Source organism: Salmo trutta, chromosome 6 (assembly GCF_901001165.1).
Source record: "Salmo trutta chromosome 6, fSalTru1.1, whole genome shotgun sequence".
Lineage (NCBI taxonomy): Eukaryota > Metazoa > Chordata > Actinopteri > Salmoniformes > Salmonidae > Salmo > Salmo trutta.
Genome location: NC_042962.1, coordinates 24,693,242 through 24,837,420, shown reverse-complemented (window position 1 = coordinate 24,837,420; position 144,179 = coordinate 24,693,242). Strand labels below are relative to the sequence as shown.

The following is a 144,179-nucleotide window of genomic DNA, read 5'->3' as shown; positions in this document are numbered from 1 at the left end:
TGGTTAATCTGTGTTTTGAGTGGTTAACAAAGGAACAGGTACTCATATATGCTTAATTTAGAGGTATTTATGTAACTTTAGCTGTGATACAAACTTTGGGCTATATGTTTACATTTTAATACATTCTAAGGCTGCATGATCAAATGAAATTGTATTTGTCACATGCGCCGAATACAGTGAAATGCTTACTTACAAGCCCTTAACCAACAATGCAGTTTTAAGAAGAAAAAATAAAAATAAAAGTAACAAATAATTAAAGAGCAGCAGTAAAATAACAATAGCGAGGCTATATACAAGGGGTACCGGTACAGAGTCAATGTGCGGGGGCACCGGTTAGTCGAGGTAATTGAGGTAATATATACATGTGGCTAGAGTTATTAAAGTGACTTATGCATTGATAATAACAGAGAGTAGCAGCAGTGTAAGGGGGGGGGCAATGCAAATAGTCTGGGTAGCCATTTGTTTAGATGTTCAGTTGTCTTATGGCTTGGGGGTAGAAGCTGTTTAGAAGCCTCTTGGATCTAGACTTGGCGCTCCGGTACCGCTTGCCGTGCAGGTAGCAGAGAGAACAGTCTATGACTAAGGTGGCTGGAGTCTTTGACAATTTTTAGGGCCTTCCTCTGACACCGCCTGGTATAGAGGTCCTGGATGGCAGGAAGCTTGGCCCCAGTGATGTACTGGGCTAAACACTCTATAGTGCCTTGCGGTCGGAGGCCGAGCAGTTGCCATACCAGGCAGTGATGCAACCAGTCAGGATGCTCTCAATGGTGCAGCTAAAGAACCTTTTGAAGATCTGAGGACCCATGCCAAATCTTTTCAGTCTCCTGAGGGGGAATAGGTTTTGCCATGCCCGCTTCATGACTGTCTTGGTGTGCTTGAACTATGTAAGTTTGTTGGTGATATGGACACCAAAAAACTTGAAGCTCTCAACCTGCTCCGCTTTTTTTTAACCTTTGTTTAACCAGGTAGGCTAGTTGAGAACAAGTTCTCATTTGCAACTGCGACCTGGCCAAGATAAAGCGTAGCAATTCCACACATACAACAACACAGAGTTACACATGGAATTAACAAAACATACAGCCACTACAGCCCCGTTGATGAGAATGGGGGCGTGCTCGGTCCTCCTTTTCCTGTAGTCCACAATCATCTCCTTATACTTGATCACATTGAGGGAGAGGTTGTTGTCCTGGCACCACACTGCCAGTTCTCTGACCTCCTCCCTATATGCTGTCTCATCATTGTCGGTGATCAGACCTACCACTGTTGTGTCATCGGCAAACTTAATGATGGTGTTGTAGTCGTTCCTGGCCCTGCAGTCATGAGTGAACAGGGAGTACAGGAGGGTACTGAGCACGCACCCCTGAGGGGCCCCCCGTGTTGAGGATCAGCGTGGTGGATGTGTTGTTACCTACCCTTACCACCTGGGGGCAGCCTGTAAGGAAGTCCAGGATCCAGTTGCAGAGGGAGGTGTTTAGTTCCAGAGTCCTTAGGTTAGTGATGAGCTTTGAGGGCACTATGGTGTTGAATGCTGAGCTGTAGTCCATGAATAGCATTCTCACCTAGGTGTTCCTTTTGTCCAGGTTTGAAAGGACAGTGTGGAGTGCAATAGAGATTGCATCATCGGTGGATCTGTTGGGGCGGTATGCAAATTGGAGTGGGTCTAGGGTTTCTGGGATAATGGTGTTGATGTGAGGCATGACCAGCCTTTCAAACCACACAGTGTTCTTGGGCACAGGGACTATGGTGGTCTGCTTGGAACATGTTGGTATTACAGACTCAGACAGGGAGAGGTTGAAAATGTCAGTGAAGACCTTTGCCAGTTGATCAGCGCATGCTCACAGTATACGTCCTGGTAATCCGCCTGGGCTTGTGGCCTTGTGAATGTTGACCTACTCACATCGGCTGCGGAGAGCGTGATCACACAGTCGTCTGGAACAGCTGATGCTCTCATGCATGCTTCAGTGTTACTTGCCTCGAAGCGAGCATAGAAGTAATTTAGCTTGTCTGGTAGGCTCGTGTCACTGGGCAGCTCTCGGCTGTGCTTCCCTTTGTAGTCTGTAATAGTTTGCAAGCCCTGCCACATCCGACAAACATCGGAGCCGGTGTAGTGTGATTCGATCTTAGTCCTGTAATGATGCTTTGCCTGTTTGATGGTTTGTCGGAGGGCATAGCGGGATTTCTTATAAGCTTCCGGGTTAGAGTCCCGCTCCTTGAAAGCGGCAGCTCTAGCCGTTAGCTCAGTGCGGATGTTGCTGTAATCCATGGCTTCTGGTTGGGGTATGTACGTACAGTCACTGTGGCGACGATGTCATCGATGCACTTATTGATGAAGCCAGTGACTGATGTGGTGTACTCCTCAAGGCCATCAGAGGAATCCCGGAACATATTCCAGTCTGTGCTAGCAAAATAGTCCTGTAGCTTAGGATCTGCTTCATCTGACTACTTCTTTATTGACTGAGTCACTGGTGCTTCCTGCTTTAATTTTAGCTTGTAAGCAGGAATCAGGAGGATAGAATTATGGTCAGATTTGCCAAATGGAGGGCGAGGGAGAGCTTTGTACGCATCTCTGTGTGTGTAGGAAAGGTGGTCTAGAGTTCGCACATTTAATATGCTGGTAGAAATTAGGTAAAACAGATTTAAGTTTCCCTGCATTAATGTCCCCGGCATTAGGAGCGCCGCATCTGGATGCGCGTTTTCCTGTTTGCTCATGGTGGTATACAGCTCATTGAGGGTGGTTTTAGTGCCAGCCTTGGTCTGTGGTGGTATGTAGACAGCTACGAAAAATACAGATGAAACCTCTCTAGGTAGATAGTGTGGTCTACAGCTTATCATGAGATACTCTACCTCAGGCGAGCAAAACCTCAAGACTTCCTTAGATATACCTTGAAGCTATTTTATCGCCCCCAGAAACCTGCTCCTTTTTCTCTCTATTCTGGACGTCACAGACGACCAATTCTTATAGGTTTTAGCCGTACCCTCATACTTATTCTTCTCTGCTCCTCTGGGGATGTAGAGGTGAATCCAGGCCCTGCAGTGCCTGGCTCCACTCCTACTCCCCAGGCGCTCTCTTTTGATGACTTCTGTAACCGTAATAGCCTTGGTTTCATGCATGTTAACATTAGAAGCCTCCTCCCTAAGTTTGTTTTATTCACTGCTTTAGCACACTCTGCCAACCCGGATGTCCTAGCTGTGTCTGAATCTTGGCTTAGGAAGTCCACCAAAAACTGTGAAATCTTCATCCCTAACTACAATGTTTTCAGACAAGATAGAACGACCAAAGGGGGCGGTGTTGCAATCTACTGCAGAGATAGCCTGCAGAGTTCTGTCCTGCTATCCAGGTCTGTACCCAAACAATTTGAACTTCTACTTTTAAAAATCCACCTCTCCAAAAACAAGTCTCTCACCGTTGCCGCCTGCTATAGACCCCCCTCGGCCCCTAGCTGTGCTCTGGACACCATATGTGAACTGATTGCCCCCATCTATTTTCAGAGCTCGTGCTACTAGGCGACCTAAACTGGGACATGCTTAACACCCCAGCCATTCTACAATCCAAGCTTGATGCCCTCAATCTCACACAAATTATTAATGAACCCACCAGGTACAACCCCAAAGCCGCAAACACTGGCACCCTCATAGATATCATCCTAACCAATGTGCCCTCTAATTACACCTCTGCTGTTTTCAACCAAGATCTCAGCGATCACTGCCTCATTGCCTGCACCCGTAATGGGTCAGCGGTCAAACGACCTCCACTCATCACTGTCAAACGCTCCCTGAAACATTTCAACGAGCAAGCCTTTCTAATCGACCTGGCCCTGGTATCCTGGAAGGATATTGACCTCATCCCATCAGTAGAGGATGCCTGGTTATTTTTTTTAAATGCCTTCCTCTCCATCTTATATAAGCATGCCCCTTTCAAGAAATTTAGAACCAGGAACAGATATAGCCCTTGGTTCTCCCCAGACCTGACTGCCCTTAACCAACACAAAAATATCCTGTGGCGTTCTGCATTAGCATCGAACTGCCCCCGCGATATGCAACTTTTTAGGGAAGTTAGAAACCAATACACACAGGCAGTTAGAAACGCCAAGGCTAGCTTTTTCAAACAGAAATTTGCTTCGTGCAACTCCAACTCTAAAAAGTTCTGGGACATTGTAAAGTCCATGGAGAATAAGAACACCTCCTCCCAACTGCCCACTGCACTGAGGATAGGAAACTCTGTCACCACCGATAAGCCCACTATAATTGAGAATTTCAATAAGCATTTTTCTACGGCTGGCCATGCTTTCCACCTAACTACCCCTACTGCATTCAACAGCACTGCACCCCCCACAGCTACTCGCCCAAGCCTCCCCCATTTCTCCTTCTCCCAAATCCATTCAGCTGATGTTCTGAAAGAGCTGCAAAATCTGGACCCCTACAAATCAGCTGGGCTTGACAATCTGGACCCTTTCTTTCTAAAATGATCTGCCGAAATTATTGCAACCCCTATTACTAGCCTGTTCAACCTCTCTTTCGTGTCGTCTGAGATTCCCATAGATTGGAAAGCAGCTGCTGTCATCCCCCTCTTCAAAGGAGGTGACACTCTTGACCCAAATTGCTACAGACCTATATCCATCCTACCCTGCCTTTCTAAGGTCTTCGAAAGCCAAGTCAACAAACAGATTACCAACTATTTCGAATCCCACCGCACCCTCTCCGCTATGCAATCTGGTTTCAGAGCTGGTCATGGGTGCACCTCAGCCACGCTCAAGGTCCTAAACGACATCGTAACCGCCATCGATAAGAAACAATACTGTGCTGCCGTATTCATTGACCTGGCCAAAGCTTTTGACTCTGTTAATCACCACATCCTCATCGGCAGACTTAGTAGCCTTGGTTTCTCAAACGATTGCGTCGCCTGGTTCACCAACTACTTCTCTGACAGAGTTCAGTGTGTCAAATCGGAGGGCCTACTGTCTGGACCTCTGGCAGTCTCTATGGGGGTACCACAGGATTCAATTCTTGGGCCAACTCTTTTCTCTGTATACATAAATGATGTCGCTCTTGCTGCTGGTGAATCTCTGATCCACCTCTACGCAGACGACACCATTCTGTATACTTCTGGCCCTTCTTTGGACACTGTGTTAACAACCCTCCAGACGAGCTTCAATGCCATTCAACTCTCCTTCCGTGGTCTCCAACTGCTCCTAAACACAAGTAAAACTAAATGCATGCTCTTCAACCGATCGCTGCCTGCACCTGCCCGCCCATCCAGCATAACTTCTCTGGACGGTTCTAACTTAGAATTTGTGGACAACTACAAATACCTAGGTGTCTGGTTAGACTGTAAACTCTCCTTCCAGACTCACATCAATCATCTCCAATCCAAAGTGAAATCTAGAATTGGCTTCCTATTTCGCAACAAAGCATCCTTCACTCATGCTGCCAAACATACCCTCGTAAAACTGACCATCCTACCAATCCTCGACTTCGGCGATGTCATTTACAAAATAGCCTCCAATACCCTACTCAACAAGCTGGATGCAGTCTATCACAGTGCCATTCGTTTTGTCACCAAAGCCCCATATACAACCCACCACTGCGACCTGTATGCTCTCGTTGGCTGGCCTTCACTTCATAATCGTCGCCAAACACATTGGCTCCAGGTCATCTACAAGACCCTGCTAGGTAAAGTCCCCCCTTATCTCCGCTCACTGGTCACCATAGCAGCACCCACCTGTAGCACGCGCTCCAGCAGGTATATCTCTCTGGTCACCCCTAAAGCCAACTCCTCCTTTGGTCGTCTCTCCTTCCAGTTCTCTGCTGCCAATGACTGGAACGAACTACAAAAATCTCTGAAACTGGAAACACTTATCTCCCTCACTAGCTTTAAGCACCAGCTGTCAGAGCAGCTCACAGATCACTGCACCTGTACATAGCCCATCTATAATTTAGCCCAAACTACTACCTCTTCCCCTACTGTATTTATTTATTTTATTTATTTTGCTCCTTTGCACCATATTATTTATATTTGAACTTTGAACTTTCTTCAAACTACAAATCTACCATTCCAGTGTTTTTCTTGCTATACTTTATTTACTTTGCCACCATGGCATTTTTTTGCCTTTACCTCCCTTATCTCACATCATTTGCTCACATTGTATATAGTCTTATTTTTTTCTACTGTATTATTGACTGTACGTTGTTTACTCCATGTGTAACTCTGTGTTGTTGTATGTTGTCGAACTGCTTTGCTTTATCTTGGCCAGGTCGCAATTGTAAATGAGAACTTGTTCTCAACTTGCCTACCTGGTTAAATAAAGGTGAAATAAAAATAAAAATAAATAAATAAAAATATCGTGCACCAACTGTTGTTTACAAATATACATAGGCCCGCCACCCCTTGTCTTACCAGAGGCTGCTGTTCTATCCTGCCGATACAGTGTATAACCCGCCAGCTGTATGTTATTCATGTCTTCGTTCAGCAATGATTCGGTGGCTGTCCCGTTGGTAGGATATACATGCTTTTAGTTTGTCCAATTTATTATCCAATGATTGTACGTTGGCAAAGGCAGATCGTCTGCGGATCCTCACAAGGCACCCCGATCTCTTTCCGTGATACCTCTTCCATCTTTTTCTCCTGCGAATGACGGGTATGAGGGCCTGTTCAGGTGTCTGGAGTAAATCCCTCTCGTCAAACTCATTAAAGAGAAATTCTTCGTCCAGTTCAAGGTGAGTAATCGTTGTTCTGATTTCCAGAAGCTCTTTTCGGTCATAAGAGACGGTAGCAGGAACATTATGTACAAAATAAGTTACAAAAAGTTTGAAAAAACAAACAAAATAGCACGGTTGGTTAAGAGCCCATGAAATGGCAGCCATCCCCTCTGGCGCCATCTACAGAAACTACATCTACAGATGAGACTAATGATGATTTAAAAAATGTTGCATGAAAGGCATGAGCTTTGCTTTGTTTTTTTTATGTACTTCATCAGTCTCTCATTCACAATTTGACAAGCACTTGATAATGTCTCGATTTTCCCTGCGGAATCCCCTTTGTGTGGCCGTAAAATCATGCCTTTTGCGGCCAGTGGCCGTTGTGCCGTTGGACTGAATATAATAATTATAATTCCCTTCTCCCGGCTGGGCGCACCAAAGTACCTCTCATTCACATGGCTCTCCGTCACTTGATCAGGTCATTCTCAAAGGCGACAAGTGAAGACAGACACATCGAGGACGCAATTGCACGAGTCCTTATCCAATTCCGAGGCACGTATTGAAGATATTGGAAGAACTGTCTACATTTACTTTTCGTCAGCCAACAAGATGAGTAGGCCTAATGAACAGCAAAAGCACTAGCCTATGTCAGTCTACTATCCCCCATAGTACAAAAGTTAACCTATTATATTCTGTGTGAGAAATAAATATTCCAAACATAGTCTGGGACAGTTGTGGGAATCGATAGATTCCAAATGAATACAACCACTGGCATCAAAGTAATGAGGCTGAAAAAAGTAATGAGGCTGTCGCAACAGATCATAACGTTTAGCTAAACATTTTGATAAACTATTAGGCTATTTATAGCACATTATAAGCACAGCAATGCACACACGGCAGTAGGCTATAAGCGCGAATGTTCCATTAGCAGGAAAACACCATTCTCAAAAGTGACAGCAAATTATGCATGTAATGCTTTTGTTATAAAGGTGCATTTTATGTTGAAAACGATCTTGCCCATACTTGAAACTCACACGCTGCATATGCATGCCAGTTAAGCTGTAACCATGTTTGGTAGGCTACTAATGACCATCAGCAGCTTCAGAGCTTGGAGAAGCTTAACTACCATGACTAAACGGTCACGTGGAATTTGACTGCCTTCATGACTCGTGAACGCCGGTGTGGCAGTAATACGGTCACCCTAACAGCCGTACTCACAGACAACCAAGCCAAAACATAATTTTACCACAGCTGCCATTTCCACCAAAATGTAGAACCCCTCTATTGCCACAACACTATGCATATTATTAGTAGACTGTTATGTTTTTGTTTGCTTAAGCAATAGTGCACCTACAAAGTTGATTGATTTAATGTAAATTCTGATCTTTACACATTTCTATGTTTGTCTTTTATGTGAAGTATTTTTGCCACCATCGAGGTGAAAAGGTTCAAAGCTGCCAAAATTAAGAGCCTGAGTGTTGTCCTGGTGACCAAGGAGAATAAGGGGTAAGCTTTTTGTCCAGACAAACTGACATGTGCGTGTGTGTGTGCGTGTGCGTCATAGTTGATTTGTATGTCTTTCATAATCACTGCACCTGCATTGTGCCTAGTATGGGATTATGTAAAAAAGTACAACAAATGTCTGTTTATATACAGGATACAGTGGGGGGAAAAAGTATTTGATCCCCTGCTGATTTTGTACGTTTGCCCACTGACAAAGAAAGGATCAGTCTATAATTTTAATGGTAGGTTTATTTGAACAGTGAGAGACAGAATAACAACAAAAATATCCAGAAAAACGCATGTCAGAAATGTTATAAATTGATTTGCATTTTAATGAGGGAAATAAGTATTTGACTTCTCAATCAGAAAGATTTCTGGCTCCCAGGTGTCTTTTATACAGGTAACGAGCTGAGATTAGGAGCACACTCTTAAAGGGAGTGCTCCTAATCTCAGCTTGTTACCTGTATAAAAGACACCTGTCCACAGAAGCAATCAATCAATCAGATTCCAAACTCTCCACCATGGCCAAGACCAAAGAGCTCTCCAAGGATGTCAGGGACAAGATTGTAGACCTACACAAGGCTGGAATGGGCTACAAGACCATCGCCAAGCAGCTTGGTGAGAAGGTGACAACATTTGGTGCGATTATTCGCAAATGGAAGAAACACAAAAGAACTGTCAATATCCCTCAGCCTGGGGCTCCATGCAAGATCTCACCTCGTGGAGTTGCAATGATCATGACAACGGTGAGGAATCAGCCCAGAACTACACGGGAGGATCTTGTCAATGATCTCAAGGCAGCTGGGACCATAGTCACCAAGAAAACAATTGGTAACACACTACGCCGTGAAGGACTGAAATCCTGCAGCGCCCGCAAGGTCCCCCTGCTCAAGAATACATATACATGCCCGTCTGAAGTTTGCCAATGAACATCTGAATGACTCAGAGGACAACTGGTGAAAGTGTTGTGGTCAGATGAGACCAAAATGGAGCTCTTTGACATCAACTAAACTCGCCGTGTTTGGAGGAGGAGGAAAGCTGCCTATGACCCCATCTCCACCGTCAAACATGGAGGTGGAAACATTATGCTTTGGGGGTGTTTTTCTGCTAAGGGGACAGGACAACTTCACCACATCAAAGGGACGATGGACGGGGCCATGTACCGTCAAATCTTGGGTGAGAACCTCCTTCCCTCAGCCAGGGCATTGAAAATGGGTCGCGGATTGGTATTCCAGCATGACAATGATCCAAAACACACGGCCAAGGCAACAAAGGAGTGGCTCAAGAAGAAGCACATTAAGGTCCTGGAGTGGCCTAGCCAGTATCCAGACCTTAATCCCATAGAAAATCTGTGGAGGGAGCTGAAGGTTTGAGTTGCCAAACGTCAGCCCCGAAACCTTAATGACTTGGAGAAGATCTGCAGAGAGGAGTGGGACAAAATCCCTCCTGAGATGTGTGCAAACCTGGTGGCCAACTACAAGAAACGTCTGACCTCTGATTGCCAACAAGGGTTTTGCCACCAAGTACTAAGTCATGTTTTGACGAAGGGTTAAAACTTATTTCCCCCATTCAAATGCAAATCATTTTATAACATTTTTGACATGCGTTTTTCTGGATTTTTTTGTTGTTATTCTGTCTCTCACTGTTCAATTAAACCTACCATTAAAATTATAGACTGATCCTTTCTTTGTCAGTGGGCAAACGTACAAAATCAGCAGGGGATCAAATACTTTTTCCCCCACTCTATATGTTGGCTTTATGTTTCATGGGATATTATGACATATTATAATTGTTTCATGTCTTTCTCTGCTAAAGGACAACCTGTGATGATCCCTCCTTACAGGACCTACAGAAAGAGATAGATCCAAAACTCAAGTATAATTGCAAGGCGGTTCCTGAGTAAGTGAGGAGGTTACAATATAACTGTATTGATTACAATAACTCCGTCTGATATTGTGTGTGTGTGTACACAGCAATTTCTCCAGTGTTAAATTTTTTTGAAATGAACACTGAGAGTGTTAAATCAACACTGAAAGTGTTGTCTGAGGACCCATATATACACTGTAACAGTGTTAAATGAACACACTGATGAGTGTAAAGCCTTATTCAGATATTTCACAGAGTGCCTTTTGAATACATTGTAGTTAACACCCATGACTGTATTTGTTAGTGACAGAGACATGGTTATTGCATTCATCCATTTTCGATCCTATGTATTTCACCAAATGAGATTCCAAGCAAATATTTAGTCATTTTTTATTTTTTATTTAACAAAATACCATACACTACTAGTCATAAGTTTTAGAACACCTACTCATTCAAGGGTTTATCTTTATTTTTACTATTTTCTACATTATAGAATAATAGTAAAGACATCACAACTATGAAATAACACATGGAATCATGTAGTAACCAAAAAAGTGTTAAACAAATCAAAATATATTTTAGATTTTAGATTCTTCAAATAGCCACCCTTTGGCTTGATGGCAGCTTTGAACACTCTTGGCATTCTCTCAACCAGCTTCACCTGGAATGCTTTTCCAACAGTCTTGAAGGAGTTCCCACATTTGCTGAGCACTTGTTGGCTGCTTTTCCTTCACTCTGCGGTCCAACTCATCCCAAACCATCTCAATTTGGTTGAGGTCGGGGGATTGTGGAGGCCAGGTCATCTAATCCATCCCTCTCCTTCTTGGTCAAAAATCCCTTACAGAGCCTGGAGGTGTGTTGGATGATTGTCCTGTTGAAAAACAAATGATAGTCCCACCAAGCCCAAGCCAGAATGCTGTGGTAGCCATGCTGGTTAAGTGTGCCTTGAATTCTAAATAAATCACTGACAGTGTCACCAGCAAAGCATCCCCACACCATAACACCTCCTCCTCCATGCTTTACAGTGGAAAATACACACGCGGAGATCATCCGTTCACCCACACTACATCTCACAAAGACACAGTGGTTGGAACCAAAAATCTTCAATTTGGACTCCAGACCAAAGGACAAATTTCCACCGGTCTAATGTCCATTTCTCATGTTTCTTGGCCCATGCAAGTATCTTGGTGTCCTTTAGTAGTGGTTTCTTTGCAGCAATTCGACCATGAAGGCCTGATTCACACAGTCTCCTCTGAACAGTTGATGTTGAGATGTGTCTGTTACTTTAACTGTAAAGCATTTATTTTGGGCTGCTTTTTCTGAGGCTGGTAACTCTAATGAACGTATCCTCTGCAGCAGAGGTAACTCTGGATCTTCCATTCCTGTGACGGTCCTCATGAGAGCCAGTTCATCATAGCGCTTGATGTTTTTGGCGACTGCACTTGAGGAATCTTTCAAAGTTCTTTACATTTTCCATATTGACTGACCTTCATGTCTTAAAGTAAAGATGGACTGTCGTTTCTCTTTGCTTATTTGAGCTGTTCTTGCCATAATATGGACTTGGTCTTTTACCAAATAGGGCTATCTTGATGTTATTCTAATGGACAAACAATTTGCTTTTCTTTCAAAAACAAGGACATTTCTAAGTGACCCCAAACTTTTGAACAGTAGTGTATAGTAGCTATCTTGATAGCTTGCTAGCTACAGGTAGCTGCCTACCGTGTACTCACTCGGCTCGGTCAAAGCAGTAATTATTAACATGAGGATGATGAGCTACGGCTAGCTAAGGCTAGCTAATTAGCTATTATTTAGCTATTATTATAACTGTATTCCCCAATATTTGCGTGATATTTGTTAGCTAGCTAGACTAAAATTAAAACCTAACATGTAGCCTACCTATCGATATGGTAGATGCTACTACTACTACCGCTGTAGTCAAAGATCCCAACGTGTGTCTACTACATGAATTTGTAAGTCGCTCTGGATAAGAGCGTCTGCTAAATGACTCAAATGTAAATGTAAATGTAAGTTGAACAGCGGACCTTGGAGGAGAGGCAGTTTTGTAGCAGCAGCAGCAGCATAACTAGACCATTTTTAAATTGTAAAGTTAGGCACATGATGACTTAGACACACTTAAATACGTATTCTGATATGTATACTATTAAAATGTTTTTTCTTTCAGTAGTGGATTTTTAGTATGCTAACCTTTGTAGGAGTGAACATTAAACCTAAAATTCCCTTTGTTTACTCACTTCCTAGTGCCTAGAGAACACCAGGTAGACAGAATCTCAGCAGAAAGCTGTAGACAGACTCTGATGCAGAGGAGAGCAGGGAGGAGGAAGAGGAGTTAAAGAGTAGCAGCAGTGCCAGTGAAGGAGTGACAGAAGAGATTGAACAAGCAAGCAATAAGGGAAATATATGTATGGACAGATTCAAAGGGAGGAAGATGAGGTTTTAGATGATCCAGCACTGTGGCCAGAGAAAGTACAATACCAGGAAAGAGAAGCTATTGTTCGCAGACTAGCCAACAGGTGTGGTGATGAGACAAAACTGTATAAAATCATGCCCCCAGACTATGAAGGCAAGCCATTCCCAAATTATTTACAGTACAGTAAGTCAGCAAACGGAAGAGAAAGGGTGCAGAGAGACTGGTTTATTTATAGTAAGAGTGTAAAGGCATTATATTGCATTCCATGTGTTCTCTTTTCTCATGAGCAAAGTAAACAATCACCCAGTTGTCTGAATAATAAGGATGGCTATAAGATATCATCAGTGAAATGGTGGAGAACGTATGACAAACTACCAGAGCATGAGGATGGTGTGTCTCACAAGAGCTGTTACTGGAAATGGAAAAATCTGCAGCATACCGTTACAACAGCTACATGTATAGACAGTCAGCTGCAGAAACAAATTCAGTCAGAAATGTATAAAAACAGAGCAAAGGAATTTGGATGTGACACTGTACTTAGCATCTAGGAACAAGCAATCTTGATGATGTGCAATATGGACATTGCCTAGGCTTACTTGAACTGTTATCAAATTATGACCCGCTATTATGTGAGCACTTACAGGAAGTCAGGGACAGAAAGAAAGGAGAACGACTGACTCTTTACCTCAGCCCTGAGAGCCAAAACGACTTCATAGGATTATGTGGTCAAAGGGTTTTGAAAACAATACTTTATGAAAGAGAAGATGCAATCTATTACTCGGTTATATGTGAAGCAACTCCAAACATTTCCCATACTGAGCAAAATGTATTATTGGTGAGATATGTACACAAAGATGAAGTCCAGGGATCAGTTGAATGGGAAATAATTGAACATTTTATTAAATTTAAAGACTGCTAGAAAGACAGGCAGTGAAATTTCTGAAATGATTGTGAGTGCATTGGAAGGGCATGGTATTGACATAGCAGATTGCCATGGTCAAGGCTATGATAATGGTGCAAATATGTCAGGGAAAGTGAAGGGAGTTTAAGCACACATACTGCAAAAGAATCCACCTGCCACATACTCACCTTGTGCCTCCCATACTCTTAATCTTGTGGTTGTACATGCAGCTCAGTCGTGCCCAGAAGTATCAATCTTTTTGGGCTGTGTGAATCGTCTTTACAATCTGTTCAGTGCCAGCCCAGAGCGATGGGCCATTCTCAAGGAAAAGACTGGCTGCTGTCTTAACCTCCTTTCAGACACGCGATGGTGTGCGCATATTGCTGTGGTCCAACCAGTGGCAACTCATTTACCGTCTATCATCAAGGCCCTAGACATGCTTCTTGCTACCTGCAGCCTGACAAACGAAGCCAAATCTGAGGCAAAGGTCTTAAAAGCTACTTCATGTCTTTCAAGGCAATCTTCTTGCTCACTTTCTGGGTAAACGTTTTGCAGTTTATTGAGAATAGAAGCCTAATTCTTCAGTCAGGAAAAAAAATTCTGGACACTGAAGCAGCTGACATTGAGGCACTACAGGAAGAAATACAGGCTCTGCATAATCAATGGGACACTCTTCTGGCAGAAGCCTCCATGGTGGCAAATGAAATGGGTGTAACTACTCAGTTTCACAGTGAATAGAGGAGCCGCCAGAAAAAAAGAAAACGTTTCCCTGATGAGACTGAAAATGACATAGCAAATGAAAAGAAAGTCAGACACTGGATTTCGCAACACAATGTTTTATGTGGCTCTGGATAGTATAATCAGTCATTTGGACATGCGGTTCCACACGATTGCAGCTATATGCGAGGAGTTTTCACCAATACTTACATTTAGGAAATTGACTGAAAACCAAATTCGTGTATCTTGCCACAAATTGAGAAACAAGTACTCCAAAGATCTCACAAATGGATTTGAAAATGAAGTGCGACATCTAAAGAGGATATGGTGCTACTTTTTTAGATGATTTTTCTTCTGTAAAGCTCCTAAATGCCATCCACAAGATTCTGCTACAGAGCATTTTTGGAGAGGTGTGCATTGTACTGTGAATCTTCTGTACAATGACCTGTAACAGTTGCTGGAGGTGAACGTGCCTTCAGTAAACTGAAACTTATAAAGATCTACAATGTTCCAAGACAGGCTGAACAGCCTTGTCATCCTTTCAGTTGAAAACCAGTTAGCTAGAAAATGAAACTTTAAAGACATTATAAATCAGTTTGCTCACAAGAAGGCTTGACGCTGGGGCTCTTGGTGCAGTGTAACCTCTGAGTTTTGTTTACAGGGAACAAACACAAGGACAAATGTCTTAACCTGTTCTACCCAAGCCTGCCCGGGGATGTTCAAAATACTGTTTCAGAGTATTTTCTGCTATGGTTAATCTCCTGTTGAATTTACTCAGGAATGCCCACATAATGTCTTGACACTATAGTTGTAGTTTCACAGATGCTTGTTCTCTGTAGGTACCACATTTATGACTGCAGTCCACATAGTTCAGGAACTTTTTTTAATTTGGGGTATGTTATTTAGGCATATATTTAGAAATTATGCATAGGGCAAAAGAGGGTTAGCCTTGTTTATAATAATTGGTAATAAATAATTTAATCTGAAACATGGATCATTGGTAATTTCTAAATTAAAACTGACTACAATACCATATATTAAAAAATAAGTCACCAAATGTGAAGTTATGTATAATAAAGCATAAAAAAAATCCCATGACACAGACAGCTTTCGTTAACATTAGGAACCAAAATTGTTTGCAATACTGTTAATATAGGCAAAGGATGAAGGTGGAAACTAAAATCTGCACAATTGTAGTACAGAGCAGCAGAAGCTTATAGTTAGTACATTTAATAACACATATTGTTCAGTACGTTATTTTAATCTGAAACATTCTGATTTCTATGTTGGGGCCCGGTAGTTTATTTTTCATGGGTGTACGTACATGAGTGTACGTATTTCATAAGGCCTTATTTTGAAGTCCTAGTTTTACCCTAATACAAGGGCCTGAAACTCATACACATCACCTTGAACCAAATTACTAACATTTTCTAAACTAATCCAATATGTTTCTTGTATTTATTGCACCGGTTACTGAAATGGTCGTTCTATACTGAACAAAAATATAAATACAACATGTAACAATTTCCAAGATTTTATTGAGCTACAGTTCATATAAGAAAATCAGTCAATTGAAATACATTCTTTAGGACCTAATCTATGGATTTCACATGACTGGGAATACAGATATGCACCTGTTGTTCACAGATACCTTAAAAACAAAGGTAGGGGTGTCATGACTTCTGCCAAAGTCGAAGCCTCTCCTTGTTCGGGCGGTGTTCGGCGGTCGACGTTGCCGGTCTTCTAGCCATCGCCAATCCATTTTTCATTTTCCATTTGTTTTGTCTTGTTTTCCCACACACCTGGGGCATGCTCCACACACAAGGGGCATGAATCAGAAAACCAGTAAGTATTTGGTTTGACCACAATTTACTCCATGCAGCGAGACACATCTCCTTCCCATAGAGTTGATCAGGCTGTTGATTGTGGCTTATTCCTCTTCAACGGCTGTGCGAATGGGTGACATGTATGGTGCGTATGCAGGCCATTGAAGATCTGGGACATTTTCTGCTTCCAGGAATTGTGTACTGATCCTTGCGACATGGGGACGTGCATTATCGTGCTGAAACATGAGGTGATGGCGGATGAATGGCCAGACAATGGGCTTCAGGATCTCGTCACGGTATCTCTGTGCATTCAAATTGTCATCAATAAAATGCAATTGTATTCATTGTCTGTAGCTTATGCCTGCCCATACCATAACCCTACAGCCACCATAGGACACTCTGTTCACAACATTGACATCAGCAAACTGCTCGCCCACACGAAGCCATACATGTGGTCTGCGGTTGTGAGGCTGGTTGGATGTACTGCCAAATTCTCTAAAACGACGTTGAAGGTGGCTTATGGTAGAGAAATTAACATTTATTTCTTTAGCAACATTCCTGCAGTCAGCATGTCAATTGCATGCTCCCTCAATACTTCTGACATCTGTAGCCTTGTGTTGTGTTACAAAACTGCACATTTTGAGTGGCCTTTTATTGTCCCCAGCAGAAGGTGCACCTGTGTAATGATATGCTGTTTGATCAGCTTCTTGATATGCCACACTTGTCAGGTCAATGGATTACCTTGGTAAAGGAGAAATGCTCACTAACAGTGATGTAAACAAATTTGTGCAAAACAATTGAGAGAAATACGCTTTTTGTGCATCTGGAAAATTTGTTTTCAGCTCATGAAACATGGCACCAACACTTTACATGTTGCATTTATATTTTTGTTCTGTGTAGTTTAGGTGTTTTAGGTACTCATAGCTTAGTTTTCCCAATCCTGGCATTCATTCTGAATACAGGTTGCAGGTGATAAAATATTTCCAAAGTTGGATATCCTCACACTGGTTGGATTCCAACAGGAGTTACACATCACCTTGCAAGACAGTATAGTAAACTTCCAGGCCAGAAAACCATTATATTACTCAAGAAAAAAAGGTTTGGATTTGTTCCTAAAGGGGTACAAACACTTGTCACTGTAGTTGTACCCTTTAAGGTCATCCTTTGTACCACAAAGTGATGTGTATGAGTTTTTAAGGTCATCCTTTGTACCACAAAGTGATGTGTATGAGTTTCAGGCCCCTGTATTAGAGGAAAACTAGGCTCTCAAAATCATTTTATTTAAAAAAAAAGATGAAAACATATTCCTTTAGGTCTCACTTGGTGAACTCTGTAGGACCGAAAATGGATGAATGAAGCAGCCATGGGTGGTAACTATACAATTTACTTGAAAATGCAAGGCACGCTTGGAATTATTTGAATAAGACTTTACACTAAGCAGTGTGTTCATTTAACACTGTTCCGTTGTCTATATGGGTCCACAGACTGTGTTAATTTAGTTTTTGTTAACACTGGAGAATTTGCTGTGTGTGTGCATACGTGTGTGTTTATGTATGTTTATTTGAAGCAACATTAAAGACACCTCTCACTCTCCTCAGGTCTAAGATCCAGGACTGCATTTCCCACCCAGACACAGCTTGTGGCGCCTGCTGGTAATACTGTCCAATCAGCAGTGACCAAGGCGTGGTCGTCAAGAGTATAAATGGATATTATTCCATCATGGAACCATGAACTAATATTTGAAGTGTCATCAAGCAGCCCCAGGCCTACCCTGATCAACATAGCTTCCATTCTTTACATAAGTTCTTACAATTTAATCATTTCCATAGTATCTACTTTTATCTTAAATGACAATTGCACCCTTTAGCAACCTAATTTTCATTATCTCCAGCCCAATAGAACATCAAAAATTTATTTTCAAACACTACGAGATTTGCGGTGACGTGGAGAGAAAGAAAATACCCTCATTGCAGGTTTTGAAAATCACAGTTTTTCTTACACATTAAAAAATAAAGGTGCAAGTTGGAACCAAATAAGGTTCTTGAGAGCGATGCCATAGGGGAACCATTTTAATGGGATGGTTCTTTGAAGAACCATTTCAGTCTTGTGGCCTTCAACAACTGAGATCCTAAGTCAGTGGTCACTAATCGGTCAGTCATCAAATGGTTCATCTCCAAGGCATTTCTAGTCGATCCTGATTTTTGCGATGTGCTGTTGGTGGTAGGTGCATCCGATTCAGCTGCCCTGTGTGCCGGGTAGGCGGAGTGTTCCAATTTAGCACCATTTAATGTGTCCAAAGGTACAAATCCGCATTCCCGGCAGGCCCAGAGAGCAAAATAAGTGCACTATAGGCCTAACGCTGGCCAATCGGATTTCTCAGATTTGTCTGCAGTAACATAGCAGGTGTAAAAGAAAATGCTACAGTGAAGTTGATACTGTGAGATTTCAAAACTTTTAAAACCAAAACTAGAGAGAGACTGTCATCGAATACAGCAAATACAGTTGAAGTCGGAAGTTTACATCCACTTAGGTTGGAGTCATTAAAACTCGTTTTTCAACCATTTCTTGTTAACAAACTATAGTTTTGGCACTCGGTTAGGACATCTACTTTGTGCATGACACAAGTGATTTTTCCAAAAATTGTTTACAGACATATTATTTCACTTATAATTCACTGTATAACAATTCCAGTGGGTCAGAAGTTTACATACACTAAGTTGACTGTGCCTTTAAACAGCTTGGAAAATTCCAGAAAATTATGTCATGGCTTTAGAAGCTTCTGATAGGCTAATTGACATCATTTGAGTCAATTGGAGGTGTACCTGTGGATGTATTTCAAGGCCTACCTTCAAACTCAGTGCCTCTTTGCTTGACATCATGGGAAAATCAAAAGAAATCAGCCAAGACCTAAACATTTTTATTGTAGACCTCCACAAGTCTGGTTCATATTTGGGGGCAATTTCCAAATGCCTGAAGGTACTATGCTCATCTGTACAAACAATAGTACGCAAGTATATACACCATGGAACCATGCATCCGTCTTACCGCTCAGGAAGGAGACGCGTTCTGTCTCCTAGAGATGAACGTAATTTGGTGCGAAAAGTGCAAATCAATCCCAGAACAATGGCAAAGGACCTTGTGAAGATTCCCCCAACAGGTACAAAAGTATCTATATCCACAGTAAAACAAGTCCTATATCGACATAACCTGAAAGGCCACTCAGCAAGGAAGTAGCCACTGCTACAAAACAGCAATAAAAAGTCAGACTACGGTGTACAACTGCACATGGGGACAAATATCGTACTTTTTGGAGAAATGTCCTCTGGTCTGATGAAACAAAAGTAGAAATGTTGGCCATAATGACCATTGTTATGTTTGGAGGAAAAAGGAGGAGGCTTGCAAGCCGAATAATACCATCCCAACCGGGTAGCACAGGGGTGGCAGCATCATGTTGTGGGGGTGCTTTGCTGCAGGAGGGACTGGTGCACTTCACAAAATTGATGGCATCATGAGGAAAGAAAATGATGTGGATATATTGAAGCAACATCTCAAGACATCTATCAGGAAGTTAATGCTTGGTCGCAAATGGGTCTTCCAAATGGATAATGACCCCAAGCATACTTTCAAAGTTGTGGCAAATGGCTTAAGGACAACAAAGTCAAGGTATTGGAGTGGCCATCACAAAGCCCTGACCTCAATCCTATAGAAAATGTGTGGGCAGAACTGAAAAAGCATGTGTGAGCAAGGAGGCCTACAAACCTGACTCAGTTACACCAGCTCTGTCAGGAGGAATGGGGCAAAATTCACCCAACTTATTGTGGGAAGCTTGTGGAAGGCTCCCTGAAACGTTTGACCCAAGTTAAACAATTTAATGGCAATGCTACCAAATACTAATTGAGTGTATATAAACTTCTGACCCACTGGGAATGTGATGAAAGAAATAAAAGCTGAAATAAATCATTCTCTTTAATCTTATTCTGACATTTCACGTTCTTAAAATAAAGTGGTGATCCTAACTGACCTAAGACAGGGAATGTTTACTGGATTAAATGTCAGGAATTGTGAAAAACTGGGTTTCAATGTATTTGGTGTATGTAAACTTCCGACTTCACCTATAGTTCATGTTTAAGTTCTTACTCCTCACTGTCAACACTTTTTATTCAGCACTTTGGCTATTTAAGCTATAAAATGCTCATTCTTCTTACTTCAACTCGCGCTACAACCAGCACTGCAGCTGTAATAAATGAGTAGGAAAGTGTATCGATAGGCTTGCGTTGTTATTATTAGCAGCTTGGGTCTTTTTTAATATTGAGGAATATTTCACTTTCTGTGTTCGTAGGAGTAACAGCATGAATTTGTGCATGAGGCTGAAATAATGCGGTCCAACTAGAGTTTCGCCATCAGCTGGAAGACGTGTCCCTTTTTGATCAGTGTCAGTCAAGGAAAGGGTGTTAAGGAGCCCAGTTTGGCGGGTCATGTTTTGGAGGATGCATGACTCGACCATCGCCTCTCCCGAGCCTTTTTGGGAGTTGCAGCTATGAGACAAGATCGTAATTGGATATGACGAAATTGGGGAGAAAAAGGGGGGTAAAATACAAATTCAAAAAATTACAACTGATCTATTACCGGTGTGATCATATATCCTACCTACAATGTTGAAATATAATTTTAAAAAATGGTTTGAACAACAATGAATTGGCAGGGAATTTCAAGCAAAGCCAATATGCACTGATAATGTATTGGGCCTTTAGCCTATTGCACAAACCTCATTGCTCCAGTAGTGTTTTTAATAGGTTAATGTTGCATAGGCTTATGTTTTTTAAGTCATGTTCAAAAAAATCTGAGCGGTAGATCTCAGCTTGCATTTTGACTCAAAGTGATCTTGAAGAAAAAGGTTGGTGACCACTGTCCTAAGTCAATATGTTAAATACATTTTTTATTCTTTAAGACAATACATATTTCATAGTGCCTTCTTTTGAGAGCCTAGTTTAACCCTAATTCAGTGGCCTGAAACTCATAGTTTACAGGCCACATCATGCTGGCTTGCAAAGTGATATTTAATTCCTATTGGAATCCAGTGGGGATATCCAACCTTTTTTTATCATTCACCTTCAACCTGCATTCAGATTGACTGCCAGGTTTGGAAAGACTAAGATATGAGACTACCTTTTACATCTACTGTAAAGTGGAACAACCAAGTCCAAGTAACAGACTGGAATAGTTTTGAAAACATGTTTTATTTATTTTTGAATAGCTAAAGATTAATTAATCGATCAATGTACATGAAAAAACATAGATGTTGAAACAAGAACGTTAAAAAAATCTACCTGCAATAGAGAATGCTGGGAAATATGATAATGATGGGTGTGATTTTGGTTCAACTCTGGTTATTAACACTGTGGTTCTTTTTTATGTTAATTTAACACTTTACAGGTCAATTTTCTGTGTGCTATGTAAGGGTCACATCTGCAGGCTTAAATACCTTTTTGAATTCTGAAGAACCGTAGAGGCCATGTCAAGAATCCCATACTTAACCCAAATGTTCTTTATTGGGGAAGAGTTCTCCAAGGAACCTTAAGAGCTGAGTAAGAACCATTTAAGAACATTTATCTATTTCAGTGTACTTTTAATCCTACCCTGGTGTAACAGACAAGCATTTTTTAGGACCTTTCTTCTTAGGTAGCCTAGTGGTTAGAGCGTTGGGCTAGTAACCGAAAGGGTGTTAGATCGAATCCCCGAGTTGACATGGTAAAAATCTGTCGTTCTGCCCCTGAACAAGGCAGTTAACCCACTGTTCCTAGACCGTCATTTAAAATAAGAATTTGTTCTTAACTGACTTGCCTAGTTAAATAAAGGTTAAATAAAACATTTTAAATGTCATAGAAATGTGCCATTTTCACATATGTAGACTCTGGTATGGTACTGGAGATAAGGAATATGAGGTTGAAAAGTTAACTAGGGTTTGTATTACCCTACAAATGGACAGCCTATTTAAATGACATAAATAATCGTGTGAATTAAATTTGTCAGTCATATCAAACTTTGTCAATGCTACACCTTTTGTAAATGGAATTGGGGGGTTATATTTCACCATGTTATAGCTAATACAGCTAAAATATACTAAAGTGGACCTGCAGTGTTGATTATTTCTTTCTATTGGGTTTCCTCTTCACTGATCGGTCCATCAGGAGACACACACAGTATGGATATAATCTCTGGATGGAGAGTTAACACAGTGATGACACAGGGATGTTGTAAGTTACATGGTGAGACTGAGGCTGCACTGAATGCATCCCGTATGTCCTCTGGGTTTTTCGCATGCTGGAGGTATTCCTCTACAATAAGCTCATTCCCACCAGATGTCATGATTGCAAACTGTTAAGATTGCATCCTTTAAAGCTATAATCCTTAATTTAAATAATAACAAAGTGTAACACCGCCTCTGTTTTGGTAAAAAGCTGAGGCATGGGCCTGGATATCGGTAACCACTCTCAAATTCATAGACAGCTATGGATGCAAGGACTGACCCTCTATGATATAACAGTTATAGTTTTAACCATGTTTTGAGGCTATACATTTACATTGTTTACAAATATTGTAGTAAAACAAGCTTATATTTTGGGTTCTGATGGGGGTACAACAGTTAAACTAAACTCAATAGGAATTTATAAGCTACATTCTTCCAGAATCAATGGGTATGCAGTATATCATTCATTTATAATTCCAAAAATGTATGTAGCAGTGAAGGATTGTAGCTATAAAATGTTGACTTTTTGTCCACCTATTGCAATCTAACAACCAGTGGAATGAACTATTGGTGTATCCCTTTACACTTGTACCTGTATACGGGTTGAAAATGTCAGATTTGGGCACTGATAAGCACCTAAATTGGAACGCAGTGGCTGTACGGTAGCATGCTATAAACGACATCAGAGCTCAGGCTCTGCGCTTCACAGCAATGTATGGGTTTTGATTGACAGCTGTTCTGAACTGAGCACCGCATGCAACAAGAGGTTGCCCTTGTCCCTCCCTCTAATTGGGAAACTTTTGCTACTTTTTCGTTGTCTGAGTGAAGGAAATGAGGGAAATGCTGTAAATTAATTAAGAGGACTCAATGTATTTTGAAAGATGACGTTGAGGATTATAATAAATACCGCTTTAATGTCATACAAGCAAACCAAACCCCACTTGAGTCTAAATGTGCACTTCCCATTTCCATATCATAAAACCCATGTCATATACAGTGTCAACGTTTATGATCACTCTTGTTTGATGTTCAGTTACAAGATGACATGGAGTCATACCGTGGGTTGTTCTGAACAGAATGAGACGTTTGCCTATTGTAACAGAATTTGCCGCGGAATCACTTTCTATGTGCACCAAAATTTCTTTGCATTGTCTTGTGAAAGCCTAACACTATAAGATCTTATTTTAAAACTTAGCTAGTCATGTCGGCAATAGAACAAGCTTTCAAATGATGCCCACCTGACCCAGGATGTGATTTATAATGGTCAGTTTTTGGATTGCGGAAACAACAACAATTGTGTGATTGCAGGGTTGTGTTCCAAACAAAACAACGTCAAGTGTGCTTGCTCTAGTTCCTCAACTGCACAGCTAGGAGAGCTCAAAAAAGCACTTTATAGTTGAAAACCCTTCTTTGAGTCCTAAAAGTGCATTGAAATGACTTGTGTGGCCACTTGGAGACACCAGTTAGTCCTCTCACTCAAACCCTTGTCTTACATTGCACCTACCCCACTTTTCCAGGAATATTCTTATCATGTTACTGAATTTATCAGAGTATTTTCTGATTTCGTTATCAACAAATGCGGCGAAAAGTACAGTAAATGTAAAATGCACGTAAAATCAACAGTGTAATGTTTGGATTCAGTCTTGTGCCAGGTGAACTGTTGTATCCTCAACTTTTGTCTAATACTCCAAACTATTCCCTTTGCTACCATGCTATGCATTTAATATTTATTCTGTAAGAAACATTTCAATTTAGTCCTATCAATATACAGTGCATTCGGAAAGTATTCAGATCCCTTGACTTTTTCCACATTTTGTTATGTTACAGCCTTAGTCTAAAATTGATTAAATTAAATGTTTTTCCTCATCAATCTACACACAGTACACACAAGGTACAGATCTGGGGAAGGGTACGAAAACATTTCTGCAGCATTGAAGGTCCTCAAGACCACAGTAGCCTCCATCATTCTTAAATGGAAGAGGTTTGGAATCATCAAGACTCTGCCTAGTGCTGAACGCCCGGCCAAACTTAGCAATCGGGAGAGAAGGGCCTTGTTCAGGGAGGTGACCAAGAACCCGATGGTCACTCTGTTAGAGCTCCAGAGTTCCTCTGTGGAGATGGGAGAAACTTCCAGGACAACCATCTCTGCAGCACTCCCCCAATCAGGCCAGACGGAAGCCACTCCTCAGTAAAAGGCACATGACAGCCCGCTAGGAGTTTGCCAAAAGGCACCTAAAGACTCTCAGACCATGAGAGACAAAATTCTCTGGTCTGATGAAACCAAGATTGAACTCTTTGGCCTGAATGCCAAGCGTCACATCTGGAGGAAACCTGGCACCATCCCTACGGTGAAGCATGGTGGTGGCAGCATCATGCTGTGGGCATTTTTTTGAGCGGCAAGGACTGGGAGACTAGTCAGGATTGAAGGAAAGATGAACGGAACAAAGTACAGAGAGATCCTTGATGAAATCCTGCTCCAGAGCGCTCAGGACCTCAGACTGGGGGCGAAGGTTCACCTTCCAACAGGACAACCACCCTAAGCACACAGCCAAGACAACGCAGGAGTGGCTACAGGACAAGTCTCTGAATGTCCTTGAGTAGCCCAGCCAGAGCCCGGACTTAAACCTGATCAAACATCTCTGGAAAGACCTGAAAATAGCTGTACAGCGATGCTCCCCATCCAACCTGACAGAGCTTGAGAGGATCTTCAGTGAAGAATGGGAGAAACTCCCCAAGTACAAGTGTGTCAAGCATGTAGCGTCATACACAAGAAGACTCAAGGCTGTATCGCTGCCAAGGGTGCTTCAACAAAGTACTGTGTAAAGGGTCTGAATACTTATGTAAATATAATATTTCCGTTTTTTTTATATAACTTTAGAAACATTTCTAAAAACCTGTTTTTATGGGATATTGTGTGTGGATTGATGAGGGAAGAAACTATTCATTCATTTTAAAATACGCCTGTAACGTAACAAAATGTGGAAAAATTCAAGGAGTCTGAATAATTTCCAAATGCACTGTAGGCCAATTCTCGTGAGTTCAAAGGGTTAAGCAAGAGAAGTGTATAAGTGGATGAATAAGGAGAACTTACATAAGCTGGGAAGAAAATGTCCATCACGGATACCACAGACTGCCTCTCCATGCCATCAACCCAACCCAGAGGTGCAAAGAACTATGGCACCAGAAAAAACATTTAGACTGCAACAGAGGTGAAGATATTGGAGATACAGGTACAGTAAATAGTTGATCTGATGACCACAAGAACGTTGTCTTAAAGAAAATCTCACAACAAGATATAATAGCCAATGAGCTTGCCTGAGCCATAATCCATCCAAATTCATAGTTGACCACCCCTACAACCATAGGAACCTTCAGGAACTCCTTGTTCTTCAAAACCTCTTCAGGAGGCCCTTTCAGGAACACACCATCAATGGCAGGGCTCAAGAATGCCTAAACCTAAAATACAGATATTTTTGTTAGCTTCAGTGCGTATGATAATAGACCAACATGCCAAACATAAGCCACATCAAACAGAACTGAATGACCGTATACCTTTTTGATGGTGTGAGTATGTCCCTCTGATGCACTGTACAATCTTCTCAGTAGTGCTGTCATCACACTCTGACAGATTGGCTATCATCTGGATTAATTAGGAGAGGAATTCACCTGCCATGAATAAACCCTCTCAGAGAAGACTGGTTACTATTTTAGATCATAGTCCGGGCCATCATGTTATTCATATTGTAACCAATGGTTTGTTTTGTACCCGCATTAATGGGGGCAGGGTGGGTGTGGACCTGGATGCTGTGTTACATAGGTATTCATGAGTACCTTGGCGTTGGCCAGTGGGTTGTTGGTGTAATGGGCCTCCAGTGGTGCCACTCCACTCATAGGGATGGCTCTGGGAAACAGGCCCTCAGCTAACAGATACAACACCTGTCAGGCGATAGACAGAGCCATTGGGTCAAACAGTGCTACTCTCTTTGGTTTTGATGGTTTACACTGTGAGGTATAAATTCAACCACACCTCTTCTTCTGTACCTGACCATCTCACTGCTGTGTCACATTGTCTTTCTCATACCTACCAGCATGGAGGCACTAATGCCCCCGGTAAATTGTCCAAAGATGGTGACTGAGTCTGGGTCTCCCCCAAAATCCTTGATATTATTACGAACCCACTGAAGGCTGGCAATCTGGTCCAAGAAGCCCCAGTTACCACCTGCATGTTCGTCTCCTGTACTTGAAGCAAATAAAAAATACATCTGGTGTTGTAATGTCTAAGGTTGCAATTGTTTTGGCACACCTGGCACATCAAATGAACATTCAAGGCACCATTGTAAAACATACTATAGTTCAGTTAGAGTTTAAGGCACTGAATACGAATTGGAATAAATGTAGAGTAACACTGGTGAAATGTTGTCACGGTCATACCGTAAGAAACCCAGGATGCTAAGGCGATACTGAATGACAACCACAACCCCATTCTGATAGGCCGCCAGGGCCGATCCATCATATTGGAAGGTTCCACCCACAGCTAAGCCTCCCCATAGATCCAAACCATAACCTGAGTAAGGGGTAGTTTGGTGCCATCTCTCACTCCCTCCCAGGGCTCAGCAGGCAAAGTGGCAGTCAGACTCAGCGAGCCCAAGGGGGGTGTGCAAAGGGACTCCCCAGGTACTCCTCCACTACCTTTTCTGTGCCCTTCACTGTCCTGTACTGCCCACGAACACTGCCACTCTTTAGGGTTACCAAAGGGCTAGAAGCCTCTAGAAGTATAGACGTGTCTGTCAGTAAGACTTGAAGTCATGTTGACCAATAGGTAAAAAGGAGGGGAGTAGGATCAGGTTGTAGGTTAAATAAGGACAAAATTTGTAATGCATTATGTACCTGTTTGAGCTAACAAAGTGCCGAAAAGGCCTACGGCCAGGCAAGAACTCAACAGAAACTGTTTCATCATGGCTGTTACTTTCAGACAGAAAGAGAAATTCAGACTGATGAAAACACATACATTACATAGGCATTCAAATCAATCATAAACACGCACACACTCACATACACACAAACCATTGACTATCAGTGTTAATTGTCATTGGTTGTCAGTCAGTGGTTGAAATTTCAATTTCTACTTAAACATAACAGAAGAACAGAGAAGAAGACATGTAGCTACAATACAAGACAGTGAAAATAACAACTGTTTAACACTCAGGTACTCAAATGTTATTCTACTCTTCTTTGTCAGTGTGTTATACAGTGAGGGAAAAAAGTATTTGATCCCCTGCTGATTTTGTAGGTTCGCCCACTGACAAAGAAATGATCAGTCTATAATTTTAATGGTAGGTTTATTTGAACAGTGCGAGACAGAATAACAACAAAAGAATCCAGAAAAACGCATGTCAAAAATGTTATAAATTGATTTGCATTTTAATGAGGGAAATAAGTATTTCACCCCTCTGCAAAACATGACTTAGGACTTGGTGGCAAAACGCTTGTTGGCAATCACAGAGGTCAGACGTTTCTTGTAGTTGGCCACCAGGTTTGCACACATCTCAGGAGGGATTTTGTCCCACTCTTCTTTGCAGATCTTCTCCAAGTCATTAAGGTTTCGAGGCTGACGTTTGGCAACTCGAACCGTAAGCTCCCTCCACAGATTTTCTATGGGATTAAGGTCTGGAGACTGGCTAGGCCATTCCAGGACCTTAATGTGCTTCTTCTTGAGCCACTCCTTTGTTGCCTTGGCCGTGTGTTTTGGGTCATTCTCATGCTGGAATACCCATCCACGACCCATTTTCAATGCCCTGGCTGAGGGAAGGAGGTTCTCACCCAAGATTTGACGGTACATGGCCCCGTCCATCGTCCCTTTGATGCGGTGAAGTTGTCCTGTCCCCTTAGCAGAAAAACACCCCCAAAGCATAATGTTTCCACCTCCATGTTTGACGGTGGGGATGGTATTCTTGGGGTCATAGGCAGCATTCCTCCTCCTGAGATCATTGACAAGATCCTCCCGTGTAGTTCTGGGCTGATTCCTCGCCGTTCTCATGATCATTGCAACTCCACGAGGTGAGATCTTGCATGGAGCCCCAGGCTGAGGGAGATTGACAGTTCTTTTGTGTTTCTTCCATTTGCGAATAATCGCACCAACTGTTGGCACCTTCTCACCAAGCTGCTTGGCGATGGTCTTGTAGCCCATTGCAGCCTTGTGTAGGTCTACAATATTGTCCCTGACATCATTGGAGAGCTCTTTGGTCTTGGCCATGGTGGAGAGTTTGGAATCTGATTGATTGATTGCTTCTGTGGACAGGTGTCTTTTATACAGGTAACAAACTGAGATTAGGAGCCCTCCCTTTAAGAGTGTGCTCCTAATCTCAGCTCGTTACCTGTATAAAAGACACCTGGGAGCCAGAAATCTTTCTGATTGAGAATTCAAATACTTATTTCTCTCATTAAAATGCAAATCAATTTATAACATTTTTGACATGCGTTTTTCTGGATTTTTTTGTTATTCTGTCTCTCACTCTTCAAATAATCCTACCATTAAAATGATAGACTGATCATCTCTTTGTCAGTGGGCAAACTGACAAAATCAGCAGGGGATCAAATACTTTTTTCCCTCACTGTAACAGGAACACAACCCTAGAGGATGGTGGCCAAAGTTGCGGTGACACACAGTCCTTACCATATGAGGTAACATGGTACAGCAATGGAATGAATAAACAGGAAGCGTGTTGTGAAGTGCTGTGTCACACATGCGCAGACACACACAGAACAATGACCTTTGGTTAACAACTCAGCGGATTATCTCTCGCACTCTCTCTGCGGCTCCCTCTGTCAGTTAAGTTACCGTATATAGTGTATGATGCCGTATATGGTAGCAAGCCACTTATGGTAGCACCCATATTAATTAGATACTATGCTTTTTCAAGCACCTGAATGGCACAAAATAGCGAGTGCTACTACAAATGAACTTCATGCATACTCATGTCCACATGAGTGTCACGTCTTCTGGCTATTTTCACTTCATTCTGTGTGAAAAATATGTCCTGATGGTTGAAGAGTTGTTTATTACAAAGCTGTTTATTAGAATAATTGTAGCAGCAACATGTTCCTGGTCAAAAGAACACCAATCCTTTTGTTTTCTATTTGGTAGTAAAACGTAGTTGTACACTGAGTCTATACACAGAGTCTATACATTGAGTCTATACACTAATTCTATACACTGTACTTTGCAAGATAAAATAGTCAAGACGCATGACACCATTGAGCTCAATTGAAGTGATTGTCTGTTAGATTTGATAAAGTACATATGCACACAACATACAAAAAAAGAAACATTATAAGCACTTAAGACTGACAAAGATACACCTTTCTTCCTATTGGATTTGAACACAGGGTTAAGAAGTCACCAGATATGCTGGTTATTGGGTTAGCTGACTAGTGATACATTCATAGTGGTTTGGTGTGGAACAACTTCCTGCGCAAAAAGGAATGTGTACAATGTAATGGTGAATATCTGTCTCCTTAAAGTTGATGAAATGAAGCACAAAAGAGAGACAAAGGTAAAGAGAAGGCATTCGAAATGAATCTGTACCCAGTGCTCAATGTTATTGCATAGCAAACGTTACATCCGAAATGTGACATGTGAGAGGAACACCAAACAAGGTCTAATACATTGAAACATTTGCCTCATCTTAATACAGATAAATATGTTAAATACATTCCATGTGAGTGTACGCAAAGAACAGCATTATTAACCATGCAAATAACCTTAAAAAAATACACAAGTGGATATTGCACACCATTTCCAACTAGTCCTGACAACTCAGCCCTCTTCTTGGTCAACCCCAGAGCAGGAATTTAAACATATCCATTTGTCAGAAGGTGAATCCAGTGATCCCTCTCTCAGAAGAACCCGGGGTTCGTGTGCTCTATGACGCAGCGTCTGCAGTGGCGCCTGACGAATCGCAGTGCCTCCGACGACACCTCGCAGTCCTGTACGTTGAGCAGCTGCAAGTCGCAGCAGTTCGCGGCTATGGCCCGTAGACCTCGACCCGTCACGCTCTCGCACGCCCTCAGGCTCAGCCTCCTCAGGCCCTGGCAATACAGTGCCAGCTGCTCCAACCCGCTGTCTGACACTAACGGGCACTTGCCTACATCCAGGGACTTGAGCTTGGGGCAGCTCCTGGCCAAGTGTCCCAGGCCATGGTCCGTGAGGCCCTCGCAGCCCCGCGCGTTCAGGTAGCGGAGCCGCGGGCAGTAGCGAGCCACGTAGCGCACCCCCACGTCTGTGATGCGGCTGCAGTGGGCCACACTCAGGTAGCGCAGGCAGCCCTCCAGGCGGGCCACCTCGCGCAGGCCGAAGTCCCCCACCAGGCGGCAGTCGCTGAGGCTGAGCTCCCTGACGGAGGGGCAGTGCAGAGCCAGGTGGCGCAGGGCTTCGTCAGTGAGACGCGTACAGCGCCGCAGGTAGAGGTGTGTGAGGCGGGGGCAGTGGGAGGCAATGGTGCGGAGGCCCTGGTCCTCCAGGGAAAAACAGTCAGACATGTCCAGGTAGTGGATGGAGATCTGCTGGCCATGCAGCGGAGAGAGCTGGACTGAAGCCTCCTGGGTGAGGCTGATGCAGGTCACCTTGGAACAACCTGGAGGAAAATAAGGGGTATGGCTTATTACATAGACAGCAATGATTATCTCATGAATGACTACAAAAGCCATGTAATCATAACTGGTCTTGGTCTATAACTTCAAGCAATTTACATATTTTGTTGTCTGACCATTCTGTCTTAGTATACTAATACGCAATTTCCTTATAATTTGTACTAATGTTGCAGCTATGTGAGAAAAGACCACTTGAGGGTGCCAAAGAAGAAAACCTGCTATATTGCCTAACCATACTTCTTGAAAGACATGACCAAATTCAGAATACAAATAACACGTCAGGGAATCTTCATTTCATTATTCCTACAACCACGACCATTCAAGTCTATTTTCACAACAAAGGACTTTACTTCCTCATGGCACTGACTTTGCTTTGTCACCAAAGCCTAGTCAAAGTAAATGTTTTATTTTTTGTGCCACTTCCTTAATGAAAACACCAGACTAGCCCTCTTACTCCTGTTAGGTAAATGAGTCCTGCTTTCAAAGCTAAGTAGGTCTTTCCTCTCCCACTAGGGACCCAATGGCTGGAAGAGCTTCCATGCTCCTTTAATGTTTTTCCCAGCTTTGGGAGAAAACCAGGACTGAAATGAATTTCTCTTTAAGGAAAGTTCACAGATGTGTGTGATGCAGGGCCGGCCCGCACATTAGGCAAGATTAGGCAGCCGCCTAGGGCTGCAGATTGACAAGGGAGGCATTTTCCAAGCTAAACTGACCAAGATGCACCTCCAACAACACATAATACATCACACAATTCTGCTAAAAAAACTGTGATAATTTATCTCACCCAGTGGCATATGGGCAATTTAGGTGAGTGCTGATGCAGCCCCATGATAAGCAGTGCCCACTTTGTAAAAAAAAAAAAAAAAGGTCTAACATAAAGCTTGTAGCCTATAACCTACGGTACAAAGAGTATGTGGCATTTTCTGTAGCCTACAGTCTGGAAATTACATTTATGAAAATCTCATGAGACAGACACTTTTTACATCATGCACATTTCTCAGATCAAATAGCCAAGTGGTCACCAACCTTTTCTGAGACAAGATCCCTTTCGCAGTCAAAAAGCAAGCCGAGATCTACCGCTCCATACAAAAAAAACATGACTTAAAAAAACGCAACATTAACCTAATAAAAACAGTTATGTAGGAATAAGGTTTGTGCAGTAGGCCTAATACATTATCACAGCATATTTGCTATATGCCTGGCCTGCCAATATTGTTCTTCTCAGACCATATTATATTTCAAAACTCAAGCTTTGATAACAAAATAGATCAGTTGGTGTAGCACTTGTGAGGCACAGCTGTGCATTAATTGAAATAATAAATAAAAAATGTTTTACTGGACTAATGCTACCTGCATCTGATGGTCATGGTGCTTTAAAGACAACTGGAAACAAAAAAAAAAATCTGAGGTCAAATCATGACATCAGTGATCTTCAGGTCGAAACGTTAGAGCTGTAGAAAGATGCCAGAGTTTCCAACTTGGAATTCTGAGTTGGATGACCGTTAACAATATTTTTCAGTGTCAGATCTAGTTTTTTTCAGAGTTCCCAGTTGTCTTGAATGCACTGAATTAGTCTCAGAGGAGGGAAGGAGAGAGCAGCAAAGGGTCCGACCTCTCATGGTCTCTGCTCTCTCCTTCCTTTCCTTTGGTAAGACTGACCAGAGAGAGGGTACACCGTCTTCCACCTGATGGCAAAACTTGGGTTGCACCGCATCAGCCTCGTGGAAAAATGTATGTTGTTCCTATGACCAGAGACAGTGAAATATTCCTCGATATTAAAATAGAGACAACGAAATGCTAATAATAATAAAAACACAGGGCTATCGATAGCCTACACTATCGATAGCTAGTCATTCATTGCAGCTGCAGTGCTGGCATGAACTCACTCAATACAGCAGCTCTTTACTGTATTCTTTGACAGTCTCTCTCTGGTCATTGTTTAAAAAGTTATTAAATCTTACATAGGCTAGTATCAAACTTTGCTGTGGCCGGGGTCATGGAAGCTCTAGGCACGGTGATGTGAGCTATTCGAATTACCAGAGCAGTAAGCACATTCAATTTAGCCACAGATCTCCTGGTCCGTCCAGTAGGTGGAGTTTGTATTTTCAGACAAATTAAATGGTTCAAAATGGGAACACTGCCTACCCAGTGTGATCGCAATCGACCGGTTGGTGACCACTAAAACAGCTTAACCTGGTGCCCAATCAAATGAAAAATGTGCTTTGATTTGAATATGACATGTTAACAAACAATATATCCTAAAACAGGACAGTTCAAAGTAAAATGGACAATATGCAATGGAAAATCAAGCTACTCAGAACTGCTGCCCGGGAGTTTCACCCCGTGGGCTAAATTGTCAAGATAACCAGTGGTATTTGTACATTTTTGACGAGCTGCGTCTTAGCGAAAAACAAAATACTTCTGCATTTCTGCTGTGTAAACACATGGATTCTCATTGCAAATAGGCTTAGGATGACTCCTGATGAAGTTTGGTACCTGATGTAGAGCTTAATCAGCCAAATTGAACAGTAACAGGAATCAGGACTAATAAAGCAAATCGCAACTGCCTGTTTTATGGATGGGCATTCCTAAAATTCCATTGAGGGCCGACAATGACTTTCCATTTTTTTAAATTGCATTATGATAACATTGTGACACCAGTAGGAGTAGTACATTTGGGGCAGCAGGTAGCCTAGTGGTTAGAGTGTAGGCCAGATAACCTAAAGGTTGCTGGATCGAATCCCTGAGCTGACAAGGTAAAAATCTGTTGTTCTACCCCTGAACAAGGCAGTTAACCCACTATTCCCTGATAGGCTATCACTGTAAATAAGAATTTGTTCTTAACTGACTTGCCTAGTTAAATAAAGACAAAAGAAGAAACACTAATGAGACATTTTAGATAAAATAGGATTTTCTGAAACGCAGGCCACGTGTTCAAAACTAAGATCATTCATTGAAAATGAATTACAAAAGTGATATGGTTAATAATTTTGCTCACAATGTTATTTCCCTTCATTTAAATTGAGTAACACCAAGTGACATTGTGGAGAAATTTGCTTACCCTTAGTACTTTAAACAATGCATAAACAAAGTTTTTCAGTATAAAGGACTTGCATTATGTTTTATCATTCATAAACAGTTCAATAAAACAAAAACATGTATGATGTGTAACTATTTGTCATGTTAAAGTGTTTTCATGGTTGCAACGGCAAGGGACACAAATGCCAATGCAAATCAATAACGACCCCTATAATAACCGCAGGAAACTGGGCATTCCTCTGATATACGATGTGAAAAACAATAGGAATATGTGTGAAGCATTTGCATAAAAGTTGATTCTTCACTCATTCAGAGTCTCCAACCACTTCTGAACTGAACTGGTCCCCAACCTCCCATGGTTACCTGAGACGTTGAGGTGCTCCAGGTTGGGGCAACAGGAAACCACCTCGAACACGGCCTCGTTGGAGATGTTGTAGCAGCCGGTCACCTCTAGGCGGCGCAGCTCCGGGCAACACTGAGCCACTGCATGCAGCCCCCGGTCAGTGAGCCTCCGGCAGCCGCTGGCCACTACTGTCTCCAGGGTCAGACACACGTTGGGGGTGTCCTGACACAGCCGGTGGGTCAGCACCCTCAGGGCACGGTCGGCATGGAGCAGCTCGCCTGTCAGACGCACGGTGCTCCACAGGCGCGGGTCCCACGCCAGGTTGTACCAGTGTCGGCACACCCGTGCACAGCAGCACAGCTGATTGGTGGGAAGGTGAGAGAAGATCTGCAGGAGGGCATGATCAGGGAGGAGGTCGATGGGGGCGTAGTGTTGGCCTTTAGATTGGCGGGAGCGGGTCTGGGTGCCTGGCTGGGGGTGCACCATGGCGACGGTCTCTGCAGAGCCAGAGGGGGAGGTGGACTCATGGCCATTGATGGATAGGGCTGGGGAGGAGAGGGAAGTGGACTTTGTGGGCAGGATGAGGCCAGGGCTGGGGGTGCTCAATGTCCGTGTGCTGCGGTCTGAGTCTGAGAGAAAGAGAGAGAGAGAGAGAAAGAGAGAGGGAGAGAGAAAGAGAGAGAGAGAGAGAGAGAGAGAGAGAAAACAATCAGAAGCATAGTTCATGCTACCATAGAGATGTCACATCAGAGACATTTTGCAGCCTGAGAAATATAAAAAATATCCCACACGCAAGTCATTAGCCATTTTTCCTCTCTTCCCCATAATCTCATTGTCAAGATACATATGTTCATTGTTGTAGAACACTTTGTATTACCATATTTACACTTTGAAAATGGTGCAGTCCATTTGATATTGTTCAAAGCTCCAGCCATGAGAGAAAGGCATCAAATGTGGTACCTATCAACTGGCTTTTATTAAAGCTTTCGGCACAGATGGTGCCATGCAGTCTTCAATCATCAATGAATAACACAAACTATAGGGTTACCATGGATCTCATTATCTTGTTTTGGGATGTTTGTGTGAAAATGAAGTGTCAAGTTTATCTTGCATGCACTTGTACAATGGTCACAGGGCCTTTTCATCAGATAAACTTGCTCTGTTCAAAGGCAGCGGTTAGGGAGTTTGGTGCTGTGGTCGGCGTTGTATGGTTGGCCATATGTAAACACTGAGGCCCCTCCAGACTGCAGATGTGAGCTGAGTGCCGCCGTGTCGAGGGAAGGAGGGAATCGTAAGAAGCTGCAAGCTGGATCCCATCATCGTGGCGTGAGAGAGGAGGATTCCCCCATCTCTTTTTTTGGCCCTGGAGCTGGATCTGATTCCTGAGAGCGACCCATCACACTGGGACACGGAGTGCTCTCCTCCGATGCTATCACCATCTCCTCATAACCCCTCAAAGCGGCCCGTCCCTACTCAAAGGGTTTGTACAGAGTGATTGTAATCATTGAAAGAAGTCGCTAAGCATGATGTCACCTCGCTGTCCCGGTGTGGGAGAGTGGAATCATTATCAGCTAAAAACAGAAAGAATCTAAATTGCATACTTCTTGCATCCTCTCTCCTCACCTCCTCAACAATCCAATGGAGGAGAAGGTCAGAGGGGAGGGACCTCTGGCTTTCTCATCCAGTGGGTTTTGAGAGGGAGACAAGTAGAGAGGAAAGATGAAGCGAGGAGTATGCAATTGAAATATTCCCTTAATATGAATCCTCTGACTGGGACACAGACACAATTGCGTGATACGAGTGAGGAGGGGGAAATATGACAGTGTATAAATCTCATCTCCTACACAAATATAAAAACACCAGAGAGTGTGGAAAACATTTTCACCATTTGATACCCCATGATTATAAATGGTTTCCCGAAAGTCCAACAAATGATGAGTTTTGGATGATCCACCTATATGGGGCATATTGGGGTTATGGCTAGACTTTGGTTCTTTATGAGGGGGAACAACCCTGATAAAAAGCTGCAGCTCGTTGCACGATGTAATGGGATGTCTAAAATCAAGCTTACAGCCTACTGCATTCAAGAAAAGTCTCTACAGTGTAATATATCATGCAGGTATACAAATAGATTATAGCATTGGGTATGTCCAAATGTGGAGGGGATTTAGAGAGAAAATGGGAACAGACAGATAGACAGATAATGTCTGTCAGTTATGCAGATTTATTTATGTAGATTTATAGATTTTCAGAGACAGAGCACACTGTTTCTACATAATGTATGTCTGTTGCTGCATGACAAACGAACATTGACCCCGCTAATGCCTGTTAGTTAGATTTATTTATGTAGATTTATAGATTTTCAGAGACAGAGCACACTGTTTCTACATACTGTATGTCTGTTGCTGCATGACAAACGAACATTGACCCCGCAAATGCCTGTTAGTTAGATTTGTGTGCGAGCAGAGCACAGACGGGCGGACAGACTGACAGACAGCGACCCTCCTAAAGTTTGTCACGTAGATTTGTATTCCAGACCTGACCTGAGATCAGACTCCTCCTGACCAGGTTGTGATGACATACCCAGACTCAGGCCCTCTGGGGAACATGATACAAGACTACAACACAAAGTGAAAAAATATGTTGACTCAACACTCACAGAGGCTTCAGAAAATAACTAAAAAAACATCATCTCTGCCATATAGAATGGCTTAGAGAAAATGTAAAAATGTGTATAGAAAATAACACTGCTTGGAGGACTAGGGAGAACCCTAGTTGTGGAAATGATTATGAAAATCCTTAGTCTTATTCCTTTATTTCTTTTAGATTAGTATGAACACATCATGCATGCGGTCAAATTATGCAAAACACATCTCATTCAGTGTTGGAACTTTCGGGTTGCGGGTCGGGGGTTCTCAAGAACTAGTGCTGGCCTTGGTCTGCATTTAAATGCTTTGCCCATTCTCATACTGGGTGGTCCATTCATAGTGGGTTCCACTTGATGCACTACATGACCAAAAGTATGTGGGCATTAATATCATGGGTGTTAATATGGAGTTGGTCCCCCATTTGCTGCTATAACAGCCTCCCCTCTGCTGGGAAGGCTTTCCGCAAGATATTGGAACATTGCAGCAGGGACTTGCTTCCATTCAACAAGAAGAACATTAGTGAGGTCGGGCACTGATGTTGGGCGATTAGGCCTGGCTCGCAGTCGGCGTTCCAATTCATCCCAAAGGTGTTCGATGGGGTTGAGGTCAGAGCTCTGTGCAGGCCAGTCAAGTTATTCCACACCGATCTCAACAAACCATTTTTGTATAGACCTCGCTTTCGGCACAGGGGCATTGTCATGCTGAAACAGCAAACCAAATCAAATCAAACTTTATTGGTCACATACACATGGTTAGCAGATTTTAATGTGAGTGTAGTGAAATGCTTGTGATTCTAGATCCAACAGTGCAGTAATATCTAACAAGTAATCTAACAATTCCCAAACAACTACCGAATACACACAAATCTAACAAGTAATCTAACAATTGCCCAACAACTACCTAATACACACAAATATAAAGGGGTGAATGAGAATATGTACATATAAGTACAGTTGAAGTCAGAAGTTTATATACACCTTAGCCAAATACATTGAAACTCAGTTTTTCACAATTCCTGACATTTAATCCTAGTAAAATGTCCCTGTCTTAGGTCAGTTAAGATCACCACTTTATTTTAAGAATGTGAAATGTCAGAATAATAGTAGAGAGAATGATTAATTTCAGCTTTTATTTCTTTCATCACATTCCCAGTGGGTCAGAAGTTTACATACACTCAATTAGTACTACGTAGCATTGCCTTTAAATTGTTTAACTTGGGTCAAACGTTTCAGGTAGCCTTCCACAAGCTTCCCACAATAAGTTGGGTGAATTTTGGCCCATTCCTCCTGACAGGGCTGTTTCATCCGACCAGTGGACATTTCTCCAAAAAGTACGATCTTTGTCCCGATGTGCCTCTTTGCTTGACTACAAATTGTAGACCTCCACAAGTCTGGTTCATCCTTGGGAGCAATTTCCAAATGCCTGAAGTTACCACATTCATCTGTACAAACAATAGTACGCAAGTATAAACACCATGGGACCACCCAGCCGTCATACCACTCAGGAAGGAGACACCTTCTGTCTCCTAGAGATGAACGTACTTTGGTGCGAAAAGTACAAATCAATCCCAGAACAACAGCAAAGGACCTTGTGAAGATGCTGGAGGAAACAGGTACAAAAGTGTCTATATCCATAGTATCCAAACCGTAGTCTGGCTTTTTATGGCGGTTTTGGAGCAGTGGCTTCTTCCTTGCTGAGCGGCCTTTCAGGTTATGTCGATATAGGACTTGTTTTACTATGGATATAGACACTTTTGTACCTGTTTCCTCCAGCATCTTCACAAGGTCCTTTGCTGTTGATCTGGGATTGATTTGTACTTTCGCACCAAAGTACGTTCATCTCTAGGAGACAGAAGGTGTCTCCTTCCTGAGTGGTATGACGGCTGGGTGGTCCCATGGTGTTTATACTTGCGTACTATTGTTTGTACAGATGAATGTGGTACCTTCAGGCATTTGGAAATTGCTCCCAAGGATGAACCAGACTTGTGGAGGTCTACAATTTGTAGTCAAGCAAAGAGGCACTGAGTTTGAAGGTAGGCCTTGAAATACATCCACAGGTACACCTCCAATTGACTCAAATGATGTCAATTAGCCTATCAGAAGCTTCTAAAGCCATGACATAATTTTCTGGAATTTTCCAAGCTGTTTAAAGGCACAGTCAACTTAGTGTATGTAAACTTCTGACCCACTGGAATTGTGATACAGGGAATTATAAGTGAAATAATCTGTCTGTAAACAATTGTTAGAAAAATGACTTGTGTCATGCATCCTAACCGACTTGCCAAAACTATAGTTTGTGATCAAGAAATTTGTGGAGTGGTTGAAAAACGAATTTTAATGACTCCAACCTAAGTGTCTGTAAACATTCGACTTCAACTGTACATATGCCATTCATTTTGATGGATGAACAAGCCTTAGTTTCATCATCCAAATCCTAACTGATACTATGGATTTTGCATGCAGGAGACATGGCCAGCTGCCACTGGACAAGGAGCAACATCCAAATTCCGTAATTACATGTCACTCACTGATCATAAGAGCATTCCAAACCCAGAGAATCACAGTGCTCCTAATTAGGCTACATTTCCCCCATAGCTCCTATCCACACTTTCACGCAGCTGGTGGGAAAAGTTAAATGAAGACAGCTTTTCTTTTCTTTTGATTCACTCTATTTTGAGTCTGAGCACCTGGGTTTCTTTTGGAGGATACACAGCTAAGTCTCTTTGCTCTCTGTAAGAGACAAAAGGTATCAACTTAGGCTCATGTCAACTAGTTGATTGAGCCAACTGCAAGTACAGCGGTAGTTCAAATCTTTGCTATCTGTTCTTTTCAAAACCGAACGGTTTTGAAACCCTCTCTACTTTTACTGTTTGCTGAAGAAACAAAAACTTCAGCCGTCTTGATCATTTTGTAACTTTAATTGAAAACAAGAGTTTTACGAGAAACTGTTGAGTCCAACCTCAGCATCAGTCAAGCCTCGGTAGCCAGAGCATGACTCATAAAAGTTGAACTTTCATCGGCGGTTCTATGCATCGGAAGGAATAGATCCTTGAAGTGTCTTCAAAGCCCTTCACTTCCATCCCAATGGTGAGACAAACACGTACTGCCATTAAAAAACATGCAGACACTGCTTTTGCCAGTCCAAGTTCAGTATTATTCTAATAGAAACCAGCATGCTGGGCTAATAAACCAAGTTAGATTTCAGACATACACAAATATGCAGACAAACAACCGACAGACATAACACATAAATCCAGCCAAAACAAATGACCTGAAATATAAAACACCCAAGTTCATCGGGTAAATTTTTAAAAAAGAAATAAACACAAACTGGAAAAGTATTGATTACTCTTTTGTGTGATGTGTGTGAAATGCTATTGGCTAAAGAACTATCCTTTGTCCCCTTTTGAATGAACTCCTTCCTACCATATGTTTTATCAATCATGGTAGTTCAACACGATAGTGTAATCACATTTGATGTTTCTGTATTACTTGCAAACCTGTAATTAAAAGGACATATCTCACCCAGCTGATTACTCTAGACATGAATTTACAAGGGGTACAGATGGTGTAAGATTCCTTTAGTTTGAGACATCAGAGAGAAAGTAGTCAAACATCTGGTATTTAACATGCACAAACTATTTTAGGGGGAAAAATGAAAGAGAAACTGATGTATTTTAAGTGTGCAACCACAGCAAGGCATGTTGGGCTAAAATAATTCCTCACTGATACCCAAACCAATGATGATCCATATAAAATGACCCATATAGTCCTCAGCCATAATAATAAAGATGATCAGATAGTCGTTTTGTGCATCATAAACTCAACAGAAGTTGAAAAAAGGTAGAGTGAAGAATGAGAGGGAGAGGAGAGAAGACAACTATGAGGACAACAACAAGGAGAAGCAGGTGGCCATTTATTGGGATGACTCATGTACTGGAGGCAGCTCTGCAGGGTAGTCACTAGCTGGGACAGCCACAAAGTAATACAATCTGATTTTAAATCTAACCATAACCTTAACCCCACTGCTGTTCTTATGCCTAACCCTAATCTTAAATTAAGACCAAAAAGTACATTTTTGTTTTCTTGCATTTATATGATATATAGACAATTTTGACTTTGCAGCTGGCCCATCTAGTGGAAATCCCTCAGCTCTGTCTCCAGGTCAAGATTCATCCTAATAAACTAGATACAGGAAGAAAAAGAGAGAGGGCGAAAGATAAATTGGCAAAAGATGCCACAGACTTAACCGAAGCCTGAGAGAAGTGTTCAGGCTGGGTCAATCCAGACCTCAACGCAGTCCAGCAGTACACCAAAGAGCTCTTTTCAAGAACACTGCAAGAGCTTCCATGACTCTAGCTCTTGCCAGTGGGCTAATGCTACAGTGTCTGGCAAGACAGTCCAATTCATTACCTCAGTGCCATTACTCCTGTGACAAGTTCTTTCCCATCGGTCTTTTCCACTGTGGTTGTTTTGCCAAGAAAAGGGGGTGGGGTATGTGAGAAAGTCAGTGACACTCATTTCTAAATCCTAACTGACAGTGAATAGGACATCGTCTAGTCCCTTTTCCAAATCAACCTAGGAAAAACTGTATCACAAAGAAACCAGCACATACAGTGCCTTCAGAAAGTATTCACACCCTTTGACCTTTTCCACATTTTGTTGTGTTACAGCCTGAATAAAAAATGTATTGAATTGAGATGTTGTGTCACTGGCCTACATACAATACACCATAATGACAAAGTGGAATTATGTTTTTAGACATTTTTATGAAAAACTGAAATGTCTAGAGCCAATAAGTATTCAACCCCTTTGTTATGGCTAGCCTAAATAAGTTCAGGAGTCAAATTGTGCTTAACAAGTCACATAATAAGTTGCATGGACTCACTCTGTGTGCAATATTAGTGTTTAACATGATTTTTGAATGACTACCTCATCTCTGTACCCCACACATACAACTATCTGTAAAGTCCCTCGGTCGTGCAGTGAATTTCAAACACAGATTCAAACAGAAAGACCAGGGAATTTTTCCCTATTGATACATGGGTAAAAACTAAAAAGCAGACATGGAATATCCCTTTGAGCATGGTAAGGTTATTAATTATACTTTGGATGGTGTATTGATACACCTACTGTAGTCACTACAAAGATACAGGTGTCCTTTCTAACTCAGTTGCCGGAGAGGAAGGAAACCGCTCAGGGATTTCACCATGAGGCCAATGGTGATTTTAAAACCGTTACAGAGTTTAATGGCTTTGATAAGCGAAAACTGAGGATGGATCAACAACCTTGTAGTGACTTCATAATACCAAACATAGCTTCAGCGTGTAAATCAGCTAGAAAGATGTGTCGGCATCGAGTAATTGTCTCTGGCCCCCTCCCAGTTAGGGGGAGTGATGAGCTCTACAGCAGAGTCTCACAACTCAATCGCTGGTTGAAAACTGTTTTCTGCCCCTCCCAAAAGATAGAATTTGTAAATAATTGGCCCTCTTTCTGGGACTCACCCACAAACAGGACCAAGCCTGGCCTGTTGAGGAGTGATGGACTCCATCCTAGCTGGAGGGGTGCTCTCATCTTATCTACGAACATAGACAGGGCTCTAACTCCCCTAACTCCACAATGAAATAGGGTGCAGGCCAGGCAGCAGGCTGTTAGCCAGCCTGCCAGCTTAGTGGAGTCTGCCACTAGCACAGTCAGTGTAGTCAGCTCAGCTATCCCCATTGAGACCGTGTCTGTGCCTTGACCTTGGTTGGGCAAAACTAAACATGGCGGTGTTCGCCCTAGCAATCTCACTAGAATAAAGACCTCCTCCATTCCTGACATTATTGAAAGAGATCATGATACCTCACATCTCAAAATAGGGCTACTTAATGTTAGATCCCTCACTTCAAAGGCAGTTATAGTCAATGAACTAATCACTGATCATAATCTTGATGTGATTGGCCTAACTGAAATATGGCTTAGGCCTGATGAATTTACTATGTTAAATGAGGCCTCACCTCCTGGTTACACTAGTGACCATATCCCCCCTGCATCCCGCAAAGGCGGAGGTGTTGCTAACATTTACGATAGCAAATTTCAATTTACAAAAAAACCCCGAAGTTTTCGTCTTTTGAGCTTCTAGTCATGAAATCTATGCAGCCTACTCAATCACTTTTTATAGCTACTGTTTACAGGCCTCCTGGGCAAAATACAGCGTTCCTCACTGAGTTCCCTGAACTCCTATCAGACATTGTAGTCATAGCAGATAATATTCAAAGTTTTGGTGACTTTAATATTCACATGGAAAAGTCCACAGACCCACTCCAAAAGGCTTTCGAAGCCATCATCGACTCAGTGGGTTTTGTCCAACATGTCTCTGGACCTACTCACTGCCACAGTCATGCTCTGGACCTAGTTTTGTCCCACGGAATAAATGTTTTTCCTCATAATCCTGGACTATCGGACCACCATTTTATTACATTTGCAATCGCAACAAATAATCTGCTCAGACCCCAACCAAGGAGCATCAAAAGTCATACTATAAATTCTGAGACAACCCAAAGATTCCTTGATGCCCTTCCGGACTCCCTCTGCCTACCCAAGGACGTCAGAGGACAAAAATCAGTTAACCTCCCTGGGCAAGGTGGGACGTTTGCGTCCCACCTAGTCAACAGCCAGTGGAATCGCGTGGCGCGAAATACAAATACCTCAAAAATGCTATAACTTCAATTTCTCAAACATATGACTATTTTACACCATTTTAAAGACAAGACTCTCGTTAATATAACCACATTGTCTGATTTCAAAAAGGCTTTACAGCGAAAGCAAAACATTAGATTATGTCAGGAGAGTACCCTGCCAAAAATAATCACACAGCCATTTTCAAAGCAAGCATATATGTCACAAAAACCAAAACCACAGCTAAATGCAGCACTAACCTTTGATGATCTTCATCAGATGACACTCCTAGGACATTATGTTATACAATACATGCAATCAAGTTCATATTTATATCAAAAACCAGCTTTTTACATTTGCATGTGATGTTCAGAACTAGCATCCCCACCGAAAACTTCTGGTGAATTTACTAAATTACTCACGATTAACGTTCACAAAATATATAACAATTATTTTAAGAAATATAGATACAGAACTCCTTTATGCAATCGCTGTGTCAGATTTTAAAATAGGTTTTCGGCGAAAGCACATTTTGCAATATTCTGAGTACATAGCCCGGCCATCACGGCTAGCTAATTTGACACCCACCAAGTTTGGCCCTCACCAAACTCAGATTTACTATAAGAAAAATTGGATTACCTTTGCTGTTCTTCGGCAGAATGCACTCCCAGGACTTCTACTTCAACAACAAATGTTGTTTTGGTTCCAAATAATCCATAGTTATATTCAAATACCTCCGTTTTGTTCGTGCGTTCAGGTCAGTATCCGAAGGGTGACGCGCGAGCGCATTTCGTGACAAAAAAATTCTAAATATTCCATTACCGTACTTCGAAACATGTCAAACGCTGCTTAAAATCAATTTTTATGCTATTGTTCTCGTAAAATAGCGATAATATTCCAACCGGGCGACATTGTATTCATTCAAAGGCTGAAAGAAAAAAATGGAGAATTCACATGAACGCACATCTCCAGTGTCACTGTTCTCAGCCTGACCACTCACAAAATCTCCTGCTGTTTTTCGCCCAGAGACAGGAGAGACGTCATTCCACTTTCTGGCGCCTTCTGAGAGCCAATGGAAGCCTTAGAAAATGTCACATTACAGCAGAGATGCTGTATTTTCGATAGAGATGCCACAGAAGGAGAACAAATTGTCAGAGAGGGCACTTCCTGTATGGAATCTTCTCAGGTTTTTGCCTGCCATATGAGTTCTGTTATACTCACAGACACCATTCAAAAAGTTTTAGAAACTTTAGAGTGTTTTCTATCCAAATCTACCAATTATATGCATATTCTCATTTCCGGGCAAGAGTAGTAACCAGTTTAAATCGGGTACGTTTTTTATCCGGCCGTGCAAATACTGCCCCCTAGCCCCAACAGGTTATTAACCACCTAACTGAGGAACTCAATTTAACCTTGCGCAAAACCCTAGATGCAGTTGCAGCCCTAAAAACTACAAACATTTGTCATAAGAAACTAGCTCCCTGGTATACAGAAAATACCCGAGCTCTGAAGCAAGCTTCCAGAAAATTGGAACGGAAATGGCGCCACACCAAACTGAAAGTCTTCCAACTTGCTTGGAAAGACAGTACCGTGCAGTATCGAAGAGCCCTCACTGCTGCTCGATCATCCTATTTTTCCAACTTAATTGAGGAAAATAAGAACAATCCGAAATTTATTTTTGATACTGTCGCAAAGCTAACTAAAAAGCAGCATTCCCCAAGAGAGGATGGCTTTCACTTCAGCAGTAATAAATTCATGAACTTCTTTGAGGAAAAGATCATGATCATTAGAAAGCAAATGAATGTATCTTTCATCTCTCTTTGTGTTTTCAAAATTTCCCATAAATTTGCAAGTGGCTGAATCTCACCAGAGAAATCATCAGAATGAGGAAAACAGTGTCCCCTCTGTCTCAGTATGTGTAGCCCATGTATATGATGCTGTCTGGACCAAAAGAGAGTTTATTAGCCCATCCACCACTTCCTGTCATGCCCTCACCTGAGAGAGCCGTTTTCCTCTGTTTAGTTAGGTCAGGGTGTGATATGGGGTGGGCATTCTATGTATTGTATTTCTTTGGCCGAGTATGGTTCCTAATCAGAGGCAGCTGTCTATCGTTGTCTCTGATTGGGAATCATACTTAGGCAGCCTTTTCCTACCTGTGTTTGTGGGTAGTTGTTTTCCGTTTAGTTGTCTGTTGCCTGACGAAACTGTTTTGCTTTCGTTTTGTTTCTTTGTTTAAGTGTTTCGTTATATGAATAAATATGAGCACTTACCACGCTGCGTTTTGGTCCCCTTTTCATTACGACAAAAGCCATTACACTTCCCCCTCTTCCGAGGACACATCCTTTTAGTTTTTTACAGTTTTTCTGCTACATATACTTTTTACACATACATTTTACATAAACATTTAGCATACACATTTTACATACATGGTACTTTTATATAAAGCAGTCACATAACAATAATACATTACCAAACATAAGCTCTTTAATCCCAACCCCCAGCCACTCTCAGCCCATCCCACCTATCACCATAGACCACCCTCGTTTGGTTTCCATGTGCAATATATTTTTCCATTGTGTTGTGATGTTTTACATACATTTTGAACCTTTCTAATCGTATAGTATCCACAGGTTGTGAGCTAAAGATGAAAACCTTTCCTACTAGTATTATTATATTTTTTATTGTATAACCTGTTGCCGCTGTAGCATTTGACTGATTGATGCCAGCAAGCACTTTGCCTCCCTTCATAAAACAATTAAAAAATAATTAGCCAATCAGTGTTGAGCTGAGCTCAACTGTGAGTTGTCCTGGTGCAGCAAAACAAACCCCTCAAGGGAAGCCAGTTTGGATTTGGCTTCAGACCAATCAAATCACCTCCTAAGCAAAATGTAACTTTCAGGAAAAACGTGTGTTTCTGGTCTGCTTGTTTTGATGTCTTTCAGTAGCTAGCTTGCTAAATCGGCCATTTCCAATGAATGGAGATGGGGATTTGGACTCTGTACAGGCCAATGATTATGGTCAAACCATAAATAAATATGTTGTGCCACTGGCCTGAGACCAATATATAGCCTAGTAGGCTCACGTTAACTAGCTAGCTAACTTAGTTGGTTCTGTTGTTCATTGTAGCCCATGCGAGGAAGTTTGGCTAGCAAGCATTTTAGCTAGGTAGCTTATGACAACAACTAAAAGTGTACTGTATGACAGAGCCATAGAACGTCTTGCCAACATGAAAGAGAGGAGGATGGTATTGGCATTCAACTAGTCTACAAGTAGGGTGAGTAAAAAAAAAAAACGTTTTTTCACGCATGCACGTACACACACACAAACACAGACAGACAGAAATCAGTACCATGGTAAGCCACATGATATTTACAAACATTGATTGGGCTAAATTATTTTGGGAATCTTTAAGTTTGTTTTCAGTGTGTTAAAATAAGCATAATTAGCCTTGTTGATTTGATTATGTTTAAATGTTTAAGTTGAAATGGTGCTGGAATAGCGGAGGAAGTACTCCTGTTGTCTTTGTGCTGACTTGCTGTAACTCCGTGGGACTAAATCGGTTGCTGTTTTCTAAACTGTTGAAAACATGAACTTACTTGACCACGTTGCAGGTGATATAACGGTATGTTACATGCAATATTTTCTTTGTGGACTTCACCAGACAGATGTTGCTCTACAGTTTTGTGATGAAATAAACGTATGTGTAGTTTAATTTATTCCGCCACTATGTGACTGTTGTCTTTTTGGTGTTACGGCCTTATTGTATATCACAGTGGTGTATGAACGAATGGGTTATAGAACAAACAAAGCAATTATCACAACATATGTTGTAATATCGCTTTTTTTTACTGGCTTGGCTTGGCTTCCTCAGTGATTTTACCCATGCACCTCTACTGGTGCTAAACGATTAGTGCTCTTTGAGGTCGGTTCGGTTTCTGTCCGATGGTTAAAAAAAATATTGATTTCGATTTTGATTATTTTCTTAGACATTAAATGCACTATGCATTATGTGGGTTGAATGCTGTAACAACACAGAATAAAACAATTAATACAAGTAAAATATATATATATATTATCACTTATTAACCATCATTTATTCACATTACTATACTTTAAGAAAATATTGGTTTTATTTGATTACTTTATTATTTCATTCCAAGTCATCATCTCATCTCTATAGAGCTGCTGCCTATGCTGTCATTATTTTAGTAGTTCTTCAAAGTAAATAAGGCAAACTTTTATGATTGCTGAATACCAACTATCAATCACTTAGATCATGTATTTTCAGGTAGAGATACCTCGCAAAGCATCTGTTTTCGATCCCTCTCGATCGCTCGTTCTCTCTTCTCTGTCTCCATTCCAAACCATTCTTATTATAGCTCAGTGCTCCACACATACTGGACAAGCAGGCCGGCACAATGGATTATGGGAATTAAAGTTAATTACTGTACTACGTTTTCTGTGCTAAACTATGTAGAATATTGGCCTGTTGGAAACTACAACATTGCACAGTTCAGGCTGGATCTGATTTACCTCTACAGAAACTGCGCATTGAGCTCACAGAAAATAAATGGAATAAAATGGAATTAAAATAATTTAATCGAGATCGGTCAATTAGTTGTTTAAAAAACAAAATAATAACCAGACTTTCGCTTAACCGCTCAGCACTATTACCAAGACGACATTGAATGTTCCTGAGTGGACTAGTTGTAGTTTTGAATGAAATCGTCTTGAAAATCTATGGAATCAAGCACCAACTTGACAGAGCTTGAAGAATTCAAAAAATAATAATGTGCAAATATTGTACAATCCAAGTGTGCAAAGCGCTTAGAGACTCACAGCTGTAATTGCTGTCAAAGGTGATTATAACGTGTATTGACTCAGGGGTGTGAATACTAACATAAATTTGATATTTCTATATTTCATTTTCAATAAATTTGCAAACATTTCTAAAAACATGTTTTCACTTTGTCATTACTGGGTATTGCGTATAAATGGGTGAATTCAAGCTGTTACAAAACAAAATGTGGAATAAGACAAGGGTATATGAATACTTTCTGAAGGCACTGTAATAAGAAATGCTCTATGGTTTCAGATGTCGAAACCAGCGGCCAGGCTTTTGTGTACTGTCTGTAGGGGCTCTAACGTAATTGATAAGGACAGCAAAACGATCCAAAATAGAGAGACAGAACCTGCTGTCAGCATCTAGGCCAGTATTGGGTTACAATGGCTCTATAAAACCATATGGCCTTTATATCTCATTTTTGGAAGACTGAGTCCTAATAAGGGCAGAGAAAGTTTAATGGGATTTGTGGGAGAATACTAAGTCTCTCCCATCTTGAGTTGAATAAGTGGATGCTGAGATTGCAGTGCAGTGCATCAGCTTGCCTGTCACCAAGGCCTTCACTACAGGAAGCAGCTACGTCACCAGACAAGCCCGAGTACAATGGAACCTGGCGCTTCGCTTACAATGTGCATACTAGGGCAGGAAACTGTGGGAGTTTTAGAACGACTAGCATGACTTTTCTCTCCCAAACAGCCTGCTCCTCACTGAGCATGAGCAGCACCACGTGTCCTCTGGCCCTTCTGACACATACCCTCAAAACAACACTAATATCCTCAGGGCCTCGAAAAAAAAAGGCCTCCGTGTCTGCTCCAAGGACACACAATCCCTCCCCCTCGCCTCTCCTCACTTCGTAAATCTTCGCTGAGGAGGACTGCAGACCCTCAGACATCCAACAGCCAAACCCAGGCCTGATCTGCTCCAACTCTCTCAGCTCAGAGAGAGGCCATTGTGTGTCTATGTATCACAGCACTAATTTCTCTGAACGAAGATGACATTCTGAGGCTCCAAAAGCAATTTGGCGTCAGGGCAGAACTGATCCAGCCTCTTGCAAAGCGCTGACTGTAGAAACATTAGAAGCTGATGCAACATTTACAGGTTGCTAAAGCAGGATATCAAGAGGGAAAAGCAGGAAGTGCTTAATGTCTTCTAACCAACTGCTGCTCCTGGACATAGAGCGTGCTTGAGGTAGTGTACTATACATGTAGATTTAGCAATCTTTAGTTTAGTGACAGTGTGGACAGCAGGTGTGGAATGCTGGCCATGATACATAGATAGAGAGGACACGTTAGGGACAGATCTACATGTACTGGGGGGCAGTGGGCTGGTCCAACTCAAAGTGTCATAAAAAAAATGACAGCCCTACCCAACATTAAAAATATTTTCACATGACCCTTCCCTTGTACTGTTAAATAAACGGAACACCCTCCCCGCTCATAGAATTAACTCAAAATAATGTCAAATTGTGGAAATAGTCTTTGTCACTTCAGCATGCTTTGTGGCACAGTCGATGCCACGCAGGGCTCCTGGCCAGATGATTGAGAGTGCACTGACCACTCTCCCTGCCTATACAATGTTTTGCACCAGACAACATGACAGGAAAGATTTGAATTTAACAGACATTTTTTTTTAAATTACAGACACCCACATGCATTCAGATGCAACCTGGTGCGATAAACGAGGGATGTTGGCCAAATGAGCCACATTTACAGTTGAAGTCGGAAGTTTACATACACTTAGGTTGGAGTCATTAAAACTCGTTTTTCAACCACTCCACAAATTTCTTGTTCACAAACTATAGTTTTGGCAAGTCGATTAGGACATCTACTTTCTGCATGACACAAGTCATTTTTCCAACCATTGTTCACAGACAGATTATTTCACTTAGAATTCACTGTATCACAATTCCTGTGGGTCAGAAGTTTACATACCCTAAGTTGACTGTGCCTTTAAACAGCTTGGAAAATTCCAGAAAATGATGTCATGGCTTTAGAAGCCTCTGATAGGCTAATTGACATAATTTGAGTCAATTGGAGGTGTACCTGTGGATGTATTTCAAGGCCTACCTTCAAACTCAGTGCCTCTTTGCTTGAAATCATGGGAAAATCAAAAGAAATCAGCCAAGACCTCAGAAAGAAAAATTGTAGACCTCCACAAGTCTGGTTCATCCTTGGGAGCAATTTCCAAACGCCTGAAGGTACCACGTTCATCTGTACAAACAATAGTACACAAGTATGAACACCATGGGACCACGCAGCCGTCATACCGCTCAGGAAGGAGACGCGTTCTGTCTCCTAGAGATGAATGTACTTTGGTGAGAAAAGTGCAAATCAATCCCAGAACAACAGCAAAGGACCGTGTGAAGATGCTAGAGGAAACAGGTACAAAAGTATCTATATCCACATTAAACGAGTCCTATATCGACATAACCTGAAAGGCCACTCAGCAAGGAAGAAGCCACTGCTCCAAAACCGTCATAAAAAGCCAGACTACGGTTTGCAACTGCACATGGGGACAAAGATCATACTTTTTGAAGAAATGTCCTCTGGTTTGATGAAACAAAAATATAACTGTTTGGCCATAATGACCATCGTTACGTTTGGAAGAAAATGGGGGAGGCTTGCAAGCCGAAGAACACCATCCCAACCATGAAGCACAGGGGTGGCAGCATCATGTTGTTGGGTGCTTTGCTGCAGGAAGGACTGGTGCACTTCACCAAATGAATGGCATCATGAGGGAGGAAAATTATGTGGATATATTGAAGAAACATCTCAAGACATCAGTCAGGAAGTTAAAGCTTGGTCGCAAATGGGTCTTCGAAATGGACACAAGCATACTTCCAAAGTTGTGGCAAAATGGCTTAAGGACAACAAAGTTGTCATGCCCTGACCATAGAGAGCCTTTTATTCTCTATATTGGTTAGGTCGGGGTGTGACTAGGGTGGGTAATCTAGGTTATTCTATTCTATGTTGGCCTGGTATGGTTCCCAATCAGAGGCAGCTGTTTATCGTTGATGATTGGGGATTGATGATTGGGGATCATATTTAGGCAGCCATTTCCCCACTCTATTTTGTTTATGTGTAGTTGCCTGTGAGCACTCCATAGCTTCACGTGTTCGTTTATTCTTTATTGTTTTTTGAGAGTTTCATTTAATATACATGTGGAACCCAGATCACGCTGCGCTTTGGTCCAAGTATGCTTCCAACGACGTTCGTGACAAAAGTCAAGGTATTGGAGTGGCGATCACAAAGCCCTGACCTCAATCCCATAGAAAATTTGTGGGCAGACCTGAGAAAGCGTGTGCGAGCAAAGAGGCCTACAAACCTGACTCAGTTACTCCAGCTCTGTCAGGAGGAATGGGCCAACATTCACCCAATTTATTGTGGGAAGCTTGTGGAAGGCTACCCGAAACGTTTGGCCCAAGTTAAACAATTTAAAGGCAATGCTACCAAATACTAATTGAGTGTATGTAAACTTCTGACCCACTTGGAAGGTGATGAAAGAAATAAAAGCTGAAATAAATCATTCTCTCTACTATTATTCTGACATTTCACATTCTTAAAATAAAGTGGTGATCCTAATTGACCTAAGACAGGAAATGTTTACTATGATTAAATGTCAGGAATTGTGAAAAACTAAGTTTAAATGTATTTGGCTAAGGTGTATGTAAACTTCCGACTTCAACTGTATATATTAGTCTGCATAATGGAAGAGAAGCTTAGGCCAAACCCCATAGATATATGCATTTCTTTATGTCAGATGGCTACTGCGTCTGCTGTACAGATATAGACATACAGGAGGAGGGTAATTCATACATATATACAAATATTTTGTATAAAGATAAGCATGATATTGTTAGATTATAGGAGTAACTGAAACAGTCTTCCTCAAGTTAAACTGTCGGAGTCAGTTGGAGCGCCGGGGCGCACTGCCTTCATATCATAGACCTCCAGTAGCTAAAGCTTAATAATAGCCACACCAAACCTTCACAAACATTTGTAAACTGTATTAAGGTAATATCAAAAGTAAGTCAAGCTATTGTTTATAGGGAAAATACGATTAGAATAGAGAATGTAAACCAGGGAAAAAACACACAACCTTCCCCTGTGCTGGATTAAAAAAACAGAACCCTCCCCAAAGCAAAAAAAAATCAGTTTGACAACCCTCCCCTATTTTGGGCCATCCCTCCCCCCAGTAAATGTTGATCTGTTCCTTAGCCATTTGCAACAGATGCACAGTAGATCGCAGCCAATGAGGAAAGTATTCCCAAACCTATGTATTTCACTGTGTTATGATTGGAGGAAATGTAGAGAACATCCCAGATGCTTTGCTACATGTCTTCTGCTCTGGCTTTAAAACCCCTGGATATAGGGCTGTAATTTTCATCCATATGGCATGGTTGCTTCCACCACAGCTGTCACTTGCTCTACTGAGTAGTGACACAACCCACAGAGCGAAAGGAAGAGATAAACCAGAGCAAGGTAAAGCCCTATATCCACATCTGATGTCATATTGGCACACAGACTCACACAGATCCAGGTGTTGTACAGCCAAAACCTGACTAGCGGGACCACATGGCGTCTTTCCCAACTCCTGTCGAACATGCTCCAGTTATAATACTGAAAAGTGGGATTCAGAGTGAAAGAAACCAACACTGCAACTGCATTCAAACAAGTGGGACTATGTCCTGCCTGGAGGGAGTAAAGTATCTAAACCAAACTAAAACAGGGCAACTATAGTTTATTAATCCATCTACCCTCCATATTACGATGATTTAAGATTGGAACACTGTTTGGCCTACATTGACAGATCCTTGCTATTTCTTTACTGCAAGGTGGGGTATTACGTATGTTATCCCTTGTAGAGGAGCTGTCATAACGTAGACCTACATGTAACTTCTTTCAAGCAGACCTCAAACACAGCTCTGCTTGGTCTGCCACTAGAAGTCAAACATGGGGTCAGGGTCTACAACGCTGGCAGTCTAGCACCTGCAAGACATTTCCATATAGAAACAGCTTCCTCCTCTAAACAAACCGCCATGCCTGTTTGAGCACCTTTCAACACAGCTGTCAGGCTGGAGGACAAATGATGGGTAGACCGCCTCTCTCGGTGTGGCAAAAACATTCTGCTAATGCTCGGAAAACACAGCGCTGCCGCAAAAGTGTGAAGTTTGTCAGGGGTCTGTGTTATTGTTTGGTTAGGGAACAACCCGCTCAATCACTAATAAATTAACTGTGTTATTTATGATCAGTGCACTGAAAACACAGAAGGTTTTGATGATAGCTGTTTATAAAAATACTGTCTTGAGGAATCTTACTAGTACCCACTGGTAAGGTTTTGTAGCTTATAGTAACACTATGGAATATCCTGTGTAGTGCTGTTCATCATAACAGACCAACATCTCCTCAGACCATTTCATATCTGACAATGAAAAATCTACATTAACATACATCATATATACACTATACTGTAAATACAAAAGTATGTGGGCACCCCTTCAAATTAGTGGATTCAGCTATTTCAGCCACACCCGTTGCTGACAGGTGTATAAAATTGAGCACACAGCCATGTAATCTCCATACACAAACATTGGCAGTAGAACAGCCTTACTGAAGAGCTCAGGGACTTTCAACGTGGCACCGTTACAGGATGCCACCTTTCCAACAAGTCAGTTCATCAAATTTCTGTCCCGCTAGAGCTGCCCCAGTCAACTGTAAGTGCTGTTATTGTGACGTGGAAACATCTAGGAGCAACAACGGCTCAGCCCCGAAGTGATAGGCCACACAAGCTCACAGAATGGGACCGCCGAGTATCAACATCTGCACAGTCCCGTGTAGCTCAGTTGGTAGAGCATGGTGCTTGCAACGCCACCAGGGTTGTGGGTTTGAGTCCCATGGGGGACCAGTATGAAAAGTATGAAAATGTAAGCACTCACCACTGTAAGTTGCTCTGGATAAGAGTGTCTGCTAAATGACTCAAATGTAAATGTAGGCACCAGAACTGTTTTTCAAGAGCTTAATGAAATGGGTTTCCATGGCTGAGCGGCCGCATGATGCCAAGTGTTGGCTGGAGTGGTGTAAAGTTCCCTGCCATTGGACTCTGGAGCAGTGAAAACGTGTTCTCTGGAGTGATGCAACTGTGCACAAAGCGAGGTCCATACAGAAATGGTTTGTCCAGATCGGTGTGGAAGAACTTAACTGGCCTGCCCTGACCTCAACCCCATCGAACACCTTCGGCATGAATTGGAACACCGACTGCGAGCCAGGCCTAATCGCCTGACCTCGCTAATGCTCTTGTGGTTCAAGTCCCCGCAGCAATGTTCCAACAGCTAGTGGAAAGGCTTCCCAGAAGAGTGCAAACTCCATATTAATGCCCATGATTTTGGAATGAGATGTTCGATGAGCAGGTGTCCACATACTTTTGATCATGTAGTGTATATACTTGAGCATACAAAATAAATGGATCATGAGTCTATGGGGCGAGTAGTTTACAAACAGCTGGAATTCAAGGGATTTATCGTCCTTTGGAGGATCAAAATGTTAACATTTTGGAGACAGCAGAGTTTTCTACTTTGCACTGTTTAGACTGCATTGCTGACCCTCGCTGACTTCAGAGTAGCCAAGTGGAAACACACTTCAGACTGGCCAGAGGCTGATTATTGTATGGAGGACAATAAATGTGGATTATTGGATTTGAATATTTGGCTCCATATCCTGTGTGGGTTGCTGAATGACTATGCCATTGCTAATTGAGAGGCTACTATGGATCTTGCAATAATCCAATAAGAAATGTATTAGGCTGGGGAAATTGGATTTGATATTGGTATGAAATTAACTGAAAGAATAATTAGTTTGATTCCAATGGCCAACAGAGCCTGATTCCTTATCACACTTTTACATTAACAATTACACCTCATATTATTTTATCATGTTCACGAGTAGAAGAGTAATGGCTACTTTTCCCTACAAACTGTTTCACTTTTCTTTTGTTCCTGGTCAGACAGGAAGGAAGCAGGCATGTGTATTTTTCCCACCATTCACTGTTTCTAAGTTGCCTTCCTGGTGCCAGAACAAATTGCTGGTAGGTTTGGGGGGGATGACAACACAGAAGGTGCATGGCTTTGACATGGTCAACTTTCGAATGAATCACTCTCTTATCTGTGACTGAAGAAGCCTGATACTACTATACCAAGTGGGATTTTTCATATTATAATTTCTCACTCTCAACTACATATGCGGTATCTAAAACAGCCACAGTTGCTAAATACTATAGGTTCTGGGTGCTGAGATGACTAAATACTATAGGAGTTCTACACATCCTATTTCTATGGCTGAACCACATTCCACCCCAGAGTAGAACCGTGCCAAAGAAAACCCTCCAAGCAGGCCCAGACTGCAGGGCCATGGTTTAACCCATGCTGGGAGTCTTCAACCTCATCCATCCCAGAGGAGGAATGTACAGTCTGAAGCTAATAAGCAGGTCAGCTGTTTAAGCCCACAAGCTCTCCTCAATAGCCATAAAAAACACATATCACAGAATGATATTGGATGACTTCATCAAAAGGTATTTTCCACTTGCTTAGATCCGCTGTGATGGAGAAGAGGGGTATAACTCTTCATCTTCTTCATGTGGAAAAATGGCATGAAGAAGTATTGCTGAACCACAAGAAGGTTCTGGGAAAACACAAGGGAGCTAAATCCCAAAGAGTGACTTGATGCAGGTGCACGGCAAGCCAATGGAATGAACAAATTCCAAAACCCTCAAATAAACTCTGCAACAGTCTACTGCATGTTGGTAATATATGTCCTACAATGAAGCAAAAACAAGGTCCTATCTTTAAAACTTGTTTGGGATAGGGGTTCCGCTAGCAGAACATTTCGACAATATCCGGAGAAACTGCAGAGCGCGAAATAAAAATAATAATATTAAAAATATTTAACTTTCATACATTCACAAGTGCAATACACCAAATTAAAGCCGAACTTCTTGTTAATCTAGCCACCGTGTCAGATTTCAAAAAGGCTTTACAGCGAAAGCAAACCATGCTATTATCTGAGGACAGCACCCCATCAAACAAACACATGACAATCATAATTCAACCCGCCAGGCGCGACACAAAACTCAGAAATAACGATAGAATTTATGCCTTATCTTTGAAGATCTTCTTCTGTTGACACTCCAATATGTCCCATAAACATCATAAATGTTCCTTTTGTTCGATAAATTCCGTCGTTATATCTCCAAAATGTCAATTTATTTGGCGCGTTTTATTCAGAAAAACACTGGTTCCAACTCGCGCAACATGACTACAAAATATCTAATAGGTTACCTGTAGTCTTGATCCAAACATTTCAAACAACTTTCCTAATACAACTTTAGGTATTTTTTAACGTAAATAATTGCTCAAATTTAAGATGGGATAAACTGTGTTCAATACAGGACGAAAACAATGTGGAGCGAGCTTTCAGGTCGCGCGCCCCAACCACAACAGTACACTAGACTCGACCCTCGTTCTGAACAGCAATACTTCTTCATTACTCAAAAGAAAAACATCAACCAATTTCTAAAGACTGTTGACATCCAGTGGAAGCGATAGGAACTGCATGCAGGTGCCTTAGAAATCTAGATCCACATATAAATCCCATTGAAAACACTGTCACCTCAACAGACATAATTTTAACAGTTTTAGAAACTTTAGAGTGTTTTCGATCCAAATCTACCAATTATATGCATATCCTAGCTTCTGGGCCTGAGTAGCAGGCAGTTTACTTTGGGTACACTTTTCATCCGGACGTGAAAATACCACCCCCTATCCCAAACAGGTTTTAACTTCTGTGCCCCAATGTGGACCAGTTGTATTGTGTAAAGTCTGGTTTCATCAAACACTTTAATCATGATATCACATCCAAATGTGCAGTGAGGGTTGACAACTTTCCAAGCCAAGACTGATGCAATATTATTGTTCTTCTTATGAAGGTACACAATTAAATGAGGCCACCCAGATGACTTCACATAATCCAAGTGATGCGTCATCATGAAATTAGCCGTGCTGCTACTGAATGCAAACCGTAGCTAGTTCCAATAGCCTAGAGAGGATCCTCTCCCAATCAGCAAGTTTGGCAAAGCCAGTTTGCTTTCGTGACTCCCAAGCTCCCAAGGCCAGGAAATGTGATGGACCATGCCTCCAGATCTGAGTTCTGAGCCAATGTGTGATTTTGTGCAGGAGCAGCCTGCATCCTGATTAGTTTAGAGGGCCGTGGGGCTGGGTGGAGTGTGTGTGTGTGTGGGGGGGGGGGCTTGGGAGTCACGAAAGCAAACTGGCTGTGGTTGTGGTGGTTCCAGACCATGTAATTACTCCCACTTAGCAGGAAGAAAAAAATAACAATTTCTGTCATAACACAGGAGCGGAATTATGGTTGGGCAGCCACCGACCGCGGCCCACTCTCCCGTACAGGTTGTTCTCCTAGCTAGCAGACACACAAGGCACAATTAGTAATTTCCCATAATACCCCAGTGAAGGTTCCAGCAGCTCCTCGATGGAGAGATAATGGTGAGTCAACGTTTCCCTCTGAGCCTAATGTAGTCTGGAGAGGAACAATACTCTGCCTTGTTTGAACCCAAGCTGAGAGTAGTAGACCAAAACTCCATCTGAATTGACTTGTTACAGTTCACAAATGGTTAATTGGATTATTCATTAACATTAATGAACATTAATGTTTATTATTGTTAATTTTATTAGCCAATGAGTGGTCCATTACGGAACCAGTCATTGAAAGAACTTAAGACCAATACATGTGCACTAGTGATGAGTGGGTTGACTCATAACCCACAGTCCCCGCAATTATATCTACGGGTTGGCAGGTTTAGGGTCATGAAAAAAGAGAAAACTATCCATTAAAAGTCCATAAATGTATCATTTTTGTGCAATTCATATCTATAGGCTACATTGAGGTTTGCTTTCATTATTTGTATCTGGCGTTAGTGCGTAGCCTAGGCCTAAGCTTTAGGGCCTAACTGTAGTGCGCCAAATACACGCCAAATGCTTTTGGGAACTTGGGAAGAAAAAGTTAACGTCAATCCACTGAGGGAAAAAGAATAACTCAATAACAGAAAATCTGCAAAATGGAGAGTTGAAAATAAAGAAGGGAGGGCCAGAATAGTAGACTAATGTTTGGGAAAGATTTGGTGAAGTGTTAAAAGAGGATGATAGCAGTGATGGCTATACGGCTATGATATGTGTGATGATTGTGAGGCGGTATACAAATTCGACAGTCACAAGATTGGGTCTTCAAGGGAATTGTACTGTTCCGATGGGTTAAATGGAATAGTATCCTAAATGAAATATGGACACTGACTGTAGGTCCATAACCTCTCACATAGCCTAATATAATATTTACTCCTGCAGAAATAAAGCAGTTATTGCAGTAAAATGATACACCAAATGTAAATTTTGACTCAGGAACAGAAATATTATTTATTTATTTTAGCATCTTGAGAGAATGAATGTGCGGTTAGGGAACGTCTGTAAAGGTGCTATCTTTATCAACATCATAAAAGCTGATAGTATTTCAACCACATAAATATTAATTCAAGCTGTCTGAAATCTTATTAAAAACCTGTTGGGTCGTTTTAACAGATTTTAATTTCCTTAAAACCGGCCAAACTGATCTCATTTGGAAATTTTGCATGGAAAATCCTTCCTGTATTTTTGGAATTATTGTATTTTCTACCCGGTCCCTAAATGTCTTTGCTGCATGAGAGAAGTAGAGGTGGAAGAGGAAAGCAAAAACAAACTTTACCAATGTCAACTGCATTGAAGTATTCATTCTATCGATTTATGACATTATTCTGGTGAGCAAGGGTTTATTTACTGAATGTATCTAATGTATCTAATTATAAACAAGTTGACAAATAGCCTACCAAAATGTTGGAAATTATAAGCAGAAACATAAGCCTATCTAAAAAATTATTCCGCCATCTCTGACTGTACAGCGCATTTTCTCTGTATTTGCGGTTAGTGCGGGCATCACATTTCCACTTTATCACATATAGTCAAGGAAATGGCAGATGTGTTATTAGCAATTGCAGGCGGGTGACAAACAGCTGACCCACGCATCACTAATATGCACATACATGCCCATTTTTGTATGAAACAAAAATTGCATCTGATATAATTTGAAGTTTCACAGCAAAATAGTCTTATTTATATTCTCTTCTCTCAGCAACACCTTGAAATGTATGACTGAGTGACAGCCAGAAGTACTGGGTAGCCAATGTGTTTGTTTTCTTGTGGGAAGCTCCACAAGAACACCTCATTCCTCTCTTTCAAAGCAAATATAAAAAGATTGGTGTCCATACAATGGAGTGTGTGTGTGTGTGTGTGTGTGTGTGTGTGTGTGTGTGTGTGTGTTTGTCTAAAGATGGTTTCAAAGCCTATGCCATTTTTTCTCTTAAAGGGAAAACTGCCTGACCTTTGTCTATGATGGGTTTGAGGAGATTGAAGCTCAGCAGACGCTAAGTAGAGTTAAATGAAACATTCTAAACTGCTGATAGAAAAGGAGACATTTAGGGTTTAATTCCATAAATGCAAGCAGTCAGTCAGCTCCTTTGATTGACGAACTGTCAAACAGATTGACATACCCTCAAGAAAGACATATGTTACACATATTGGAGAGTATTTTTCTACCAAAGCCAGAGCATTGCTTGGATATATGCAACTGTCTTCATATCCTGGAGATTTTATTTGATGATTTGACAACCACAAAATCGACAGGAGTTACAAACACACTAGCACAATGAAGAGCAGGACCCTGATGTAGCCAGGTTGGCACATTGCCTGGGCATACTCACTGGGAACTGGGGTTGGAGGAAGGAGAAGGAGAGCCACAGTGGAACAATGTCTGCTTGGAAGGAGAGGATCTATTTGTGAGAGGCACAGAGCTAACCACTACACCGATGATACAACCTAATGGATCAGCTAAATGGCCATGCATTCCAGACCAAACAAATAGCAGAAAATTGGCATCTTTTTAGCTATTCCTGCTATTGCTAGACAATGTAATACATCACAGTACTATATGTTCTCTTCAGCATTTCCCATTGGTCTTCTTTCTCTCTCCCTCTCTCTCTCCTTTTCTCTCTCTTTTTCGCACCGGCAGACACACACGCGCGCACACACACACACACACACACACACACACACACACACACACACACACACACACACACACACACACACACACACACACACACACACACACACGATCACTGACAACACTCAACCCTGATATTACCAGTTTGGACAAGCATTCTTCCTCTTCGAGGGGGCAGGAGATTTGAAACAAAGCATAAGAAAAGCCTCCGGCTCCTTAGCTCTGATGAGAGCCGTGAGTTTGTTTTCAATTTAGGGTTATCCCAGGAACACACAAGTTTCTCCAAAAATAGGCAGTATTACAGAAAAGGGGTGGGGGAGGGGGGGTTGAATAATGAGCACCAGATGCCTTACCTTCGGTGGTAGCCACATTCTTTGGAGCTTTGGTCGGTGTGTGATCTGTACTCGAACTAATGTCAGAGGATATGCTGGAGCTACCTTTACCTGTGGACAAAGAAAACATACATAGATGTTACACTCATGAAAGAGTGTCTATTGATATTGATAGGGTGAGATATCTGAAAGGGTTTAACCAACAGAAGAATAGCATACTATGGAAACATGGAGAGCCATCTCTGCTGTCCTTGAAGACTTTTGCCTCCCTCAGTTTCAGTTGGACATTTCACCTTGGCATGTGTTCAACATTTTTGTTGGTTGCTTCCTATGATAGTGTGTCCCCCATTCCATTTGGAATAGGAATCACGTTTCTCCTTTAACCCCTGCTTCCAAGAAAATGGAAAAGACAGAAGGGAAAGGCTGTCCTGTCAGAGAGGGAAATGAGTAATCACATATGATCTGCGATTGCAGCTTCATAGGTCCTCTTGGGCCATGCAGTGTAGTGGTCCCAGCTGTAAGCAGTATTCTGTATGTAGAATAACTAGATGTATGGTCCGTACTCAGTAGTACACAGCTTAACTATATGCTGTGAGTTTAGTCTAGATGGTTGGTTTCTAGCTGTTTTCTTCTCCATGAAAAGCTGCTGATGGCATGCTCTCCTCTCACTCCTCTCTGAGGGCCAAGAGGCTGTTAGTGGACATTATTTTTTTACTGCACCTCATTCCTCCGTCAGATCATAAATGCAGCTTTGTGGCTTCGCTGAGCTGAAGCGAGGTCAGTGCCTTCACCCAGCGTGAGAGCCTCCTAGGTCTTCCCAAACAGTTACACCCACACAACACACGCCTATGTACACATACTTATACGCACATCAAGGCCACTCATGGACATGGACTAGACAACGCCAGAGAAATGTGGTTAACATGCATGAACGCTGTTAGAGGAAAGTAAGAGCTCTGGAAGATGGCTAGTGCAAAAAAAAAGCTGCCCCCAGGACACAGTTCAGCTTAGCTGTTGAAAAAGGCAAAGAGGTCTTAACACCTCATTTGTAATGACTATACTAAAACCTACCTCACCAGACTAGTAATTTTCAAGTGCAACTTTCCCCTCCCACATAAAGCCTACACACACACACACACACACACACACACACACACACACACACACACACACACACTCTCTCTCTCTCTTTTAGAGGAAATATAATCCAACTAATATGTCTTTCACGTTCAAACTGCTGTATGATATCGGCAACATATTGTGGTGACATCATAGAGACAGCACATCTGCTATGGTTTCCATCAAATTGAGTCACATCATCATGATAGAGAACCATATAGATGTTAAAGTAACTCTCTAGTGTTTCCAGATTTCTATGAAATATGACCTATAATTAATTACAAAACGAGTGAAATAGTTTTCCTTCCAATTTTTTATTTAATAAAGTATGTTAAAAATCATATTTTCTGTTTTGGAATGGTGTGGGCGTACCCAACATAGAATGGTGAGGGCGTACACCAATCTTAAAAAATATGAATGGAAGTAGACAGCTGATTGGTCAGCTCAACCAATGAGCCAACATAACATCATGTTCTGTGATGTAGCAACCATGTTTGAGCAACCATGTTTGAGATACAAGTTTGAGGTGTTTTTTTTATCCTAACACTTAACAGTTTTGAGATCTGCCACACCCCCTTTGAATCAGCTTTTGTTTTGTCAAAGGAGAAAAACATGCAGATGTTTAAAACAATATTCTATGGATTGTTTGAACTATAAAACTAACTTAATTAGTTTTGAGCACTTTACACATTTGTTTTGGGCTCCACCCCTGTAAACGTAATTTGCCTAATGACGCGCGAGGGGAGAAGGAACGTCTCATTTCAAGCAAGCGCATTTCCATCCATGTTCACTCTCCTCGTCGACTCTCCTCGATTAACTTTCACCTTTTTCAAAAGGAGGCAAGAGAGGACGGAGGAGAGAGGACACAGAAGGTGAGCAAATCTAATTGATAAAAGGCCCCCGTCTTTGCTGAGATATTACTGGAGAGAACATTAGTTTAACAGGACGAGAAGCAGATAAGAGTTTTACAAATTGTGCCGACCTCATGATTCCTGTCCTTGGAGGGAAATATCAGTACGTAGCTGACACCTTCAGAGGAAGTGGACCTGTGAAAGGCACCTGAGAAATGCTTGTTGACATTTCTGGAAAAAAAACGTCCTTTCCTGTCTTGTGCTTATATAATGTGTTGGGAGAGCTTTGCTCAGTTTTAGTTACTGAAGTGTGATTTATTGTGGGGGACACTTGGAAACAGATGTGTAAATGGACCGAAATACACTCTATAAAACACATGAATACAATTCTGTTTGACAACCTTAATATTAATATTAATGTTAATATTAATGCTTTACTGCATAACTTGTTTGAAGGTTTTCATTGGAGCTGCATGCAACTTATTGTGCTACAGGCTACATCCCTCTGGTAAACATAGGCTAGTTCAGAGTCATCTCCTGTGGAGCAAAATGAACAGCTATGAATCCTAAGCCACCCAAGTAGTGTTTAAGCTGATTCTCTCTCCCAAATGATTTCTGTTGTAACACAAAAATATGTATTTACATAAAGAGGGAACCACAAATGGTCTAATAAACTGGTCTGTTAAAATCTGAGGGAGAAGCCTTGAGGTCTGAGGTGCTGAACTCGGCAAGAGTTGATGAGATATGCCAATCTAGAACACAGTAACAATTGAACACGTAATTAAGTACTGTAAATTAATATCCCAAATAGTCATACTTTGTAGATTTCTATATTTTGACCTTGGTAGAGGAATTATGGTATGTGTATGGTCAATGATGGAAAAAGTACACAATTGTCATACTTGAGTGAAAGTAATGATACCTTAATAGAAAATGAGGTCACCCAGTAAAATACTACTTGAGTAAAAGTCTAAACTATTGGGTTTTAAATATACTTATGTATCAAAAGTAAAAGTATAAATCATTTCAAATTCCATATATTAAGCAAACCAGTTGGTACAATGTTCTTGTATTTTTTTACATTTACAGATAGCCAGGGGCACAGTCCAACACTCAGACATAATTTACAAACAAAGCATTTGTTTAGTGAGTCCGCCAGATCAGAGGCAGTATGGATGACCAGGGATGTTGTCTTAATAAGTGCGTGAATTGGACCATTTTCCTTGTTCTACTAAACATTCAAAATGTAATGAGTACTTTTGGGTATTAGGGAAAATGTATGGAGTAAAAAGTACATTATTTTCTCTAGGAATGTAGTGAAGTAAAAGTTGTCAAAAATATAAATAGTGAAGTACAGATACCCCAAAAACAACTTAAGTAGAACTTTAAAGTATTTTTACTTAAGTACTTTAAACCACTGTGTATGGTATATGTCTCAGTCAGAAATTAGGCTATTTGGATTTAAGTGTCATCTTTTATTTTACTAGACAAGTCAGTTAAGAACAAATTCTTATTTACAATGATGGCCTTCATCGGCCAAACCTAGACAATGCTTGGCCAATTGTGCGCCACCCTATGGGACTCCCAATCACAGCCAGCTGTGATACAGCCTGGATTTGAACCAGGATGTTCGTAGTGACACCTCTAGCACTGAGATGCAGTTCCTTAAACCACTGTGCCACTCAGGAGCCCGTAGGTCCTTCCATGAAATTTGTATCTTGTAATTTTGCAAGACAACATAGGCTATTATCACAATTAACAATCCTTCTATCTCATATTTTTTACGTCCCATGATATAGGTTGTCACTATTATGCAATGAGGTCTGATGTTTACTTCCCATACAGTAAAGTCCCCTCACCTGGTACAGAAGGCCTATTGGGCTATAGGCTAGATGGAATGATCATGTGCATAAAATAATGTCTGCCATATAACTGGTTATAGCCTACCTCACTAAGAGTAAACACCCTGGCATGCCTTTTTGGTACAGGAAAGCTCTATTTTTGTATGCAACAAAATATTTGCTATTAAATGAGCAAGGATGGATAAAGGCCTTCTGAAATTAGACTAATTATTTCAGTTGTGGAACAGCACAGAATATTCCATTATATTCTAATACAAAACCATCAAGGTTGAATTCATAAAAGATAAGTTCGTTCTCAGTAGCTTGTTGCCCTGGCGAATGGTTCCTTCAAAGTTTGGGCATTCTAAATACTCACCCTCACTTCCATACTGTTTCCCATTGTTCGCACCCATCCTAAAGAATGCATAATCTACATGCAGAACTCATTGGTATCCAAAAAAGCAAAAATCCAGGATAAGCGTCCACACACTATCATATATGAAAAAGGAAATGATCACATAGAGTTAAGGAAATTCAAAAAGAATCTTTGTCATCGAATGGTTAATCCAGATGTTGACAGAATAACGGAGATAAAAGACGTTTCGATTTTTACGCAAACCAATCCAGACTAGAGTTTCCGAGACGGTACGGGAAGCGTAACTTCTCTATCCAACTAGTTTGTTTAACTCCATAACTCTGGGGCTGCATTGTCCGAATAAATCCGCATCAGAATAATATCAAATAAACGTTATAAATTAAACCCCCTAAATGCAAGCAGCTGTTGCGGGTTGCGTGCAGTCATGGAGGCGTCCAGAACCATACCCAATAACTTTTAGCAGTGAAGGGAAAACGCACTCCGCTAGTCTAGATTTAAAGAGACAGTGCACCTTATTTAAAGGGAGATGATGAAATAAATCAGAGGGAACCCCATTCAGTATACAATAACCTAGGCAAAATTGTACATGAAGCAAATGATATAACATTGGCATTGCACAGCATGATAGGCAATGATGAGCACATATTAGCTTTTGGACATACAGTATGTGATTTGAAGGATGTGCTATATATGTACATATCTATAACTGGTTGTGTCTGAATACCCATACTAGCTTCTAAATAGTTTGCAAAAAATAAACATTTATTGTATGTGACATTTCGAAAATAGTACTCTGAATGCGTTATCTGAATGGGCAATTGCGTTGATTCCCGCCATTCGTTCATTTTTGTACAGCCGGTCAATTTATCTTATCAGCTGTTGTCAAACACGTGAGTCGGAAAAGATTAGTGAATTTTAGTCGATCAAACCCTGAAATGAGTATGCAGTTTAAGTATGTAGACACGACCTCTGTCTACGTTTGTGACAATTTCCTACTCTAGTAGTACTACCACCAATTTCCCACATGAAACTTCCATGACCAGGCTCTTTTACTATAAGTGGACATGGACACTAATCAAGTGTCAGTATTTGGCCCTACTCTTTTAATGGGAATGACTTTCCTGAGCATATAATAAGTGATAAAACTCTATTATTGGAAACTTTCCAGTGTTAATAAGTTTAAACAGGAATAGGAAATATCAAGCTATGATATTTCTATCATCCAAAACGTTCATTTGAACTTCCTTTAGGTATCAAACCCTGTGGCCTTTGTGTTGTACTGACCCTGGGAAAAAGTAAAATTCTTGTTTTGCTAAATTGCACAATCCATGTTTATACACTTATCATGGAAATACTGAAGTGTGTGTCTGTTCTATTGTTCCCAAGACATAATTTAAAAGAAATAAGGAAACACTTTACTTGAAACCCAGCGTCATTACACGTTATGACACCGTCATAACCATGCCATAATATGGCTTAACAGCTGACATAACCTGTTATAATATGGTCATAACACTGTCATGACCCACATTTTTACAGCTGTTGTGACATATATTGCGTAATTTTATGGCTGGTTATGACGCCTGCATAAGAATAAAACCTGAACATGGTTTCAGCCTAGCTTAGTGCTTGCTGTGCTGGTGAGGCAGCCAGCGGAAAATACGGAGCGTAGGGGTTGGTAAAGTTCTCTAGTTGCGCCGTGATTGACTCAGTGTTCTGTCACTCATGGGGACACTACATCACCGCAAAATTTACAGGTAGAGCTTGAAAATTCAAGCCCCTAGGTGCTGCAATAGAGTTACATTAGAAGTGCCCATCCAAGAAGGCTCAAGGTCATTACCTTAGCTTTGATTGGACTGATCATGTCAACATCATACTTTCAAAATCGTAGCTAGCAAGCTAGTAGTCATCATCATGAATCAAGTCAACAATCTACTGGCAAATCCTTTACACTTCGTGTCATATGAAGAGAAATAATAGATAAAACGCATCGGTGCTCATGGGCCATTGAACATATATATTTTTTTACCTTTATTTAACTAGGCAAGTCAGTTAAGAACAAATTCTTATTTTCAATGACGGCCTAGGAACAGTGGGTTAACTGCCTTGTTCAGGTGCAGAATGACAGCTTTTTACCTTGTCAGCTCAGGGATTCGATCTTGCAACCTTTCAGTTACAAGTCCAAAGTTCTAACCACTAGGCTACCTGCCGCCATTACACAACAAACATTACACAACAATTTGGAAATCGCAAATTCATCAATGTGGCTAACTGCAAGCATTGCAATCACTAGCCTGCTATTCAGCGGAGTGGGTGTGTTGTCCAAGTCTAGGTCTAAGGGTCTCTTTTCCAAGCTTAAAAGGATAAACATTCAACGTGGCCCATGCTGTCAATCCAGCATGACTTCTGCTGCGCTCAAAACAACTGGAAACTCGGACCTGGGAAATCTCAGACTTCAGTGAATTCAAGACAACTGGGGAAAAAAAAGAGCTCCGACTGGGAAAAAATGTTTTGAACGGTCATCCAACTCAGAATTGGAAGTCAGGAACTCGGGCCTCTTTCTATAGCCCCAATCTGAAGATCCCTGACATCATGATTCAACCTTGTTTTTCCCCAGTTGTCTTGAAAGCACCATACATCCAGAGAATGCGAGACTTTGATGACAAAGTTTGATGACAAAAATTTGCTCACGAAGGACCACCGCTCCACCTTCCTGTTAAAGTGAGCACAACACAAGGTGAGCTCAAAAATGTATTGCATATTAAATCATTTATGAAGCAGCATACAAGGGAGATATGTATACTGTAGCTAATAATAACTGTATGTTGTGTAGGAAGCTGTTAGTAGCTCATGTGCTTTTCCCTTTATAACTTAGCCTACTGTTCTGACTTGGTGGTAAACCTGTAGCATATAGCCTGTTTTAGAGAAATGTCATCAAATATTGTAAGCGCTTTAATTGTCTGCTTATATGCCCCCTTAATTTATCCTACGATTCTGACTTGGTGTACAGGTATAATACTGTAAGAACGGCCCATGTTCTGAATTCTGTTGCTGTACATTCAAAAGTGCTGAACAAATAGTTATATTGACTACGCCCATCCTAGCTTGCTCATTGTCTTAATTGAAATTACGGATTGCCTCAACCACTCGTCGTCCCATTATGCCATAGGTGTACATTTCAATCAAATTTGATTAAGCAAGTCAGCCATATCAGCTGTTTTTTTAAATGCAGTAAACTGTTTTGCTGCCAGACAAGGCTCCGCTGATAGCCAGGTGTAGCAGTGGTAAGGTGTTGGGACAGCTTTATGTAGGCCCTAACAGTTTGTGACCAGCGTTTGTCACCATTATTGTGCAAGTAATGTATTGTTTAGTGTTGTGGCTTTGCTGGCATGCATAATAAATTTCGCCCCAACAAGACTTACATGCTAAAATCGCCACTGGGTTATGGTATGGGCAGGCATAAACTATAGACAAACACCATTGCATTTTATTGATGGCAATTTGAATGCACAGAAATACGAGATCCTGAGGCCCATTGTCAGGCCCATTCTTCTGGGCATGGATTCTACATGGTGCCAGAAATGTTCAATTGGTATCAAGAGACCTAACGTGTGCCAGGAAAACATTCCCCACACCAGTACACCACCGCCATGTTGGTGATTGTGTGCCCACTGGAGCCGCTTCTTGTTTTTACCTGATAGTGGAACCCGGTGTGCTCATCTGTTGCAATAGCCCATCCAGTTGTAGGTTCCAAGATGACGTTCTGCACAATAGTGTACTGCGCCGTTATTTTTCTGTTTGTGGCCGGCCTGTTAGCGTTCACGATTCTTGCCCCTTTTCCTCCGATCTCTTTCATCAACGATCTGTTTTCGCCCACAGGACTGCCGCTGACTGGATGTTTTTTTATTTGTTGCACCATTCTCGGTAAACCCTAGACACTATTGTGCACGGAAAAGCCCAGGATGGCGGCCGTTTCTGAGGTACTGGATCCGGCGCGCCTGGCAACAACGTTCATACCAAGCTCTAAATTGGCTTAGGTCACTCATTATTGCCCATTCAAACAAGCAGTAACTGAATGCCTCGATGCCTATCTGCCTGCTTTATATAGCAAGCCACCGCCACGTGACTCACATCTGTAGGCGCAATCTATTTTCATGAACGGGGTGGTGTACCTAATAAACTGTCTAGTAAGTTTGTGTATAGTAATGTATGCATTCAAGTCTGTAATGTCTGTTACTAAATTAAAGTATTTGTCTGTAATGTATATTGTGTCGGGCCACAGGAAGATTAGCTATCATCATTGGCTAATGGGGATTTCTTTTTTAATCTACTTAATTTCTGTCTCTGCAGGGGTCAAATGCCAAGCCCCCAAACCTTTTACAGCCAACCATTTCTGCCGCACCAGAACACACACAATGTGTTCTACGTCCTTCATTTAACAGTGTTACTGACATGTGCATGTGAGAGGTAAATTAACAAATAAAAGGAAACGGCAGCCAATACCATAAAAACAGCTGTAACTAACCGGTCCTCTGGTCTGAATATTGATACCAATTTGACCTCCGCACACAATGACTGGTAGAGTTAGAGGAGTTATTGGAAATGCACACTATATTCGTGTTGTGGTTTAAAGCAATTATAAATACATGCAGTGCATGCTACGGTCTAAGGTTCACATGTCATAAATTAGAGTAATATGTGAAGTTTAACACGCTGACATCTGAACCCCACTAACAAAGTAAAACAGAGTGCTAAGGGCTTTCCTATTTGCTAAAATATGTTTTCGGCAGGGACAGTTATAAGCAGTACAATTACTTTATATTAAAGTCATTATAGTTTAAAAGCCTATTATGCTGATGTGACGGCTACCTCAAAACAACTAATAGGTCAAAAGACTCAACTTTATTATTTTAAAACCAGTCAATAAAATGATCACTTAAACATTTTAACCCCTTTGTGGGTCACGCATTAAACTGACTAGATAAGTTCTGGGAGATGGTTGTTGTGCATCCAATGTGAATACACACACACACCGAGGCACTGGGGTAAGGGTTGACAGTAGGGTTTGTATTGACTTCAGTAACAGACAGACAGAAGGCAGACTCTGCCTCCATTGCATCCTGGGAGAACATGGCAGCGGTAGAGGGGGTAGTAGGGATGCCAATGGACTCCAGGCCAGGGCAGTCTCTCTTCTGGCCGTCAGCCTCATAGGACATGGGGAGAGGAGGAGAAGCAGGGCTGCCATCTGCAGTGGATACGGTGGAGGGGCATGCAGGTAGAGGTTCTCCACAGGTCCTCTTGGACAGCCTCCGATTCAAGGCACGCATGGTCACAGGAATAGACATACATCTGAATCAGAAGAGCAAGACGATGAATATCGAAGACATGTAACCAACAACTCATTAAGTAAATACTCAGTGTAAGAATGTGGTCTCTGCCTAGAGACAAAATTAAGCAGTATGACTGAGAAATGGACCTAGTGGGAGAAGACAGGCTGAATGTAAAATCAAACCTCTTTAGGACTCTGGAGACGTATTCATCCATGGATTGATCCTCTGACCCCACTGCAAACAGACTGCAGGTGAGCTTCCGGGAGTCTGCCACATTCACCAGCACTGCAAGACAACAATACACCACACTAAACCCTGAGTAGAGAACATGGAGCGAAACATACTGTATTGTGATTCCGCTAAACCGACCCCTGCAGAGTAGAGATAACAAATACTCACAAACAGATAGAGAGTCACTGTCAGATAGGTGAAAGGTCACAGAGAGGCTGGAACCTGACTCAGGGAAAACCTCGCAGTATAGGTCACACACTGGACCTAGAAAAAAGGGGTTTGGTTATAGCCAAGTCAATGTAATAATCCATGTAATAATTAAATAGTATTCTGTGACATTTGGGGATTGTAGGATTAGAACCCTGATGTATGCTCAGTTGCTCACTTACCTGGGCTGGGCCTGTGAGAGGTAATGCAGCTGGCCAGTAGAGTGTTAATTGCACACTGGTGGCGGAGCAGCTCCAGTAGGGCAGGGACATGGGCGGGGTGGGTGAAGGGAATGGTACTCACCAGCGCCCCCCTCAGAGCAGTTTCTTCCCATGCAGCCCCTGGCAGCACATAGCTGTGCATTTCTCTACCTGGGAGTGGCTGGATGGAGAAGACAGGTGTGTCCAAATTAATACCTTTGATGGAATGCTGAGTAGAAGAAAGTGGTGTAGGTCTTACTGTGCACAGCTGTCAATGAATAGTGCCAGTATGATATCCATTGTAGAGCAAAATTTTAAGTCCGTAAGCATTCAAAACCTGTTTTGGTTTAAGCATATATACACACAAACCACTAGAAAGTGGGCATCTTGGCCATCCCATGTTTTGTCGCCACCATTTTCCCCTAATAAGGTCATCATCAACTGGGGAAAAGGTGCCCACTGCAGGTCAGTATCAGCTATGGCAACATCTAGGAAACAGTAGCAGTTTGATCACAAGAAAGAAGAAAAGGGAGACACCTAGTCAGTTGTACAACTGAATGCGTTCAATTGAAATGTGTCTGTATCATGCCAATGTGAATTACAGTGCAAGAAGACCCATTTATTCACAGATAAGACTAAGCACAATTGAATCGTGCTAAAAGGACTATCAAAGCATACAAACCTGTAATTTGGCTGAGCTTCTCAACAAAGGAAGAGAGCATTGGTAGGGGTGGCTGCAGTTTGAGCTGGAAGCAGGCTGGCATCATTCCAGAGAGCTCCTCACAGACAGGACTGAACAATGGTAGACTGCAACAACAAAAAACACAAACTCTTTATTAACATGGCTGTCTTAATTTGGGATTTCATCCTAATATGGGGAATTCCATGTTTGCATTTAGAAAAAGCTCAGATATCAATGTATCATTTGAAAATAGTAATATCATGACATTGAGATAGTTACCCCTGGGCGTCAAGCTGAGGTGGCTGTGGGATGACAGATGCCATCTGGAGCTTGTGTGTACAGTCAGTTGGCCCCACTGTCACCAAGGCCAACTGGCCAACACTGCACCTCTCTGCAATCCCATAGCAGAACACAACACTTTTATTTTTTAAAGAAATAACATTCAAACGCAGTTGCAAATGTTCCAAAACATACCTGAATCGGACATCAACAGAATGTCAGAAGGGCTGATGTAGTATTGGATAGTCATTGGGATACCTGAATAGGACAACAAAAAAAGAAGCATATTTCTGTTAGTCATTGAGGGTGATCGAGCAGCTAAAGAAACGACTAGGGGCTTTCTGGCTAATGGTCTTGCTCCCTTTAGTAGTAACCTACCTTCGCTCCCTGCCAAAAGATATCCAATCCTGCCATTGAGAATCATGTCCACTTGAAGATTGTACTCCCTTAGTGCTCTGAAAGGAGAAAAACATTTGTGAATATTTCAACACAATGATATAGAATTTCATTCAAGACAACCTCTAGCTTATTTAATTCTCACAGCAAGATGCAGGAGTCACAATTCCTTCTCGATTCAACTTCGGCCATTCTAATTACATTTTACTAACCTTGGCAAATGGGATATCTTCTGTAGATCTTTCCCCAAGAACTGAAGGGCTGTGTAGACCTTGATCTTGGTCTCACTAAAAGATTGACTGGTTAAGCGGCATGATAAGCCAATTACATTGAATATCAACTAGTGGTAAAAAAGGCAGTACTTGTCTCCAGGGATGTTGTACAGGGCGGAAAGGCCTTTCAGTTTCACTGAGAATTCTTCAAACTTCTTTGACCTGTGCAGTAATAAACAGATGGGAGTAATCTGAAGTGCCAACAATGTATACTTTGGTAGAACTTGGTAAAATAAATGTCATGTGACCTCAGTTTGTCAGACAAATTGTATTAATCAGACCGTATGTATTACATCTTACTTCAGCAGTTGAAGAAGTGACTCGCTTGACTAACACACAAAAAAAACAAAAAAACATTGGCTTCAGTGACATGAGTAATTTGAAACATCACAAAATGTTTTCCTATATGGGAATGAAACAATATCAGTCTAATACCACAGGGGCTTCTCCGTGTTGGGCCAACTTGACGTCCTCCACTTCTCCCCCAGGCAGCAGTAGGACCTCTAGGTAGAACATGTCGGCTGTGAGGTAACATGTTGTCTCAGTGGGGCTCAGGTGGGACCCCATCCTGTACAAAACAGAGGTCAAGGCTCAATAATGAGAAATGCCATTGCAAACACCAAGAGTGCGATGGAGTTTAGTGTATATCAAATGAATTCCATACTGTACAGGCCTAAGAATCTATCGATCCAAAAATCAGGAAACTCAAGAGATGCTGCACTGACTCGGCGCATTCAAAATGGGTAGAGGTCCCTGGATTATCCAGTAGAGGGACACAAAGTCCAGGCATTATATTACCGAATTGAAACAGATTACAAAAATAATCATATTACCCTCTCTGTTTGGCTATTATCTCCAACCGTGATGCCATGGCACTCAAAGACAACACTGGAACAGAAAACGGTTTGGGAAATGTTTCATATAAAGTTATAATTTGAGTGAAGTGATCATAGAACAAATGGCAGTCACCATAATCATAATTCTGCATGATGACCTTCAACTGGAATGGAGTGCATTACAACTGATACTAGCCTATGCAGAAGACTGAACTTAGCTGATGTTGTGAATACAAATAACTCATGTTTTATTTACCATTCAGTGATTCATGGAGTATTTTCAGACACCTAATCAGTGGTTCACAGGGTTTGGTGTCACCTCTCGATTTGTCCTATAAAATACAGATGAAGACATTTGAGCATCTCAAGTATCCTGAAAGAAAGCACTTACTACATACTATGACAGAGCTTGAGAAAGCACATCTCGAGAGTCTTTAGGAACTGAATGAACTTAGGGCTTAAGACTGAGCAGCATTGTTGAGGGCAGACATCTAGATGGCCCAGGACCAACTCCAGCTGCCTTATCCCCTCGGACCGCACATCACATCCCTGTCCGCCCAACAACCTCTCTCAACCCCCCCTAACAGGCCCTGGAGACTGACTGCTGCCAAGCTGAACTTCTTTCCGAGGCCACACAACACAATCATCCCCAGTCGTGGAGTGCAACTGGACAATGGCCATGGATGGATCAGGATAGATTCGTCACATCAGAGTCCAGAAAGCAGTGTCCAAATGACACAATTCCAAAAACCTTCAGCCCATTCTAAAACGACAAACAAGAGCTTTTAAATTGTACCCCCACTGACGTTGAATCTAAACAATGGTAGATCTGGGTAATGTGTTGGGAAGGGGGTGGCACTTTATACTGGAAATTATTCCTGTTGGTGACAGATCATACCAGTTACTCAGTCAAAGAAGGGACCAGTTGTTTATGTAGAGTTATACTAATCTGGCTAAAATCATCTTGGAATGCCAACATCTGGAAGGCATTTCAAGTCTTGTGGCTGAACGGTCACGGATGTTTGTCCTCAAGACAAGTTTGGTGAAACATTAGCCCAAGATGTACTGTTAAGAAATGAAGGCTAGCCTACTCCATTAACATCCAAGACCCTTCCTTATATGTAATGTTCAGAGGTAAACTGGCTCTGGCAGCCAACTACGCCATCTAAACGTGAAACGATTCTTAATCGCGATACGGTTCTGGAAACAGAAGGCCCTCTACTTTCAAATTAAAAAGAACTCCAATATATGATTGTTTTAACCCCTGCAGCAAAACGTGTCCGGGGGCATGCCCCCCCAGGATATGTTTTTTTGTAGAAAGACTAAGGTCACAGACATTCTACTCCAAAATGTATGAAAATGTAATTATGTTGACAATATCAAAAATATAACTGAGAGCCACTGCACTGTAGGGAGAGGAGGAGCAAGTGGCGTCTGTGTGATCGTGGCTCTCATTCGCACCACTTCTCATTCTGTTTGCTACAAATAGCCTATACACTAACTTGTCAATGATCTTAAATGGATAGTACGTGGTTTTTTGGCAGTTAAGCCCTTTTTCTACTTACTGAGTCAGATTAACTCACGGATACCATTTGTCTATGCGTGCAGTTGAAGGTACTTTTGCAAGCCATTTCAACAAGCATTTCTACAGGAAGAGCTAGCATGCTAGCTGTTCCCATAGACTTTGTCATTGCGCCAACGCTAGTTAGTAACTTCCTTCAAACTGTGCGCAGAGAATTATGGTATCCATGAATTCATCTGACTCAGGGTAAATAGAAAAGGCATAATTGCTCAAGTCTCACACTATCCCTTTATAAGTGCCTCTGCAGAGAGATATACACAACTCAGCAAAAAATAAATAAAACGTCCCTTTTTCAGGACCCTGTCTTACAAAGATCATTTGTAAAAAATCCAAATAACTACTGACTCTGAAAAACACCAAAAGAAAGATGCCCAGGGTCCCTACGTGAATGTGCCTTAGGCATGCTGCAAGGAGGCATAAGGACTGCAGATGTGGCCAGGGCAATAAGTTGCAATGTCTGTACTGTGAGACGCCTAAGACAGCACTACAGGGAGACAGGATCGTCCTCGCAGTGGCAGACCACGTGTAACACCTGCACAGGATCGGTACAGCCGAACATCACACCTGCAGGACAGGTACAGAATGGCAACAACAACTTCCCAAGTGACACCAGGAACGCACAATCCCTCCATCAGTGCTCAGACTGTCCGCAAAAGGCTGAAAGGCTAATTGATCATTAGAAAGCCCTTTTGCAATTATGTTAGCACAGCCAAAAACTGTTCTGATTAAAGAAGCAATAAAACTGGCCTTCTTTAGACTAGTTGAGTATCTGGAGCAAGTCCTCAACTGGCAGCTTCATTAAATAGTACCCGCAAAACACTAGTCTCAACGTCAACAATGAAGAAACTACTCTGGGATGTTGGCCTTCTAGGCAGTTGCAAAGAAAAAGCCATATCTCAGACTGGCCAATAGAAGACAGAGGAACTCCGCCCAGAAGGCCAGCATCCCAGAGTCACCTCTTCCCTGTTGACGTTGAGACTGGTGTTTTCGGGTACTATTTAATGAAGCTGTCATTTGAAGACTTGTGAGGCATCTGTTTCTCAAACTAGACACTAATGTACTTGTCCTCTTGCTCAGTTGTGCACCGGGGCCTCACACTCCTTTCTATTCTGGTTAGAGCCAATTTGCGCTGTTCTGTGAAGGAAGTAGTACATAGCGTTGTACGAGATCTTCAGTTTCTTGGTAATTTCTCACATGGAATAGCCTTTCATTTATCAGCACAAGAATAGACTGATGAGTTTCAGAAGAAAGTTTTGTTTCTGGCCATTTTGAGTTTTATTTCTTCTTTAAATAGAACAGTTTTTCAGCTGTGCAAACATAATTGCAAAAGGGTTTTATAATGACGAATTAGCCTTTTAAAATTGTAAAACTTGGATTAGCCAACACAACTTGCCATTGGAACACAGGAGTGATGGTTGCTGATAATGGGCCTCTGTACACCTACGTAGATATTCCACTTAAAAAGTACATTTAAAAATAAGCCATTTCCAGCTACAATAGTCATTTACAACTTTAACAATGTCTACACTATTTCTGATCAATTGTAATGGACAAAAATTGCTTTTATTTAAAAAACAAGGACATTTCTAAGTGTCCCCAAACTTTTGAACGGTAGTGTATATTGATTTACTTACCATACTTTTGGGAGTGGGGGAAATTTAAATGACTATAGGGTAAACAATCAAATTTATTTATAAAGCCCTTTTTACATCAGCCGAAGTGCTATACAGAAACCCAGCCTAAAACCCCAAACAGCAAGCAATGCTGAAGCTTCAGGTCACACTGATTAACGTGTAGACAGAGCGTGAGGACTGTTACACACATTGGCAGCTCCGTTATAAAAGCTTCAACTGAGAACCAAGAGCTAGGTGAAGTATTAGTCCATGTTCTGGATCGAGTTTGTATCTCGGTCTAGCAGCAAAACTTGTCTACCTGTTTGGCAACGCTTTTCCCATGTCGGAGGGTATATCCGTGGATGGTAGGGAATGCGTCGACGAGCTGTGCCCAGGAAATAATTAAATCTAATTATTAGATGCTAACACCTCACCTCCAAATCAAAACCAAACATGGATTCCATGTTGTGTTATTGCCTTGGGAGCACACCTTCAGGATTGGGTTGGCGGCTCGCATCCAACTTTAAGGTGCATACACCGCCACCTACTGTACTGGAGTGTCAGGTCAGTCATGGCCTACCTACATTCAAGTCCGGTAATACAAAATTGGGATAAAGGATCATTTCCCTGCCAGCTATTAGCCCTCACAACAAAAACACCCCATTCCACTATTTAATTCCATCTAATCCTCCTTCCCAACGGTCTGGGAGGACAGAACACCATCACTCAACCCCCCCTGCAACTCTTTTGCAGTAAAACCTCACAATAACAAGTACTTCTTTGCAGCTGCCACCACAATCTCTTTTCTGTGACTTACATTCCATTTCTGCAGTACAGTTGACAACAATGGCAATGAATGCTAAGAAACCCACATTATTCCCATTCCTCTCTGCGTACTCAGAGGAATCCTCTCAGGATCCCTCACTCTGTACCCATCTTCCTCTAACACGCTCTACACTGCTTCAGCATATGACACTTTCTGTACTACTCTGACCCTGGAAACCTCAACCAGCCTTTCTCTCACCGGACACCTCTGATCTCCAGCCCCGTGGGCACCCCCACAGCTTCCTCCACCGATACTACGCATCCCTTTGTCTCATGCCCTCCTGCACACATCTAGGAATCTCCCTCCTACACAATGCTGCAACATAACTTAAGCTTGGCACCTAAAACCCTAATATTTTCCGAACGAAAGCTCTCACAGGATAACTGACACATCCTAACTTGACCTTGTTAGGCAAAGATGTCTAACAATTGGATTCAATTATTTTCTACACAGGCACTGCTCAGCAAATGATGCATTACCAATTCACTGACATACCCTCTGATGTGGGAAAAGTGTTGCCAAACAGGCACAGAAACAGGTTGGTAAATATGTTGCATGGTAGGTTAGTGTTATACTGCTAGACTGAGAAACTCGGTCTTGAACCTGGGCTAGGTGAAACATGACATTGGAGGAACATTTCAGAAATTTTTCACTAATACTTACCATACACCTGCGAACCAGTTTAAAGGTCTCATTCCATGTCTTTTCTGCATATTTTGAGTGCAGGTCAGAAATGAAGGACTTACTCCCAACCACTGATGGGCAGACAATTAAGTGCTTAAGATACAAATACATTGGATGGTGACAAATACATTGGATGGTGACAAACAGAAGACGGCAGACTGGAAATAACAATTGCCATTGTGTGAAAGGGGTCAAAAACCAGGCTGAGCCTCTACTGGTTATATATCTGCGTTCAATTGCTTCCCTCAATTACAACATTTTGAATATTTACCTCGGTATTGCCCTCTCTGAATTACATTAGTTCACCAAGCACTAGTCTGATTAAATCAGGCTGTAATGTACAATTAGTTGGTATACACCCGAAACTAATGACTGCAAAACTGAGATTGTTATTTAAAAGCCAGAATGTTGAATAAAATTATATTTGAACTTACTCTAGCAGTTGGCTGTGCAGTTTGTCCTTCAGTCGCTCCCAATTTGAGACAAATCCGCAGGAAAGTATGGAATGCACTTTTTTTTGTGCACAGTGCTGAAGCTTACATTTCTACCACATGCGTAAAACCATGTAAATAACTGCTGATTTCAGTTAGTATGCATGCAACACGTACACACGTGTTTGTTCATGACCAAAGGCAGGTGCACTAGATGGAAGTAGCCTACATGCGTGCATACTAACAGAAGTCTGCAGGTGTTTACGCATGTGCCAGATGATAGTAGATATTTCTACTTCAGTACCAGCGCTCTAAAAAGTTGGGTAAACAATAGTTTACTATGGATATTTCGATCTGAAGGTCCAACACCACGGACAACCAGTAGAAAAAGTTCAAATGTAATTTGGCTTGTGAGGAACGTTCACACGATGTTGCAGTCATTAGTTTCAGGCTGTATCAATTAATTTATCAAAATAGCCAAGCACATCTCTCACCTGCCATCTTCAATTATATCTTGAACCAGAAGTTGGTGCCCATGCGGTTTCAGAATGAAATAAACTGTTGTGTTTCCTCTAAAATAGGCCTACTCTGAAACAGGTCAACAACAAACAAACAAAAAAAGTGTATGTGATGATGCGCAAAGGAGAGCTCCATCAAGTGGGACATGACACTAATGATTTAAATACCCACAGTAGGTAACGGCCAGGAGTAGCTGTTTTGAAGCCACTGATCCTCCATCTTGGCACTCCCCCACCGTTGTGAAATATATTTTGGAAACTATTGAAATGCATTCATGTAAAAAAATAACAAATAAAATGTTCAGCAATTATTTTACAGACACCTTAATGTTTCAATTACATTTAATTTGAGCTTAACCAAAAGGAAAAAAAGAAAACATTTAAGTAATTATTTTTTCAAGATTTACATTGTTACTGTCCACAGTAAAACAAACAAAAAATAATAATACTTAAATACCCGGTATATCAAATCAAATTTATTTATATAGCCCTTCTTACATCAGCTGATATCACAAAGTGCTGTACAGAAACCCAGCCTAAAACCCCAAACAGCAAGCAATGCAGGTGTAGAAGCACGGTGGCTAGGAAAAGCTCCCTAGAAAGGCCAAACCCTAGGAAGAAACCTAGAGAGGAACCAGGCTATGAGGGGTGGCCAGTCCTCTTCTGGCTGTGCCGGGTGGAGATTATAACAGCACATGGCCTAGATGTTCAAATGTTCATAAATGACCAGCATTGTCAAATAATAATAATCATAGTAGTTGTCAAGGGTGCAACAAGTCAGTAACACAAGAGTAAGTGTCAGTTGGCTTTTTCATAGCCGATCTTTGAGAGTATCTCTACCGCTCCTGCTGTCTCTGTATATGTCATTTTGTCTTTGAAACAATTAAATAATTAATTCAAACCTATGGAGAATTTCCTCATCTGTGGAGTACCAATATGGCCTACCGGTGGCTTCAGACTCTCATTGGCCAATACATATTACATTTTAGTCATTTAGCAGACGCTCTTATCCAGAATGATTCACATCCAGGGTTTATATACATTATTACATCACCCCATCCCTTCTTTTAGCGCCAAACACAGACTGTTTGTTCATTTGTCTAACGATTTCAAGCACATTCCAATTGTAACACTATTTAGGCCAAGCTGTAGCTTAATCACTGTGGATTGTTTGTAGACTGGACTGATTTACTGCAGATTGCTCACATACTGGTCACACCCACATATTTATCCAGCAGGTGCAGGCACTTAATAATGTTCTATGTTTTTCTTTTCCTTTGGAATTTGATTGGCGGATTGCATCCAACTTTTAGGTGAGGTCAGTCACGGCCTACCCACATTAAGTTATCTTCATTAGGCTTGTTCTAAATTGAGCGGTGAGTTTCCTAGTATCAATATACTGTACAGATGCACTAGGTAGAAATCACTCCGCCTTTTCCTGTTTGCTAAAACTGTAATAGTTTCCCTAATTTCAATTTATGTGACAAAATAAGCAAGTATCGTTCAGCAAATCATTGTACCATCTAAACCGCAGTGAAATATATTTTTGATAACCAAAAATATTGTATTTTCAGCTGTTTGAAGCTGTTGTACAAAACTGAAAGTAAAACATGCAAATGAAACTTAAGCACGGGAAGCATAGAAATAATGCACATAGAACAGTTCTTTCGCGTCTTAAACTTGCTTTCAATGAGTGACAGAACAATATGCTTTCAATGAGAATGACAGATCTACCACACAGATTTCTATGTGTATTTAGTGGGTTGCCCAAAAAGTTACATAGTGCAGAATTAAAGGTTTATTTGATATTATGTCCTGATATTGTGAAATGTAATAGCCTTTGCATTGACCATTGATACAATAACTATTGAGAAGTATTGATTATTTAGTGAAATATTAATGTTAAATGATGAAATTACGGTTTATGTGCATTTTGGATTATCACAGTGTTAGGCTTTAATACTTTGGAATTTTGGCAAAGATGTCCTTTATCTACTTCCCCAGAGTCAGACGAACTCATGGATACCATTTTTATGTCTCTGTGTCCAGTATGTTAGCGTTCACTCGTGAAACTACCTCTAACTTCCTTCATGATGGACACAGAGACATAAAAATGTCATCCACTAGTTAATCTGACTCTGGGGAGGTAGAGAAAGGGCCTCAATGCCAAAATCCCGAAGTATCCCTCTAGCCTGTTCTGGTCGATACTTGGGGTGCGTTCAGCAGGAAACAACGGTTTGTAATGTCCAGATATAAATATGTTATGTAAGCTAGAACAAACATGCCTCACCGACCATTTAGGCTGACACAGGCAGCCCAATTCTATTATTTATTTAGCTAATTTTAGCGGCCTCCCTCTTGATGGTGGAGAGACATTTAGTTTTTAAAGTTAATTTCCTACAATTCTAGACATTTTGCCATGGGGCAGAGATAATTTTCACAATTTTAAATCTAATTTCCTGCAATTCTACACATTTTGCCAGGATTTATGCCAATGTTAAAGATATATGAGTGAGCATGACCTATATGAGTGGACATGACCTCCGTGCCCGATCAGTACCGCTAGACTAATTTACCAATCTAAAAATTGTTTGATGACATGGCTAATTGAGTGACTGTCAGTGACCGACATAACAATATAAAAATTGCTGATGCACAACCAAATGTCAAACGTGCATCTTGTGTATTCTACTACTCTAACTCTCAACAGTAAGTTGAGACCCGAAATGAGTTCCTAGTGGCCTGGGGACCTAAGTAACCGCTTTGTCACTTATTCCTGGAGCCGACCCTAATGTTGGCTCTATTCATGTCATTTGTATCTGTAACGTTCGACAACGTTTGGCTACTGAACGTGGCCCTGGTTGCTCATTTTCAGGAGAGATTATGCTGGAGTGACATGTTATGCCAAGGCTCTCTAAACTCAGTTGTGTTAGGAATTATTGACACTGTTCTTATAGGTGTGTAGTGAATTGGCTATTTAGATCATCTATTTGTTATTTTGACAGTGTTCGTCATCAACGTTCAAATACACCCAGGCGTCTAGTGTGTAGAGTCAATTCGAAAATGTCCCAAGCTCAAACTGGTGTAGTGAGTTTGGAGTTGAGATGGCGGAAGCAGAAGTGTTTTTTGAAGATGGAATTCGTTGAGTACAGTTAGTGAGAAAGATGAGTGGACAACAGTGAAGTCCAAGAATGGAACAAAAATGGATAACATTGTTGTGGAAAATTAGTCTGATGAATCGTTGCTTGTTGGAGTATGTATTTTGGATAAGGCTGTTCATTTGGGAAACCCTTTTGAAGTCACAAGGATGGTGAAGAAGGCGTTGGGAAAAGTGGATGCAGTCAAAGTAATCAGGAGTGGTATGGTGTTGATATTGTGTGTATCTAAAGAGCAAAAGGAGCGTGTATTGTGGCTCCCAAAGTTATCGGTGCATGAAGTGGACAGCTTTGATTTTCGGAGCAGGGCACAGGTAAAAGGTGTTATCTCTGGCGTCCCGTTGGACATTGATAATCAATATCTTGGGCAAAGAATTCCAGGAGTAGTTAATGCACGTTGATTGAGCCGTATGGATAATACTAAAAAGGAGCAAAGTGTATCTCTATTATTGATGTTTGATGAAGAGTATCTACCATCCTATGTAAAGCTGGGATATATAAGATATGCCGTAAGAGCATTTGTGGAATACAAGAAATGTACAAAGTTTGGCCACGTGTCAAATGTTTGCAGGCGGAAGGAATATGTTATTGAACAGTCTGTGAATGTAAAATGTTGCAACTGTGGTGGGGATCATATTCCCAAATTCCCTGAGTGCCGTGAAAGACGTTGCTGTGTCAAAGATCATGGCTGTAAAGCACATCTCCTATGTGGAGGCGGTGAAGAGAGTTGAAGGGGCAAGAGGCCACAGTTCTGAAGAAGATATGGCGGTGGATGCACCACAACCAGTTGCAACTGGTATACCTCAGTCAAGTTATCTGGATACATTTGGTGTGAAGAAGGTGGATTTTGTAGCATTTATAGCCCCAGTTATTAATTGTACCGCACAATTGTCCAAGAAGCCCAAGCAGCTGGACATCATTAGAGCTGCAGCTGAGAAGTTTTTGGGCCTCCAAGACATCCCGGCAGAAGCACTGCAAGGACTACTGTCGCCAGAAAATGTCCCGCCCTCACAGGATACTTCTGAGTCTGTGTATGGACCTGATAATAGAAAACCAAGCAGATGGGATCTTTATTATCCACCTGTTCAGTAGGTGGCGGAATGCACATATAATTGTGGCGTACGCCATTATACCAAAGAAGAGGTGGTCGGATTGGTGAAGTGTGTAGAGTTGAACCATAGTTCGGGGAATGGGAAATGGTGTCGAGTAGTGTGGACGGAATGGAGAAAAAGTTGGTGAAGCAACAGCTGTACTGGTATGCGAACAATATGGGTGTCAGTATGGATGGTAGAGGATGAGGGTCAAGGACGGAATGGTTGGTAGTGGAAAGACATAGGAAGAAGCGAGATCAAGATACAGAAAGCAGTTGAGCGTCTAGTTAAAAAAGCATAAAGAGGGCCAAGGTAGGAAGCAAGATTAGTGATGTGTCGGAGTGGAAAGTTGTCATGGTGTTTGATGAGACCACAGGGCCTCACACTCTGTCCATCTAACTAATGCCGTAGAGAAAGAGGTAGGTGAAGTAAAATTAGCTTGGTTCATTGGTAGCCAAGCTCAGCAAGAGAAGATTTTGGAAATGGAAACGCTTAATGGGAAGAAGTTTAAAAGCCATGTCCCTGGTGCCTTTGCTAGATTGAGGGGAGTCATCACTGCGGCAGAGTGATTGAGGCCAAAAGGTTGATCAGTAGGAAAGAGGGTCAAAGATGTGAAAGCTTATCAGTGATGCTGAGGTTTGAGAAAGTCTTAATGAGAAAAATACAGATAGGACTCCTTAGTTTCAATGTCAGAGAATGTGTCCCATATGCACTGCAGTATTTTAAATGCATAAGAATGGGACATGTAGCTGCTCAATGTAAAGGAGAGAAAAGTGTGGAGGGGAACATGATTACGGTGAATGTGAAGCAATGTGCAAGCAATGTGAAGGTTAAGTGCTGTAATTGTGGGGGAGAACACAGTGCAGCATTTGGTGGATGCCAGGTACAGAGAGAGGCTCAGAAATATAAGATCAGTCATGATGTATCGCATGCAGAGGCCGTAAAACAGATTGGTAGAACTACAGTGCGGATTTATGGAGCTTACATGGATGTACCTGTAGTAAGTGTGCTGACTGTCGGGGCTGGTGCTTCTGATGGTCCTGGCATGGTTTCGAGGCTTGTTCAGAAATCTTGTGCTCATGAATGTGCAGTGTCAAAGGACATGTTTGATAATGAATAAAGTTGAGTTCATAGCTTTTATTGGTAAGGTTATCAATACGACTTGGGTTGTAGAAAGCAGAAATTCCAGGTTGAAGGTTATTGCAGACACAGCAAAATAGATATTTGGGGTAACAGATGTTCCTGTTGAAATGGTTGTTGACATGCTGAACAATCCTAAGGGTGGTGTGTTTAATGGGAGGGGGGAGGGTGTGGTAGAAGTTAAGGATTTATTTGGTTTTTAATTTTATTTTCATGGTAGTACAGAATTGGGCAGCTCATGATTAATCATACATTCCAGCACAGTAGGTGGCGGCATGACTTAAACGATTGTTTGCGGACCGCCATGATATCATAGAAGAAGAAGTAGATAACAAAGAAGAAGACTTGACTAGCTCTTGTCTTGTTGCCAGGATCGCGAGAAGAGGATAAGTAAACGATATTCTTCAAACCAGCTTGCAGCTGTCATTTTTGTAGCCTGTATCGCCCATAGTGTCCCCAGGTAAGGTTATTTCCAATGCATGCTAGCTAGCCCAACCTTCTACCGCACTTTGAAGAACAAGTTAGCTGACGTTATTCACATGGCTTAAGTAAATAGCCAGCTAGCTTTAGTTTGTCGTTATGCACATAACGGTAGCTAGTTAGCTACAGTACACCTCGTTGTTTTAGTATGTGAAACTAGCTAGTTTTATGTAGCTAACTACAGTAACTAGCTTAGCTAGGTAACGCTAGCTTGCTTGGCGTCAGCAAAACCAGCTAACGTGAACTGGCTAGCTACGATGGCTTTCTAGTCAAAAACATCATACAGTACTTGACATTTCATTTACAATTCCACTGTAGCCTAGCTAATACCTATATTTCCCTGACACATTGCCTCTCCCTCGCTTCCCTTACAGCGTCCTATTTCTTATTTTTAATGGACTGAATGCTAACCAATCCTTGTTTGGAATTAGGACATACAGTGAATTCGGGAAGTATTCAGACCTCTTGATTTACCACATTTTGATAAGTTACTGCCTTATTCTAAAATTGAGTAAATAGTACCCCCCAAATCTACACACAATACCCCATATTGACAAAGCAAAAAAAGGTTTTTAGATAATTTTGAATACATTTGAACCAAAAATGTACGAAGTAGGACATTTACATAAATATTCAGACCCTTTACTCAGTACTTTAAAGCACCTTTAGCAGAGATTACAGCCGCAAGTCGTCTTGGGTATGATGCTACAAGCTTGGCACACCTGTATTTGGGGAGTTTCTCCCATAATTCTCTGCAGATCCACTCAAGCTCAGGTTGGATGGGGAGTGTCGCTGCACAGCTATTTTCAGGTCTTCCCAGAGATGTTCGATCGGGTTCAAGTCCGGGCTCTGGCTGGGCCACTCAAGGACATTCAGAGACTTGTCCTGAAGCCACTCCTGTGTTGTCTTGGCTGTGTGCTTGAGTCGTTGTCCAGTTGGAAGGTGAACCTTCACCCCAGTCTGAGGTCCTGAGTGCTCTGGAGCAGGTTTTCATCAAGGATCTCTCTGTACTTGTCTCCGTTCATCTTTCCCTCCATCTGGACTAGTCTCCCAGTCCCTGAAAAACATCCCCACAGCATGATGCTGCCACAACCATGCTTCACCGTAGGGGTGGTGCCAGGTTTCCTTCAGACGTGATGCTTGGCATTGAGGCCAATGAATTCAATCTTGGTTTCATCAGACCAGAGAATCTTGTTTTTCAAGGTCTGAGAGTCCTTTAGGTGCCTTTTGGCAAACTCCAAGTGGGCTGTCATGTGCCTTTTACTGAAGAGTGGCTAACGTCTGGCCACTCTACCATAAAGGCTTGATTGGTGCAGAGATGGTTGTCCTTCTGGAATGCTTTCTCACCTCCACATAGGAACTCATGAGGTCTGTAAGTGATCATCGGGTTCTTGGTCACCTCCCTGACCAAGGCCCTTCTCCCTCAATTGCTCAGTTTGGCTGGGCAGCCAGCTCTAGGAAGAGTCTTGGTGGTTCCAAACTTCCATTTAAGAATGATGGAGGCCACTGTGTTCTTTGGGACCTTCAATGCTGTAGAAATGTTTTGGTACACTTCCAAAGATCTGTGCCTGGACACAATCCTGTCTCGGCGCTCTACACACTTCCTTCAATTGAATTTACCACAGGTGGACTCCAATGAAGTTGTAGAAACATCTCAAGGATCATCAATGGAAACAGGATGCACCGTTGCTCAATTTCGAGTCTCATAGCAATGGGTCTGAATACTTATGTAAATAAGGTATTTGTTTCATTTTTAATAAATGAGCAAATAATAAAAACCTGTTTTTGCTTTGTTATTGTGTGTAGATTGAAGGAAAAAAATATTTAATCCATTTTAGAAAGGCTGTAACGTAACAAAATGTGGAAAGTCAAGGGGTCTGAATACTTTCCGAATGCACTGTGTTTCTCTTAAGACATTTCTAAATTCTCAGTTTCACTGATCCAGCCAAGTTGTCTTAACTGCTGTGAGAGTGCTCCCGTGTGGCGGTAGTATACAATGCAGCAGTGTGAATTATGTATTTGATGTACTGCAAATCATGTTATGTCTTGTTCTTATTTATTTTTTCATTTTAGGGGACAAGCTCAATCTGCCTCACGTTGCAGTTGGAGTCTGCTGTCCAATCTATCTGTCTTACCCTCAGATCCTCTCTCTTCCCCTGCTGGTTCCTTCCTGAACCTCTTGCTCTCCTTAAACCCTCTTTATTTGGAGTGAACCACTATGGCAGCAGCAAAGCCCAAAGGGCAGAACTCTCTGGCCCTCCACAAAGTGATCATGGTGGGCAGTGGTGGAGTGGGGAAGTCAGCCCTCACTCTGCAGTTCATGTATGATGAGGTAAGAAATAATATTTGTCAGGAGAGCATATTTTGTTGGCTGTTTTGGAAGGCCTACTTTTCTTCTGGATAACAGATGTTTATGGCCTAAATCCAACTTTCGAGGCCAGAAATATACATACACACACTACCAGTCAAAAGTTTGGACACACCTTCTCATTCAAGGGTTTTTTAGTTTTGCTATTTTCTACATTGTAGAATACTAGTGAAGACATCAAATCTATGAAATAACACGTATAGATTCATGTAGTAACCAAAAACGTGTTAAACAAATCAAAATATACTTTTCTTCAAAGTAGCCAGCCTTTGCATTGATGACATCTTTGCACATACTTGGCATTCTCTCAACCAGCTTCATGAGTTATTTACCTGGAATGCATTTCAATTAACAGGTGTGCCTAGTTAATTTGTGGATTTTCTTTCCTTAATGCATTTGAGCCAATCAGTTGTTGTGACAAGGTAGGGGGTGTATACAGAAGATAGCCCTATTTGGTAAAAGACCAATATGGCAAGAACGACTCAAATAAGCAAAGAGAAATGACAGTCCATCATTACTTTAAGACATGAAGGTCAGTCAATCTGGTAAATTTCAATCACTTTTAAAGTTTCTTCAAGTGCAGTCGCAAAAACCATCAAGCGCTATGATGAAACTGGCTCTCATGAGGACTGCCACAGGAAAGGAAGACCCAGAGTTACCTCTGCTGCAGAGGATAAGTTAATTTTAGGTAACTGCACCTCAGATTGCAGCCCAAATAAACGATTCACAGAGTTCAAGTAACAGATATATCTCAACATCAACTGTTCAGAGGAGACTGTGTGAATCAGGCCTTTATGGTTGGATTTCTGCAAAGAAACCACTACTAAAGGACACCAATAAGAAGAGACTTGCTTGGGCCAAGAAACATGAGCAATGAACATTAGACCAGTGGAAATCTGGCCTTTTGGTCTGAGTACAAATTTGAGATTTGTGGTTCCAACTGCCGTGTCTTTGTGACGCAGAGTAGGTGAACGGATGATCTCCGCATGTGTGTTTTCCCTCCGTGAAACATGGAGGTGTGATAGTGTGGGGGTGCTTTTCTGGTGACACCCTGTGATTTTTATTTTGAATTCAAGGTAGACTTAACCAGCATGGCTACAACAGCATTCCATGAAGGCCTGATTCATTAACTCGCCTCTGAACAGTTGTTTGTTACTTCAAATTGTATTAGTCACATACACATGGTTAGCAGATGTTATTGCGAGTGGAGTGAAATGCTTGTGCTTCTAGTTCCGACAGTACAGTAATATCTAACAATTCCACAACTACCTAATACACACATCTAAGTAAAGGGATGGAATAAGAATATATATGCATATGGATGCGTGATGACCGAGTGGTATAGGCAAGATGGTATAAAATACAGTATGTACACTACCGTTCAAAAGTTTGGGGTCACTTAGAAATGTCCTTGTTTTCCATGAAAATATAGATGAAATGAGTTGCAAAATGAATAGGAAATATAATCAAGACGTTGACAAGGTTATAAATAATGATTTTTTTTTTAAATTGAAATAATTGTCCTTCAAACTTTGCTTTCGTCAAGAATCCTCCATTTGCAGCAATTACAGCCTTGCAGACCTTTGGCATTCTAGTTGTGAATTTGTTGAGGTATTCTGAAGCGATTTCACCCCATGCTTCCTGAATCACCTCCCACAAGTTGGATTGGCTTGATGGGCACTTCTTCCATACCATACGGTACTGAGCTGCTCCCATAACAGCTCAATAGGGTTGAGATCAGGTGACTGTGCTGGCCTTTCCATTATAGACAGAATACCAGCTGACTGCTTCTTCCCTAAATAGTTATTGCTTAGTTTGGAGCTGTGCTTTGCGCCATTGTCCTGTTGTAGCAGGAAATTGGCTCCAATTATGTGCTGTCCACAGTGTATGGCATTGCAAAATGGAGTGGTAGCCTTCCTTCTTCAAGATCCCTTTTACCTTGTACAAATCTCCCACTTTACCACCACCAAAGCACCCCCAGACCATCACATTGCCTCCACCGTGCTTGACAGATGGCGTCAAGCACTTCAGCATCTTTATTTTTTCTGCATCTCACAAATGTTCTTTGATCCGAACATCTCAAACTTAGGTTAGTCTGTCCATAACGCTTTTTTTCCAATCTTCCTCTGTCCAGTGTCTGTGTTCTTTTGCCCATCTTTGTCTTTTCTTTTTATTGGCCTGACTGAGATATGGCTTTTTCTTTGCAACTCTGCCTAGAAGGCCAGCATCCCAGAGTAGTCTCTTCACTGTTGACCTTGAGACTAGGGTTTTGCGGGTACTATTTAATAAAGCTGTCAGTTGATTACTTGTGAGGCGTTTGTTTCTCAAACTAGACACGCTCATGTACTTGTCCTCTTGCTCAGTTGTGCACCGGGGCCTCCCACTCCTATTCTAGTTAGACAGTTTGCACTGTTCTGTGAAGGGAGTAGTGCACAGCGTTGTATGAGATCTTCAGTTTCTTGGCAATTTCTCACTTGGAATAGCCATCATTTCTCAGAACAAGAATAGATTGACGAGTTTCAGAAGAAAGGACTTTGTTTCTGGCCATTTTGAGCCTGTAATCGAACCCACAAATGCTGATGCTCCAAATACTGAACTAGTCTAAAGGCCAGTTTTATTGCTTCTTTAAATAGAACAGTTTTCAGCTGTGCTAACATAATTGCAAAAGGGTTTTCTAATGATCAATAAGCCTTTTAAAATTATACATTTGGATTAGCTAACACAACATGCCATTGGAACACAGGAGTGATGGTTGCTGATAATGGGCCTCGGTAAGCATATGTAGATATTCCATAAAAAATCTGCCATTTCCAGCTACAATAGTCATTTACAACATTAGCAATGTCTACACTGTATTTCTGATCAATTTTATGTTATTTTAATGGGCAAAAGTTTGGTCACTTAAATGTCCATGTTTTTTACAGAAAAGCGGTAGTTTTACATATGATATGAGTAATGCAAGATATGTAAACATTATTAAGGTGGCATTATTAAAGTGACTAGAAATCAATTTTTAGTAAAGTGGTGATGATTTCAAGTCTATGTAGGCAGCAGCCTCTCTCTGTTAGTGATGGCTGTTAGTCTCTCGGTCCCAGCTTTGATGCACCTGTACTGACCTCGCCTTCTGGATGGTAGTGGGGTGAACAGGCAGTGGCTTAGGTGGATGTTTTCCTTGATCTTTTTGGCCTTCCTTGTAATTGGGTGCTGTAGGTGTCATGGAGGGCAGGTAGTTTTCCCCCGGTGATGCGTTATGCAGATCGCACCACCCTCTGGAGGGCTTGGCGGTTGTGGGTGGTGCAGTTGCCGTGCCAGGCGGTGGTACAGCCCGATAGGATGCTCTCAATTGTTCATCTGTAAAAGTTTGTGGGTTTTAGATGGCAAGCCAAATTTCTTCAGCCTCCGGAGGTTGAAGAGGCGCCTTCACCACACTGTAGGGATGAAATGGTTACCGGTTTGAAATGGCATCATGTCCTTTGCAATGTAATATGAAAGGCCTCATTGCAGCCCTTTTCATATTACATTGCAAAGGGCATGATGCCATTTCAAAGTGTTGAGAGGCCTGGCTTTCTGAGGCTGTTGAAGGTTGCCTTGTTTCACTTCTAGGTGAGTGATGCTAATTTGATTTGTTTATTTGATATCTTAAGGTTGTGTTCATTTAAACCTGCACTAGGGAAGCTTTTACCTCATGGTGACATCTTAATGTTATTATTTTAACTTTTATGCACTCAAAGTGCATAGTGCTGTTAATTTTATTTGTTTGTTGGTTTCCAATATTAAACTTGGTGAAATGATTTGTGTGTATCAGTACTTTCTGAACATTTCCAGCACATTTGAACAATACCGCGATAAAACTTCCTGTGGCGGACTGCCACGTGGGTGGCAGCAGCATGTTGTGCGGGTGCTTTGCAGCAGGAGGGACTGGTACACTTCACAAAATGGATAGCATCATGAGGTAGGAAAATTGTGCATGTATTGAAGCAACGTCTCAAGACATCAGTCAGGAAGTTAAAGCTTGGTCGCAAATGGGTCTTCCAAATGGACAATGACCCCAAGCATACTTCTAAAGTTGTGGCAAAATGGCTTAAGGACAACAAAGTCAAGGTATTGGAGTGGCCGTCACAAAGCCCTGACCTCAATCCTATAGAACATTTGTCAGCAGAACTGAAAAAGCTTGTGTGAGCAAGGAGGCCTACAAACCTGACTCAGTTACACCAGCTCTGCGAGGAGGAATGGGCCAAAATTCACCCAACTTTTTGTGGGAAGCTTGTGGAAGGCTACCTGAAACGTTTGACCCAAGTTAAACAATTTAAAGGCAATGCTACCAAATACTAATTGAGTGTATATAAACTTCTGACCCACTGGGAATGTGATGAAATAAATAAAAGCTCAAATAAATCATTCTCTTTAATCTTATTCTGACATTTCACGTTCTTAAAATAAAGTGGTGATCCTAAGACGGGGAATTTTTACTAGGATTGTCAGGAATTGTGAAACTGAGTTTAAATGTATTTGGCTAAGGTGCATGTAAACTTCCGACTTCAACTGTATATATTTAGATTTGTTTAACACTTTATTTCATAATTTTGATGTCTTCACTATTATTCTGAAGGAAATAGGAAACCGCAAACTGCTCTTGATAGTATCACTGATCTTTAATAAGCTTACATATCGGCCTCACGGCCTTCGTCAGAGCTTTATTCTACAATGTAGAAAATTGTAAAAATAAAAACCCTGAAAAGAGTTGTCTAAACTTTTGACTTATATTGGTCCATTGTAGAAATTATCATCTCTGAATTTAGATGTTTGCATTAGGGATGCACCGATGTGGAAGTTCTAGGCTGACATTTAATTATATATATATATATTACATTTCTTTTTATTGCCTTTTTAACTATTGTAGCACAAACTGCAGCCACATTTCTATGTTCTTATGGCTAATTAGAAAATGGCAAAGGTCTTGAATATGGTAATGCTGTAAATATTTGCAACGGTAAGTGAAATGTTTTGGGATGTTCAGGAAAATGTCAGGGAAGCTCATGAGGTAATTACTGTTTGTGTAGAAAAGGAGATCTGCATTGCTTTCAATTGCGGTTGGTTTTGGCTCATGTTCCTTACGTCTCCTACACGACCGGTGAATGCTGTAGAGACCCCCCCCCCCCAAAAAAAACATGCATGTTCCTGAGCATCACAACCATTCAAAAGTCAAAGCCAAATTTGTATGAAGAGAACAGAAACCGCTCTATTTGTACGAACCGCTTTGGTGGATATCAGAGGTTACTCATGTAACTGGTTCTATGAACTAAGCGGCACATTCGGTTGACAAGAAAAAAATATACATTCCTGGAACCTTCTGGTGGTCTAAACTAGAGGTCGACCGATTAATCGGAATGGGCCGATTTTCAAGTTTTCATAACAATCGATAACCGGTATTTTTGGCCGCTGATTTTATTTTTTATTTTTTTAACTAGGCAAGTCAGATTAAGAACACATTCTTATTTTCAATGACAGCCTACGAACGGGGGTTAACTGCCTTGTTCAGGGGGGATTCGGGGATTCGTTTTTGCAACCTTCCGGTTACTAGTACAACGCTCTAACCACCTGCCTTACATTGCACTCCACGAGGAGACTGCATGGCAGGCTGACTACCTGTTACGCGAGGGCAGCAAGAAGCCAAGGTAAGTTGCTAGCTAGCATTAAACTTATCTTTATAAAAAAACGATCAATCTTAACATAATCACTAGTTAACTACACATGGTTGATATTACTAGTTTATCCTGTTGGGGATAGGGGGCAGTATTTGCACGGCCGGATAAAAAACGTACCCGATTTAATCTGGTTACTACTCCTGCCCAGTAACTAGAATATGCATATAATTGTTTGATTTGGATAGAAAACACCCTAAAGTTTCTAAAACTGTTTGAATGGTGTCTGTGAGTATAACAGAACTCATTTGGCAGGCCAAAACCTGAGAAGATTCCAAACAGGAAGCGCTCTCTCTGACTTTTTCTTGGCCTTCTTGATCATCTCTAACCAAAACAGGGGATCTCTGGCATGACGTGACATTTTCTAACGCTCCCATAGGCTCTCAGAAGGCGCCAGAACGATGAATGGTGGCTTTGCAGGCCCTGGCTGAAAAACATTAGAGCATTTTGATAGTGGTCGATCTGAGGACAATGAGACTGGAGGCGCGTGCACGAGCCGACACCATGTTTACTTTCTCTCTCTTTGAACGAAAACAACAACTCCCAGTCGGAATATTATCGCTTTTTTACGAGAAAAATAGCATAAAAATAGATTTTAAACAGCGGTTGACATGATTCGAAGTACGGTAATGGAATATTTAGAATTTTTTTGTCACGAAACGCGTCGGACGCGTCACCCTTCTTTACCCTTGGATAGTGTCTTGAACGCACAAACAAAACGCCGCTATTTGGATATAACTATGGATTATTTGGGACCAAACCAACATTTGTTATTGAAGTAGAAGTCCTGGGAGTGCATTCTTACGAAGAACAGCAAAGGTAATCAAACTTTTCTAATAGTAAATCGGAGTTTGGTGAGTACCACACTTGGTGGGTGTCAAAATAGCTAGCCTGTGATGGCCGGGCTATCTACTCAGAATATTGCAAAATGTGCTTTCACCGAAAAGCTATTTTAAAATCGGACATAGCGAGTGCATAAAGGAGTTCTGTATCTATAATTCTTAAAATAATTATGTTTTTTGTGAACGTTTATCGTGAGTAATTTAGTAAATTCACCGGAAGTGTTCGGTGGGAATGCTAGTCACATGCTAGTCACATGCTAATGTAAAAAGCTGGTTTTTGATATAAATATGAACTTGATTGAACAAAACATGCATGTATTGTATAACATAATGTCCTAGGATTGTCATCTGATGAAGATCATCAAAGGTTAGTGCTGTATTTAGCTGTGGTTTGGGTTTATGTGACATTATATGCTAGCTTGAAAAATGGGTGTCTGATTATTTCTGGCTGGGTACTCTGCTGACATAATCTAATGTTTTGCTTTCGTTGTGAAGTCTTTTTGAAATCGGACAGTGTGGTTAGATTAACGAGAGTCTTGTCTTTTAAAATGGTGTAAAATAGTCATATGTTTGAGAAATTGAAGTAATAGCATTTCTAAGGTATTTGAATATTGCGCCACGGGATTACACTGGCTGTTGAGTAGGCGTCCCACCTAGCCCATAGAGGTTATCTAACGTGTCCTGTGTTGCATATAATTGATGCGGTGCCTGTTCATTTCTCATTGAATCACAGCCTACTTCGACAAACGGGTGATGATTTAACAAGCGCATTTGCGAAAAAAGCACTGTCGTTGCACCAATGTACCTAACCATAAACATCAATGCCTTTCTTTAACATCAATACACAAGTATATATTTTTAAACCTTCATATTTAGTTAATATTGCCTGCTAACATGAATTTGTGGACTGTGTGAAGTCCGTTTATTCCTAACAAAGGCCGTAATTAATTTGCCAGAATTGTACATAATTATGACATAACATTGAAGGTTGTGCAATGTAACAGGAATATTTAGACTTAGGGATGCTACCCGTTAGATAAAATACGGAACGGTTCCGTATTTCACTGAAATAATAAACGTTTCGTTTTCGAAATGATAATTTCCGGATTCGACCATATTAATGACCAAAGACTCGTATTTATAAGTCTATGATTTGATAGAGCAGTCTGACTGAGCGATGGTAGGCAGCAGCAGGCTCGTAAGTATTCATTCAAACAGCATCTTCGTGCGTTTTGCCAGCAGCTCTTCGCAATTCTTCAAGCATTGCGCTGTTTATGACTTCAAGCCTATCAACTCCCAAGATTAGGCTGGTGTAACCGATGTGAAATGGCTAGCTAGTTAGCGGGTGCACACTAATAGCGTTTCAAACGTCACTCGCTCTGAGACTTGGAGTAGTTGTTCCCCTTGCTCTACATGGGTAACGCTGCTTCGAGGGTGGCTGTTGTCGATGTGATCCTTGTTCGAGCCCAGGTAGGAGCGAGGAGAGGGACGGAAGCTATACTGTTACACTGGCAATACTAAAGTGCCTATAAGAACATCCAATAGTCAAAGGTATATGAAATACAAATCGTATAGAGAGAAATAGTCCTATAATTCCTATAATAACTACAACCTAAAACTTCTTACCTGGGAATATTGAAGACTCATGTTAAAAGGAACCACCAGCTTTCATATGTTCTCATGTTCTGAGCAAGGAACTTAAACGTTAGCTTTTTTACATGGCACATATTGCACTTTTACTTTCTTCTCCAACACTTTGTTTTTGCATTATTTAAACCAAATTGAACATGTTTCATTATTTATTTGAGGCTGAATTGATAATATTTATGTATTATATTAAGTTAAAATAAGTGTACATTCAGTATTGTTGTAATTGTCATTATTACAAATAAGTACATTTTAAAACATTGGCCGATTTAATCGGTATCGGATGTTTTTGGTCCTCCAATAATCGGTATCGGCGTTGAAAAATCATAATTGGTCGACCTCTAGTCTAAACCAAACGTCAGTTTGACCGGCCTTGATTTAGGCTGATTTCATTTCCCCAAATTTTTAGTTGTGTGCATTAACTCACTTTGTAGTAATTTAATGTCTGTTGATGCTACCCCAGTTTGTTGAGGACTATGAACCAACCAAAGCGGACAGCTATAGGAAAAAGGTAGTTCTGGATGGGGAGGAGGTCCAGATAGACATCCTGGACACTGCGGGACAAGAGGACTATGCTGCCATCCGGGACAACTACTTCCGCAGTGGGGAGGGCTTCCTCTGTGTCTTCTCCATCACTGAGGCAGAGTCGTTTGCAGCTACAGCAGACTTCAGGTTGAGCAGCATAGCAACTCCATGTAGTTACATATCATAGTCCCATAGTTGTTACATGTCATAGCTCCACTGTCATCTAATGACTCTGCTCTGCAGGGAGCAGATCTTGCGGGTGAAGGAGGATGAGAGTGCGCCCTTCCTCCTGGTGGGGAACAAGTCTGACTTGGAGGACCGGCGGCAGGTCAGCGCGGAAGAGGCCAAGGCGCGTGCTGAACAGTGGGGCGTGTGCTACGTGGAGACCTCTGCCAAAACTCGTGCCAATGTCGACAAGGTGAGCCAGATGGGTTGCATCTACCAACCAGGGCTCAGCATTCTGCTCCCAGCTCCTCTGCATTCACAAACTGCAGAGAAGGTTGTCTTGGATGTTACATAGTAACATGGTGCCATATCTGTAGACAGACTGTGTTTATACTCGTCTTGCAGGTATTCTTTGACCTGATGAGAGAGATCCGAGCGAGAAAGATGGAGGACAGTAAAGAGAAAAACGGCAAGAAGAAAAGGAAAAGTTTGGCCCAGAGGATTCGAGAGAGATGCTGCATTTTATAGTGACAAGGGGGTCAGTGATGACTGCTTTGTGTATATAAATATTTCACCTATTTTTGCATTTTATTTGTGCCCATAGAAGCCCCTTACTCCTGGTTCTGGTACCCAGGGATTCTAGTCTTGGATCAGAAGTAACTGGTTGGTTGAACAAAAGGTGAGTGGCGCTGACTGTGGCAAGTGGTTCATGGACAGATTTGGCAGTCCCATAATCCTTGTGTTGCTCAATCGATCCTCTATGCTCTGACACTCCTCAAACTTGCAGCCTCTTTAGTTCTTCTGGACCAAATGTTAGAGATGGCACAGACTTAATGTGGTAAAAACATTGGGCTTGGCTCTTTTGTAAGCTGATTTAAAAATAAAAAAATAAGTGAATATAACTTAAATGTACGCATACCCAACAAGACCATGGTCATGTTATGACTGAGATCTTGGACAGCCCCAAACCCAGAACATTTTCCTATTTCTGAGGGACCATTTCCAATTGAAATGATTTAACACCAATTAACCTGATTGAATGAGAGGAAAAAAGCCTGCATGCCTCCAGGGTTGGGTTTCCCAAAAGCATGTTAAGGAAATTTCGTAGGATCATCGTTAAATCTCAGAGCTGTTTCACAAAACCATCATTACTAACTTCCATTTGAAAACACTTGTAATCTAACAACTGCTTCAGACCACTTGTAGAACAGCTAAAGTGTGTCAGATTATCTTTTGCCCTCCCGCATAACTTTACACACCATCTCAGATAAACACAATCTAAGTGTTTGTCCCTGACTGCTGTTAACTTCATAGTTGAATACAAATAGTCTACAAAGTTTGCAATGCTACAAACAAGCGAAGCAATGACAAAACAGGTTTCAAATGAAAACTGAGATGACTATATTGTAAGATAGATATTAGACTACATATTTCAGTCATATTGAAATTACTTTATTGTTTAATCAATTGAGTTATATTTTTCTAATTGTAGGCTACTGTAAGATGTGCCAAATTTGGTTTAGTGTATTATTATAGGCTAAGCTGATCATACTTTCTGTAGGAGCATGTCCTTCATCACTATTGTATATTCTTTCTAGGCCCAGGACTAGTTGGGCACTGAATCCAGGATTACTATTGATGCATACACTCTTAAGTTTTCAAAACTTCAAAATTATATACATAAGCACACTGACAAGCTTTGTTTCTTCTCTGTTGTGAGGGGAATCACAGTTTCATTATTTACACTCCCTTTCATTCATTCTTGGAGAGAAGACCAATTCTTTGGGTTCTCGTTCATTATGGTAGAAGCGTGTGAAACTTGACAGTTTACCTGAACTTGTTTAGTAATTTAACTGGCCTTTACTTCATTTACCTTTTCCGTTGGAAAAGTTAGGTCCTGTAATTAATGAGCATTACCAGAAATCACCATATTTTCTGTCACGTTCTCTCTTGGTTTCTATAGCACCAAGTCCTTTCCATTACTGCTGCCTCAGACCCACTTGTTACAGACTGGGTCAACTGGATTATATCTAAACATGTCGTAGATCTTTGGTGTTAAAGGGCTACTGCACTTCCTAATTTTGCCTTGTTTTAGACTTGGTTCATTAAGAAATGCTAGTTTCCATGACTGAATTCAAACGGGAGTTGGTTTCGCGGTCTGGTTTGATGTAGGTGTCTCTTGTGTGTTCGCAGATGGGAAGAGTTAGCCAATTAGCTTCAGCCGGCTGGTGTGCTACCTTGGCAAAGTTGGTTTGACTTTGGATAGGCCATCTTTGGGAATAGTAGGGACCGTCCATAAGTTACACAATGTACATAATTTTAGTTGTCTCATTAAATGCTTTCAATATTTGTATATGAATTTCTACAATTTATAGTTGGGTTGAAGTTTTTAAATCATTGAAATTTAGAGATATTGTCCCATGTACACACCCTGTATCACATACGGTTGTGATTGGGAGTCCCATAGGGCGGCGCACATTTGGCCCAGCGTCGTCCGGGTTTGGCCGGGGTAGGCCGTCATTGTAAATAAGAATTTGTTCTTAACTGACTTGCATAGTTAATTTATTTTATTTAAATGTACATTGTAATTTACTGATGGTCCCTGACTAGCCCCATAGGCATTATGATCAGGTAGTGTGGAGCTGTGCTCCGAATTGATGATTACTTGGGTGCTGGCTTGTGGGCAGGATTAAAATAAACCCAACCCACGGAAAACTGTTATGTTAATCTTCATTCCGTAACATATAATTATTATTTATTTTTTATCGTCTCGCATATCAGTTTTGGACAAATACACTTAGTAGTACATTTTGACACTAGAATAAATGTTTGACTCATATCGATGCTACTTAGGCCATATTTTTTTTACCCCCCCTTTTTCTCCCCAATTCAGTCATATCCAATTGCGATCTTGTCTCATCGCTGCAACAGGCTTGGGGAAAGGCAAAGGTCGAGTCATGCGTCCTCCAAAACATGGCATGCCAAACCGCGCTCCTTTACACCCGCCCACTTAACCCGGAAGCCAGCCGCACCAATGTGTCGGAGGAAACACTGGTCAACTGACGACCCAAGTTTGCCTGCAGGCGCCTGGCCTGCCACAAGAAGTTGCTAGAGCGCGATGAGCCAAGTAAAGCCTCCCCTAACACAAACGACTCTGGGCCAATTGTGTGCAGCCATATGGGACTCCCAGAAGAAGTTGCTTTTTAGGGTCAGTCGCTCTTTAAGGTCCTCCATGAACTTTTTCTTAAATAGTCCATGTTTTTTGGCGAGCTAGGTTGTGTTCAATTTTCTCTGGACATGACCCTGATTCATTTCACAACAGGGTGGTGACTTGTGGCTATGCACCAAAGATGACCATCTCCGCCACCATCGTTACATTTTCCATAAAGACCGTTTACTCTGTAAGGCTTATCATGTAACTATTGAGTGACTTTAATGCAACCCAGGGGTTTTTATTTTCACCTTTATTTAACCAGGTAGGCTAGTTGAGAACAAGTTCTCATTTATAACTGCGACCTGGCCAAGATAAAGCAAAGTAGTGCGACCACAAACAACAGAGTTACACATGGAATAAACATACAGTCAATAACACAATAGAGGGAAAAAAGTGTATACCGTAATTTCCGGACTATTAAGCGCACCTGAATATAAGCCGCAGCCACTGAATTAAAAAAATATATATATTTTGAACATAAATAAGCCGCACATGTCTATAAGTCGCAGGTGCCTACCGGTACATTGAAACAAATTAACTTTACACAGGCTGTAACGAAACACGGCTTGTAACAAAAATAAATAGGCTTTAACGAAACATGGCTTGTAACAAAAATAAATAGGCTTTAACGAAACACGGCTTGTAACAAAAAATAACAAATTTGCAGTAAGCTTTAGTTGTCTTTTTGCACTGAGTCAATTCCTCACGCTGCTGTTTCCAACGTCTTATCATCGACTCATTAAGACCAAGCTCCCGTGCAGCAGCTCTATTTCCTTTTCCAACAGCCAGATCAATCACCTTCAACTTGAAAGCTGCATCATAAGCATTTCTCCGTGTCTTTGCCATGATGGTGACAAAATGACTACCGTAATCAGAATGATAGGAAGTTTGAGAGTGCTCGATTTAATCTAAACAGTAAACAAAAAAGTTGTTTGACGTAACCCGTTCGGCAATTTCATTTGTCTAATGAAAGCTTCATGCCGCCAAAAAACTGAGCACGTCACAGAATGTGTTTTTTTGGAGAGAAAAAAAATTGAAAGCGGGAGAAATCCATATATTAGCCACGTCATTGTTTAAACCGCGAGGTTCAAAGCCTGGGAAAAAAGTTGCGGCTTATAGTCCGGAATTTACGTTATATACAGTGTGTGCAAAGGAGGTAAGGCAATAAATAGCCCATAGTGGTGAAATAATTACAATTTAGCAATTAAACACTGGAGTGATAGATGTGCAGAAGATGAATGTGCAAGTAGAGATACTGGGGTGCAAAGGAGCAAAAAATCTTTAAAATAACAGTATGGGGATGAGGTAGTTGGATGGGCTATGTACAGGTGCAGTGATCTGTTAGTGAGGGAGAGATGGATCTCCAGCGTCAGTGATTTTTGCAATTTGTTTCAGTCATTGGCAGCAGAGAACTGGAAGGAAAGGCGGCCAAAGGAGGTGTTGGCTTTGGGGGTGACCAGTGAAATATACCTGCTGGAGCGCGTGCTCCGGGTGGGTGCTGCTATGGTGACCAGTGAGCTGAGAAGGTGGGGCTTTACCTATTAAAGACTTATAGATGACCTGGAGCCAGTGGGTTTGGCGACGAGTTTGTAGCGAGGGCCAGCCAACGAGAGCGTACAGGTCGCAGTGGTGGGTGGTTTATGGGGCTTTGGTGACAAAATGGATGGCACTGTGATAGACTGCATCCAATTTGCTGAGTAGAGTGTTGGAGGCTATTTTGTAAATGACATCGCCGAAGTCAAGGATCGGTAGGATAGTCCGTTTTATGAGGGTATGTTTGGCAGCTTGAGTAAAGGAGGCTTTGTTGCGAAATAGGAAGCCAATTTTAATTTGGATTGGAGATGCTTAATTTGAGTCTGGAAGGAGAGCGTACAGTCTAACCAGACACCTAGGTATTTGTAGTTGTCCACATATTCTAAGTCAGAACCGTCCAGACTAGTGATGCTGGATGGGCGTGCAGGTGTGGGCAGCGATCGGTTGAGGAGCATGCATTTAGTTTGACCTGCATTTAAGAGCAGTAGGAAGCCATGGAAGGAGAGTTGTATGGCATTGCAGGTTAGTTAAGTGTCTAAAGAAGGGCCAGAAGTATACAGAATGGTGTCGTTTGCGATCAGAGAGTCACCAGCAGCAAGAGCGACATCATTGATGTATACAGAGAAAAGTCGGCCCGAGAATTGAACCCTGTGGCAGCCCCATAGACTGCCAGAGGCTCGAACAACAGGCCCTTCGATTTGACACACTGAACTCTGTCTGAGAAGTAGTTGGTGAACCAGGTGAGGCAGTCATTTGAGAAACCAAGGCTGTTGAGTCTGCCGATAAGAATGTGGTGATTGACAGTTGAAAGCCTTGGCCAGGTCGATGAATACAGCTGCACAGTATTGTCTCTTATCGATGGCGGTTATGATATCATTTAGGACCTTGAGCGTGGCTGAGGTGCACCCATGACCAGCTCGGAAACCAGATTGCATAACGGAGAAGGTGCGGTGGGATTCGAAATGGTCGGTGATCTGTTTATTAACTTGGCTTTCAAAGACCTTAGAAAGGCAGGGTAGGATATATATATGTGTGTGTGTGTGTGTATATGTGTGTGTGTATATGTATGTCTGTAGCAGTTTGTGTCTAGAGTGTCTCCCCCTTTGAAGAGGGGGATGACCGCGGCAGCTTTCCAATTTTTGGGGATCTCAGACGATACGAAAGAGGTTGAACAGGCTCATAATAGGGGTTGCAACAATTTTGGTTGATCATTTTAGAAAGCGAGGGTCCAGATTGTCTATCCCTGCTAATTTGTAGGGGTCCAAATTTTGCAGCTATCTGGATTTGGGTAAAGGAGTAATGGGGAGGCTTGGGCAAGTTGCCGTGGGGGGTGCAGGGCTATTGACCAGGGTAGGGGTAGCCAGATGGAAAGCATGGCCAGCTGTAGAAAAATGCTTATTGAATTCTCAATTGTTGATTTATCGGTGGTGACAGTGTTTCCTAGCCTCAGTGCAGTGGGCAGCTGGGAGGAGGTGCTCTTATTCTCCATGGACTTTACAGTGTCCCGGAACTTTTTGGAGTTTGTGCTGCAGGATGCAAATTTCTGTTTGAAAAAGCTAGCCTTTGCTTTCCTAACTGCCTGTGTATATTGGTTCCTAACTTCCCTGAAAGGTTGCATATCACGGGGGCTATTTGATGCTAATGCCGTACGCCACAGGATGTTTTTGTGCTGGTCAAGGGCAGTCAGGTCTGAAGTGAACCAAGGGCTATATCTGTTCCTGGTTCTACATTTGTTTTGAATGGGGCATGCTTACTTAATATTGTGAGGAAAGCACTTTTTAAAGAATAACCAGGCATCTTCTACTGACGGAACACACCCCATCTTTTACATCTTCTACTGACGGGGTGTGTTCAGTTTGTTTCAACTTTTGCTACGTTGCATGACGGTTTGTACTGAACGACACGTTTCCCAAAAACATTCTTGAACACAGGTACATTTGCTCCATTTGGTGGGTGTAGTTAATCAATGTTTCATGTATTCAATTTCTCAGATGCATTCAGATTCAGTTCTCTCAATTGATTCAAAAACGGGGACAACATCCTGGTTCTTTGCCCAGCCAGGAAAGTAGTAAACAGAAGGTTCTGGCAGATGGGCTTTCTGTTCCCCTCTGATGCTCACACGCCACGTTAGAAGGGAAGGTCACCATTTTTTTTAATTTTGCCCCCTTAGGAATATAGTTCAATAGCCCTGTCGAGCCTTTCCACTCCCTATTTAATCTTGCTCATGTGACTGGGTTCAAACCAGGTCTCCTGCATGTCAGAAGACTTAGCCCACTTAGCTAAAGCCCATTGGCATGAATTCAGGAAGCTAACACAAGTCTCCAGCAAGGTTACTCATCAAAAGAGTATGGTTCATCAAACCACCTCGGTTGCATTTTATCCCCTTTAGACCTCGTACTCGGAGATTACGGCACCAATATAACTGTCTGGGTTTTAATTAAGGCGTACTGCACGACACTCTGTGGCAAACCGAAGCAGAACGATCTGGCCTATCAGAGCCTTTCTAAGGATAGCCTTTCCACTTTATAGCCCTAAGGACAGCCTTTCCACTCCTATGACATTGCTATTCAACTATATTCTTATGGGGGCCAAATTGTGGTTTTTGTGACATTCCCTTCTAACGCGGCTTGTGATCATCATAGAGGGGAATAATAATAGCTTATAGCCAAAGCGGTTCAAATGTTAGAGCCAAACTCGTGCGACGAAAATGTATTCAACATGCCACATTGGCTTCAGTAACCGCCAGAAGTTACTGTTTACAACAGTGCGCATTTGATTCGATCTCTTCTCCTCTACCTTCGCTGGTGGGCAAGGTGATGTTGTGAGGTACTGTACATAATATATATAATGAGGTACTGTACATAATGACAAGATGGTCTTGTTTGCGCCCCTAACAATGGTAGCCGTTGTCCCAAAAGCGGGAAGGCAGGCAGACTGCTTATCACTGTATTCCCGCATGGAGAAATTGACGGGAGGTGACCCTCTCACTTCACCTCTTCCTCTCTAGTCATCACTCAGTCATTAACATTGATGCCTTGATGTCCATTGTGAATGTGAACAAGTAGACCAGCGTTTCCAAAACTCGTTCTGCGGTACCCCAACGGGTGCACGTTTTGGTTTATGCACTAACACTACTTGTTCACATTTTGCTAGGGCAAAAGCTGAAACGTGTACCCCTTTGGGTCCCGAGGACAGCGTTTGGGAAAACCCTGGAGTAGACTATCCCCACAGTCATATGCAATGTTTGGAGTACCTCTTCTTTTTTATTTTATTTTTTATTTTTTTTGAGCCTCAAATGATATTTTCCTTTTGACTGGATTCCTTGTTTTGGAATTTCATCATAGACATTACATTTCAGACATTACATTTGACTACTTCAACTCTTTAACTCTTACCCGCCATGTCTAGACTTGACAGTTCATTCAGCTTTTGTATTTTGATCATGTAGCTCTGATCATGGAATTAAGAACACCTCATGCGTCTAAAACTACATTTAAATGTGTCCATATTGTGTCCGGTTTCCCTTTTCCCATGCTATATTCAAATGCCAGTATGCATTCAGCAAACGGTGGAACAGGATAAATCTGACACAACTTGATGGCTGTAGCCTACTAGCCAACTAACCTCAACTAGCCAGCAAGCTGCAGGACACACCTACTCATTCCAGGGTCTTACTTTATTTTTACCATTTTCTACATTGTAGAATAATAGTGAAGATATCTAAACTATAAAATAGCACATGTGGAATCATGTACTAACCAAAAAAGTGTTAAACAAATCAAAATATATTTGAGATTCTTCAAAGTAGCCACCCTTTGCATTGATGACAGCTTTGCACACTCTTGGCATTCTCTCAACCACCTTAATGAGGTAGTCACCTGGAATGCATTTCAATTAACAGGTGTGCCTTGTTTAAAGATAATTTGTGGAATTTCATTCCTTCTTAATGCGTTTGAGCCAATCAGTTGTGTTGTGACAAGGTAGGGGTGGTATACAAAAGTCCATATTATGGCAAAAACAGCTCAAATAAGCAGAGAGAAACGACAGTCCATTACTTTAAGACATGTAGGTCAGTCAATCTGGTAAATTTCAAGAACTTTGAAAGTTTCTTCAAGTGCAGTTGCAAAAACCATCACATGCTATGATGAAACATCAACTGTTCGGAGAAGACTATGAATCAGGCCTTCATGGTCGAATTGCTGCAAAGAAACCACTACTTAAGGACACCAATAAGAAGAGACTTGCTTGGGCCAAGAAACACAAGCAATGAACATTAGACAGGTAGAAATCTTTCCTTTGGTCTGATGAGCCCAAATTTGCGTTTTTTGGTTCCAACCACCATGTCTTTGTGAGACGCAGAGTAGGTGAGCGGATGATCTCTGCATGTGTAGTTCCCACCGTGAAGCATGGAGGAGGAGATGTGATGGTGTGGGGGTGCTTTGCTGGTGACACTGTCAGTGATTTATTTAGAATTAAAGGTTCACTTAACCAGCATAGCTACCACAGTATTCTGCAGAGATACGCCATCCCATCTGGTTTGCACTTAGTTCCACTATCATTTATTTTTCAACAGGACAATGACCCAACACACCTCCAGGCTGGAGAGTGATGGAGTGCTGACCTGGCCTCCATAATCACCCAACCTCAACCCAATTGAGATGGTTTGGGATGAGTTGGACCAGAGTGAAAGAAAAGCAGCCAATAAGTGCTCCGCATATGTGGGAACTCCTTCAAGACTGTTGAAAAAGCATTCCAGGTGAAGCTGGTTGAGAGAATGCCAAGAGTGTGCAAAGCTGTCATTAAGGCAAAGAGTGGCTACTTTGAAGAATCTCAAATATAAAATACATTTGATTTAGCACTTTTTTGGATACTACATGATTCCACATGTTATTTCATAGTTTTGATGTCTTCACTATTATTATACAATGTAGAAAATAGTAAAAATAAAGAATAAATATTGAATGAGTAGGTGTCCAAACATTTGACTGGTACTGTAGCTAGCAACGCTAAAGGGATTTCTTACAGGTTAGCTTAACTCTAGCCAAACAAAACATTGTTTTTCTAATAAATGCTAGCCAACTAGCTAATTGAAGCCAGCAAACACGTTTCTCACACGCTAGGAATGTATTTCCTTCAACATTTAATGAAAAAAAGGTGCTTCTCTCTCCCAAAACACAAGTTTTCTGAAAACTTGTGGGCGGAGTGCTGATGTGGCCCACTGCATGCACCTTCGGTAGCCTGATTGGGTCCAGAATGAGAAGAAATCCACACACATGCGTCTCTGACCACCTCTTGAAGTGGTCAGACAGATCCGACCACAGTGCGACTTTTGTGCATCTAGATCTGTCTTTTTCAATGTGATGTTCATATAATGATATGCGAAGTCGCATGTAAGTGTCAAGTGTAGACCGCCTTAGACAGTCAGTCCAATTCTGATTTGGCAAAAGAGCTTAATCTGATTGGTCAAATTAGTGGAAAAAGATCAGAATTGGGTTGCCTCTGTAAACACAACCTGAAAGTAATTGTCCAGTGGATCTATTTTAAAAGTAAAAAATTCTGATAACTCTTACACGTATAATGTCGTGACTCATCCTATACTCGTATTTTTGGCCAAAGCATGAATTGGAGAAAAAAAAACACTTCAAAACCACCACAAATGTGTATCTGACTGTTTAAAAAAAAAAAAAAATCTTTTTATTTTTTTTAATGCTTTTTATTTCCGCATAAAGGATGATGAGTTGGCCAATCAGCTGTCTACTCTCATGAATATTTTTTGTTGGTTTCCGCCCACACCATTCCAACTCAGAAAAGCAGTTTTTTTTACATTTATTAAAAAATTGGTAGAAAAACGTAATATTGTAATTATCTGGAAACACTGGCATGCTACTTTAATATAAATCTGGAAATACTGGACAGTTACTTTTGTTTTTGGGAAACTCACCCCATGATAGTTTGACCTTTTTCAGTCTTACATAACTTGATGTTAAAACCCGTAAAGTCTATTGATGCACCGGTGTGTTATCTAAGTAACATAATTAAAAAAAACAAGCCCATCAAAATCCATCAGTTTGAGCTAGAGAGATCTAGCATGGGCTATGTCTCAATCCACTTCATCCGCCTATGTCGCCCTTCTGCATCAGCAGTGGAAAGTGGCGGAGCTACAGAGCTGTTTGTCAAACCAGGAGACATCCAGAAAATCGTAGACTCACGAACACGACGGTGTTCTGTGTTTTGCTTTGACGTTCACAAGTGTCGCTGGACCAGTCCTAAAGGTAACCCATACAAATGAATGAAAGTAGTTTTGTGCCAACAAAAATAAGGGGTTAAATGTGTTTAAAAAAATATATATAATAATCCGGAGCTTTCTTATATTTCCTTGATATAGGACAGACACTTCAAAACCTTATTTCTTATGATTTATTTTTGTACTGTCTTGCCGTTTATGAATGTGTAATTCATTGTGTTTATATATGGGCTATTGTAGGCCAAGTGTAATATTTTGTCATGCTTTATTATTTAATTTTTTAGGATACCTAAAAGGCTCCTAAAATTCCAAATCAAATAGCTAAATGATCCATGATGACCTTCTTAAAACAATTCCATGACATCTTATAACACCCCCCCCCTTTGCTCTTGTAGCATTCTGTAGCATACCATTATCTACTTCCATGGTGCTACCTTGCTTTCTGACTGACCTATATCAAGTTTGTGTGTGTGTACGCACGTGCGTGGGTCTAAGCCCCTACTTGGAAACTCTGTTGTCTCAAATGACAAATGTTTTTATTAAGTTATTTTCCTATTGCTCGGCTTAATCACAATGGACTGGGCCAGGTCAAATTGAGCAAGGCCAGGTCTGGTTCGTGAGACTATGTAGGACTTTGTATTACATTTTGTTGCAGTAATGTGAATGCAGGTGAATTTTCTCTACAGGAAACTGTTTCTTTTCATTTTTACTGTACACATGTATTGCCTTATGTTTTAATATCCTTTTACTTTCAATTTGTAATATTTATCTTTGATTTGCTTTATCAAACTGAAGATCAATCTCAATATGGATGTTGGCTATACCTGTATTGTGTAGTTATTATGTTGTCTGTTTACTCACATCCTTAACAGAAACACTAATGTATCTTACTGTTACTGGGTACAATAATTGAAATGCTGTGTACCTTTCAGTTCATGTTTTGTGAGCTATTGGATAGACAAGTAAAGTGATTATAATTTTTTACAAACAAATCCACCCCTTTTTATTATGAGATTTACATTGCAATAACAGAACAATCAGTGCAACACAGCTGTAAATTGACTATTTTGTTTAAATGTAATATTCACAGTAGACATTGCAAACTAAAAGGACCCATTAATGGGATACGTTCTCTTTCCACCATTTGTTTTGGCTGAATGAAATTGTATTAGGCACATGTGCCGAATACAACAGGTGTAGACCTTCTAGTGAAATGCTTACTTGCGAAGTCAACTCATGCAGTGTTTAGTTGCATAATCTTCACCAGTGAGGAATAATAATTGTAGCCTGTCTAGTGCCTTGTGCCTAGCCCCCTGATACTCAAATGGTGACGCTGGGCGAAAATCGGAATGCAAGCATCAATGGATGAGTTATATACCTATACTGAACAAAAATATAAACGCAACATGTAATGTGCTGGTTTCATGAGCTGAAATAAAAAATCCTAGAAATGTTCCAAACTCATTCTGATTGGCTGGACCTGGCTCCCAAATTGGTGAGCCTATGCCCACCCATGGCTGCACCCATGCCCAGTCATGTGAAATCCATAGATCTGGGCCTAATTATTTCAATTGACTGATTTCCTTATGAACTGTAACTCAGCAAAATCTTTAATTGTTGCATTTTGCGTTTATTTTTGTTCAGTATAGTTTGATATGATGCTGTTTGTCCCATATGACATGTAGGCTATACCCCTCTCCCTCCAACCAAATCACACATTCAGTGTTATTGGCTCTCGCCCTGTGACCACTTCTTGGCGCATCCTAGGGGTTGTATATTTTGGCCTGGCTATAGGTAATGCAAAGTAACGCAGTATGGTATTTGGAATTAAAAATTACTTAAATATGTTAGATTGACTGACTATTTTCATTCCCCATGTGGAGGAACTTAAATGTGTCAGGAGTTTTCCTTTGGTAATGACGTGAACACTGATCTGCACATCATTGGACGTAACAGCAGAATAGTAGGCCTTCAGTTTGAAAGCTACGGTTTGCGTGCTAGTTAGCTACCTACTTCCTTGTTAGTCCAAACTGGAGTGTGATGGCAAGCGTAAAGAAGTTTGTCCTAAAAAGCGAATGTTTTTTCCTTATTTTCAGCACTTTGGGAATATAATTTTTAAAGCCGATGTGAGCTGCGATATTCCTCAAACATTTCCTTTCGAGCAGGAGACATTGGGCCTGCTACACTAAGCATGGAATGGAATGCAATTACGAGACACTGCCTAGCTAGCTACAGTTGCTAGCTAGTTAGCTACAGTTGCTAGCTAGTTAGCTCTGGCTAGCCAGCTAGCAAATCTTTGGAATTGCAGACCAGGATTCTAATGATTTGATAAAACATTTTCTCGTATTATCAGAAATTAATGTCGAGGTAAACATTGGATGGACTTGTTTTGATGAATCCGATGGATTATCGTTTGGAATAGCTCACTACCAGTTATAGTGACTAGCAAGTTAGCTTTAGCTTGCTAATTTGTAGCAAATGTTTTGTGTGGCAAGGAACATAACACTAAAGACAACTAATATTACCAAAAGTATATATCACATCTTTTTGATAAATGCCTAACTCGGAGGTGTTTCGCGAGGGTCGGGGAAGAAGCCCATCGGCACAGAGAAGTGCCAGACAGGAGCGGCGCAGTAACGTTAAACCTGGAAGCGGGGCTACTCAGCACCGAGAGAAACACCGGGAGAAGAGGCGGTCGTCATCTATCCGAAAGAAACACAGTCACGCTAGGGAGAAAGCACAATGGCATACGCCAGATGAACCAGACAGTGAACGGAGAGGCACTCTTGAAAGAGGTGAACTTCGGACTTTAGTGGAATATGACGACGTGAGTTCCCAATCAGAACGCTTTTCTGGGAGCCCTTCGCCGAAACCAGAACCGCATGCTACTATTTTAGTCGACCGACTTAGCGAAGTTGAATTCACAGGCATGAACGGACCGACATCACAAGTGAGAAGGTCTCGAAGAGACAGGGCTGTATTGCATCTCAGGAAGGATGAACAAATCAGTGGTTCATCCGAGAGGAATAGACAAGAGAAGGAACCGAAAAGAAAGGAACGCCAGAGCCGTGAGAGGGACACTTCGAAATCTCGTGGTAGTAGCCTGAGCGCCACCAAAAACAACCGAGACGGTGCGAGAAACATTGACAGTAACGGCAAGAAGACGTCTACAACCTTGGCCCCCATGTCTTTGGACAAAAAGGAGTCTAAACGGCACAAAAGTAAGACACGTTCTGAAAAGGAGCCCCCGTCTGCATACAGGGATGCACCACAATCATACCGAGATGACCGTGAAGAACTCGGGGCCTACAGAAGAAGTCCTGGTTTCAAGGCAGACAGCCCACATGGGAAATCGTATTCCTATGGATACCAGTCTCCCAGTGGCAGTTATAATAACCAGTTTATATCTAGAAGAAGTCCCAGTTATGGGAACAAAAGGCTGTCCCCTACTTCAACATACTACAGCCGAGATTCTGAGGTCTATGGTGCCTACAACATTTCAAAGTCGCCCAGTTCATACTCAAGCAACAAAAGAAAGCGGTCTCCAACGAGCCCATTCAACTGGCGCAGGTCTCCAAGTTATGGCCGACATAGTCCATTCGAACAGGGAGAACTTGCATCAAGTCCCTACGGTACCCGTCGGCGATCACGAAGTCCATACCGAAAGTCACTGAGCCCAAGTCCAGACGTAAGGTAAGCAATTGATCAGAGGTTACTGTACTGTCTGAAAGCGAATTATTAATAGTTGTTACCCTCCACATTATAAAATCTCCTGGGGAAAATAGTGGCATGAATGTATTTTTTTGTTGCTGAGAGAATTTAGTAGTACTGAGAGACATTGATGTAAATTTGAGGGCAGAATCTGGATCACCCAAGAGAGCAAAGCTTTGTGAAACTCATTTAGTACAACTGTTTTACTCGATTGTGATTCAGATTGTAATGATGCCTTCAATGCCACTGAAAGTGTTTATTTGCCATTCCAGCAGTCTGCTAATGTAACAGTGTATTAGACAATATGAACATTTAAAGAGACACAGCATACCAATTGGCACGTTTTTCTGTTGCTTATTAGAAAAATTTTATTTAATTCTTGGTGTGTTTCCTGACCGAGACTGCATTTGGTTAATGATATTTGTCACCCATGAGACACTAGACACGGAAGCCTATTTTACTTCCTCAAAATAACCATAATGAATCTAAGAACTCAAGAAATCTGTAATTTTGTTGTTTTTGCCGAGGATGTTTGTTGTGCAATTTTACATCTAAGGTGTTTGCAGTATTTCTCAAGTAAAGAAAATGTGTGACGTGTTATCTTATGTAAACAAAAGTCGGAGCTGCTGGGCAGGTCTGTCTCACTGTCTATGCTATTGGATAGAAAGCAATCACAGCAGTTATTCACCCCATGTTGGAGGAGAAATGGACATTGAACAATCTAAATCCAGCCTTCATATTACCTGTTATGATGCATGGATATTCCAAACTCTTTTATTTTTGTTGTTGCGGATACTGACTTTATGACCAAAATTATCCTACTTACATTTTAGTCAATTTCGACACTAGAATAACTGTTTCTGACTCTAATCGATGCCACACAGGCCGTTTTCAAAGGGATTTGTTGCTTTTTAAAGGCAGTCGCTCTTTAAAGGGAACTTTTCTCCTATTAAAGATTCATGTGTCCTTTCTCCAGGCGATCTGGCAAGTCTCGAAGCAGGAGTCCGTATTCCCCCTCGAGGCACTCCCGCTCACGCAGCCGCCACCGCCACTCTCGCTCCCGCAGCCGGCCCTCCAGCCTCTCCCCCAGCACACTGACCTTCAAGAGCAGCCTGGCGGCCGAGCTCAGCAAGCAGAAGAAGGCCAAAGCTGCCGAGGCAGCTGCCCGGGCCAAAAGCTCCAGTAACACCTCAACTCCCACCAAGGTTCCCTCTGCAGGCTCCCACCAACCCAGCCCCAAGACCAACCACGCCACTAAGAAGGGCCCCAGGACCCCTGTGTCGAGCCAGCCCCAGTCCCCCGCAGACAGGACCTCCAAGAGGAGCACAGAGCCCCCCAAGCCCAGCAAGGATAGAGATGTGAAGGGTAAGGATGTCTCCTCGGTGCAACGAGACAAGAGGAAAGTACCAGCATCTGGACAGGGCAAAGAGAAGGAGCGAGTCACTGCCCCAACTGCCTCTACACTGACATCTCTACACCTGCCCCCGAACATCCTTGAGCACTTAGCTGGAGCAGATAGGTAATCAGAACATAATAAAGAGTTTTTATGATTAAGAGAACTTGTACATTTTTTCACTCTCATACATGCCTCCCCCTCTTTCCATAGCCTAACTTCTCATCTTATTTTCCTCCCCTGTGCAGCTTGAAGGACGTCTTACCATCGCTATCAGGGAAGAATCCAGCAGAGCGTCAGAAGGCCCGCCACCTCCTGAGCGACCTGCCCCTTCCTCCCGAGCTACCCACAGGCTCCTCCTCCCCTCACAGCCCATATGACGAGAAGAAGACCACCACGCTTCGCCGCAGGCCCAAGTATGTCTGGGCCCCTTCACTTTCCATGTCTCACCCTACCACGTCAATGGCCTATGCTCCTCAATAAGCTCTACTGCCTGGGGTTGAGAACCACTGCTTGACCTAATCTCTTGTTGGTTTGTTTGTCTTTCTCCCAGGATCTGCGGCCCACGCTTTGGGGAGATCAAGGAGACTGAGATCGATTGGGGGAAGCGGTGCGTGGACAAGTTTGAGATCATCGGCATCACAGGAGAAGGCACCTACGGCCAGGTGTACAAGGCAAAAGACAAAGATACAGGTGAGGACTACTAAATGCTTACAATGTATTATTTTACCATCAACATTTTAACCAAACAGAATAATCTGTAAAAATGTGAGTCTTTCTATTCCCAGGGTAACTATTATGTATGAAAAGGTATCTTCTAATATCCTCTGCCCTTTATCTCTATCCCCGTGGTGTAGCTGAGATGGTGGCCTTGAAGAAGGTGCGCCTGGACAACGAGAAGGAGGGCTTCCCTATCACCGCCATCAGGGAGATCAAGATCCTCCGCCAACTCAACCACAAGAGCATCATCAACATGAAGGAGATAGTCACTGACAAGGAGGACGCCCTGGACTTCAAGAACGACAAAGGTCCATATGACAAACCCACTGAATTATCATGCCGCATCCTAAATGGCACTCCATTCCCTACATAGTGTACTACTTTTGACCAGAGCCCTATGGCAGAGGTTCTATAACTTTTTAGGGCCGGGGACCCCTTTTGTGATAGCAAATCAGATTAATCAGCTTTTTAACCTTGATTTAACTAGGCAAGTCAGTTAAGAACAAATTCTTATTTACAATGACGGCCTACTAAAAGGCAAAAGGCCTCCTGTGGGGATGGGGGTTGGGTTTAAAATAAAAATATAGGACAAAACACACATCACGACAAGAGAGACGACACAACACTACATAGAGACCTAAGACAACAACATAGCATGGCAGCAACATGGCAGCAGCACAACATGGTAGCAGCACAAAACATGGTACAAACATTATTGGGCACAGACAACAGCACAAATGGCAAGAAGTAGTGAGATAAAAATAGCATACAAGGAGTTTTATGTCTCTGGCAGTGCAATGGGAAATGAACCAAGTCTCGGGCCCTAGGAAGGAATATTTTAAAGGCCCGCCTCTTGGCATTGGTGAGAGAATTTTGCAGTTGTTCAAGCTAATGTCCTCCAATTCTACACATTTTTGCATTGAGGCAGAGGGAACATTTAACAGTTTTAGAGCTTAAATTGCAATGCGTTTTATGTTTGGGAAAAAAACATTTTGGGGGACTAGAAGATTGCCGAGTTGAACATTTTATAATTGGTCGACAAAAATTGAAAATATCCCTGTGAGCCTCCTAGGCCCATGTTGCCCAGGGTTAAGAACACATTGTAGATTAATAATATTACATTGTATTACACCCCCTAAACTTATCCCATGGATCTCTTGGCCAAAATGTACAAAAATATATATTGATATATAATTTAATTGTTTTAATATTTTGAGATGCAGTACCCCACTTTGAGAACCCCTGGTCAAAAATAGTGCCCTATGTAGGGAATAGGGTGCCATTTGGGATACAGACCCATGTGTCTACATTGTTTCTCCATGCATTTGTTCTCCTTTTACAGGTGCGTTCTACCTGGTGTTTGAATACATGGACCATGACCTGATGGGGCTGCTGGAGTCTGGCCTGGTCCACTTCAACGAGAGCCACATCAAGTCCTTCATGAGGCAGCTGCTGGAGGGCCTCGACTACTGCCACAAGAAGAACTTCCTGCACAGGGACATCAAGTGCTCCAACATCTTGCTTAACAACAAGTGAGTGCTCCTCAGGATAGCTAGCCTGCTGGTCCCAGATCTGTCGGTGCTGTCTTGTCAACTCCTATGGTCATTATCACGCCAAAGCACAAGCAGATCTGGGACCAGGATAGTCAAAGAAGGAAAAACAATTTATATCCGCTGCGGAATCAGTTGCATTGTCTGACAGAAAGGAGTCGGATGTCACGTTAATGCTGTGTTCTGTTCTCTACGCCAGGGGTCAAATAAAGCTGGCAGATTTTGGACTGGCTCGACTTTATAACTCTGAGGAGAGGTAAGTGTCCCGATATGGCTTAGAGTTGATTGCTGCCAATAGTTATTGGCTTTTCAGATGTATTACTTTATCTATGACTGTTTTGCTTCATCAAGCATATTGGTCTCAACTGTGTTTTGTTGTGGATGATGAGGATATTATTGATACTTATGTATTTTTCTGTCCCTGTCTTGTAGCCGACCGTACACCAACAAGGTGATCACCCTGTGGTACAGACCCCCAGAGCTTTTACTTGGGGAGGAGAGGTACACACCTGCCATTGATGTGTGGAGCTGCGGGTAAGAGACACACCTACGATTTGGTGTGGTGTTTCACTGGCTGAGATTTATGATTCTTGAACCGAGGACAGATGGTTCTATAAAGAGGATCATGCATTCACACTGTTTTTGTCTTAAATCAGGTGCATTCTGGGGGAGCTGTTCACAAAAAAGCCCATTTTCCAAGCCAATCAGGAACTTGCCCAGTTAGAGCTGATCAGGTACGTTGTTGTCCGAGAAGGGTACTATAAATCCGTCAATTTCTTATCCTCAGTATCCCTTTTAACGGTCTGAAAGACCTTCAGCTATCTCGTTGGACAGTCTTCTTGTTAGGGTATGATATTGAACACTAGCCTTTGGCTTTTCTCCCTTCCAGTCGTATCTGTGGCAGCCCCTGTCCCGCTGTGTGGCCAGATGTCATCAAGCTGCCCTACTTCAACACCATGAAACCAAAGAAACAGTACCGGCGGCGGTTGCGAGAAGAGTTTGCTTTGTGAGTTGATCTGCTTGTTTGAATTCAGTAATTGGGGTCATCATTGGTATATGAGAAGAATGTTATTATCCTTTGGTTGTGTTTGACTAACCACTTCGTGTTTCTCTTTGGTCAGTATACCACCCTCTGCCCTGGACCTGTTTGACCACATGCTGGCGCTGGACCCCAGTAAGCGCTGTGCTGCCGAGGCGGCGCTAAGCAGTGAGTTCCTCAAAGACGTGGACCCAACCAAGATGCCCCCACCAGAGTATGTTTGGCCAAAGGCGTTTTACTTCAAAGTCTGTGATTCATTACTGTAGAATATAATTTTTGTGATGACCCAGCCTTTGATCTCCTTATTTCCATTTTGTCTCCTGTCCTCTTCCCATCTCTCTCTTCCAGTCTCCCCCTGTGGCAGGACTGCCACGAGTTGTGGAGTAAGAAGCGGCGGAGGCAGAAGCAGATGCCAGAGGAGCTGTCAGCCCCCAAGGCTCCCCGTAAGGAGCTAGGGCTGGGAGACGACAGTCGCAGCAACACCCCCCAGGGCTTCCCTCCGCCTGGGGGGCTCAAAGTCCAGCCTGTGGCTGCCTCAGCCCTACTGGGTGAGTGAATGGGCCTTTAGTCTAGTACCGCAAAGCCACCCCTCCATACTGGCCTCACAGCTTATCAGTTACACACTCACTTTAATGGCTTATATTGCAACGACTAATAACAACTTGGAGTGAATTAAGAGGTACTTTTTAGTAAATTGCTTAAATATATTTTCTTTTGTCTCCCATAGACTCAAAAGCTCCCAGCTCCCAGCTGACCCAGGAACAGCTGGCGGTCCTCCTCAACCTGCTTGGCCAGTCCAAGAGCGCTGTCAACCCGGCCCAGATTGCCAAGGTCAACCCCGAGACTCTACAGCAGCTCTCCAAGGTCCTGCCGCCAGAACACTCTGACTCCGACCGGCCTCCGGAGCCACACCCTCCTCTCAAGCCCCACAAGCTCCCTCAGTCAGGTGGAGCACCCCGCACGCCCCCCATGCCCAAGCCCCCATCGCCGCATCCCTCGTCGGCATCGCAGGGTAAGCCTGATGGGGAGGCGTCGGCAGCCACCCAGACGGCAGTCACCATGCTGCTGGCCCAGCTCTTTCAGGCCCAGCAGAGGCAGGAAGCTGGCGATGCAGACGGCACAAATGCACCAGCAGGAGGACCTCCTCCACCACCCTCTGAGCCCAAGCAGCCCCCAGAGCCTGTCCCTGTCTCGCCAGGTAACTACTCATATAGAGAATATTGTGACGTATCTTTAACCTCATTTTTTGCAAGCAGAAATTATGTGTATAGACTTGTATTCCACTGCTGTGACTATCCAGTAGGATTATCTGTCTCAAATTCTGTACACACAATGGTTTTAATTTTGGATATCCCTATGGTAGAATACGAACTTGCGAAGTAGGCCGAGAACTATCCCTTTGCCTTGAACTAACATCATGTCTTGTGGTTTCCCCCGTAGTGTCCGAGGGGAGCGGTGTTTCCTCCAGACCCATCCTCCCCCCCGACCAGAGACCCCCTGAACCACCGGAGCCCCCTCCCCGCTGCGAGGACTTGGATTACCGGCAGAAGATGGCGCATAAGACGGGCCACCTGCCGCCTATGCCAACCTCAGGTGGAGCTGGTGAGGGAGGAAGGCTCCCGGAGCCAGACTACCCACCCCACCCTGGCACAGAAGGACCCAGCTATGGCGGTGACTACAGCCGCCCACCCCCTCCACCCTTCCCTCCTGCAGGTTTTGGCGACTGCTACATGGGCCACATGTTGGGGGGCGGCCTGCCCCCCCACAACCTGAGGGAAGTGTTCAGCAGCAGCACTCAGCAGTCCTCGGCTACCGGGTCCCTGGCCACCTCACTCCAGGAGCCCTTCCCTTCAGGCAGAGGTGGAGGTGTTAGCAGCATGGTGTTCAGCGGTGACAAAGACCATCGCTTTGAGTACAATCACAGCCCCTCCTTGCCTGTGGAAGGGAAGCCCAACCCCACCAGCATCCACCTCTATAACCATGCTACCCCTCCCCCGCCCATCCCTCCTCCGGGCCAGTCCTGGAGCTCCCCTTCCCAGGCTGTGGCCCCACCTATGCCCCTTGGCTTCAACCCACATGTGAACTCAGCAGCCATGCGAGGACGACACCTCCCCTTCTGATTGGCTGTGGCATAGTGAATGGGCGGGGTATGATGGACACCTCAGACTTGTGGACTCAAAAGAAACTGAGCCCAAACCCTCTCAGGCTAGACCAGAGGGATCTGGAAATGCACACTTGATTTGTAATAATAAATACAAAAATCTGTGTAAAGCATTGTATTCCTCCTGTATCTGGAATGTGGGGTATGTTGCAGAAGGGGGGTTGTATAGAGGGGGCTTTTTTTGCTCATACCGTTTCATATAGTTTTTTTGTTTATGTATTCTACTACTGTCTTTTAAATTAAGCTTTTACCTTTTTTGAGTGTACATTTACCAGGCTAGGTATTGCTTTTAAATATGTACCCAAGCCTTTCTTTTAATTGCTTCCGAGCAGACTGTTTTGCACTACTGACTAAAGTAGGCGATAACGATTTAGGTATGAAATAAAGTGCTATCTGCACAACTTTTAGAAAATTACCAATGTTTTTTTTATTTTGGGCCAAGCATATGTTGAAACCAGTAGGGCTCAGTTGATCGGGCTCCTGACTTGAAGGTGGGGTTTGTTTTTGAAGAGGATTGGCTCCTGAAAGACTGGCGGCACATGGGTGACTGCAGTAAAACTGATAGCTACTGATTGACTTGATGGAGGAAGGCCATGTTCACTTTAATTTCCACAAGCCCTCTGCCAATAGCCATTGTAAAACAAAAGGAGACATGTAACCCAACTTCAAAAAATACTTTTGTACTAAAATGTTTTTTTTGGGGGGGGGGTCATATGTTTATTAAAGAAATGCCAACAGTTTTTTTTGTCTTACTTTGACTGTCGATCATCAAAGAATCATACCTGAACATGTAGAACACACTAAACCACTGGAGGACAGTGCAAGTCAACCAACTACTGAACTGATATTTGGCTATTTTCTGAAGTAAAACATTTGTAAATTGATAGCATACTAGAGAAGATCAACTAATGAAGGACATAGATGGATGCTTGCTTTGTTTTTATTTTTCTATGCAATACTATTTTTGGTTGGAAGGTTGGCTGCCAAAAGAAGACATGGATGACAAAGGCAGGAACCACCTGAAAGGAAGTCAAGAAAACCACCCAGAATAAGAGTTTGCTGGAGATCTACCGTTAAGGCCCTTTGCTCCTCTAAGAGCTGAAAGGTGTAAGTCATTACCCTGGTAGAAATGTCTACAAATCCCAGGCTGATGGCCTGTGAGGTAGAGAAATAGGTATTAAACACAACTGACTTCAGCCATACTCCACTGTAAAGAAATCTACAACTACACATTTAAGCTGAATAAATGAATATGATGAAATGTATTTCTTCAGATGCTATTGATATTGCTGCATCTATTTCTGGGCAGTTACTATAGCATTAGGGTAGATTATATTGATGTTGCTGCCTACACCCAAGAGTAATACTTGGTTGCACAGGCTTTGGCCAAGATATCTGCTGACAAATGCTTCTTGTAGCTGTCAATGAGCTTGCGGCACCTTTCTACTGGAAGTTTGGCCCGCTCTTCCCCATTAGGGCATGTGTGAATGTTCTTGGGGCCTAACCTACCCCAAAAGTTTGAATACAATGGCAAACCCGTAGTAGACTGTGAGGTAGTTTTGTGCCTACAGGAACATTCATGTATGCTCTTTACCCGATATCATGATAAACTTTGGTCATATCGATTTTGCAACCCACCACTAGTGAACATTGTTTTATGTGTCTCATTCCAAAACAATTTAGAAATTTTAACTTCAGAAGCATGGGCTACTTCCATTTTCTCTTTGACAGAATAATGTTCTACTTTTGAGATCAAGGAGGAAGCAATAGAGCCTTTATTTTGTGATAATATAGAACATTTAGTTAACACCATTTAGTGGTGAAATGTGTGTTTTACACGCTGCTTTGTTTGAGCATTAGTCTAAGCTTATTTCAATTGAAACGAGTCGAAGTAGACCTATCGGACTAAATTTAATTAGAAATAATATCTATGTAAAAACGGCCAGCTTCAGTCAGCTAGGTTGAGCTTCTTGTTTGGCAGCTCAGCATCCTATTCGAGAAATGGCTAACCGCATACGTGGAGTGTGTCAAAGTGGGCGTTGCGAAATAAGTGGGAGGATCTACATAAGTGGGTTATGGAAACCTAACAGCTAATTGGGCAGATTGGTTGTCACTCAAGACCGTTTTACGCGGCAGCTTGCTGTTCCTAGTAGTATTTTTAGCTAATCCTAACGCTTTCCCTAACCTTAACCTCATTCTCCTAACATTCTAGGTTAGTTATCCTAACCTGCCTGGTGAATTATCCTAACCGGCTACGTTAATTCTCCCAACCGGATACGCTAATTATCCTAACCGGCTTAGCTAAAATGCTACAAGGAAGCAATAAGCAGTCATGCAAAATGGTCTTGAGTGGCATCCAATCTGCCCAATTAGCTGCTATGTTTCCATACACCCACTTATGTTGATCTTTCAACTTATTTCGCAAAGCCCACTTTCAGACACACCACATATGCAGTTACGGATTGCTATCCGCGATCATTGGGAAGTCCCTAGCCTAAACTTTAGCCTTGCCCATAACTCTTACCAAACCCTAACCATTTTAAATGTCAACTTCAATGGCGAATAGTAAGGACCATGCAGTTACTCATACTTGTCCTTGTCCTATACTTGTTCACGTGCGAGTCAGAACTAGGAACCTCAGAGTTAAAATTAACGCAAGTTATTTGCGTAGAGCTTCCTATTGGCTGATTCTGATACTTCCCAAGTGGGAAACTCTGGATCATCTTTCTACAACGATTTAGCAGTCGGAAATTTCAGAGATTCCTAGTTGCAACTAGCACATGAACGCGGTTCTATTTACAAGACCCGAACTTTCCTTTAGTTCTTATTGGTCAAGGTTAAGTCAGTCAGTATTATGTCAGCACTCAATATTCCCGGGACGTCAGTGATTGTAGGACTCCAGCACGAGCAGGACAGATGTCAGAAACGTACTTTTAGTGGTGAGGGACGTTCAGGGTCTTTTTGCTGAGCCGCATCATTTGGCTCCTTCACGTAAAAGAGGAGCATAATTTTGCTCACAAACGGCTCTTCATTCAAAAACTTGAATATCGACCTAGAACCATAAAAAATGTTTTTTTGATAATCTCTAATGTGAAGCCCAAAAGGTAGGCAACCATTATGTCAGCTCGTGATATGCACGTTCAAATATACAGTTATTAGATCGCCTGCAATTTTTTATTTTTTTATTCACGACTTAAAAATGAGCATGGACCAGAGTGATGTGCTCTCCCCACTATTTATGATATCTGCAGTGAGGATTTACCATCTCAGAGAATGATTTTGTAACGTATTTGCAGATAATGGTTGTTTGAAGCTCAAAAGGCAGTAGGCCTACTAGGCTAGCAGTGTGTAAATCAGGGAGTCGAACGAACGTCTCTCACCGATATGATTCGGTTCCCAACGTTCACCAAAAGGAGCCGTTCAAAAATACCAGTTTGTTCGCGGACGACTCATCAATAGCTTTCAGCAGAGGTCCTACAAAATCTTTCCATGAAAATAAGACCATGAAGTGAGGAGTTTTTAGATGGAGGTCAATGAGAGTGTCGAATTTGGTCAACAAAAAATGTAATTGCTCATTTGCTATGTGAGGCTTATTTGATCAAATAGAAGTTTCGTAATGGTAGGGTTGTTACGAATGCACTAGTAAACACAAAATATATATAAACATGTAAAGTGTTGGTTTCATGAGCTGAAATAAAATAAATAAAAGATCCCAGAAATGTTCCATACGCACAAAAAGCTTCTCAAATGTTGTGCACAAATTTGTTTACATCCTTGTTAGTGAGCATTTCTCCTTTGCCAAGATAATCCATCCACCTGACAAGTGTGGCATATCACAAAGCTGATTAAACAGCATGATCATCAGCATGATCATTGGCATTTCGGTAACTTAAAAAAACAACATTATATATTGTTTCCACACGTATCTGCCCTGTCATTGGCTAGAATGGCCCCCCTGTCTTGCCTCCTCTAGCTTGCCTTCCATCTTTGAGGACATTTATTTCCGTTGTTAGAGCTGTCACTCGACATTCTCGACAATATAATAGATAGTCTTTGCTTTCAGTCAGAAACCTGCTTTCACCACCCTGACCAATGACTGTATATGAATGGACAAAGCCATCGATCACGTGACACCATTCATAGCTACGTGAAGAGCACTGAAGCCAAATTAAGTCAGTTAAGATGGCATCTCATGGAGACATAACATGCGCAGTTTGAGCTACTCCAGGAAGTGAAGTTGCAGGCTAGCTCAATGCTTCCCCCTCTCCATTGACCACGTGTCCATGCACACCAATATCCGTTATTATTCGGGATACTCAAGTATTCTATTTTTGAGTTGACGCATATAAACATCATATCCCGTTTACAATAACCTGATTAAGCTTGTAATCCTGCGTATGTGAAACCAGGATAAGACGCCTGGGATATGCATATCTTAGATGGGATACTGGGGCATGTAAACATCTTATCTTGTTTACTGTTGTTTTCTTGCGGCCTGCACAGGCTCAGTTGCACATATCATATGTGTTGTGCAGTCTGTGGTGTTTTGTAATGATGTTTTCATCTGATTGTCAAACAAATCACTTCAAAAAGTAGGCTACCTGCGCAGTTCGATCTACCATAATATTTCAATAACAATTTATTTTGCTGATACTCCGTACTGAACCACATAACATAGTGGGTACTCCTAATTTAGACACGTTTCTCCTTATAATTTCCAACATTTGGTAGGCCATATAATTTTGGACATTTGGTAGGCCATTTGTCAACTATAGTTAGATACATGCAACTACTCTTCTGTCATAAATCGTTGACCTAGAAGACTAAATAAAGTAGTGCTCACCAGAATAATGTCTTATATCGATAGTTAACACTGGTAAAGTTGTCTGTTTCGTTTAGAGACCGGGATAAAATGCAATAGCTCCAAAACAGTGGAAAGATTGGTCATGTGCAAAATGTCCAATGTCATCAGTTTGACCAGTGTTAAGGAAATTAAAAGCTGAGAAAACGTTTAAACACGTTTATAAGACTTCAGTTCATCTTCGGCGCATATTTTATGTGGTTGAACTAGTCCGCTTGCATAATGGTGTCAAAGATAACACATTACACACGCCTTCGCGTTTTCTCAAGAGATGCTGAAAGAAAGAAATCATATTTCTCCACTCCTGTTCCCGAGACAAAATTAACATTTGTTGTATGATTTTACTCCAGGAAATGTATAATTCTGCAGGAGTTAATATCAAATTACATGTGAGAGGTTATAGGCCTACAGTGAGTGTCCATATTTCAGTTACTATTCCATTTAACCCATATGAACTTCAACCAGGAATATTCTGTTTATTCATGGATACAGGGATACTCCTGAATGGGATATCAAAGGTGCATGTAAACAGCTTATCCCGAATAAGACCTTAAGTGGGATACAGCTGCCAACTCTCACGCATTGTCCGTGAGACACACGCATCCAGTTCTCACGCTCACACACCACACCTCTTATATCTCACGCATCTAAAAGCACAGGTTTTATTTTACTGATTAATCCAGTGTATATTCAGTGTGTTAACTTTTTATGTTCTCCAAATCGTTTTGAAATCGGAGCATCTGCACCTAGGGGCGGAGCCAGAGGGGTGTCCGGGGTGGCACTGGACACCCCTGACATCTGATTGGCCACCCGGGTGCCACCCCAACATTTTATTCGCTACTGACAGTTTGATGCTGATTGCCATCCCGTTTCACCTCTTGTTGAAAGAAGCACTTATTTTGACATTCGGCGGTGCATTTTTATAATCGAGGAAGAGAGAATATTGGTTGGTTGCGAGATACAGAAGAATAAGAAGAACATACAGAAGAAGAAGAGAGAATATTTCCACAGCTCCACGAGCTCTTTTCGCGCTTGGCGAAAGCATGATATTTGAAGTAAGTTTTAAGGTTTAGCATCGGGTTTAGGTTTCCTGAACAACTTTTACGAAAGTTGAGTTGCTGTGTAAGTTAACGTTAGACCTTTGGTTCCATTAACAGACAGTTCATCAGATAAGAGAGATCGGTTCCCAATTTAGCCTAACATTATGTTTACATCTGTGCTAGTAATACACACATATACAGTGCAGTGTCGTAAGTTACAGTATACAAATGTTTAGCTAATGTGGGGTAACTAGTAGGCTACAGCTGTCAGTGTTCAGCAATTTGAAATCCATTAACTCAGTTAGATTTTCGTACTTGAACTCAATAAAAACAATTGTTATTATCAATCTGTTAACGTTACTCAAAAGATTACCACAATTAAACATGAAAAGAAACGGAGAGATATCAGACATATTTTTAAAGAAGCACAAACAGGCAGATCAGGTGCAAACAGACCCCAGCCCTTGCACCACCACCGGACTCCAGAGCAGCTCCTTACATGAGGCTAATCAGAGTCAGTGTGGTCAGACTTCACAAGGACCCAGTCTACCACCACCAGCTCAGAGCATCTACCAGGCAGTCAGTCACATGCCCAGTTCAGAATTTAAGTTTAGCTTCAGCTTGTAATAGATGATTTTGTCAGATTAAGCCTCACTTTAAAATGTTGGTTGTTGATTCATGTGCGTTCTTGTTTTGATGGCTGTGGCATTTTTATTGTGATTTATACACTAATGGTTCTTGTGTTATTTTATGTAATAGATGTATCAAGGGATGACACAGAGACCTCTGGATCTGAGCAAGACAGTGAGCCAGAGCTGCCAGGGGATGTCATCGAGCCCCCCCCAACTGCATCAAGCACCAGATATGCTGTTCCAAAAGGACCCAATGGTAGGCCAGGCCTATACTTTAAACTACACATTTTAGTTAGCAGCTGTTAGTATCTAATCTTGTGGATCTCTTAATTATACATTTCCATAGAGACATGACACATTATTCAATGTGTATTTCAGACATTTCAAGATCCAGAGAAGGTCCTGTACAGCTGTGTTTGAAAATATTTCCCAGTACTCAGCTTGGTACTAGGAAAAGGGCTTTCAACAGCTCCTGGTATAAGGACAATTCATGACTTGAATATTCTGTAAATCAAGATTTTACTTATTGTTTGCCTGTAGGCATTTTTATCTGCCCAATACACCTAAATCTGCCTTCACATCACAGTCAGGATTTTGTAACTGGAAAAAAGGTGCTGTTTAAAGATTCTGGGTTTAAGCTCCATTCGAAGGCAGAGCATCATATCAATGCCAAGTATGCTTGGAATCAGCATAAAAGGGCTATTGACAGCAACTCATCAATGTTAGATGTCATAAATGAGGACCGGAAAAGAAAGTGGAGGAAAACTGTACTGACATTAAAACAATTGCAGATGTTCTCCTATTAACTGCCACTCAAAATATAGCACAGAGGTCATCAAGAGTCTGATGACTCTCACAACAAGGGTCATTTTTGGACAATCTTAGAAGAAATAGCAAAGCATGACACTCTCATAGAGAAAAGGATGAATGCATGTGGAAATGCTAAGTATACAAGCCACCAAATCCAGAATGAAGTTATTGAGGGCTTAGCTGAGATGGTACAAAGTGAAATAATAAGTGAAGTAAAAGAAAGTGAAGTTTTTCATGTAATTGCAGATGAAACCAAAGATTTAAAGAAAAAATAACAAAAGTCTTTAGTTGTGAGGTACTATTACAACGGGGCCATCCACAAAAGCTTTTTACACTTTCAGTCAGCTAAAAGCTTAGATGCAGCAGGTCTCACAAAAATGATAATTGATTGCCTTGAAAAACATGTTCTGGACTACAGAAATAATATTGTGGGGCAAGGCTATGACGGTGCATCCGTCATGAGCGGAAAGCATTCTGGTGTGTCTGCATGGATTAAAAACAGTGCAAGATTTACATTTTATGTGCACTGTAATGCACATTGTTTGAATTTGGTTCTTGTCGATGCTGTAAAATCAGTGCCTGAGGCTGTTCACTTTTTTGCTCTCCTGCAGAAGCTTTATGACTTTGTATCTGGCTTGTACGTTCATCTCAAGTGGCATGCAGTTCAGAAAGAGCTGTATCCACAGCAGCAGCCCAGGGAACTACAGAAACATACGGATGTAAGGTGGGCATGCAGATTCATGGCATGCCGTAATCTGAGGGACAGGCTTCCAGCAGTTCTGAGAGTGCTACAGGATATCACACTTGAAAATAGTGGTGATAGATCAGTTATATTTACATTTCATAGGGCTTTTGGTTACCTTTTGTAAAGTGCTTGGTGATACCAAATGTCTTTCTGACATGCTCCAATCAAGCTCTCTTGACCTAGCAAGGGCTGTGGATCTAGTAGGTGCCCTTACAGACACATTACAGGACTACAGAAGTGAGGGTTACTTTGGAGAACTATGGACAGAGGTTGAAGAGATTTCAGAGCACTGCAAAATAAGTGTACAAACAGTGTGTAAAAGACAGCCTAAAACAAGCTTAAGATTTCACGACTCATTGACGATGAGCACTGTAGGACAGAAAATTTGTGATCAAAGTGATGGTGAGAGCTTTCAAAGAGCTATCTTTTATCAGGTGCTTGACAGTCTCACAGCTGAGCTGCAGAGGCGTTTTTCAAAGAAAAATTGTGAGATAATGCAAGGGGTCCAGTCTCTCAACCCAAAGAGCACAACATTCTTGAATGAGGAGCCTCTATTTGCCTTTGCTCAGACCTTTGAGTCAGATTTAGAGGACCTCAAACATGAGGTTCACCAAACCAAGTGGCTTCTTGATAGGCATCTTGATAGGAGAGAGAAAAGTGGAAGGGACAGACCGTCTACTCTCCTTGAAAGAGGTCTTTCATGAGCTATTTCGACTTAAGATTTCTGTTGTTACACCAGTCAGTAGTGCTTCTTGCGAGAGAAGCTTCTCAGCTTTAAAACTGATTAAAACCCACCTCAGAACAACAATGGTTGATGACAGGTTAAATCACCTCAGAATTATCAGTGTTGAGTCAAGGAGGGCACGCTCCCTCAACATGGATGAGTTTGTGAAACATTTTGCCAGTTCTCAACAGAACCGCAGAATTATGCTGTTTTAAATATACCTAGGAAAATGTGGCACTTAGGCAGTCCCTCTGGTCAGGATTAAAACCTGCACTGTGTATTAGCTAGTATACTGACATTCTAAAATGGTAAATCCAAGGGGTATCATGTCACACAGATTTAATTTGGTCTTGATTAGGCCAATTCCAAAACTGTTCTTTGCTATTAGTTAACATATTATATATGTGCATAAATATGATACTGTAAATTTGTAATATTGATGGGCAACAAAATTATTTTAATTTTTCAAGTCCATTTCTTGATACCTGGTATGTCAAATTGCAGTATGTTTTTTTGTAAATTTACATTTTTGTAAATAACTATGCCATTTATGTAACACACAAATGCTCTCTTATCTCCTTGGTGATTGAGCTTTATTTTCTGAAAATATTTTGGATGTTCAACACTTATAGACCCAGATTATATATTCATGAAAACAGTGACCCAAGTCTCTCCTTTGTGTGTGTGTGTGTGTGAGAAAGAAATTGAGCTGCAGTTCTGAGGTAGAGACATTGACTATTTACAGTATGTTAAAGAATTCTAGTGAAGTTACCCTTTTGGACCACACTATCTGCCACATTGAAGAACTAATCAGAGATCATAGGATTCATTCATGCTCCTTAGATGCAAGGTTAGGGTTACACACACATTTTCTGTCATGGTCTATGGACCCTCTGAAGTAGCCTTGGCCACCCTATGTATAAAACTCTAGTTCCACCACTGTCTGCACCTGCAATTGAATAACCTTTCGAGCGGAACCTCTAGCATTATTATCCTGTATTGCCACAGCACTGTGAACCGCAACGCATTGAATCATATAATTTGGTCTAGTTATGTAAGGGATCAAGGTGATTGGATGGGCATTTTAAAGAAAAGCCCCTCAAGATTAGAGTGGAGCTGAATGGAGAGTGAACGTTCTCCGCTTAGTTTGGTAAAAGAGCATCACTGTAGTCCTGTTTTATGTACAATGTTGTCAACACAATTATGTAGCTGTTACTCCCGTCCCTTTTGACAGCTTGTACTAAAGTCGATTTAATCCACACTTGTATTAGTCCCCTCGTTTGGTGATTGGCGTTTAGGCTGTGACAAGGAGAAGGCAGCAGACAGACCTACACTATGTTTTAGCAGGGAAGGTAGGGTGACCTGATTCTAGAGGGGAAATAAATATACAAATAATTTGGTTAGGGTGTAGGGTCGTCTTGTCTTCACAGCATTTTATTATCTATCTATTACCTGATCATTGGAACAATTCTCATTCTTAACAATGGGATGAAATCATATCAAATCAAATGTTATTGGTCACATACAGTACACATGGTTAGCAGATGTTATTGCGAGTGTAGCGAAATGCTTGTGCTTCTAGTTCCGACAGTGCAGCAATATCTAACATGTAATCTAACAATTATAGGGTAATTAGTGTACTTGTCAGCAAGAACACTACTATTATTCCCCACACTTATTTTATTATTCAGCTTCTTCACAATTTTGCCAGTGTAATCACATATTTGAAATCTGATATACCTACTTGTGTCTTTCAAAATTAATCATACGAGGCTATGTATTTTTGCAGTCATTCGTGGACAGTTTTGAATAAGTCATACAAATAAGCATTGGATATTAAATGCTCCAGGCCTCACATATCATTTTTTACATTTTAGTATTGTGCACATACTAGGCAGAGATGGTAGAGGGGACTCACAAGTCATAAACACATCATATTTTGTCTATGCAGAGTAAGATGATGAAAAGGATCTTCAACTAGTAGGCATAAATACCACCTGATTCTTTTTCTTGAAGGTTGGGTGATTTTGATAAATGAATTGTTATAACAAGAACATTTTCAAACACACAGCACTTGGGAAACATAGATCAGTATTTGCCAACCCTCCTATGGAGCAAGCAGGGTTTTCTTTCATCACTATTTTGAAGAGATAGTTCACCCAAATTACAAAATGTTTGTGTCCTTACCTTGAAAGCAGCCTATGGACAAGGAGACTGCAATCTATGATTTAGTTACCCACTGCCATCAACCATTAATATTAGTATTTCCTCTGCAGAGCCTTGGTGTAGTGGTAACACTCCCTGGCACATGTTGCATACAACTTTCCACCTGAGACCAGGGTTTAATCCCTGTTTCCAACCTTCCCACTGTTTCTCCCCATTTCCTTACTGTCTGAAAGAAAGTGTCAAACCACCCAAAACATTTGTAAAAATGATTACCATACTAAATTTCATCCCCCCCAAAATCTTAAAGTAACAAAGTCGTCAAATTTTGAGTGTTCATTTAATATTCAAGGCATCCTGAATACACCTGAACTGTGGCATATACAAAAAAAATCAAACCTGCTCAAAGGCCTAAGCCATATTGAAATAGGTAGAATTCTGGGAAATAAGCTTTAAAACAGTAACATTTCCTGGGGGAGGACACCCAGACCCCCATCTAGGGGTTATGCCAGGAGGCAATGGAATTCATATAGCAAATCTCATTCCAAGCTTTCTTCAAAAGTTGTCAGCCCTGAGGATATGAGCTATTTGGAATACTGTGCGCATGTAAACGTGGTCATTGAGTAACTCAAGTTGAAGCCGACCTGGATACTGCAGGCTGCCATTAACTCAATTATCCTTATAATTTCTTCTGCGTGTGATTTAAAAATAATCGGTTCAAGGCCATACATCTGATGTAATAGAAGCAATTATTGGTACCAGGATTGTCTTCAAAACGTTTTTATTTATTTACAGGAAGATTGCAATTTTTCACTATAATGGGGATCCTGTTTTTGCTAACAATGCCTGCAGTACCGCGGTCTGCCTTGAACTTCCGTGGCTTCAATGAGAGGCAGTCACTCTCCCTGATCCTGATGAGCATTTTATGTTTTCCCTCCTACTACTCTTCCTCTTGTAGTCACAATACATTTGCTGATGTGATGTTTTATTGTGTGTCCATCTAAAAGTAGGCCTAAGTGCCTTAAGATGTTGCCTTGTTGTATTCAGAGCTCAAGATTGCCTATTGTTGTAATCAGCATTCATGTTGAGCTTGTTAACTAGCTCATGCTAGCATTAGCATTTTCATTTAGAATGCATTAGGAATTAGCATGCCTATTAGCGATTAGCCGTTTGTTAGCATTTCTCTTTTCTGGTGCTAGGCTATTTTTTTGTTATCTTTCTATATCCAGTGCTTGACTTGGAATGGACTAGGTGCTGGTACTCATTTTGGGTGCCAGTACTGTTTATATTTAGGTGCAGGAGCGCCACAATACTTTTGAGCTAATATTCTATGAGACAGGGGTTCCCAAACTTATTTGGCCTGCGACCCCATTTTTATATTTAAAACAATCATGGATGTAGTCAACCTAAGGTGACAACATTTAAAATACCCAAATGTGGGACAATGGGATGATTTTGCGGGACATTGACAGGACAGTGTTGCCTACATGAATAGCTCACATATTTTTTTAAATCACCCACCCACTGCACTGAACAAGTTATTTGAAGCAAGCGTGCCTGTACGCTACTCTTTTGCACTGTGCAAAATTTTGTCATTCAGAAACGAGAGCCCAAATGTGTGGCTGTTTTATGAAAATCAGGTAATATTTCACAGATGTCATTGTTTTCAATGAGAGCATGACGGTAAATGCAGTTGAGGCATGGCGGCATTCAATGAGAGCATGACGGTAAATGCAGTTGAGGCATGGCGGTGAATGCCGTCAGCCACAATGGAAGACAGGACTTGCCACCAGAGTCAAATATTTGAACTTTTGCCATCTGCAACAACAAAAAAATAGTTATTGTTTATGGCCCTCTCATGATAAAGACCTTTGGGGATTACATAGATTATATTTAGTTACATTTAACTGGTTAAATATATCATGAGGCCCACATATAACCTAATCATAAGAGTTGCCTTCATTACACCTTCTTTCTTCAATATAATCATTCATACTCAGAAGGTTAAAACGAATACACACGCAGGGGGGAGGTTTGATAATGTTGTGGGTTTGTTTTGCTGCCACTGGTAGCAAGGCATCATGAAATCAGCAGATGCAAGGCATCATGAAATCAGCAGATTATCAAGGTGTTTGAGTCCAATGTGCAACCCAGTGTCCAAAACTAGGTCTCTGTCAAAAAAAAGCACCCAGGAATGATTTAACAAGAAATGTTAGACTGTTCTGGAGTGGCCAGCGTTGAGTCCATATCTGAATGCCATCGAAAACGGCGATATCTGAAAACACCAGTTGGTAGAAGGTACCCCTCAATCATTGCAGAATTGGAGTGGTTTGTAGTTTAAGATTCGGCCAAACCTCCAGTAGAAAGGTGCATCAAGCTCCTTGATGGCTAAGAATAATTTGTCAGCAGGCCAAAGGCAGTACAACCAAATATTACCTCTTTGGTATTTTGTTTTACTTTTCTAAATAAAATTTCTAAACTTACATTTCAAAAATCTAAATTGGTTCTGCAATGTTGAACATCCAATAATGTGTGGAGACCAAAAGTTTTTTTTCAATTTGAACTTATTTTGGAAGAAATAGGAAATTATTTAAGAAAAGTGCAAGGGTGCCAATATATTTGGCCACAACGTTATATCATAATGGCAGATTCTATTGATGTTGCTGCCCTCGGGGCAGTAACCTGACCATAGTATAAGGTGAGATACCATACACAAAATGGTTCTTTGGGGTTCTATATACAACCTTTTGGTTCTTTTGACGAGATGAAAGAAACCTTTACTAAAAAAGGTTCTATATACAATGAGTGTACAAAACATTGACATAGAGTGACCAGGTGAATCCAAGTGAAAGCTATGATCCCTTATTGATGTCACCTGTTAAATTCCACTTCAATCAGTGTAGATGAAGGGAAGGATACAGTTTAAATATGGATTTTTAAGCCTTGAGACAATTGAGACATGGATTGTCTATGTGTGCCATTCAGAGGGTGAATGGGCAAGACAAAATATTTTAGTAAGTTTGAACGGAGTATTAGATTAGATACCAGGCGCACCGGTTTGAGTGTCAAGATCTGCACTGCTGCTGGGTTTTTCACGCTCAACAGTTTCCTGTGTGTATCAGGAATGGTCCACCAAAGGACATTCAGCCAATTTGACACAACTGTGGGAAGCATGAGTCAACATGGGCCATCATCCCTATTGAACGCTTTCAACACCTCGTAGTCCATTCCCTGATGAATTGAGGCTGTTCTGAGGGCAAAAGGGGGTGCAACTCAATATTAGGAAGGTGTTTCTAATGTTTTGTGCACTCAGTGTATTTACCCAGTGAAGGTAAAGGAGCATGAGGGTTCTATCCATTCCCCAGGGTGTAATGGGGATTTTAGAAAATAACAGCTAACAAACGCTAACCCAGTCACATCAAACACAAAAGTGTTCCAGCTGTTTTGTATTGACATGTATGTCCATATTAATGATGCTGCTGCATGATTTTACCTGGTCAGAAAAATGGCTAGTTGACATCTGACATGTTAGCTCTCAATGGCAGGGCAAAGATCAATTTCCACTCAGCCTAGGTCTGAGTGGAAAACAGTAAGGTTCATACAAACCTGTGCTGTTGCAAACTAAATGCTAGCAAGATGAAATAATGTGTTTAATAAACGCATACACTCTTAAAACTGCCATTCCAGCATGATGATGCAAGAGGATGGTGGTTGAACCAACTTGCAAGTAGCCTACAAATAAGCACGTTATTTTTCAATGTATTAAGGTAAGCAAATAATATTTTTTTTATTCAAATATATGACGCCAAAGTCATATGATAAACTATAGGTTAGATAATTAAAGTTGGAACTAATTTGAGCACCTTTGTAAGCTAGCTAGGAAAACAGAAAAAGCTAGGGTACTTTAATTCGCCACTTTACAAGCTGGCCAGCTAACTCTTTCAAATGAACATTGTTTTGTATTATATGCCAAATAGAGCTACAGACCTAGCCTGACAGCTAATTGTTACTTTCATTTCAGCATTTCAGTATGGAGTCAATTGAGGAGACCATGTTCCATGAAGCTTGTTGCTGACTGAGAGGAGGCATGTATACATTTTTTATTATACGTTATGTATGATAAGTCTTAGTGATTCAATATCCAGTTAATCATTACATGACTTGTAACAGACTATACAGTTGAAGTCAGAAGTTTACATACTACGTAGCCAAATACAGTAGTGGCCAAAAGTTTTGAGAATGACACAAATATTAATTTTCACAAAGTTTGCTGCTTCAGTGTCTTTAGATATTTTTGTCAGATGTTACTATGGAATACTGAAGTATAATTACAAGCATTTCATAAGTGTCAAAGGCTTTTATTGACAATTACATGAAGTTGATGAAGAGTCAATATTTGCAGTGTTGACCCTTCTTTTTCAAGACCTCTGCAATCCGCCCTGGCATGCTGTCAATTAACTTCTGGGCCACATCCTGACTGATGGCAGCCCATTCTTGCATAATCAATGCTTGGAGTTTGTCAGAATTTGTGGGGTTTTGTTTGTCCACCCGCCTCTTGAGGATTGACCACAGGTTATCAATGGGATTAAGGTCTGGGGAGTTCCCCAAGCCACTTAGTTATCACTTTTGCCTTATGGCAAGGTGCTCCGTCATGCTGGAAAAGGCGTTGTTCATCACCAAACTGTTCCTGTATGGTTGGGAGAAGTTGCTCTCGGAGGATGTGTTGGTACCATTCTTTATTCATGGCTGTGTTCGTAGGAAAAATTCTGAGTGAGCCCACTCCCTTGGCTGAGAAGCAACTCCACACATGAATGGTCTCAGGATGCTTTACTGTTGGCATGACACAGGACTGATGCTAGCGCTCACCTTGTCTTCTGAGGACAAGCTTTTTTCCGGATGCCCCAAACAATCGGAAAGGGGATTCATCAGAGAAAATGACTTTACCCCAGTCCTCAGCAGTCCAATCCCTGTACCTTTTGCAGAATATCAGTCTGTCTATGATGTTTTTCCTGGAGAGAAGTGGCTTCTTTGCTGCTCTTCTTGACACCAGGCCATCCTCAAAAAGTCTTCACCTCACTGTGCGTGCAGATGCACTCACACCTGCCTGCTGCCATTCCTGAGCAAACTCTGTACTGGTGGTGCCCAGATCCCGCAGTTGAATCAACTTTAGGAGACGGTCCTGGCGCTTGCTGGCCTTTCTTGGGTGCCCTGAAGCCTTCTTCACAACAATTTAACCGCTCTCCTTGAAGTTCTTGATGTTCCGATAAATGGTTGATTTAGGTGCAATCTTACTGGCAGCAATATCCTTGACTGTGAAGCCCTTTTTGTGCAAAGCAATGATGACGGCACGTGTTTCCTTGCAGGTAACCGTGGTTGACAGAGGAAGAACAATGATTCCAAGCACCACCCTCCTTTTAAAGCTTCCAGTCTGTTATTCAAACTCAATCAGCATGACAGAGTGATCTCCAGCCTTGTCCTCGTCAACACTAATACCTGTGTTAACGAGAGAATCACTGACATGATGTCAGCTGGTCCTTTTGCGGCAGGGCTGAAATGCAGTGGAAATGTTTTTTGGGGATTCAGTTCATTTGCATGGCAAAGAGGGACTTTGCAATTAATTGCAATTCATCTGATCACTCTTCATAACATTCTGGAGTATATGCAAATTGCCATCATACAAACTGAGGCAGCAGACTGTGAAAATTAATATTTGTGTCATTCTCAAAACTTTTGGCCACGACTGTAGATGTTCACATGTATATATTTCTTAGTTCTTAGTACTGCCTTAGCGGCTCTTACCGTCACAGTCCAGTGGTTGTGTTCATTGTACTTGTACATCATTGGATCAATCTGAAATTTAAAAGAGCAAGGATTCATTTGCTTGAGTTCAACATCTGTCAAATATAACATACAATATATGATATTATGAGAATTGTCACAATATCCACAGAAGATGGCGCCCCTCCTCGGTTGGGCGGCGCTCGGCGGTCGTCGTCACCAGTCTACTAGCTGCCACCGATCTATGTTTCTGTGTTCTTTGTTTTTTGTCTGTCTAGGTCAGCACCTGTTTCTTGTCTGTCATTAGTGGGGGGGTATTTAGTTTGGTCCTTTGGGTTCGTTTTTTGTGCGGAATTAATTGTATATCAGCGGGCAGTGTTTGTGTACGCTGTCGTTGTGTGTTCCCAGTAGCGGAACACGTTGTATTATTATTATTGCCGGGCTGCGCCCCGTGCATATTTTTCTTTAGTGGATTACCTGTTTTCCCTTTTGGGTATTGTGCTCACCCTGTGCCTTTTTGACCACCGAGTGTCGGTGTAAATAAACTTCGGTACTACTGGACATAAGTCTCCTGCGTTTGACTCTGCCCCTTCCTCCTGCCCTTAAGGATCCGTGACAAGAATAATCCAACCAACCTTAAGTTTTGATTTCTTGCTCCTCCAAATGCCAGTCATTTCAAAGGTGTCAATGTAGAATGCTTGCTCGGTTGACTGCCTATTAAAATTCCGCACCAGATGGAACATGATGGTCTGACAGAAAAAAAGAAAGACAATGAAGGTAAATCTGTTACTTGGAAAAACAACAATTTAGGTTTTATAAATACGCAGATTAATCACACACATACAGTGTTTACATATACTGTATGTGCAACACAGTCTTACCACACTTTCCAGCTTTATATTTGGACCAGTTCTGTGGAGATCCTGATAAAAGATTTTATATGGGCCGATTTTAGACAACAGCACATATACTTTATATTTTCCTCCCCAAGCCTCTGCAACACCTGGAAAAATGTACCTGCAAGTGTACTGAGATATATAAATGGATCAACCTGACAAGATTACATACATACATTTGTTTATATCAGTAGCAGCTGCTGCTACTGGTGTGTTGGCTGTGGAGGCTGCACCTGGTGTGGTGGTTCTGGAGGCTGCTGAATTTATTTTATGAGGGATCCGACGAGTCTCCTCTATATGAGGCCTCAGGTGATCCACGCTTATTTTAGGGAAGATAACCCCCTTGTCATCTTCCAAGTCTGCACTTTTCCCTTCGAGACCTCAAATCAAATATGGGCCAAGATAGTTGGAATCTAGTTTGCCCCCTTTCCTCTGCACTCATGTTGACTTACATATTTGAACTTTATTTTTCGCTCAGAGTACAATTATTTTATTTTATTATTGTTATTATTATTTTATTATTACTACTGTACCTACATTCTTAAAAACTAAAACAGAAAAAGTCACATTTCAGCAGGCAAGAAAATAGCCTTGCCGAAATCGCCGCCCCCCCCCTCCCCTCTAAAGTCAAATACTTTCTGTGGCACACACTACTGGTCAACATGAGCTACCAAAATAACTATGAAGTGTGCCAGGCCTTGCAGTCCCAAGATAGAAGGGGGGGAGAGATTTGGCAGGCAAGAAAATAGCCTTGCCGAACCCCCCCCTTCTAATTTCCTTAATTTTGTGGCTAGAGTCAAATACTTTCTGTGGCACACATCAGAATAAAATACTTTCTATAGAACAAACTTCACATCAGGATAGGCAACCAAAATGAATTTTTAATAGACTAATACACTTGAAACAAATAGCCAAACCAAAAACTGCAGACATTACTAGTGCCTCCTCCGCGATCAAACCAACATATAAAATAAAATGAAACGCAGCCTAACGTGATCAGAAATCCCAACTAGCAAGCAAGTCGCAGCAATGAAGAATTGAGTGTGTGCGCGTTCAAACGAAGGAGGGGGGGGAGAGAATTGTGGCAGGGGGGAGCTTTTGGCACAACACCGGTTTGGAATAGTATACAGCTGTACCAAAGGCAATTGGTGTTTTTCCACTTCATAAATTAACTAAGCTTATTTTCCTTTAAAAGTTTAAATTCTCTAGTTAGAAAATTCTGTAAAGCTTTCTCCCGCTAGAACGAATGATATGCATCTTCTTTCTAGTGATCTATAGATAGGACAGGTGCCTACAGTATCAATCACAAAGCAAGCAATGACAGGGAAACTGCTGTTTTGTCAGTCTGATGTCTGTCCCGCCTCTCCGTGGGGTTATTTTTGTGCGCTGTGGTTGCCTGCAGTCAAATTTCTTTTCACGGAGGAGGGAGAGCATGACTCTTCTTCTTCATCGTCTCTTGTGAGGGAATTTACATGTGTATCTTGGGCTAGTTTGTGTTCAGAGATCTAACAATGTACACCATACTTGTGTTTTCATTTGTATTTATGTATTCATATGCCAAATAAAGACAGGGCCTCAACTTATGCATGTATCATCACTGTCATTTGTCAAACTGGGGTTTCAAATACTTATGGGCAGTATTACTTGTGTATCAGTAGCTTGTGTTCACTTTTGTAGTTATTATTGTAATGATATGCACAACATGAACATGCTGTTACACATTGTCTCCATAGGTGTCAGCATTAGCTTTAGTTTACCACAAGTCATGTAAACATCCACTTTATTCCCTTACCTCTGGGAGGTATTCACTAGAACCAAACAGCAGAAAACGGGCTGAAACTGGGAGGGGATTTATTGAACTTTTCTTATTTAACTTGTCCAATAAGAAACACTGTTTTTTGTTATAAAACATATCCCGGTTGGAAACCATTTTACTACTTGTCACGTTCTATAAATGATTGGAGACAGGCGCAGGAATACGTAATTGGGAGTTTTAATACTTTATGCCATGCAGGCACGGGGACAAAGCTCAAAACAAGCACGTATACAAAATCACAAGGATGTAACCCAAACAAAAGAGCGAGGTTAAACCTCTAATAAATACATGGGACAAAACCCATAATAACAATACACGGGGCGAGACCTGTAGTAACGAGTATGCAGCATGAAAGCCGACACAACAAAGCACAGGCACTCACAAGACCAACGAACATGGGAACAATAACATGACAATGGTGAACAGAGGGCACATATATACAATTACTAATCAAGGGAATTAGAATCAGGTGTGCGCAATGAGACAGTTCAATGAAGCCTAGAGGCCGGTGACGTAGACCTCTGGAACTGGTGCATGGAATGAGCAGCAGTACCAGGGAATCCGTGACACTACTGTTTGCATTAATGATATCCCTGGCATCATAACATGAAGCTGATAGCAATAGCTCCCATACTTAAGCTGAATTTTTCCGTCTTTGTCACGCCCTGACCTTATAGAGACGTTTATTTTCCTCTAGTTTGGTTAGGTCAGGGTGTGATGTGGGGTGGGCAATCTAGTTTTTCTATTTCTTTGTGTTGAGCCGAGTATGGTTCCTAATCAGAGGCAGCTGTCTACCGTTGTCTCTGATTAGGAATCATACTTAGGCAGCCCTTTTTTCCACCTTTAGTTGTGGGATTCTGTTTTTGTGTTGCTGCCTTTGAGCAGCCCCAGAACGTCACGGTTTCCTCCTGTTTGTTGTTTTGGTGAGTTTCATTTTCATTAAAAAGATGTGGAATTCCATGCACGCTGCGCCTTGGTTTATTTATGATCGGGAGTTCGAAGATAGCGATCATGACAGAAGATCCCACCACAAGAAAGCCAAGCAGCGTGCGCTTACTGGGAAGACGCGCTGGACCGGGGAGAACCAACATTGACGGAAGCACGAGAGGCAGCGGGGGGCACACGGGGAGATTAGCGGAGTCAGGGTGGAGATCTGAGCCAACTCCCCGTGCTTACCGTGGGGAGCATGTGACCAGTCGGGCACCGTGGTATGCGGTGATGCGCACTGTATCTCCAGTGCGCATTCACAGATTAGTGCGTCCTGTGCCAGCGCCCCACATGTGCCGAGTGAAAGTAAGCATCCAGCCAGGATGGGTTGTGCCAGCTCTACGCTCGAGACCTCCGGTGCGCCTTCACGGCCCAGTATATCCTGTGCCTGCTCCTCGCACTCGCCCTGAGGTGCGTGTTACCAGTCTGGCGCCACCTGTGCCAGCCCCACGCATCAGGCCTCCAGTGCGCCTTCCCAGTCCAGAGCTTCCGGTGACAGTTCCCCAGTCCGGAACCTCCGGTGACAGTTCCCCAGTCCGGAACCTCCGGCGACAGTTCCCCAGTCCGGAACCTCCGGCGACAGTTCCCCAGTCCGGAACCTCCGGCGACAGTTCCCCAGTCCGGAACCTCCGGCGACAGTTCCCCAGTCCGGAACCTCCGGCGACAGTTCCCCAGTCCGGAACCTCCGGCGACAGTTCCCCAGTCCGGAACCTCCGGCGACAGTTCCCCAGTCCGGAACCTCCGGCGACAGTTCCCCAGTCCGGAACCTCCGGCGACAGTTCCCCAGTCCGGAACCTCCGGCGACAGTTCCCCAGTCCGGAACCTCCGGCGACAGTTCCCCAGTCCGGAGCCTCCGGCGACAGTTCCCCAGTCCGGAGCCTCCGGCGACAGTTCCCCAGTCCGGAGCCTCCGGCGACGTTCCGGAGTCTTCGGCAGCGGTCGGAAGTTCGGAGCCTCCGGCGATGATCCACGGTCTGGTTCCTCCAGGGACACAGAAGCGGGGGGGATCAGCGGGCGGAGTGGGGGCTACGCCCCGAACCAGAGCCGCCGCCAAGAATAGATGCCCACCCGGACCCTCCCCTATAGGTTCAGGTTTGCGGCCGGGAATCCGCACCTTTGGGGGGGGGGGCTTAGAGACATTTATTTTCCTCTAGTTTGGTTAGGTCAGGGTGTGATGTGGGGTGGGCAATCTAGTTTTTCTATTTCTTTGTGTTGAGCTGGTTCCTTATCAGAGGCAGCTGTCTATCATTGTCTCTAATTAGGTATCATACTTAGGCAGCCCTTTTTTCCACCTTTAGTTGTGGGATCTTGTTTTTGTGTAGCTGCCTTTGAGCAGCCCCAGAACGTCACGTTTTCATTTTCCTCCTGTTTTGGTGAGTTTCATTAAAAAGATGTGGAATTCCATGCACGCTGTGCCTTCGTTTATTTATGATCGGGAGTTCGAAGATAGCGATCGTGACAGTCTTTTACTTTCAGTTTTGTACACCAGCTTCAAACATCTGAAAATACAATATTTTTGGTTATAGAAAATATGTTTCACAGCGGTTTAGATGGTACAATGATTCTCTACACTATATTTGCTTGTTTTGTCACACAAACTGAAATTAGGTGAACAATTAGAATTTTAAGAACCAGGAAATTGTGGCGCAATTTCTGCATAGTGCATCTTTAAAGCTGCAATATGTACTGTAACTTTTTGGGCGACCCGACCAAATTCAAATAGAAATGTGTCTTTATAGATCTGTCATTCTCATTGATAGCAAGTCTAAGAACAGCTCTACTGTGCCACTTCTATGTGTGCTTTTCTATGCTTCCCGTTCAAAAGTTTAGTTTTTGCACCATTTACCTTCGGTTTGGTACACCAGCTGAAAATACAATATTTTGGTTATGGAAAATATATTTCACAGCAGTTTAGATGGTACAATGATTCTCTACACTATATTTGCTTGTTTTGTCACCAAAACAGAAATTAGGCGAACTATTAGAATTTTAGCAACCAGGAAATGGCAGAGCGATTTTTGCATAGTGCATCTTTAACATAGTAAACGTAGATCTGTAACATTCAAATTAGTGTCATATGTTACGTTTGATATGGTTGCATAAGACAGAAGGGTACTTAAGGCAAAAAATGAAAGTAGGGTGGTTGGTCAGGCTGGATGGGTAGGCGAATATCTAGCAACCCAAAGTGTTTGACTCATCACGGACAACTTTAGCTAATTACAAACTTTGCAAGTACTTACTACGTTTTAGCTACTTTGCAACTACTTAGCATGTTAGCTAACCATTCCCCTTGCCCTAACCTTAACCCTTTAACCTAACTCTTACCTTAACCATAACTTAACCCCTAGCCTAACTAACATTTGCCAACTGGTGTTAGCTACCTAGCTAACATTAGCCACAACAAGTTAGAATTCGTAATACAGTACCAGTCAAAAGTTTGGACACCCCTACTCCTTCAAAGGATTTTCAATTTTTTTTAAACTATTTTCTACATTGTAGAATAATAGTGAAGACATCAACTATGAAATAATACATGTGGAATCATGAAGTAACCAAAAAGGTGTTAAACAAATCAAAATAGATTATAGAATTGAGATTCTTCAAAGTAGCCACCCTTTGCCTTGACAGCTTTGCACACTCTTGGCATTCTCTCAACCAGCATCACCTAGAATGCTTTTTCAACTGTCTTGAAGGAGTTCCCACATATGCTGAGCACTTGTTGGCTGCTTTTCCTTCACTCGAAGACTAAGGGCTCATAGACTAAGACTAAGGGCTCTATTGAGTCAGATCCGCTTTAACCTACATCTGCATAGCAGTTGTTTTTTAGTGGTGTCAGAGGTGGAACTGTGTTAGAGCTGTCAAATCCACAAGCGACTCCTGGCATTATACCTAAAGCGGATATTTCCATTGGCTGCACGGCGTCTCATTAAGAGAAATCCCATGCAGCCGTTTTTACAAGTTCGAACACTGGAATGTAATCTACACTTCGATTAAGCTGATAGAAATCCTCATTATTTATTTGAATGATTTACATTTGAGCCTAATTATTTCTATATAGCCTACACTTTCTCATTCTGAACTTCTCATGGGAGTGAGATAGGTGTGGCTTCATGACAATAATCAAGCTCATCTTCTACCCGATTTGACAGATCCAATGCATTTATACGTACGACATTGCCAAAACATCAGCAATGCGGGTGTCGGCTATCATTGGTTAATGCTTGATCTGATTGAATCTAGGCCTTAGATAGACATGCGTATTAATACACCCTCGAACATGTGTAAAATAGGAAAAATAGAAGCACCCACCAAATTATTGCTATTCAAAATATTGGGCACAGAAATGTACCATTATTCTAGATTATCTGCATGAACAGTACCATGTTTGTACCCCAGGGAACAATACTGTATCCTAACCGTACCCTTTTCTCTGAGAGTGTAAGGGTAGATTCTATTGTAGTTGCTGCCCTTGGGGCAGTGACCTGACCATAGTATAAGGATATAAGGACAGATAATATTGCTGTTGCTGACCTTGGGGCAGGTATTATATCATAAGGGCAGATTCTATTCTATCTATTCTTGCTGCCCCCGGGGCAAGTGCTTTTGATGTTGCTGTATCTGGGGTGGTTACTAAAGTAGAAGGGCAGATTCTATTAATGTTACTATATCATAAAAACAGATTCTAATGATTTTCTTTCCTTGGGGCTGATACTACTGATGAACTCAAACTGTCTTATAATTGTTTGACCTTGTTACAGTGACTGATTTGTACGTACTATTATTATTTCTGCCATTTATGCAGTTATTGCCATTGCCAACAATCACCTTGAGAGTTATGTATGTACGCTATCTACAAACATAACAATTATCGAAATCATGTCCAAATTATTGAGACCGATAGGGTCACTTTCTCAATTGAACCCCTATTCACATACTAGGGAACTGTCTAAACAAACAGTCCTCCCTGTATTTCTTCCTTCTTCTCCTTCTCTTCTCCTCTCTCTTCCTTCCTCTGGTTCCTGTCATGGGCGTCAGAGTGCAAAGCATCACATTAAGAAATATTCAAATGTTGTCGATTGCTATTCAGACAGGCATTAGAAGCTGACTAATCTAATATGCCTCAGACGCTATCACTCTCACAGTCACTCATCCAGCCAGCAGAGATAATTCAAACCACACAGGCCAGCGGGGTTAGAGAAACCTGCCCCACGCAACATAATGTCTCCTCAAAATAATGGAGCTTCAAATGGCAGCCGCAGCGCCCGTGGAATTATATTTAGACTGGGAGAGAGATAAAAAAACATACATTTCAGACTTATTTCACACTGTATTGCAGAAATAAATCGTCTTCACGCACCCTCTTGTATTTTATCCATCCCACTAGAATATGCATTTATCACCCAATATGGGCTAGTAATGAACATGATATTATCTCCTATTGGTCAGAGCTGCTGCTCAGCGTAATGGCAGCCAGTCTCAAATTAATACAGCATGGATGATGGATGGGGGTGGCTAGAGCTTCACTTGGATTGGCAGCTTCATATTTCTCAATAAAGGAGTTTGGATGGGATTCAAACTGAGTACATAATAGTGTGTGGAGGAGAATGGGAAATGGTACTAAAGTAAGATGCCTTGAATTAGGATGTTCAAGACAGAAAGGAATAGAGTGATAAAGAGGAATCTTTCGTCACATTATACCCTGGTGATCAGTAAGTTGAATTATCTCTCTCTCTCTCTCTCTCTCATATATATGAGTGATATTATATGAGTTCAGTTCGAAATGTGAAGCTGTGGGTAATCAGAAGTTGAAGAATAGGATTATCAGAAAGAGGGTGATAAACATGCTAAAGGTAAAAGCAACACTGTTATTGATGTAGTAGCATAATCAGCCACATTGTGGCGCCCAAAGACCAGCAAGGCAGGGGAATAGACAATCACTTTGCTACCAAACTCAAAGGCATGCCTATCAGTCTGGCTAGACTACATGCCTGGAATTTTTTCTGCTTTCTCAGTACAGAAACTCAGTCATGTTCATCCATTAAAAAGTACATTTATGTTCTAAAAGTTCCACTCATCTTCTACCATGAATATGAGATACATAAAAACAGGTAGGGAAGAGTGGGGTAAGTTAAGCAATTTTTGTTTTACATTCACATCACTCCATCAAGGGAAATATAGAATTCTTTCTAACAAAGATATCTACATATATTTCAGGATGTTGTGTATCCCTCGAAATAATCAGAATTAATTTAAACATTACAGTATGGGAAACATAACTCTTGGCACAATTTACCCTGGGTATGAGGTACAGTGCCTGCAAAAGTATTCCTTGGCGTTTTTCCTATTTTGTTGCATTACAACCTGTAATTTAAATATATTTCTATTTGGATTTCATGTAATGGACAGACACAAAATAGTAAAAATTGGTGAAGTGAAATAAAAAAAAATACATTTAAAAATTTAAATAAAAAAATGGAAAAGTGGTGCATGCATATGTATTCACTCCCTTTGCTATGAAGCCTCTAAATAAGATCTGGTGCAACCAATTACCTTCAGAAGTAACATAATTAGTTAGATTGCACACAGGAGGACTTTATTTAAGTGTCACATGATCTGTCACATGATCTCAGTATATATACACCTGTTCTGAAAGGCCCCGGAGTCTGCAACACCATTAAGCAAGGGGCACCACCAAGAAAGCGGCACCATGAAGACCAAGGAGCTCTCCAAACAGGTCAGCGACAAAGTTGTGGAGAAGTACAGATCAGGGTTGGGTTATAAAAAAATATCTGAAACTTTGAACATCCCACGGAGCACCATTAAATCCATTATTTAAACATGGAAAGAATATGATACCACAACAAACCTGCCAAGAGAGGGCCACCCACCAAAACTCACGGACCAGGCAAGGAGGGCATTAATCA

General features: G+C 41.7%; 5 protein-coding genes and 1 long non-coding RNA gene across 10 annotated transcripts in view; 4 read left to right on the top strand and 2 right to left on the bottom strand.

Annotated features, from left to right (window-relative positions):
- The window catches only part of LOC115195719 (ADP-ribosyl cyclase/cyclic ADP-ribose hydrolase 1), a 24,283-nt gene extending 6,295 nt beyond the window's left edge, over positions 1 to 17,988 (top strand). The window contains exons 6-8 of the mRNA XM_029755874.1: positions 8,116 to 8,202; positions 10,015 to 10,098; positions 17,536 to 17,988. Coding sequence (XP_029611734.1) covers positions 8,116 to 8,202; positions 10,015 to 10,098; positions 17,536 to 17,593 — 229 coding nt within the window. The 3' untranslated portion in view covers positions 17,594 to 17,988. The remainder of the gene's footprint in view (positions 1 to 8,115; positions 8,203 to 10,014; positions 10,099 to 17,535) is intronic.
- An 11,248-nt stretch (positions 17,989 to 29,236) lies between these two features.
- LOC115195718 (F-box/LRR-repeat protein 7) lies at positions 29,237 to 65,648 on the bottom strand. The gene is made up of 4 exons (XM_029755873.1): positions 65,037 to 65,648; positions 60,871 to 60,960; positions 34,236 to 34,844; positions 29,237 to 30,817 (listed from the first exon to the last, which is right to left on the bottom strand). Exons 1-4 carry the CDS (start codon positions 65,071 to 65,073, stop codon positions 30,081 to 30,083), a joined length of 1,473 nt encoding a protein of 490 aa, XP_029611733.1. The 5' UTR covers positions 65,074 to 65,648; the 3' UTR covers positions 29,237 to 30,080.
- A 4,273-nt stretch (positions 65,649 to 69,921) lies between these two features.
- Positions 69,922 to 79,349, bottom strand: med1l (mediator complex subunit 1-like). 5 transcript variants are annotated; one of them, XM_029755870.1, is made up of 18 exons: positions 78,609 to 79,033; positions 78,446 to 78,505; positions 78,154 to 78,245; positions 73,726 to 73,801; positions 73,467 to 73,521; positions 73,069 to 73,201; positions 72,934 to 72,962; positions 72,724 to 72,795; positions 72,574 to 72,648; positions 72,344 to 72,420; positions 72,161 to 72,223; positions 71,966 to 72,077; positions 71,687 to 71,811; positions 71,374 to 71,492; positions 70,987 to 71,185; positions 70,766 to 70,861; positions 70,549 to 70,651; positions 69,922 to 70,385 (listed from the first exon to the last, which is right to left on the bottom strand). In XM_029755870.1, the coding sequence occupies exons 3-18, from the start codon at positions 78,154 to 78,156 to the stop codon at positions 69,998 to 70,000; spliced, it is 1,725 nt and encodes a 574-aa protein (XP_029611730.1). In that variant the 5' UTR covers positions 78,157 to 78,245; positions 78,446 to 78,505; positions 78,609 to 79,033; the 3' UTR covers positions 69,922 to 69,997. The 5 variants fall into 5 exon arrangements, with proteins under 5 accessions (XP_029611730.1, XP_029611727.1, XP_029611729.1 ...); XM_029755867.1 differs by lacking the exons at positions 78,446 to 78,505; positions 78,609 to 79,033 and adding an exon at positions 79,100 to 79,349; XM_029755869.1 differs by lacking the exon at positions 78,446 to 78,505 and having other exon boundaries at positions 78,609 to 79,034.
- Positions 79,350 to 84,867: 5,518 nt separating this feature from the next.
- Positions 84,868 to 98,953, top strand: LOC115195716 (ras-related protein Ral-A-like). Its single transcript, XM_029755866.1, has 5 exons — positions 84,868 to 84,969; positions 87,063 to 87,321; positions 96,012 to 96,220; positions 96,317 to 96,491; positions 96,644 to 98,953. Exons 2-5 carry the CDS (start codon positions 87,208 to 87,210, stop codon positions 96,764 to 96,766), a joined length of 621 nt encoding a protein of 206 aa, XP_029611726.1. The 5' UTR covers positions 84,868 to 84,969; positions 87,063 to 87,207; the 3' UTR covers positions 96,767 to 98,953.
- A 9,859-nt stretch (positions 98,954 to 108,812) lies between these two features.
- cdk13 (cyclin dependent kinase 13) lies at positions 108,813 to 118,542 on the top strand. The gene is made up of 14 exons (XM_029755865.1): positions 108,813 to 110,922; positions 111,917 to 112,459; positions 112,582 to 112,749; positions 112,887 to 113,026; positions 113,191 to 113,361; positions 114,396 to 114,585; positions 114,803 to 114,859; positions 115,036 to 115,137; positions 115,260 to 115,337; positions 115,493 to 115,609; positions 115,725 to 115,856; positions 115,991 to 116,190; positions 116,370 to 116,840; positions 117,083 to 118,542. The coding sequence occupies exons 1-14, from the start codon at positions 109,784 to 109,786 to the stop codon at positions 117,760 to 117,762; spliced, it is 4,188 nt and encodes a 1,395-aa protein (XP_029611725.1). The 5' UTR covers positions 108,813 to 109,783; the 3' UTR covers positions 117,763 to 118,542.
- A 4,924-nt stretch (positions 118,543 to 123,466) lies between these two features.
- LOC115195714 (uncharacterized) lies at positions 123,467 to 133,009 on the top strand. Its single transcript, XR_003878735.1, has 3 exons — positions 123,467 to 123,719; positions 124,464 to 124,592; positions 132,800 to 133,009. It is a non-coding gene; the product is annotated as an uncharacterized LOC115195714 (long non-coding RNA).
- The last annotated feature ends 11,170 nt before the right edge of the window (positions 133,010 to 144,179 follow it).

What these genes read in the sequence shown, in the direction of transcription:
- LOC115195718 (XM_029755873.1), bottom strand. Translation starts at nt 65,073, where the DNA reads ATGGGTGCGAACAATGGGAAACAGTATGGAAGTGAGG. An exon ending in GAATGTGGCTACCACCGAAG is followed by an intron (nt 34,845 to 60,870) that starts GTAAGGCATCTG and finishes TCTTTCTCTCAG; the next exon opens with ACTCAGACCGCAGCACACGG. An exon ending in GGAGCACCTCAACGTCTCAG is followed by an intron (nt 30,818 to 34,235) that starts GTAACCATGGGA and finishes ATTTTCCTCCAG; the next exon opens with GTTGTTCCAAGGTGACCTGC.
- cdk13 (XM_029755865.1), top strand. Translation starts at nt 109,784, where the DNA reads ATGCCTAACTCGGAGGTGTTTCGCGAGGGTCGGGGAAGAAGCCCATCG. An exon ending in ACGCTTCGCCGCAGGCCCAA is followed by an intron (nt 112,750 to 112,886) that starts GTATGTCTGGGC and finishes TCTTTCTCCCAG; the next exon opens with GATCTGCGGCCCACGCTTTG. An exon ending in GCCCAGTTAGAGCTGATCAG is followed by an intron (nt 115,338 to 115,492) that starts GTACGTTGTTGT and finishes TCTCCCTTCCAG; the next exon opens with TCGTATCTGTGGCAGCCCCT.
- med1l (XM_029755867.1), bottom strand. An exon ending in ACTCCATGAATCACTGAATG is followed by an intron (nt 73,522 to 73,725) that starts GTAAATAAAACA and finishes TTTCTGTTCCAG; the next exon opens with TGTTGTCTTTGAGTGCCATG. An exon ending in CCTCAGCTTGACGCCCAGGG is followed by an intron (nt 71,812 to 71,965) that starts GTAACTATCTCA and finishes TTGTTGTTGCAG; the next exon opens with TCTACCATTGTTCAGTCCTG.
- LOC115195716 (XM_029755866.1), top strand. Translation starts at nt 87,208, where the DNA reads ATGGCAGCAGCAAAGCCCAAAGGGCAGAACTCTCTGGCCCTCCACAAA. An exon ending in TGCAGTTCATGTATGATGAG is followed by an intron (nt 87,322 to 96,011) that starts GTAAGAAATAAT and finishes ATGCTACCCCAG; the next exon opens with TTTGTTGAGGACTATGAACC. An exon ending in CTCGTGCCAATGTCGACAAG is followed by an intron (nt 96,492 to 96,643) that starts GTGAGCCAGATG and finishes CTCGTCTTGCAG; the next exon opens with GTATTCTTTGACCTGATGAG.